Here is a 144,179-nt window from a genome sequence, read left to right on the forward strand (position 1 = left end):
CACAAGTCTCTTTTTTTAAATTTCCTGACGTTAACATTTCCAGTGATTTTAAGGCCAACCCATCGACTGTAAAAGATCAAGACGTAGTATCTGTGACGTCACCCATAGGTTTCTGAAGAGCGAAAATTCAGTCGCCATTTTGTTCGGGCGTCATCGCACACACTGGGGGTGACCAAATAAAGGCAAAGAGGTGAAGCATCAGTGGAGCTAGCCTGCTAGCATTTTGCTTAGACAGGCTTTTCTTCCTGAGAAACGCTTAATACTTCATTGCCTGCGACTCGATTGTGTTCTGACCACATGTGCTTAGTTGTACATTATATCAGTAAAGTGTTGAGTCTTTTAAAAACAATGTAGTAATACATTACAAGCAATGACACGTTGATGCTGACACCACTTGTAAATGGGGTGTTAGGGGTGCGCTTTTCCCTGCCCACCAAATTGATTGACAAATGCCATGTTTCTATAATAACAACATGTATACACATGTCCACAGAACATTTTTTGCAAATAAGTTTAAAACAGAGCATGTTTGTAATAAAGAGAGTAAATCGCCTATGTAATTCTTAACCACTATAAATCACCATGACCGCATAATATCAGTAAACACTAATAAGTGTGTGTGTGTGTGTGTGTGTGTGTGTGTACTGCAAACAGCATTTGTGTGTGACTCATTGCTTCAAAAGGACTTGAATAAACTTCACCACAAATACATGAAATAAACTTACTTAGTATTTTTGACTAATGAGCTTGTCCGTGTCTGTCTCCATCACTGCGTTGTTTATCTGACGAAAGGCACGATGAAAACCGGCACATGTGCGGCAGGCGGGGAGACGCAGCTCATTTGGATTTAAAGCCACAGGCTACAAAAACAGCTACACTGTAGTCAGACACCAAAATGGGAAGATTCTGTAGGCCATTATAAATAATCTGATGGGTATTTTGAGCTGAATCTTTACAGACACATTCTGGAGACACCAATGCTTGTCTTACATCTTGTAAAAGCGGTAAAAGAGGTGCTCTTTAAATTGTTTAGCTGAATCAAATGAAATGAGTGTAGTCATCTCTCAACTTACCTTAATCTTTACAACTGACTTAAAATATTAAGTAAAACTTATTAACATATTCAAATAAGTTAAAGTAACAAACATTTGTAGTCATTTTACAGTGTAGATTTCACAAAATGTAATTGGGAGAAATCGGTTTCTCATCTGTACCACTGTGTTCACTGATACACAGGGATGATACATGGTTGATAAAAATCAGCACTTAAATTACAGATTTTTAAAAATTTATTATGATTATTCACTGACAATCTCTTAACAGGCTGAGCAGTAAAGACTTGACAGACAGGATATGAATATCACAGCACCTTTATTCATACTTATGCACACAAAGGAACCATATGTTTAGAGCACAAGCACAGCTTTCTCATTGGCTCTTTCTCATTCCCATTCACACACCTCATTATACCTGCTCTCCGCTGCTGTAAGGCTCTCAGGTAAAGCTACTAATACTCTTCTATGAAGCTGGTAAATTGTACCCAAAAAGAATGACACTACTTCTTTAATACAAATGAAACATGTCCTACAATCATCTACTGTAGAAAAAAAGCAATTTGTTGTTCTTGGATCAGTTATCCAATCACTCCTTCAGTCTGTGATTAAGAAATAAAAGCTACTTCCATTCAGTAATACTGTATAGTGAAGAAACTACACATTTGCCATCTCTCCCAGTCTCTGAACCAATAAAAAAATGTAAAACAAAGAAAGCTGTAGTAGATCACTAATGACTGAAATTACAATTTATGTGAGCGTAGACGCAATATTCAGACTGGTTATTTTAGAGCAAGGGTCGCCAAACTTGTTCCTGGAGAGCCAGTGTCCTGCAGATTTGAGCTCAAACCCTAATCAAACACACCTGAATGAGCTAATCAATGTCTTACTAGGTATACTTGAAACACCCAGCCAGGTGTGTTGAGGCAAGTTGGAGCTAAACCCTGCAGGGACACCGGCCCTCCAGGACCGAGATTGGTGACCCCTGTTTTAGAGTATGGGAATCTAATTGTGTTAAAGTCCTAAATGGCACACTGAAGACAACTATTAACCTGTTAGTCAAGTGCTGACAAACCAAAAATAACCGTTTTCTGTTTAACAAACGTGGTGAAATGAAGCTTGGGGAAGCCCTAGAGAAAGAACCGTCTCAGGCATCATAGTTATTATTAAAAAGGCAACTTATTCACTTTTTTTTTGTTGACTTTGATAGTCAAAAGCACTACAGGAATAACATTGATTACTGTCTATAATGTCATTATCGAGTCATACTTTGATTATTATTGTATAAGACAACAGGACACAAACATACAGAGATAAAGACTACAAATTTAGTCAACTGACGCAAGACTCATGCTCATTCAAGCACCTCCCGGATATTATACATGTAACATTCAAAATTTAAGATCGAGATGTATTCTGTTGATTGAGTCCTTTAAGGATTACATAATCATCTTTATGCTGTTTTTTTAGTTATTTTTTCTTGAACTGTTTGCAAGCAGGACAGATTTACGTAAGATTCAGTTAGCTTCAATCTCGCAAATGGTCAAAAAAATAAAACGATTACTCCAGGCTTTCACATCAAAACAAAAAAACTAAATAATCTGCTTTTAATAAGGCATCGGATGTCATTCTTTCATGTGGATTTTGATTCATCTCTAGGTCAATCTTTGGATTCAACTCCAAAGGTTTCAGTTTCTCAGGCTGGTGATGGAAATATGAAGCTCCGCCATCTGTTCAATCCTTTAGGCTGTTGATAGAAGCGCAGATTTTGAGAGCAGGTCCGAGTTTGATGTTCATGGTGGACATGAGATGCTCTTCCTTGAGCAGCATCAGTGCCTGCCCATCGATCTCCTGTGACAGGAACTGGGATGACAGGTCCTCACAACCTGATGAGTGATACCAGAAATGGAGAATAATATGAAAAAATTGTCAGTACAGTGGTCCCTCGCTAGAATGCGGTTCACTTTTCACAGATTTTTTTCATGCAATTTGACATGCTTTTTTTCTACAGCTCAATGTGCTCTGCATCCTGATTGGCTGTAGGCAACTGTCAATCAATCTCCTCCGTGCATGTACTCTTGTACAGTACAGAATATGTTCAGCTTGACAAGTTTACATAAATCTTCGATGCTAGCAGTGTGACTCTGAAGTGCTGTGCTGTACTGTATGTTTGCTAGTTTTCTCCCCCAAATGTCGACGAAACGTTCTGCACCATCAAAGGCACCTGCGGTAGCACCCAAAAGGCAACGGAAGACGCCAACCATCGCACAAAAAGCTGGACTTCTGGACATGCTAAAGGAAGGTAGAAGTTACGTGGCTATAGGGCGATATTACGAAATAAATGAAGATCAAATGGTTTTGATCTTTGGTTGATTTATAATACTGGACTTATTTTTCTACGAAGGTTTGAACTTTGAGAGTGTTTAAACGAGAGAAAAGTGTGAAAATGTTAATGCATGTCTGAGAAAAGTCTATAAAGTGTGTAGTAAGGGGGATTACAGCCTTAAAACATCTATAATAATTGACAAAATAAAAAGCGGACTACTTTGCAGATTTCGCCGATTGCGGGATATTTTTAGAATGTAACTCCAGCGAATAATGAGGGATCACTGTATAAGGAAAAATATTAAGCATTCGCTAGTATAATACTGACCTTGAAGAGATGAAATAAACTGACACACTTCCTGCACACTCCAGTCAGCAGGGTTGCCAGACAGGAAGTGGTTTTCGTCCACTGGGAGTCCACCGGGGGCGGTGTCATCCAGCTGAGGGCCACAGTGGGTCGGTCTCGGGCATGAGAAGGTGGAGCTGGGGGAAAGGGACAAGAAGTCTTCTTCTTCCTCGCCCTCACAGCTGGAGATATCATCAGAACGACTGGATTCTGAATGACACTGTGAAAGAAGAAACAATATAAACAAGTACACTTACTCAGTGTATTCTGAAATATTACACAATTATTTAAATGTTTACTTTTTGTTTCATTTGGACGACTCCCATATCTGCTCTGCAGTTTAAAACTGCTAAGATTTTTTTTAGATTGAGATTTTACATTTTTTTTTGTTAAGCAGGAGATTGTTGTCTCACAACTCACATTCAGCAAATAAGAGAAATGTTCATTATTATTATTTTAAATATATAATTGATGTTTTTGATTCTTTTACTCCTGTACCTTTTGCATATTTGTATTTACATGATTATCTGAATTGCTACTACAGCCCAATGTGTGTCAGTTTTCTTTATAATGTTATTTTATTTATCTATTTTATTTATTTGTGTTTCTGTTCTAAATATCGGTCTGAAGCTAGAATTTGTAATTGTACTATGTTTATTTAGAGAGGAAAAAAATGTCCACTAATTTTGTTTTCTGCTAGTAGATTGGAACAAATGATGTCTTACTGACAGTTTTTTTTGATACTGTATCTCTCTGACTAATAAGCATCAATAAAAAAATAAATAAATTTATATATATAAATTTATATATATATATATATATATATATATATATATATATATATATATATATATATATATATATATATATATATATATATATATATATATATCACACTCATAGCAGTGCTATACAGCTGTATATCGGTACGGGTGGGAGGCATGAGTTGGCTCGAGGCCACAGACCGAGTGCCTTAGTGTCCCACCAATGACGATATATAGCCATATCGCACTGGTATGAGTGTCATATTGCGTTTGTACATTAGTTTGACGGCACAATCATGTGTATAAAGAAGAAGATCAAACAGACTCTCAAAAACCTTTTTGTACAAGGAACTTTCTTCCACCATTCAAACCTATCTGCAGCTGATGTCAAAACAGCAGAAATCGTTGCTACTTCACCAACGTCACTTTAGAGCTAGTACTTGAAGGATTCTCCAGCATAAAATCTAAAGTGATGACAAAACAGGTGATTTTACCTCACATTTTAAGATTATAAGGCTGGACAGCTTGAACTGCCATCAATCTACAGAGATTTTCCAGTATTTCTCTGTTGCAATCGAAAAAAAAAGCTAAAACAGCGCAAACGCTACGAGTTTCTGTGGTATAAATACAGCACTACAAAATACAAAAGAGAGAGATCAACTTAGAATTTTACTTACCTGATTTATAATGATTTGTTCTAAGGTTTACGCTGAGAAAATGCTGTTTTTCTCCCCTAAACACTAATTATGCGGTCACTGTTGCCATCTTGTGGCAGAACGCCAACAGTCACTTTCTTTGGTCTGCTAACATCCAATCTAAAAATCTTAAAAATGCATTATGTTGCCCAACAGCAGCAAAATTTGTCAAACTGTAGTGTCCTCTGGTTGTTGCTGTATGTGGGTGGAGTAATACACAAGGGTGAAGAGGCTGTCCTAGTGCTGTTATTTGCATTTGTAATATATATATATAATATATATAGAAATATAGATATAATTTATTGATATGACGACAAAGCTGAATTTTCAGAAGCCATTAAACATATGCCACAGAATTCTTCAAAATAATCTTAAAATACAATCAGGTGTTTACAAAACATTCTTATTAAAATGCTGAAAACATTTGGGCTGCCAAATACTTTCATAGAAACCATGATGCATGTATTTATGGATTTTTGATGAATAAGAACATCATTTAGTTTTTAATTTTATATTTTTCAAAAATCTGGCCAACCGCAGACCGGTAAGGTACACAAAATAATAATTTGATTATCAATGTCCATCATCTCACCTTCACAGGAAGGTGCCTTCCTGCTATTTTAGCACAGGCGATCTCAGAGCTGCTTCTGCGAGGAGCCCGGCGTCTGGCAATAACATCCTGGACCTCAGCGCCCCCTGCTGGCCGTTCTGCACCCTCAAGACCCCTACTAGCCCGTAAGTGGTTTCTGCAGCTCACATTGTACCTTAAAAAAATGGATTCAGATGCAAGAAACAAAAACAAGACACAACATAATCATTCAGGTTCATTCTTAATTTGTCATATTGTTTTGGTATATCCACATCTACTGCATACACCAGAGGCAACTGAAATCTGCAGGAAGGTGACTCCTGATACACACCAATGTAAATTCTGTGTTTTTTCTGCTTTCAGTAATGTAATTCTGTACAAGATATCATCATGTAATATTATCTACCAGAAAATACGTACATATTTCATAAACATTTGACAAATTTATCAACGCTGATTTTGGGCTCACCTCTTTGCACAGCTATTGGTGCAGAAGCGCTTAGATCTTCTGAACTGGCTGGCTGGTGCAAAATTAAGACAGTATTCACACTTTAACTCTGTAAATGACAGACACACATGTGAATATGGAGAGAGAAAAGAACCACTTAGACTATAGGAAACGTTTTTCCATAAATCTTCATGATACAAACACTCACTATCAGAGCGGATGTCCTCTGGATGTAGGATTGGCGGAACAGCACCAGAAAGTTCTTTCAGGGGCCCGGTCACCTGTCAATCATAAAATAATCAGTTCACTATTTAATGAACGTTTAATTCGGGATTAACTTTATTTTTGGAAACACAGTCTACCTTTCTATGAAACACTAGCTCAGTGTTTCTCAACCACGTACCAAGTGGACCAACAGCTCAGCACATTTTCCATGTCAAGTCTCCTTAACCAAACACACATGATTAAGATCATCAGCTCATTAGCAGAGACTGAATGACCTGTAAGGGGTGTGACAGACAAAGGAGACATCAATAACATGCAGTGTTGGTGGTCCTCCAGGAATGTGGTTGAGAAACACTGCACTAGACATACTAGACTAGAAGGACTCACTGGGAAAGGTTCAGCTCCCTCCTGGATGACAAAGCCCTCGATGAGGTGAGTGAGAACCTGAGGTTTGACCACAGCCTGTGGGACAGGTGCTCGATCGCCCTGTCCTGCTCCACGAGGGAGAGGAAGAGGGAGAGAGAGGGACAAGGTAGGAGGAGAGGAGAACGCTATCTCTGGGACTAAAATAAGAAATAGAACAAAAAAAAAAGAAAGGTGAAGACAAGCAAAACATTAACTATATTACATATTAATACAAATAAACAATACAAAAAACAGTAAATATTATATTAAATAAAAATTACATTATGAAAAAAAGAAATTTGGTTACAAAGTCTTGAACTGGTTCACAGATGTTCCATTAACGCAGGACATTGTCTCATTTAGTTTAAGGTGCTTCATAGGCTTCACTATTCCAAGTGTACATTGAATAAAATATTTCCACCAGTGTCGCCATTGTGTGACAAATGTCAGTTTTTAGATTCCAATTGGTCTCGTTCCTATGTTGTGTGTCCCAAATTACAGAGTTTCTGCAACAAAATATTCCAAGTTTTTTCAGATACATTAGACATTCCTATTAAACCAGATCCTATATTAATTATATTTGGAGTTTCTAAAGAATTTTTGAGACTTGCATGGGTTCAACAACAGCTTGTTTACATGGGTTAATCTCTGACAAAAAAAATCCTTTTGTTTTGGAAGAAAAAAAATAAGTTCCAACTCTTAAATTATGGCTGACAGAGTCAACTAGTACATTACATCTGGAAAAAAATGGTATACCCTAATAGACAAGATTTTGTTATTTAAAATAATTTGGTTCCTTTTTATCTCCTTTCTACAAACTTATGAATAATATGTTTACTATTCTTTTAGTACCTACTTTTACCACTGGACAGCACTGGTGCACAGGTGGTAGGGGGAATGCATGTTTATTTTTTTTGTTTAATTAGTAATTTTATGACTGTTGGTAGTTTTTTTGCTTGTTTCTTTTCTTTTTTATTGTCTAATTGGTAATTTATGTATCTAATTTATGTATTTACAAGTTAAGGTCTGCTAAAATGTCTATTAATAAAATATTTAAACCAAAAATTACATAATGCAAACAAAAATACACTTTTAAAATTTACATTGTTATTATTGCAAATTGTTTATTAAGATGAACTTTATGCTCTATATGTACAAAGACTTGCGTTGAATTTATACTAAAACATTGCGTACGGACAAAGTTGCAAATGTGCATACGCAGTAAAAAAATTAGATGTCTAAAACACTGCGTACGTGGAATCCCACGCATATTCTCGTTGTACATCCGAATTAACGTGAAACTGAGCGCAAGTGCACAAGCGCAAAACCCCCTTATAAATATGGTAATGACTCCACTTTGGCAAAACCAAACGAAAAAAGCAATGGCAAAAGCAAGCAAAAAGAGAAACTTCATAGAATGTGAATTGGAGGTGCTCCTATCGGAGGTAGACCGGAGAAAAACTGTGTTATTTGCAAGTTTGTCCTCCTGAATTAATAACAAAAGAAAAAAAAAAAAGAGTGGAGAGTTTAGCTGATACGGTTAATGCAGTGGGGTCTGAACGTCGCACTGTGAGTGAATTAAAATAGAAATGGTCCAGTGTAAAGGTGCAGGTTAAGAGAAGAACAGCAGCGCACCGTCAAAGTGTGGACCGAACAGGCGGGGAAACAGGGGATGCTGAACTAACACCCTTTGAGGACAGAGTTGCCTCATTTGTGGGCGACACTTTACTGTCTAGAGTAGTATGCGTGTCTGTGGGAGACACAGATGTATTTGAGGAACACTTTGCTAGGGCGGTATATAGCAGCACCCCTTATCAAGGCAATGCCGCTGGCATTTCAGCTGCCCAATCGCCTGCTCTACAACTAACCGAGTGCAAGAATGGGCATCATCTGCACTCTTGGTCAGTTTGTGGGTTGTTGAAAGGGGTTAAAAGCCACGTCTTTAATGGATAACCGCGGTCTCCTGATATGCAGCTAAATATTTACGCTAAGTAAAATAAAGTAAAAAAACTTAGCTGGAGTAATATCTTTAAATACATCACTCACCAAGAAGTCACCCATCGCATGTTTAATAGCAATGTTTTTCACATGTGTGGTGCGATACTTTGTAGTGTGTAGAAGTCGCCATATGGAAATAAAACAAACAAACACAAGTAAAACATGTACGCCAGACATGAATATGAAGCGGACCAACGCACACTCACGTTAATTTCATCGTTATTAAATTCAAACGTGAGAGTGAAACCTGCCGTACGCAAAGTTTTTGTGCGTGGCAGTGAAGTCACTCGCTTCATTTAAGTACATTGTGTCTGACATTGCATCGCTGAGTGATGCAATCTCAGCTTGCATCATAAAGGCTGCATATAGATACTATTGGAATTTTTCACCACAGAAAAGTTATCACCCGAAAATATTATGCCATTTAATGGACCATTTAACAGTCAAACTTTCACAACAAAAGGCTGACCTGTATCCAGTGAAGGAGCAGGTGACAGAGGAGGGGCGGAGTCTTGCAGTGACGGACTTCCACTGATTGGCTCATTCAAATTCTCATGGGTCAAATCTGACTCTGACTTCCTTTTTAATGGACCAATAGCAGGCTTTATCTACAAGATAAAAATAAGTGCATGAGTCTCACAATAGACAACGTAAATGAGGAATCGGAGTTCACCCACTATCCACTACCCACTAACCTGAGCTTGTGAAGACTGAACAAACACAGAGTCTCCAGAGTTATTCTGTCCATCCATGGAGTGTGTGACTGAAGCGGGATTACCCTGACTCAATACTGCACCCTGATTGGTCTGCATCTGAGAGATAGGGAGGGCACTTTGGGCTGTTTTAGGGCACACGCCAGCTCCACTTGTATCCGCAGCAGTAACCATGGTAACAACATTACCCGGGTTATTGACTGGCACGGCAGCTGTTCCATCCTGCTGGGAGCAACAGGTTCGAGCCTGGGCCAACGCTAAAGCTTGTGAGTTTCCCAAAGTGCTCTGCCTTGCTCCAACCAGCTGAACTGGGACATGGGGAGGGTGATGGCCTGCTGTGGCCTGGCCGTTGTTGGGTGGTGCTGGGAGAATGGGAGGTGGGTGGCGAGGGGACATCTGCACTGGTAACCGATGCCCCTGAGCTGTTTTAGGTTGAATTGGCACATGCCCTGTTCCATGAGCCAGCTTTTCCGTGCTCAGATTTGCCCCTGTTTGCTGAAGTGGCTGCACCACCAATGTCTGTGCAGTCATGTTGGATTTGGTTGCCACCGTTCCCAGTGGATAACCTTGAGTAGATGTGGGGACATTAGAGGTGGGTACCAGGATGTGGGTAACGGTGGCTGTAGGAGCTGGTACACCTCGAGTTTGGCACAAGCCAGATTGAGAAAGGAGAAGCTGGGAGAGAGGGAGCGAGGGAGTGGGTGAGGAGGACGGGGGGTTGGAGGTAGCTCCCGCCTGCTGTGGGGTGACAGCGGATTGGTTAGTGGGCTTCACATTGAGTGCAGGCATGCTGGGATTGGCGGTGTTGGAGAAGCTCTGGAGTTTGGCGTTGGCAAGGGGTTGAGTTTGTGGTTGGACCTGCTGGGTTGATTGACCAAACTGCTGTGGAGTCTGAGTCTGCTGGTTAAGTGGGAATGCACCTTTAGGTCAGAGAGACAGGAAAATAAATTGTGAAATAGTCAGCACATTTGGAAATAACCAATAAGTAGAAATTTGAAATTAAATTCAAAGAGGAAACATTGAAAGTAATGAATGTGTACATTCATTGTTTTAACTTTCAAACTTACATTTCTTTTCTGTAATATATATAACCAAAAAGGCAGCAACACCAAAGCCCCAAAAAAGGCAATTTCTTAAATTAAAAAGGCTGATACAAGGTGTGTAACGTTTCGAGCACACGGCTCTTCATCAAACAGTGTTCATCATAGTATGTTGCTCCTTTTTGTGCACTTCTGGATCACATGGTCTCGCACATTATCTCAAAATAAAGAAAACATAACCGAATATAACGGAGATACAACAAAATAATACAACAAAATATATATCAAAATATAGACAAAAAAACTTTACCCAAACACCTAATTAAACATTAAAGAAAAAGATGAATATCTTGTTGAATATTCGGTTGTATTATTTTGTTGTATTTCCTTCCGTTATATTCTGTTATGTTTTTCTTTATTTTGTGATGTAATATCGGGGTTTTTTCTGTTTTTTCTGTTTTAATTTTTAAGTTGTATAACTTATAAATATGCATTTTTTCTATTTTTCTTGTTGTGAGATGATGTGTGAGATCATGTGATCTAGAAGTGTACAAAAAGGAGCAACATACTATAATGAACACTGTCTGATGAAGAAACGTTACAAGCCTTGTATCAGCCTTTTTAATTTAATAAATTGGCACTTTTGGAGCTTTGGTGTTGCTGCCTTTGTGAATACATATTTTACAATTTTTGCTGTTTGGCTGGGCACCCAGTTAAAGTGATGTGCATGCTCTTGTACATTTTTACATTTCTTTTCTGTGAAATATTGTAGCAAACACTCCATAATTGTACAAATTTAAGTATCATGATAGTTTTAAGCATTTGCCAGATAATATTTGGCTGACACTTATAAGGTTTTGCTAAAATGACAAGGACTAGTTCTTGTCTCTTTAGTATCTTTAAAGGTTTAGCTCGATTCAAAGTCATTATCAATTCTCAGTGTCAACCTTATTTTGGGGTTAACTAACCCTTTAATTTCTTCCAAAACTTTCTTACTGATCCCAGCCTTCTGAACAGGACAATTACATTCCTTCAATTTTTTTTTATTAAATATATGTTGAGTAATATCTTTTTAAAAAATTGGAAAAGGAATACAGTGCTCAGCATATACAAGTGTACCCCTCACAAACTATCTTTTAAATTAATAATTTGAATAGGAAGCTGTACAGTATTATATTTTTGTATTTACATCAGATTAGTCAGTACTGAAGCCTAATCTGGAGCTTATCTAACAAAATAACTTACGATAACGGTCCAAAACTAGTACACCCAAATGTATATGTTATAGAAAAATATTAAATACAATTTTAAAAAAAGAGGAAAAAAATCAAAGGAAGCAAAACAATAAAAAAATGTAGTTGAAATTTTGTAGGTTGTAATTTTGTTTTACAATATTTTGCTTGACTTTAATTGTTTTAGCTTTCAATTTCTTAATATGTTTGGTGACTAAAATATTATTTTAATAAATATATCTGTTTAATAAATCTGTTTTGATTAAATGCACCAACATACATTGTCTATATTCACTGAGAAATGGATACAAATATTCATTTTCAAAATCGGGTGTACTCAATTATGCTGAGCATTTTTAATTTCAAGACAACCAAGTGAATATTCAAACTACATGGCAAGCGGAAAACAATAGGCCTGTAATATCTTCATTTTTATACTCACCAGTCGTTTCCTTCCTGTCTGCAAACTCTGTCTTCACAGTAGCCACCCTAGGAGTGGACACGCAACGCATTGCCAAGTTCTGCACCTGAAAGGAAAAAACAACAAAAAATGATGCCACAGGTAATACAATGAAAAGTGTGACTGTGGAAAGCAAATACCTCCCATGAAAAATTCTCTAAACACAACAGACTAACTGAATTATACAAATTAATTTAAACACTAAATAAATGTTTTTTTGAAATGTATAACACCTAAAATTCACTTTGGATAAAAGCATTTGATAAATGATTATATTGAAATGTAATTAAGGATGATATTCAGCTATATTTCAGGTGACTGATATTTTATTATGGAAAATGACAGACCCAAAATATTGTGGTGCATGATGAATTCGCTTTGAAAAGAGGATTTATTACATGTGCCGGGATATCCCGTAAATGATCATTCTGTGTGTATGGAAAGTGACACTGCGATGATGAACACTAGTACCATAGCAACACTGCAGCAATAAAAAGGTGTGTTTTGTTTATATTTGTAAGGTCTTGCAGTGTTGACAAGTGCCTACAGTTTGTCCAAGTGTTATACAATTTGTTTTACCTTTTTGATGTTCAGGCTTGGTTTTTAAAACAGGTTTTTGATTAAAATATCAAATAGAGGAAAGCTTTAGGATTTAAATGTATTACTAGCCAGTTTTTTTGCATTTTACTGGAAATATCTGGCAACGACAAATGAGTCAGGTTTCTTTGTCTGATCTTTGTCTGTGATTTCATGTGCTGCACTTACATAAGAGAGACACACCTATAGTACGCATTTAAACACATAAACAACTAGGTTTCCCTTTCGTTTCCATAGACACTGCATATTACAGCTGCATGATTTTGGATAAATTAAGAATCTTAATTTTTTTTAATCATTCTTTAAAAAAAAAAAAAACTAAAATCAAATATATTATTTATTTGCAGCAGTATATGTGACCCATGACTGGGGCCAGACGGAATCTGCGGACGTTTTTTGCTATTTCTGAAGAGAATTTTAGTAAAAATCTGCGGATTTCTGCAGAATTATTTTGGGAGTATCATAACTAAAACCTTAATATGTGAAATAAAAAAATAAGATCTTTTTAACTTTTATTGAATGTTTAAAATGCAAATTCAATTAGATTCACTTTATTTGGTAAACTAAGCAAGTCTATCATATAATATATCTACTAAAAGACAGAAAATATTACTTTACAAACTGCATTGTACATAAATCAGATGAACATTTTCCTATTAGTCAATAATATTACTGTCCTTAATTTAAAAACTGAATGAATATAGATTTACACACATTTACTCAAGTAAATAAACAAAATTAATAATGGGCTAAAATCTGCGAAAATCTGTGGAATATCTGTGGAAGTCTGTGCACGCAGATTCCGTGTGGGCCTACCCATGACGACAAAAGCATAAGTGTCACTTTTTAAGCCTTTCTAATACAAGCTGAAAAAAGTAAGCTTTCCGCTGATGTATGGTCTGATGTGTGTTATGATGTAAAGGACAATATTTGCCTGAAATACAACTAATTGAAGTTTGAAATTCAAAAACATCTAAATATTAGGGCTGTACGATTTTGGGAAAATATCTAATTGTGATTTTTTTTTAACAGATATTGCGATTTAATTTGGTAGTCAAGCTTTAAGCTCAATATTCTGTGTCGCAGCTTCTTTCTGCTAAAATGCAGTGAGTGTTATTTTAAAAAGAACTGAATTCGGAGTTATTTTGAGTTATGGTGAGTTATGGCATTAATCATCTCCTGGTGCCTTCATCATGTTTTTTTTTTGATATGGTGTAACCGCCGCAAACAACTCTGAAATTGAACTTTGCTGTTGCTTGCTACTAGATTGAGTGTCACCGGCAATACTTTCAATTGACTTTTAGCAAGACTCCTCATTTAGCTGTCTGTGGTGCTTTTTTAGGTGCTGGTTGTTGTATTTCCTCATGCTGTGGCAAAAATTCAGCAACAGCTATTAAAAATGTCCTGTAACTGTTTGGCGTCTGCGACTTTGAAACCAAAATATTTCCATATTACCGACATGCTGCTTTACTTTGATATGAATTCATCTATTAATGCTTCTGAAGCAGCAGACCCAATCACACTTGTCCTCGCTTTCCTGTTTGTTTTATTGTGGGCGCTCCTCATAGTTCGGTTGCGCAATTCTGATTGAGAACATACTAACTTCGCACAGAAATGCCAACAGACCCAGCCGGGACTTGAACTATCGTGCCACCTTCCAAGGTCACATATTTAAATACATTTCATTTTAATGAATGAATGACTCACTCATAAATCTTTGTTTCATTACTGTTCAAATCAGCATTTATAAATTCAAAATTATTAAATGCAAATACAATTTTAAATATTTTAAAATGTCTTAACATTTTAAATTTAAACTTGACATCTTTAAATTAATCATGCTGATCTACTGCATAGAATTTTTATAAACACCGGCATCACAACTTGAATCCTTCGAGAACTCATTCAGTTAATGTGAAATGCGATGTCACTCTCAAAAATTATGCATCTACAGAAAAGAATCAAGATGAAAAATATGAACTGACAATCCAATTTAGCTGCGGAATAGGGCCTGTAAGAGTTAAGAAAGAAAAGGAGTGAGAAAGTCAAATGTCACACCTGATCATTGTCTGACTGGCTACTTGAAGATGTGGGAGTTGCTTCCTGTTGCTGCTGTTGTTGTTGTTGTTGTGGCTGCTGCTGCTGTGGCTGCGTTTGGGCAACCGTTGCTACAGTTGCTGTCGCTGTACCACCAGGCATGAAGATGAGCTGAGGTGTGAGAGGTGCCCTGAGAGAGCGGTTTACCTGAAGGTGGAAAGCCAAGAAAAATTACACACTTAGGAAAAGAATTGTAAATAATATGGATAAATAATCCATTCACATTACCACAAAAATAAACCACATATAAGGTCTAGGCCTGGATTTAAGTGCACTATGGTAAGACACTTACTCTCAGGTACATCTGACCCTGTCCGCCTGAATTTCCACCCAACAAAACTGACTGGCTAAGGGCTGTTGATGCTGCAGAGGTGGCAGGTCCTATTGGACGGGGATTTGTCATGGTTCCTCCAGCAGAGGTGGTGCTTAAGTTGACCTTGACACAAAACCACACTGCAGATCAGCTTGAACTGATTTAAACCTTCCCAAATGATTTTCAACAAGCATTAAAGCAGCTTTTGATAAACAACGAATAAGAAACAGAGGACTGCTTTTATAATTGTCATGTCACATTAGATTTTAAAAATGTTAAATGAGGGCCTCACTGTGCATTGCGCTGAGCTTGTAGGCTGAGAGACGCTGTTACTGGGAGAGCTGGACTGACGACTGGCTGCAAGAGTTGCCTGAAAGTATAATAAAGGTAATCGTTTAAGATGAGACGCTTAACAAAACACTTCTGAAATAACACTACACGCAGTATCTTTAGGCTTTGGTGCACAGTTAGGATTATTTATAATGATAACATATCAAATATAACAGCTTAAAAATCATTCAGTGTTTCAATAATAACAGCAATAATATTAATAAAATATACAAAAAACACATAAAATAATCATTTTCATTTACAAATACAACAACGATTATTCATGAAATCTAAGAACTCATACACACAGAATGTATTTTCACCTATTATCAATGAATGATTATTACATACACGTATATAAAGTTCTGTATTTGATGCAAAATGATACACTTGTATGTGATACAAAATTAATTATTATTCATATTTAGGTTAAATTTTGATTATGTACATTTCTACCTAAAACGCTGGTGCAAGCATTATTGTTTTTATTGTATAATGTCTCTTACGCTTACCAAGGCTAAATTTATTTGATCAAACATAAAAACAGTAGATAAAAAAGTGCAGTAAAAACTGAAAAACAAATCATCATCATCATAATAATAAATAAAAAAAGAATTCTAATAAACTGATTTTGTTCTCAAGAAGTGTCTTAATATCCATGTTAAAAAAAGTTGTGGTGCTTAATTTTTTGGGGGACCACGATTTTCTTTTATTTGATGAATAGAAAGGCTGGAAGCACAGCACTTATTTAAAATGGAAATCTTCGGTAAAAATCACAAATATCCTTACGGTCAGCAGAAATAGCTGAAAAATGCTTTTACTGTTCCACTGCCTGATTTCACTTATTGTTAGGACTGTGCGATTAATCGAAATCGAATCGCGACTTGAAACGTTATGATTAGCTAATCGCAAGAGGCTGTGATATGAAATATATTCATGTATTATTTAATTTCCCCCACCCAGAGCAAATGTGCGATTGCCATTTGTGTGTGGTAGTCTTACTAGCTAGTTGAGTGAGCATTGATTGTTTTTATAAGCTACACTATCTCCCTAATTTGAGTTTAACATGTTTACAGTAAGCTACGGTCATTTTATTTGTGTTTACTGTTTGCTGAAGAGAAAAATTAGTGTTTAATTTCTGAATATTTAAAAACTGATTTGAATAAATGTTTAACTTAAGTTAATATCTTTTCAGTTCCTTTTTAAACTAGCACATACTGCATTTTAGCAGTAAGAAGCTATGATACAGAATATTGAGCTGAAGCTTGACTACAAAATTGAATCGCAAATCAAATCGAAATCGCAATATCTGTAAAACAAAAAAAAAAGCAATTAGATTATTTTCCACAAATCGCACAACCCTATTTATTGTTAAAAGATAATTTAGAGAATTTTATTGTTTCATCTTGGGCTGAACAATATATCGTTTGAGCATCAATATCGCAACGTGTGTAACCACAATAGTCACATCACAGGCTTACATTAATCATTAAAAATGAAAAGATGAAGATATTATTAATTTATTTTAATTATTTATACAATACCGACCATGTTATTTAATGTTTGATTGTTACATTTGTGTACTTAAATACTGTTACACTCCCCAGAAAATGATAAAGCACTGTTTATTTAACTTTCTTTTAATATGTTATTTGTATATGCTTATAATTTATTATACTTCATGAAGATGCACTGCATAAAAAAGGACTTGATCACTCCAGTTGATCTAAATGAATAAAATCTTGCCAAATAGGGCTATTCAAATCATCTGGAGAAATGATATTCACATCGCAACAAAACTAAATATTGCAATGTCAGATTTTTCCAATATTGAAGAGTTTCATCAATCCAATCTTTTTTTGGGGGGGGGGTCGGTCTAAAGCAGAGATGCCCAAAGTAGGGACTGTGGGCCAAAGTTGGCCCATTGTAACCCTTGAGTTGACCCACCACCCTGGGGAGTATTGGGGAGAATGCCTTCAACAGAGATTGCCATTTCTAAACTGACGTAACCTTTTTTATGTTTGTTTTGTTAAAGCAAACTGAAATTAAATGTTTTAATTAAATGTAAATGAATCTGAGTTTTTAAAATGTAAATACTGTCACTCGACAAATAGAGGACTAACAAGAGACATGGGCCAGCAAATCAAGGCAAAAAACAGAGCAACTCTACTATAAATGAATTTTTTTTTTACTGTAATAAGTTTATTATGTAATGTAAAAAAATTATAATATACCGTATTAAGTAATATAAAGCAATGTTTTATAGTTATTTTACATTTTTATTAAATAAATTCAGCCCACTTGCCTCAATAAAGTTAGGTTTTTGGCCATTCATAAAAAAAGTTTGGGCACCCCTAATCTAAAGAGTCTGACCTGTTGCACAGCAGCCAGGTTGTGGAGTTGACAGGTTGCGCTGTTGATCTGCTGCTGCAGCATCAGCTGCTGGAAATACTGCGCTGCATTGGGCTGCCTCTGTAAGGCCTGCAGCGCCTATAACATTGAGAAGCACAAACAACTACGTTTCCCTCAGTTCAACACATTAATATGAACAAGTGATTTAAATTACACTTCAATCTGGCCATTATTCAAGACTGCAGGCTTTCTGACCCACCTGAACAGCTTGCCTTTCATAGAGAGACATTTGAGCTATCTGAGGAGGGCGGGAGCTGCCCCCTGATGCTGCACTGCTATTGGTTGAGCTGGAGTTGGTCTGGTCTTCTCCTGCCTCCATGCTCACTGGATGGACGACCAGTCAATCAAACTTTGTAACTGAATACCAGAAAAAAAATATGCATAAACAAACGATTTAGAAGGGATTATATGCTGTTCTGATTCATTAAATGTCAATTAAAACGGCTATTTATAACGAATACAATCAAACAGTTTGAACACTTTCTCACAGACAAACTTGTTAACTTGTTGGAGGACTCTAGTCTGTTCAAATCTTTATATAATGTATCTTTCAAAATAACCCACAGAAATCAAGTAGCTTTAATGTGGATAATGTCTGTAATGAATAAACAGCGGCTGTGGTTATCTGTCATCTGTGGTTGATGAATGATCGAGGTGTTTCTGCATTAGTTATCTGTAAAATTCACGTATCATTAGGTTACGAAGCATCTGAGACCAATCAACAGCATGCACGAGCCTTTATTTAGCATGTCTATTAGCACAAGGTGTGCATTTGGTGGGAATAAAACACCATGTCCGCCCACAGTATCTTATCCGCTGCTGCAAAAATTGTTGGTGAACTGGCGACTCCCAAAGTGCCAAACAGACAGAATTTTACCTCTCTGCGGTCGGTAATGTTCTGCTTCCCTCTCTCCTAAAGGAAGCAACGGTCTGAAAATGACACCTCGGTGCTTGCGTTTTCGGTGTAATGCAGTTCCGCTCCCTAAAATTTGTCTTTGCAAGTATTGTTGAAATTCTTCAAACAACGGTGATTGTGATGAGGCTCAAAAAAAGCGATGAAACCCCGCCCCGCCCCCCGCACTGTTTACTATACTTTTTCCGGCGCCAAAAATGACGTGCCAGATAAAAGTCTTTATCGGTGCCCTAAAATTACACAATAAAAGTCTATCTATCTATCTGTCTGTACTATAATGCATATGATATTACAGTTTTCTCAGTGGCTTTAGTGCATTTCTCACAACACTTTTTACATTTGCACAACAGTTAATGCGTTTCTCAAAACAATTAGAACAAACTGCAAAACCTAGTTGATAACCTGCAATAGCGTGTCACTTGCTCATTCCTCAAAAGCAAGTATTTATGTCAATGAAAGTGTCAGTGTTATCAAGATGAAAAGTCCTGACACCATTGTTTATGAACAAGATTATGACAGTTTAGTCTGTAGATGTTTTCCACTGCAAAAAAGTCACTGCATTTAGTGATGTATCTGAGTACAAGACACCGAAGATGTATGTTTCACATTTTTACAGCATTTGTCTTTGCAATTCTAATTTATTCACAGCAGTGTGCAAAAGAATAAATACACCCCTATTTACAACAAACATAAACTTTCTTTGGGTAGAGCTGTAAACAATATTGCAATACATATTGAAACTGAATCTACAACATACATGAGTCTGTAAATCATTCATAAAATTAGCTTTACAAATTTTGACAACTAGTTCAGCATTTTTGATTGTAATGACTCAAGTAATGAAATGAGGACTATTAGTTTTATATGGAATGACTATTCAGCATTCACAAGTTTAGTTTATTTTGACTGACATGACATAAGCAAATGATAATGTTATAAAAACAGCAGAGAGTTATAAGAAAGCAAGTGATGCATGTCCAAAAGCATTTGCAATTTGTTGGAAGGAATGAGAAACTGCTACTATGATGTGCACAAATGAATAATTGTTTTGAGAAATTCATTAACCGTTGTGCAAATGTAAATAGTGTTGTGACAAATGCACCAAAGCCACTGAGAAAAACTGTACAAATATGTATGTAATAAACATTAATAACTACTGTAAATATGAAATCTTAAATTTAAAATTGAACCTTTTGATTTAATAATAATAATATGGTCTTATATGTTAAAATTAGATAAATGGGACCATATGGTAATTTTAAAGATACTTCAACTTTCAAAGGGTGTCACAATTAATGTCTGTTTGATTTCTACTCCAACTCCTATTTCTACGCCCAACTGAGCCTAGTTTCTCTCTAGATTTTTTTCCTTCGCTTTCGTATTGGTGAAGTTTTGTTCCTCGCCACTGTCGCCACTGGCTTGCTTGGTTTGGCTCTTGTGGAACTGCGCATCGATGGATTTGCTCATCAGTGTATGGACTTTCAGCAGTGAAATTTAAACCACACTGAACTGAACTAAACTGAACTTCAACTCTGAAAACTGGACTGACACTGTTTCAATTTTCTAGAACTTATGTAAAGCTGCTTTGACACAATCTACATTGTAAAAGCGCTATAGAAATAAACATGAATTGAATTGAACTGAACGAGATTGAGATTTAGTACAGAGATAATCTAACTCTGTGCAAGATTGATGCCAAAGGGAGAGTAAAGTACACCAAAGCTCGTTTGTCTGAATAAATAAGTAATACAATACAGTACAAATAAGTAATACAAGTTCTTGTTATTTAACAAATCAAAGTGTTTGATTATAAATTCAAGTAAAATGCATCTAACTTTGGCAAAACTTGAAAAGGTCTTATTTGTTGACACTGGATAATGACTAAAGTTATTGGGATATGGCTACATGAACATTTTAAAGCATTTATTTATGTTATTTATTCATTCATTCATTTACTTTTCGACTTAGTCCCTTTATTAATCAAGAGTCACCACACCAGAATGAACCACCAATTTATCCAGCATATGTTTTACGCAGCGGATGCCCTTCCAGCTGCAACCCATCACTGGGAAACACTACAGACAATTTAGCTTACCCAATTAATTCACCTATAGCGCATGACTTGAGGGGGAAATCGGAGAACCTGCAGGAAACCCACATGAACACGGGGAGAGCATACAAACTCCACACAGAAATGGCAACTGACTCAACTGGGGCTCAAACTAGCAACCTTCTTGCTGTGAGGTGATCGTGCTACCCACTGCGCCACCGTGGCGTCTTATTTGTTAACAAATTTTTATTTTATTTTAATACTTTTTCTTGTAAGTTCCCAGTGCAATAATGTTAATCAGACAAAACACTTTCTGTTTCACTTTTCCATTTCCAAACATATTACTAGTACAGTTTTACTTCTTTTTTTTTTCAGAAAATTCATGACTTTCTTGTTACTTTTGCTTTTCCATCAAGTTCAATGCTAATTAGTACTATGCTAATTAATTAGATTTTACAACTTCGACATCCAAAAGCAAAGTAATGTTCCTCTTTCAAAGACATTCATGCAAGTCACTGTTGACTCACACTGGCACTGACTGTGTGACTCATAAAAACTTTTCCATAGCAAGGGCTCATTTACATTCTAGATTGACCTGCTCTTCAGGCTGACACTTCATTTAAAAACATAAGCACAGGTACAGTCAAGCTTTCATGAAGTCTCAACATCTGACTGCTCAGATCAGATAGAAACCTCAGTAAGTATATATTTCCTCCACTACATTATAGAGAAAAAAAAACGTAAGTGATTAGTTGACTTTACTTTAAAAAACTGAGTAAACCTATTGCCTTAAAATGATTAAGTAGATGAACTATGTGTAAAATAAAAAAAGTTAAGTTAAGTGAACAGAACAACAGAATTACTTGACACATTTAAGGCAATGGATTTACTTCCTTTTAAAAAAGTAATTGCTTTTTACAATGTATGTCATGTATATTTAATGTAAGCAGGACAAAACTACACATTGTGAAGGTATACATGTAGAATACAAAAATGTTTCAGACGTAATGTTATAAAAATACACAAATTGATAAAGTTTTAACAATTAAAGGTAAAGGGATACCTTAATGTCAAAGAGAAATGTAAATGTAAAATGTTAACATTTCGAGTTTAAATCCTAAAAATACAGATCCCATGACATGACACAACAATTCTAAGGAATAAATTAAATCCTATGATAATGATTAAATCCTACACTGTTAAAATCATTCAGTTACTTTATTTTAAACCTGTTGCCTTAAAAGCGACAAGTAGGCTTTACTTTTAAAAAAGAGAGTAAATCCTTTGTAACTTGTAAATGTTAGGTTGACTTTACTTGATTTTTATAATTATACAAGGTCGCTTTTCTCAGTGTAGTTTTAAAGTGTTGGTTTATCATAACATTATAATTAGTATTTAAAAACAATTTACAGTATATACAGTATCATTATAAAGTAATAATTCAAGTAATATTCATCACAAAATGCTTATGGCCTTGATGGACTCTGAAGTACAATTGTGTATAATTAATCATTTAAATCACAAGATTAAATTGTAATTCAAAATCAAGCATGTTTGATATTTTCAATTTGGGATTGAGGAAGCTCAATAGAAACATCAAAAAAATCCTGCTACACTATTGATCTCCTTATTTTTTATTAAATGGCTTGCAAATTGGAAAGAGGATCTCCCTACTGAAAAAACAGCTTAAACCAGCCTAAGCTGGTTGTCTGGTTTTAGCTGGTTGACCAGCCTGGTTTTAGAGGGGTGTTGGCCACTGGAAATGACTGGAAACCAGCCTGGGAAACCCCTCTAAAACCAGCCTGGTTGACCAGCTAAAACCAGCCAACCAGCCAAGGCTAGTTTAGGCTGTTTTTTTCAGGGCTGTCTTAAAAACTTCTGGTCTTCCAACCTAATCATGTGTTAGATATGAATTAATTTTTTAACTTTAATCCCCAATGTTTATTTTCTAGGTGTAAACAATTTAAGAGATAAAAATCATGGAACCTACAAGATCTAGTGTGCTGGGTCCAAAAGCAGAGGCTGGTACAAGGAAAGATAGGAGCTGGGCAAAAGGAAATTGGTGGGATAAACAAAAAGTGAGCAATGAAAGCAAATTTTATAAGCTGGATCTGAAAATAACAGAGTATGGCTTGACTGGAAATATGGGTGGAAAGAATGACAAAGGACCCCATAATCAGGCTTCAGGACATGGTATAAAGGGACAAAATCTAACAAAGCATTCAAAAGCAAAGAAAACTCCAGAAGACCAGAAAAAGAAGGAATCAAAGGGACAATGGAGAAATGAAAAGGCACAAATTGAACCAGTGACTGTGAAGAAGTCTACTAAAGGACCACAGCTGCATCCCAGTAACCAGATTTCCAGTGGGGCTGGTGTTCAATCAGAGTCAAAAATTGCTGTCACATCGCTCGTTGTTCAGGACAAGAAAGGTTTTGGTGCTGGATCTGGACACAGCACTAAAGTTTTTGTACCTGAAAAAGCCAAACCAGGTTCAAGATTGGTCACCAAGCCTGGCAGTTGTCCTAGTGAAATATCAATAAGTGACTACCTATTACTTCTAAAGTGCCTCCAAATTAACTTGCCCGATGGTGTTCTGAACCCTAAAGTCATCAAGCTTTCACAGACTGCCGACGTCATACAGAAAGCCCAGGACATTGTGAAAGATCTGGAAAACTTCAAGCTTCAGTTCAACAGCATTCCACGTCTTGGCTCCCGTGAGGTTAAGAACTCACTCTCACTGAAAGACAACAATAAAGTTTATGAAATCACACAGATGATTTTCTTCAAAAAAAACGAAGGTTCTGATGAAGATCTGAGAACACAGTGGAAGAAGAATGCTTCAAACACGAACTGTGGATTTAGATTCAGAGACAAATACAAGACAACAGCCGTCTCCACCCCTGCTATGTATGCCACAGCACAGACAAGGAGCTGGAGACACTTAAAAGATGGAGAAAAACATGCAAACATTTCTGCAGGAGTGACAGTGAATGTCAGCGAGATTGAGAAAAGAGACTATCGTGACAACTCAACGCTATGGACTACCTCCTCTCCACAAAGGTTCGGCAAATATTTCCAGAACCCAGCAGGTGAAAATGAATGCCTCAAGTTCTACCATGAACTGTGTGAGATTGGTGCTAACAGGACAGTAAAGTACACCAAAGGTAATAAAGTAGAGTCTGGGTTTCTCTCAGGACGACTGGACTTCTTGGCAGAAATAAAAGAGGAAAAAACTGAAAAAATTGTAATTGAGTGTAAAGGAACCACTGGAGATATGGTGGGGAAAGTCTTCACCAAACCCACAAATGGTGGTCGTTTTGCAAAACTAAATGAGACACATGAGTATTACTATCAGGTACAGGCATACATGTACATATTAAATCAGTCAGCTAAACAAACACAACGCTTCACCTCTTACAGGGCTGTCATGGTGATCCAACACTACCACAAAAATGGACAAGAACCCAGAGATTTCTACTGGAATTATCTGAGAAAGAATGAAGCAATACAGCAGAAGATCAGTGAACTATGTGTTTTCTGTGAAGAAGAGGTTCTGGCCTGTTTCCTGGCTGTTCTCAATCTGATCTTCCAAAAAGATTCATGGAGTCAAAACTCTTAGCAGTTCCCCTACAAACACATTGATTTTTAGCTTTAACTGGCATGACTCTTGGTGATCAGGGTTTTTTATTATGGAAATCTTTTGTTCTGTAGTTTGCATAGTTTCACTTCCAACTCTGCATTTTGGGATGGCAGTATCATGCATATTTACATCCCTGTTCAGGAAATATGGTTCATAATGTGTAGTTCTAGAAGTTTACCAGTGTATGAAATTACTCATGGGCAACATGGTGGCTCAGTGGTTAGCACTGTCGCCTCACAGCAAGAATACCCGGTTTCCTCTTGGTGCTCCGGTTTCCCCCACAGTCCAAAGACATGTGGTATAAGTGAATTGAATAAACTAAATTGCCCATAGTGTATATGTGTGAATGAGTATGGATGTTTTCCAGTACTGGGTTGCAGCTGGAAGGGCATCCGCTGTGTAAAGCATATGCTGGATAAGTTGACAACTTATGTGGCAACCCCTGTTGAATAAAGGGACTAAGCCGAAGTTAAATCCGAAGACTAAGCTGAATAAAATCACTTATGCAAACTTAATAAATGTGCTTGCAATTAGAAGAAACAGCTATTTTATTTTATTTCACTTTAAAAATTTCAGATCTGTCAATAGAGAATTCAATGCATATTTAAAAGCTATATTGTAACTTGAATATTAATAGAATAAGGAACATAAACATAGTTCTTGTTTTATTTATGCCTAGGTCAGTTTTTCACATATCAGGCAAAATAGATATATTTCTAAATATAAACAAATAGGCATTATAACAGACTACTTACAAGACTCTTCCTGTCAATTTGTGCACTCGCTGGGAAAATTATTAATAATTTCTGAAATAATAACATGTGGACCTCAGAGAAAAATGCTTGGAATAATATTCATATGTTATGTTGTTGAAATGAGTCCAACATATTCAAGTTAAAGCCTATAGGTCACAGGGTAAAACTACAGCATCACCTGGTGAATGAAAATAACAGGTGATTCCCCAGATGCCGGTGCTGGTCATCTATAACACATTTATTGTCATGAACATGTTGGTAACATAAAATAGTTTTTAGTTGTGCAGATGAGAGTAAGGGACATTTTACCAGAAACGCACATTTTCACTTATAAAAAATGTGACAGGGCCTGACTTAAGTTGTCGTCCTCAAAAAATTGTACAAAAACAAACATCAAATCATACAATTTAATGCATCCTTGATCACTGTCAGCTTCTCCTTTGTCAAATGATGTCACTTCTGAGTCATAGCCTTAAAGGTGTATTGCACGCATTTTATGTTCAATTTAATGCAAATGTGACAGGACTGACAAAAACATTGGGAAACTTGTAAAATATTATTTATATGTAGAATTCATTTATAATGTCATGTTTTTAATCAAATGATCTGAATGATAACGAATTAAGCTAGCTATTTCTGAAGTTTTTTTTTCTAAATAACAGTTTTTAGCATAACAAAACTATTAAAGCTGTCGGTTCCATTTCGGCTGAGGACAAGGACAATGACAGAGTTTGTACATTTGTAAAGTGCTTTTAATAAAAACAAAAATCGGTGAACCAAATGATTGACATACTCCTTTACAGAAGAACTCACAGTAATCAACCATCTGTTCATTTTAGACATTTTTGGGATGAAATACGTTTTATTCACTGCATTTATGTTTTTATCTCAGGGACAGATAATGTACATTTTTAGTAGAATGTCCCGTGAGAAGAAACTGAAAAGGGTCTACTTCTATTTCTGTATACTCAAAACCACAACAAAAAAATAGTAAAATAAAGAAGAAAACAGGGTTTACTTTCAGGTGGTTTGGTATATCTGTGTAAAAGTACATTAATTTTATATTTGTATAGTATTTATCAGAGATGGGCAAAATCGAAATGTATTTTAAAATAAAATACCAAATGCCTCAGTTTTTACATGTATCAAAATACAGCAGCCACAAATGTCTCAAAATAAAATACTGTATTTTGTATTTAGAAATTACTACAAAATACTTTTACAAGGGAGGGTGACATTTCTTCACAAACCTTTAATCAGTAAACATATTTGATCAATCTCTTCACCACTGAATTGGCGAATTTTGTACAAATTTCATACAGAAAGTCCTGTCTTAAAGAAGAGCTCTTTAATCACCGTAAAAAACATTTAATGTAGACACTGAGTTGGAATACAGAACTACTATATCTCTTCATTGTGTTTCCATCCATTGTGTGGCCAGTGAAACTGCAACAATCTCTTAGCAGCCTTATTTTTTAAAAAGGGTGATATATGAAGAGGTTTTTTTATTTTTTGTTCAATAAATGTAGTTGTTTTGCAATTGAAATCTTCAAACCTAATGTAAAACATGATTACTGAAAACATCTAAATTCCCCAGTTTTAGTCATTTCCATAATCATAGGACTTATTTCTATGTCGTTTGTCTTATTCTCTCGGCATCTACATTAGCAATCCATCTAAAACTATTATTTGTACAGTATACTCATTCTCTCATGATTTTTTTCAGTTCTTCTTTAACTGGAAGTGTCTCAGTTTGCCCCTTTAGTGAACACCAGTACACCATCTTTGGGTGTTTTATATTTCTAAACATCCTCTGCATTTCTACCTGCAGCACTGAGACTGAGAATGATGAACATGTTTTATTTCATCCTATTTCTTAAGCAAAGGTTCTGATGCCAAATTGTACTCTATACTGCCATTATATATTACAGGTCTTAGTATTTTGCAGTGCACTATTTTCAGTGATTGTTGCCTTTTGTTGCTGTTTGTCTGTTATTTTCACTATGTGTGTTGCATAATTTTCATCCATAATTCAATTATTAAAAAGTATTTTACAGTATTTTAAAAATATAAGACACTAAAGTATTTTGATTCAAAATATGAAGACACGTTCATAAACCCCATAAAATACAAATTACAAAATACAACTTTGTATTTGACATACGTATTTGAAATACATGTATCTTAAATACTGCCCATCCCTGGTATTTCCTTTTGAACACAAAGACGATATTGTGAGGAATGTTCTAGTATCGGTAGACAATGACATCCATAGTAATAATAATAACATAAGTTACAATATTCCTATTATAAAATAATAAGTTACCAGTTTACAACATTGTTCAAAATTATATATTTTTTTCATCTAAAGGGTCATTAGTGTTGGTGCTCTTTACATAATGCATTCTTATAGACAGGTATACAAAAAACAATCATGTCAATAAAGCGTGTCAATAAAGACTTTTTAAAGAGCTTCTGTTTCGCATCATAAAAGGTCATGTTTTGTTTTTGGGGTCTCCCAAACAAAAACGTGTGAGGAACAGCTGATGGTGGCCATAGCAAAGACAAAAGGGAGAAGATAGCGAGTTCAGAAACACATTTAATTCGGTAAAGGAAGACGCACATGTCACGTTTTCAATGTGGTTTTGGACACAATATGTGAATAGCCCCATAAAGATTTAACCTGAGAGATACAGTACAAGCACTGATCTGTAAAAGACAAGTGATTACAAGCTGTGCGGAGCGATTACTGTACTTATAACACACAATTAAACACATATTTTGCACAAAACGAGGGAACACTTTTAATTCGACTTACATGTTATGATCCGGGGGAAAAAGAAACGGGTTAATATGAACTGTAACAGTTACTGACAAAGTCCCTGTCAAAGCCACATACATAATAGTCTCTTCTGCTCCTTCCTTTAATAGCAAACGGCCAGTGTTGCAGCATAGGTTATTGTATCAATAATCAGAAAATGACAGGAACAAACACAGCACTAGGTTGGCTATACTGTGGTATTGTTGTGAAAATTAACTTAAACCCTTTATTCCCCGCAGTCGAATCTCCATCTGTCAGTGATCGTCATCTTTGCGTGATCCCCCGTACTCCACTGGAGTCTGAAGGGAAAGGCGTGTTCCCGTTTTACTGGATCCGACACGACATATTTGGTGATGTACCATGTCGACATTGATGCGTTCAGGCAAAAGATCCGCACCCAACATGATTCTTTAATTTGACTCTGAGTCAACTATTTTGTTAAAGATCAATAGTTTAAAACACAGTGCACTTTCAGATTTAAACCTCAGCTGGATGTTTTAAATCCCTTAGAGCTGTGTTACACACTGCATGTCATTTTCAAAAACCCATAATTGCAACACAGGCTTATTCTGTAAACTTAGCCATACAGACATTACTGGTGACTGCGAATTACGTAGCCAGAGGTACGTATGACAGCATCTAATTTTTTTCAACTAACGATACGGGACGGTGTGACGCCATTCCTTTTCCAGCTTAGCAGCTGACCGCTTACCTCCATATGGACGGCCTTCCGGCTGCAACCTGTTTGTCCCGTTAGCGAGCCATGTACGTCAGTGGACTTGAGATGCAGAGAGGAGTTGACCATGACAATAGGGTTCGAGTCCGGTGAAGAGCGGTTCCAGAAAGCAGGTAAGACAAAAACAGAATCCAAAAAATAAAAAAACATATAAATAGCAGGTTGAGAATGTGAATGTGGTAAAATTTGAAAACGTGGTAAAAAAAATCAGATGAGGGCTTTTCTTTTTTTGGATTGCTTTTGAAATATGTCAGTTGGGTTTAGGGAAGTATGTGGGCGGGTCAATCGATAAAATTGGTTGGGTTTAGGGAAGGGGGAGTGTGGGTCAGTCGATCGTTCGCTCAGTCAGTCAAAAACTCTGTCAAAATGTCAGTCAACAGCGGCCTCTGGTGGGTTTACACGAGAACAGCAGGTGCGAATGGCACTCGCGAGGGAAATTTGAGATCTCAAAAAGCCTCCACAGTGGCCTCTCATGGATTCGCGAAAACAAAAACTTCAGAAACGTTTGTAGAGGTACGTTTTCAGAATGAGCCTGGGATGCATAATAGGGGCTCTTTAATTGTCCACTTATTTTTTGAGTGCCTTGGACTGATGTTTTTTTTGTAGACTTTCTTTTTGGTTTATAAGAGGAAACAAGCTCAAACAGGTTTGAAAAAGTCAAGCCCGCGTATTTAGGGCTAAACTATCCCATCAATCAGTAAAAATGATTAAACACGCTCACAGTTAGATTCCCGTCACACATCTTTTTGAGCATTTGCCCCAGTCAACATCACTTTTTCATTTCTCTATTCTCTGTTTGCTGAAGTCTCCTGACCCCCCCTCCTCTCTCTCTTCCTCTTTTTCCTGCTCCCTCCCTCTCTCCCCTGCTGCCTTGCCTCCTCTCTCTAAGAGAGCTTGCTCAATAATTGATGAATCTTGCTAACTGAAAGGGTAACAGGTCTATAGCAATAGTCCATTGCCCATTCACGTATCTTTCCCTCCTCCCAGGGCAGCATTTTCACCGAGGCTGTATAAACACTACACAAACACTTTTAAATGATTTCAACAAGCGAATAGTCACTAATGCATCTATCCAATAGCTTTAAGTAGCTTTGTTTATGCGCCGTAGGTCACCGACCCCTGATGTCAATGGCTAAATGGGCATGCAAGAGTTACTCCTGTCAGTCAACAGGCAGCAGGAGACAAGGAAGGATGTAGGGAGAGATTAAATGAGAGAGTGGCAGGGGGCAGAGAGAAAAGAGAGAGAGAGATACACACACACTGAGAAAGACTGAGAGAAGCAGTTAATTCACCATCGGGAGTGATGGCCTGCATGCCTGGTTAGCATATTTCTGTGGCTATCTGTAATAAACACTTACCATGGATGGGAGAAATGAGAAGTTGTTTTCCAGAAAAAGAAGTTTCACTTTCGGGGCTTACGGAGGGTGAGTGAGTAAAACAAACTGCTACTGTAATATGAATTCAATACAGCTTGAATTAAAGATTGCCGTTTTGTTCTGTGCGCAGGCTTGACAAGTTCATAACTGGAACCGAGAGCAGGTCAGCTAGAGTTTGGGTTGTTTGTTGTGCTCAGATGTTTAAACTCAGTTATCGCATGCAGACCTTTCTAGAACACTCGTCTCTCTGTGTTACAGCTGTGATGAGGCTGTGGGTCACAACATTCTGGATGTTTTGGATTCTCCCACTAGTGAGGCTAAGCCACTTACTTGTGTGCCATCCAGTCAGAAAGTAAGAAGCATCTGCTTTAAGATGTTCTAAAGTTGTTGAAAATACACCTTTTTAAAGAAAGAAAGGTTTCATAAAGAGGTTTTGACAGCAATGCCAAAGAATAACAATTTTTGGAGAAGACCTTTGTAATGAAAAGTTCTTTAAAATGTTTTTTTTTGTGCACAGCAAAGTCCTCTAAGTAACATTTCCTCAGTTCAGAGAGTATTTGGTCCCTCTTTAAAAAATGGCAAACAGGTTGGTAATAAGTAAAGCTGCCCTTCGTGGAGTTGCTTATTGATCCTCTGCTGAGATTTTGAGAGATTCAGTGAATTATATTTCAGCTAATTTCATCTAAGGCTGTGATTGAAGTCAGTTGTAGTTTTGTGTTTCTCTTCTGTATTTCTGTTTATTAACAGCAGGTATTCAACATCCGTGTTCAATCATCAATTAATCCTTTCATTGTCTCATTAACTTGAGTAACTTTAACTCAATTTAGAGAGCAAATACTATCTAAACTGAGTAAACTGTCAATTTTACTCAGAGGATTTTGCTGTGTGTGTGCGTGTGTGTGTGTGTGTGTGTGTGTGTGTGTGTGTGTGTGTGTGTGTGTGTGTGTGTGTGTGTGCGTGTGTGATAAAAATACATCTAAAAACTTTCTATATCAAAGGGATTGTGAAAATTCTGTCTTCATTGGACCCTCCACTTCTTCCAAACATATTTGAGTGCCTTTTCTCTGATTAGCAGAAAAGAAGATATTAGGAAAAAAGCTAAAAATCAGTAGCCATGAACTTCCATCATGTTTTTTTCTGTAAAATGGATGCCGATGGCAGTATCCAACAATTTTCTAATTGGGGTGGAGGGTCAGAACAATCCCACTAAAAACCTTCTGTAAAATATTAAATTTTTAACTCAGTAATTAACTTTTCCTTTTACTTTCTGTATTGAAAACTTTTTGATCACACCTGGTGTCACTTTTCACTGCTGGACTGTCATTTCTCTGCAGGTCACAGAGTTGTTTGCAATCATTGAAAAGCTGCAGGTAACACACTCATCTTTCTCTCTCCGTGTTCTTTGCTTGTAAATACAGCAGGCTTGTATTGGTTCTGTTGGAATGATGATGATGGTTGTGTCTTCTATGGTTGTGTTTGTCTGCAGGGTAGCAGATTAGATGAACAGCGTTGTGAGTTCCCACCACCTCTAAAGGTAGAGATTGTGTCAAAAAATTTCAACAAATAATCGTTATTCAAAATTACTTAATTTATTTGAGTTTGTAGTATATTTTAGCATATATTTTCTTGTATATTTTAGCATGTTTTTAGTATATAGCATATTACATTAGGTGCGATTGTTCAACATTAAGTATAATTTTAATTTTGATACTGAAAGTCACATTAAAATATATTTATTATTATATACAGTTGAAGTCAGGATTATTAGCCCCCCTGGATTATTAGCCCTCTGTTTATTTTTTCCCCAATTTCTGTTTAATGAAGAGAAGATTTTTCCAACACATTTCTAAACGCAATAGTTTTAATAACTCATTTCTAATAACTGATTTATTTTATCTTTGTCATGATGACAGTGAATAATATTTGACTAGATATTTTTCAAGACACTTCTATACAGCTTAAAAGTACATTTAAAGGCTTAACTAGGTTAATTAGGTTAACTAGGCAGATTAGGGTAATTAGGCAAGTTATTGTATAATGATGGTTTGCTCTGTAGACTATCAAAAAAATGTAGCTTAATGGGGCTAATAATTTTGACATTAAAATGGATTTTTAAAAAATTAAAACTGCTTTTATTCTAGCTGAAATAAAACAAATAAGACTTTCTCCAGAAGAAAAAATATTATTAGACATACTGTGAAAATGTCCTTGCTCTGTTAAACATAAGTTTGGAAATATTTAAAAAAGAAAGGCTAATAATTCTGACTTCAACTGTATATATATATATATATATATATATATATATATATATATATATATATATATATATATATATATATATATATATATTACACCATTTATAACAACTTTTTTTTTTTAATAAAATGCCCTTACCTTAACAGTTCATGTTCATATTTGGGATGTGGCTCACATTACACTGCAGTGGAAAATATATATTTTTAAAACTACATATTTCTAGTGATGCATAAACATTCGTGAGAAGGTAAAAATGCATGATTTAAGAGAGTTTATTTCTGAACTGTGCCAAAAGTATTCATAGATGACAAAATACCAATACTTGTTCTATACTTTTACTTACATAAGTTGCAAAACTGGTTTGTGGTCAGTATAAGATTTGATAATAATTATCATTATTTTAATTAAAATGTAATTTGTTAATGATGCATGAAATCTGTTCATGCATCATTACCAAAAATGTTCTTGTTCAAATAAATGCTTATTTTGGTTTCGTTTTCATCAAAGAATCTGTAAACTATATGGCTTCAGAAAACATATTAAGCAGCACAATAACTTTCAAAATTGGAAAAAAAAAATTAGCGAAGGATTTCTGAGATTGGAGACATGAACTCTATGCACAGCTAGTGTTTTTCAGCCAACGATGAACTTCCGGGGAAAGCTTTATGTGACTATTTTCAATTTCAGGTTTCTTTTACAGCATTGATGTTGTAATATAATTCAAATATAATCAGTTAGAATTAATTTGGTTGTTAAAGCATAAAAAGAGACAAAAGACCATTTAAACGTCACCGTCATTAGCAGTAAGCTAGTGCAGAAATTCTATTGAAAAGTATTTTTTATTGTTATAATATTTACCAAAATCACTGTTTTCTTCAATTAAAAAATAATAAATGCAGCCTTGGTGAGCATTCTTAAAAACAATACTATAAATCATAGTGACCACAAACCAGAATGAAAGTTTATCATTTTAACTTCACTACTGATCACCCAGACACGACTGTTAAAGATTGGAGATGGCTTACCTCTCATCCTGCCTCCTAAATCTGGAGGTTATTGGATCGACCCTCCTCTGGATAGACAAGTGGAGACCAGCCCAACTCTCTCTCAGGGGGGGTTCGGCCTGGAGAGCTACGACATCATGGAGAGAGACAGTGAAGCTAAAGTCTATCAGGAGTTTTTCCGCCACAGAGTCAGTGATTTTTCTATTACAGAAAAGTTTATTAATGTCATATAACTCTTGAAGTAATAAATAGTGGAAAATATTTAGTTGCATGCATTTCTTTACTCTTTTACTGCAGTATCATCATTCATTCACCGCCTGTGACCCTGCTCTTGGGCCTCTAGTTTTGTCTGTTTGTCTTGAGGAAGAGGAAAATCGTTTACGGGTAATTCTGAGGTGTGTTTTTTGTGACCACTTCACATGATGTAGAATAACTTGCTCTACCAGAACATAATGATAAATTTTCATTTCCCCCATTTAATCAGGATGAAAGAGTGCTCAATTCATGGCACATTCTCAGTTTCTCTCTTTCAACAATTCCCCACTGCTGTGGAGTTGGCAAAGGTAAAACACACAGCTGGCTACACTTGCTTCACATTTAAATCCATTTGAATAGAAGTTTAATTTACTTTAAATTTGTTTGTTGAAGATGCTGTGCTCGAGTGTCAGTGTGATGTGTTTTGAGGCCGTGAGTTACTTAAAGGTACACCTTCACTTGTTAAATCCATCTTTGAATTGGTGGTAATATAATACTCACAAATCTGCTTTGAAATACTCAAAAAAGTAAATAATTTCATAGCACAATCTATAAAAATGTCATGTATCTCTTTCTGCATTGAAGGCCCCAGAGATCATAATGGCGTTTGATGAACACAGAGTGTCTCAAAACTTTAAATTTGGTGTCTTATACCAAAAAGAAGGACAGGTATGCAAATATCAGTTTGACTATACACAACCTGACAAAAGTCTTGTCGCCTATTTAAGTTTTAGAAACTACAAATAATAACTTGACTTCTTGTTGATCATTTGGTATCAGAAGTGGCTTATGAAAGACAAAGGCCTCTAGATTATGCTTATTTTACCTAAATAAAATCTGATCATGCCTTGATTTTTAATTATTTAATTACGGCAGTAAGGTCTGACTTTGCTTAGACAAAAGTTTTGTCACTTAACAGAAATAATGTCCAGTATACAATATAAAGTCAAGGTGAAGCGGAAAAAGAATTAATATTGTGTATGACTCCCATGAGCTTGGAGGACTGCATTCATACATCTCTGCAATGACTCAAATAACTTTATTAATAAAGTGACCTGTAATGGCAAAGAAAGTGTTCTTGCAGAACTCCCAGAGTTCAAGATTCTTTGGATTCATCTTCAATGCCTCCTCCTTCATCTTACCCCAGACATGCTCAATAGTGTTTATGTCTGGTGACTGGGCTGGCCAATCTTGGAGCACCTTGACCTTGTTTGCTTTCGGGAACTTTAATGTGAAGGCTGAAGTATGAGAATGTCTTGCTAAAGAATTTGCCTTTTACTGTGGTTTGTAATGTAATGGGCAGCACAATTGTCTTGAAACCTCAGGCCGTTGATGTTGCCATCCACTCTGCAAATCTCTCAGACACTCCCATTCTGAATGTAACCCCAAACCATAATTTTTCCTTCACCAAACTTGACTAATTTCTGTGAGAATCCTGGGTCCATGTGGGTTCCAATAGATCGTCTGCAGTATTTGTGATGATTGGGATGCAGATCAACAGATGATTCATCTGAAAAATCCACCTTCTTCCACTTTTCCAAATGATCAAATAGAAGTCAAGTTAATATATGTTGCTCTTACAACTGGGATCAATGACAAGAATTTCATCAGGTAGTGTAGGTCTCGTAGGACTACTAAAACAAGTAAATAGATTTTTGTAATTTTGTAATCTATTCTAACATTTTCCCTCTCTTCATATGTGATGTAGTTAACAGAGGAAGACATGCTCAGTAACAATGAGGAAAGTGAGGAGTTTTTAGAGTTTTTATCAATACTTGGGCAGACGGTCAATCTGCAAGGATTTACTGGGTAAGGGGCTTAGGACTCAATATCGGTATTAACACAAATAACAAAACACTACTGTAAAATGCATTATCACCTGGCAAATGAACATCAACATTTTACCTCTCCCAGTTTCAGAGGAGGTCTGGATGTGTCTCATGGCCAGACAGGGAATGAAGCCGTTTTCACCTCTTTCCACGGACGAGAGATTATGTTCCATGTTGCTACTAAACTGCCGTTCACTGAAGGAGATACACAACAGGTGAAAATTAAAGATGATTACTCTGTGGGCTTGAGATGTTTTTAAAAGGTTAGCACAGTGCTGGCACTAGCTATTTGTTAGCATGTTAATAACTATGCATTCAACACATGGCTGACATTTTGACATGTTTCACACATTTAACCTTTTTAGCACAAATAAACATGTTAAAATGTGGCTAGCACATCGCTACTAATAAACAGCTTAAACCAACCAAGGTTGGTTGTCTGGTTTTAGCTGGTCAATCAGCCTGGTTTAAGAGGGGTTTCGGCCATTCCAGGCTGGGTTCCAGCCATTTCCAGCCTGGTCTTAGCTGGTCAGGCTGAGAGATGACTAGCCTAGCCAGACTGGGAGCCCAGCTATGTCCAACTTAAACGAGGCTGGTCAAGCTGGTTTTAGCTGGTAATTTTCCAGCCTGATCAGATAAGAACAGGATGGACATGGCTTGAAACTAGCTTGGAATGGCCGAAACCCCTCTAAAAACCAAGCTGGTCAACCAGCTAAAATCAGACAACCAGCGAACCAGCTCAGGGTTAAGAATTATGTTAAGAATTATTAGCATGTTTTACCATTTGACAAACATGTTTTTACATGTTACTAGCATATTTCTAACATGTTATAAGCATGAGTTAGCATCACAACATGCTAAAAATTGATGACTGCTGCATGAATGACTGCTGCATGAATGATATAGATTTTAAGCATCAGTTCAAACAGGTTAATGACAGTTTGTCACCCACTCAAACCACTGTCCCCATCTTGCAACAATGTTTGATCATTTTGAAGAAATCAGCCATGTCAATTTCACTCCCAGTTGACTAAAAACTATTCTCCCTACTGGTGAATCTATATAACTTGCAAAAGGAATATTTTAATTATTCATCATTAATTCACACAGTGGAGGACAGAAAACAAAGTTAAACATTATATTAATTTTCCTTGAATGACAACCCTACTTTTCTGTTTCCCCTCAGCTGCAGAGAAAAAGGCACATTGGGAATGATATTGTTGCTCTGGTGTACCAGGAAGGTCACACTCCATTCATTTCAGATGTGATCAGATCCCATTTCTTGCATTGTTTCATTGCAGTTCGGAGGATAAAGAGAGAGAATGAAGGAGAGGGAGGAGATGGAGGCTCATTTCAGGTAAAAATTTTAAATAATGACTACAAAATTTCTAAATAATACTTTATCAGCACCTTCTGATTCAAAGCATCTTTTTGATTGACAGGTGTCTGTCACTGCTAGGGAGGATGTGCCCCCATTTGGCCCACCCCTTCCCACGCCACCCATTTTTACAGAGGTGAGAACAAATGAGATTGCTTCAGATTTCTGCAAGTCAGCTTTCAACTCTCTGACACCAGTATAATTGAAACCATGTGGATTCAGATCAGAAATGTGGTGACATACCTACACAATTTCTTTGATGATGAGATGTGATTAATAAAACAGAATATCAACAAAACCAAGTCACACTTTAAATGTTCAATCAGCGTCTCTCTGCATTTTATTTTCCAGGGCTCAGTTTTGAGAGAGTTCCTCTTGACCAAACTTATAAATGCTGAAATCTCTTGTTACAAGGCAGAAAAATTCAGTCGACTGGAGGTAATCAGGCACCAATCCTAAAAATTATTTTTATGATATATAAATATTATATATTTTTATATTATACTTATTTATTTTTATAAAGGATAGTTCCTTAAATTTTGGGAGAACTACCTCTTTATATATTAGTGACTTTAGCCATGGTCTCATTTTAAAAACTCGTGCTTCCATCTCAGTTACGTACACGTTCGTCTCTCTTGGAAGCACTGCGGTGTGAACTGTCTTCCCGCTCCCAGTGCATGCTGGGAGAGCCATCGCAGCCCAGCATCCCTCTCACTGAAGGGGGGAGAAGTGCTCCAGAGGGCGGTGGAGGATTCATTGAGAACTTTAAGGTAGATCAAATTTAGACAGACAATGGGTCTTGATGTTGTTACTCAGTTGTCATGACATTAAAATGAGTATTAAATCAGCTACTCGTATGTGCCTCTCTCTACCTCAGAGAGCTATTAGGGTGAGAAGCCATTCATTTGACACTTTGGGAGTGCCAAAGAAGGCAACTGGTGTAGCAGCACAGCGAACGAAGGTCAGCAAATACCTAATGTTCTATTAATTATCCAAAAAGTGTCATCAATTTATGATTGTGCTAAAATATGATCGTTTTGTTTTTACTTTCATTTAAACACTGGAAAAGGATGAAAGGTAAAAATTATTTTAAAACAATAATGTATTGATAAATTAAATAAAACTTTAAGTTACATATAATTTCATTTTACCTTACCCACAGCGAACAGCCAAGCAACACTGAGACAAGAGGTCAAATCAGTCCCCAGGACGACCTGTAGATGATGGATGACGCGATATCTGAAGCCTGAGCACAAAAGCCTACTACACACACTTCAAGATAGGTGGTTATCACCACTTATCAGCACAATGAAAATAGATTAAACTTTGTATTACGTTCATAGCCGCAAGTGCAATCTGAAAGTTCTGATTCTATATAAATAAGAATATTTTATCTTAACATATGCTTTGAAGTGTTTAGATTTAATGGATGCTTACAGCTGAAGTAGCCACACAAATTTGGGCATCACCTCTAGAATTTTGCAGACTATTTTTCTGTATTCACATCTGTGATTAAATGTGCATTTCATTTTGATCAGCAATTAGGTAAAAGTCAAATATGACTAGAAAAATATATTGTAATAATTAAGTTTAATCCACCAAAAATACTACGCATCAGCTACTTGAGTTTTGGCTGTCATGTTGCTTTATTGCACATTTGGTAGAACTTTAGTTAGAGGTGGTTTGTCAATGTGCACACAAGTTTGTTTTAAACCTTTCAGCATTGGAATTATTAAAATGACAATTTGTGTTACAGTAAATCATTAATTGTAAAGCGTCACTATTAGCAGTTTACAGGTGCAATAGTTCAGTTTGAAAGCAGCAGGACAAATAATTCGGAATGAACCATTTTTATTGAAAACTTGAGGGAGAAGAGAAAGAGCAAGCACTGCCGAGTCCCTCCACCTCTGAGAGGAAACAGTTTAATCTTCCTCTTCATCATCACCGCCTCCACCACCACCCTGGGCCTTCTTGGCGTTCTTTCTCTTGACACGGCCAGGACGGCCACCACCATATGGAGAGCGGAGGGAGAAGTCGATGTGTTTCTGGCTGTCCAGCCTCACCACAAAGGAGGGGATGTTCACAACCTGCTTACGCACCCTACAGAGAGAGAAAAAAAAAACTTGTAGAAAAAGGTCCACAGAGAGATTTTAGATGTCAGAAGTAAAGCTGCTGATCTCGAGGCCTCATTGACGAGGAATTCTTGACACCACTGAACATCTGACAGTTTTTAGCTTAATCACTGGCCAAGAGAAGTGCAGCTTTATTTCAGTTAAGATCTGCCAAAGTGCCCATGTACATTACCTCAGACTGTTTCGTGCATTAAAGCGCCCCAGACTTCATGGCAAGGTTTAGATTTTTGGATTACAAGCAAAGGTATACGGTTTAATCACCGAATTGACCTTGCAGAATATTTCACTCCACCTCACCGGGAGGAGTTTAAACATGGTCAGCTAATAAAAGAGGAAGAAAGCCTCAACACACGAAGACAATCAGGATAACCAATATACACATACCAGGAAATGAAAGTTAACCCTCTGGGGCATTTGGTCATTGACAAATACTAGCTTTATTCTTTTGAATACGACCATCTAAATCATCCAAAACTTAATTTAGCCACAAAAAAAAAAAAAGTGGGAAAACATTTACTAGCCGTTTGGTACTGCATCCACAGTTCAGACCCATTTCTTAGATATCAAGCTCAAACGTCAACCAACTTTGGTAAGACCACATCAGAAAAACATCATGTCAAAGACTTCATATGTCAGTTCTTTAACAAGCAATCTGCCATAAAATAAAAATTAAGTTTCAAGATAAATTATATGTTCTTTGCACATGTCTTTAGCAAATGACCAATAATAAGTACTATAAAATCCTCTAAAAAGTCAAACTAAGTTAATTCATGTGACTACAGAAAAAGCAGCACCAGAGGATTAAACATTTCAAAATCCTGTTCTATTTGGGTTTTAAACCTGTGCTTCCTAACCCTTACCGGATGTGCCTCTGACGAATGAGCACACGTGCATGGTGGATACTCTTGGCAAGGCCAAGCTTGAAGACCTGAGTCTGCAACCTCCTCTCCAAGAAATCCTCCACTTTCAGGCCCAGAATGTAATCGAGCTTCATCTTGCCCTCATCCAGTACTCCAATACGCACCAGACGCCTGAGCAGAGCATTACCTTAAAAAAAATAATAACGTTGAGCAAGTGTGATGAAGAACCAGCAAGGATTTATCAGCAGATATGGCCTCATTGACGAGGAATTCTTGGCAACACTGACAATCTGACAAGCATTATTTTAATCATTGGCCACCCAGTCTGAGATGGCAATCACAATTCAGTTACCTTCAAAGAGACGCTTTGGATCCTTCTCATCCAGAGTGAGCAGCTCTCTGGCAGCCTTGCGGATTTTGGCCAGAGTGAACTTCACCCTCCAGACTTCTCTCTTATTCCTGAGACCATACTCACCTGTGGCAGGTAAAGTCAATTGTTAGACATTTTAGGGAGGGAAGAAAAACCACCAAACAAAAAGGCAATCATGATTTTATTTTTTTACTTTGCCCTCACCAATGAGTCTCAACTCCTGGTCAAGACGTGACTTCTCAAAAGGACGTCTTGGGGTGACGTATGTCTTACTGCAAACCCAAGTCTTGGCGACCGGCATGGCGACTTACTGACGCCTGGGGGAAAAAAATTAACAACTTTTAGTTTGCAAAAAGGTGGACTCAAATTTGTAAATCAGCAAACCTGAATGTAGTACAACCGTAAATGTGCTAAATAAAAGGTGAACTGTGTATTGTACGTGAAACGTTAATTTAAACGTATAATTTATCAAGCATGTATAATGCGTTTGACAAAGTAAAATTTAAGTCAAGTTAAAAACATACCATTAAAGCTAACGTGCAACGTTAACCCGGTGACGTTATAGCTTTTACCGATCTAACATTGTAAAGCGCTACCTTCTAAATAAAACATCGTACAATGTTACATACATCCTCACATTTTAACTTGTGATCTTTATATACATTAGCGATCACGAGTCATTTTCCTATGAAGAGGTAGCACGCGGTTTAACGTTACGGCTAGGCCTGAGCGCGCCTTGTGGGAACACGTTGACTGCAATAAAGCTCGTTTCTCTGCATTATGTGCTCTGCTTTAGAAATTAATACGTAAATCTGTTCCTTTATGTAACATAACCTTAATAAATGTTTCATCGTAAATGTTAAGAGTTCTGCAAGTACAACTTTATAGCATAAAAAGAGACACTGAAGCCGCCATTACCTGTCCTTGTCAGGCTCGAACACTAAAGAGGGCGTGCATCCGGCCTTCCTGGAAATTTATACCCATCATTTAAACTACAGAACCCACAAAGCTTTGCGTCTACGGTTTTCAGGGAAAGCTTTATGAGTGATTTTGCTTCCCTCTGTTGGCCACTTGAATAGATGCGTATGGTCTAAAAGCGCATATTTATTCAGAACTGGCCGAAGGTGAGACAAGTATTGTATTGAATATCTGTGTTTGCTATTCAAGTGAATCCGGAAATCTCATAGTTACTACGATATAATGGCCAAACGAAGTCATATTTACAAGTAGGAGGGCTGGCGAGTTTTGACGTTGGTGCTGAATGATTCAGTTATGTTAATGGTCTGTTCTGTTTCTAATGTAAAACCATTTTATTAGATGTGTGCCAGGAGGAAATGCATTTTTTCTATTATATTAATATACACTACTGTAGATATTTTAGGGTTTCTAACATTTCGTTTTAAAAGATCTTAATTTAATTCTATTTAATATATTGTTTAAGGCTTAAGTGAGTGTTTGGCTAAAACAAGGACAAACTTCTGTCAATAAAGTGTATGAAAATTCTTTTTCAGTTTAAATGAAGTTGATTTCTAAAGTTTTCTAGAGTCCAACTGGCATATTTGTTCTTGTTTTAATAATAAACTTGCTTTATTTTGATTAGTTTGACAGAATACAAGACAAACCTTCAGTTTCACTGATTAAATTAACTCAAAAATAACTCGCAGTGACATCTTAAAATACGTCAGTGTCATTGATTAATGATGGACACCAGTAAATTGTTCTGTTCTTCCAATAATTTTTTATAAAAGCTGCTTAAATACTCTGCTTAAAATTTAACTAAAATTTAAATTAACTCTGCTTAAAATTTAACCATAAGGCCTAGTCCTAACCTAAGCTTAGCCCTAGTGAAACCTGGTCTTGTTGTAATGTGGAATTAACACATTTTCTTTAGAAAAAAACACTAAAATAATGATAAAAATGTCACATTACTGTTTTACCCCTTTTTCAAGCCTTTTGTGTCCCCAGAATTTGTCTGTAAAGTTTCAGCTCCAAACACCCATTAGATTATTTATTATACCTTTCAGAACATCGGGATTTTCTGCTCCGAACACAATGTAGCTGTTTTTGTTGCCTGTCCCTTAAATGCTGGTTCTCCTCACCCACTGTTCCCACGTGCCTATCAGAGTGTGCCTCAATCTTCACCTCGGCTGCGTCAGATAAACAGCACAGTGACAGACATGCAGGAAGCAGATCTCACGTAACGTTTGTGAGAAATACTACAGTAAGAACTTTCCCATGATTACTATTTGATGTATTTGTTGTGGAGTTGCAACGATGAGTCACACACAGTGTCGTTACAAAGTTCACGCAGACACACACACAGCGGACACACACAAACACACACAGTACGCACGTTTGACTTTGCACTGTTTTTGCAAGCAAATGTGAGAGGATACACATTAATATCCACTGCTGTATGGATATCTGTTATGTTAATATACAAAATAAACCTGATTTAAGGTCCACAAACCGGGATTGAAGTGTCTTCTTTTATAATTAATAAAAGTATAAGAATTTAAATCTTTTAATCACAGTTGCTTTGTGCACATCCTGTCTTGTTGATATCATTATATGCGTTACTACAGAGACATGTTAATACGTGGCTGTCAATCAATTCAGTGGGTGGGTAAACCACACTCCTACATCACGTACAATTCAAAATGGGAGGGATTTGAACTATTTTAACGTCAGGAAATTTCAAAAAAGAGAATTAATGTCTTTATATCACCCCGATATGACTGTGGACACACTATACCTACACACAGTTCTGTCCAAACAGCTTCCAAAAGATGATTTACATTATAGCTGCCCTTTAAGGTATTAAAGATGGTTGAAAAGTTGTATTTTTCAACCTTGAAGTCAAAACACTCCAGTCTGTGGTACCTGTATATATTTTAGACTTTTGATAAAGCCTTTATTTGTCTTTTTCAGTGAGCCACGAAAAGTGACATATACATTACTTGCCTGTTAATTTCTATTGCTGATACCAGAACAACTAAAGGAGGGCTATTTATAAAGGAGTGTAACACAATTCTGAGCATGTGTTTCTGTCTATCAAACATCTCCAGCGACACACACACACACACACACACACTGTGTCCCCTGGAGATCTTTCGGCACTGATCTCCTCTGCCATTTGTGAGACAGACTAACTCGGCACTCTCAACTTTATAGAGCGTCTTATATTTGCTGTTTTTTATTCATATTCGTTTATCACCTAGAAGTTGACACCAGTGTAGAGCATTTCAACTCACACGTCTTCTTCTTTTCTTTTTCACACCTCTGGATCTTTTTTCCTTCTCTGTTTGGATCTTAAACTTTCTCAGTCTGGTTCTTTCTTGATTCCGAGAGCTCTCCTTCCCCTCTCTCTTCCCCTTGGTCTCCCGTCCCTTTTAGCTGTTCCTTTTTTCTGTGCTTTTCTCTGGCTATGCACCATGTTGTCTTCTCCTACTGTGATCCTTCAGCCCTACGGACTCCCAGTTTACCCTCAGACGGCCTCCTGCTACCCCAGCATTGTTCAGGTAAATATACAAATCTACCTTTATATGTATCTACTTTATTATTAGTTTTATTTTAAGGACATTTTTTACTATTATATATTTTTTATTTAATTAGTATATTATTCATTTAATAAAAATATTAAGAGCAATTTAAAAACAATTATCATACACATTTTCTATTACATGTCTGGTAAAATGCTGAATAAACCAACCAATCACTGGCCAGCAAACAATTCATATATCAACTAAAGTGACATCCACCAATGGGGCATGAAATGTGTTTGTCAGTGAAGGACGCTGCGGTTAGTTATATTTGTCCCTGCGAGGTGGCCTACTGAAAACAGGTTCAATGCATGCTTGAGTGTGTGTGTGTTGTATGTTTGTGTGAGTGAGAGAGAGAGAAAGAGAGAGAGAGAGAAATTCCAATCCTGCTGATAAACGGTGTGCCTGCTCTTTCTCTCTGTCACACTCTCTGTATTTTTAGTTGGTTTCTCTCACTGCAGATTTCCTCACACACACACAGAGATTACACATTTAGAAATAGATGTTGACTGTCTGATTGCCTCTTGACTCTATCTAAAGTGATACACAGCAGCAGATTATGTCATGTAATGAGTAGGACTTAACACAGAGAAATTTTCGTAGTTGTGTCCACTTATTGGCTGACTATGATATCCAACTGTCATATTAAACATATGAGTGAACAGTTTTGATTTTGATTTGTCAACATAATGACATTTTTAGAAAGGTTTTATTTACCCTGACAGTCAAAATCATTGTTTGTTGTCTCTAAAGTCATTAAGTTGATGGTTTTTGAGTGTACTTTGGCTTCTGTGTTTGTGTGTACATTTGTTTACTGATGACATTTGTGTGTAATTTTGTTTACTGATGAAACAACAATTATGTTGCACAATGCAAGAATTATGAAATAATCCCTAAAATAGACCATGATATAAAGCGGTTTGTGTTACCTTACAATAAATATTAAACTAATATTAAATGGCTAATAAATAAATAAAATATATAAATAAAAATATTAAATATTTATATAAATAAATAAAAAAATTGCATGGTGTCGTGTCAATTGATTTTGTATCTGTCAACTAAAATTGTGTTTGTTCATTTAAATAAAGCTAAAATATTATTAAAAGAAAGACTTAAAATGTAAAAACAAACTTAAATTATTATTTCTGATCAATTGGCATGACAGAACTAGCCTGATAAGGATGATTATAATCAACTATTAATTTATTAATTAAGCAAAAACTATGAGCTGCAAGTCTGTTAATAATTCCAGAATAAACTTAATATCCCTTAAAACAAAATTAAACCTGTACAAAATCTTATTTGTTAGACAGAGACACTTTTGTGCCTCTAATGTTGGCCCGTCGAATGTTAAATGGATCCAGTCCCTGTTCACTGAAAACAGAGTGACGTAACAATAATACTTTATATGGATATCAATACATGAACTGGCCAATAATTTATAAAAAATAAGAAATGGTATTGACCTGTCCTCATAAATGTTACAACACCATGTTCATTCATTCATTTTTCTTAGGCTTTGTCCCTTATTTATAAGGGGCAGTGAACCGCCAACTTATCCAGCAAATGTTTTACACAGCGGATGCCCTTCCAGCTGCAATATAATACTGCATACAATACTAATACACGCTCACATTCACACACTCATCCACCACTCCGTAACTTTCCAATTTACCTATAGCGCATGTCTATGGATTGTGGGGGAAACCGGAGCACCTGGAGGAAACTCACGCCAACATGGAAAGAACATGCAAACTCCACATAGAAATGCCAACTTGTTCAGTAGGGACTCAAACCAGCGACCTTCTTGCTGTGAGGTGACAGTGCTAACCACTGAGCCACCGTGCCACCCAACATCATGTTAATAATACAAAATTACACTGCTTTCAATAAAAATATGCTGATGAAAATGTAAGAAACTGGTTGCCGGGCAGATGGTTTAGCAGACATTATGTAAAGACATCTGATAACAGAAAGCCGCAACTGGCTAATCAGAATCAAGTATTCCAAGAGCCTTGTATTACATGACTATACAGAACATAAGCAGTTCTTGTCAGCAGTGTGTGTGTGTGTGTCTGAATGATCCTGCAGCTGTCAGATCAGGCACCTGGCATCCTGCCTCTGATCTTTCACCCCAAACCTGACAGCTGAAGGGCTCAAAGCTGTCAGTGCGGCTGAAAAGACATTTTATCTGCTAGACAGAGGTGTTATTTTAATACTCACACAGTAACCAAAAAAAAAGTATGAGAAACAAAAGAGTTTATGTTCAGATCTCGCAAGATAACTAACAAGTAGGAATAATAAAGGATTCTAGCAGCCTACGTTTTGTAGTTGAATCAAATAAACTTTTTCTATCTCAACTTACATTTCTCAACTTACATCAGTCAAACTACTCTGAAAAAAGATTCAAAGATGATTCGCTGGATTTACTAAATATTTTTTAAGTTAAGTGGTTGTAAATAATTTATTTGGGCTGAATTTAAACAAACAAATTAAGTTGAACATTACTAAATTTAATGTTTGTTTAAATTCATCATATATAAATTGCAACAAATGAACAAAATTCATTTTTTTCAGTGTATGTAAGTTAAAATAAGTTAAAGTAACATAAAAACATGTGTTGACATTACATTTTGTCATATAATTCATTTTTTCAGTGTGGTAACTAGTAGAAAGTGCTTGAATAATTAAATCGTGCTAATGATTGTTCTGTATTTCCTCTGTCTTACCAGAATATGGCCTGGTATTGTACTTAATTTATTCTGTTACATAAATATCTACACAAATGTGTGGTTTCTTGAATAAATATTTCAAAGCCTAAAGTCTAAAGGGAACTCAGAATGTTGCACTAGTCCTGCATTTATAATTGGGATCTTTGACTTGTTCTGTGGCCTGCAGCAATGCAACACTTGTTTTGAGTTTGAGTCAGCGTGTTGTAGTGTTATACTTTCACAGGTCTGACAACACCTGTTTACATCTCATAAATTTTTAACCAGGGTGTCAAGTCGCACATTTGGTGTTTTAAAAAAGGAATGACAGTAAGATATGTCATGTTTTTGTAAATTACTGGTAATTGTGTGGTATATATAGTGGTGTATATATATATCTCAATGCTGAATCATGGCTATGATGACAAACAGACACCAATGTAACATGATACTTTTGTTTCTGCTGGAGAAATCTGAGTGTAGTGGTGATATTTAATCAGAGCTGTGTCTCTCAGTGTCTGTTTATCAGCAAAGTCTAAATTTACCCTGCCTTATCGGCCCTGTGAACCGGATGATAATGAGTAAACAGAGAAAGTGTGTGTGTAAAGAGCTTCTTATCAGTTGTTATAACTTTGTCTATTATTTGGCATGTACAGTAGTCTTTTATTTTGCACTTTTGGGTGGTAGACAAAATAATTTATTTCATTTTACAGTTTCAAACAAGAGACCTAAGGTTTTGTGTGCACAAAACATGTCACAAAATAATTATTCTGCGTAAAACACCTAGTTTGTATTTGAGTGAATGTATAACTTCATGTATAATGTATAACTTCAACTCACTGTGTTTGGATAACATTAAATAAACTGTTATTTTAATCTGTTATTGTAATCATACCCGTTTTACTTGATCTATATGACACACACTGCATACTTCAGTAGCCATAGATATCTTGTTAGTCTGGTTTAAATAACTCACTGGGATTATATTCCATTGTGCATTAGATCACTAAGGTTTGCTAGGGTTAGGCTTGACTGAGAAGAAACACTGAGTTGTTTGTATGAAATGATCAACTTTTATTCAAACAGATGTGTGTGTGTGGCGTGTGTTGAGTGTCTGGAGAGTAGGTGGATGAAATGGGTTTATGATTGACATGAACAAATGAACACAGCTGGTGTAAAAACACCCCTTGAGGCCGGTTTGCTACTCTGTGATTGGTGGAGGTGAGGGACTTATGGTGGGGTGGGCGGGTGAAAGCTCTGCATTAAAGCATGCGTCAGCTGTTGGTGAGTATTGGGTCGCCTGCGGAATGCACTGAAGGGGTGAGACACATCATTTATACTACATTTATACCACTCATTTCATTCACAGTGTCTTTATGTGATGTCTGAGATGCTGGTTTAAGTCAGTGTTGTGTCGTGTTAATGATCTGTGATGTGCAGTATCTGTTTCTGCAAGTAAAACAGTTCCTGTATGTTGGCTTTGTTAGGAAAATTATTTGGTAAAATGTTTGAATGCATATTTTAGCTAAATTCATGGATTTGTTGCAAATGCTTCTTTGGTCTACTGTATTATCATATTTTAAATATTCATATCTATTTTATAGCTTTAAATTAAATATATACAATGCCAGTACAGAGTTATTTACAATTGGGGCAAAATTATTAGGCCTCCTTTGCATTATTTACTCTTTTTCAACTACAACTCAAGTAATATTGAATGAATTAAGGACATTTTCAAGGTATTTCCTATAATATTTATTTATTGTTGTTAAAAAACATTTTAAGGTCAATATTATTAGACCCCTTGAGCAATATTTTTAATTGTGTTTAAAACAAACCATTTTTATACAATGACTTGTCTAACTACCCTAACTTGCGTTGTTAACCTGATTAACTTAGTTAAGCCTTTAAATGGGACTTTAAGCTGAATACTAGTATCTTGCAAAATATCTACACTGTAAAACCCAAAAAGTTAAGGCAACTCAAACCGTTTAAGGAAACCGATTGCAACAAACTATTTAAGTTCAAAAACTAATCTTAATGAGTACTGTGAACTTAATCCATTTGAGTGAACAAAGCAATTTGAGCACAGTAACACCCGATAAATGAAGAGAACTCAAACCAACTGTGTACTGTAAAACCCTATAAGTTAAGGCAACTCAAACCTATTGAGGAAACCGATTGCTACAAACCATTTGAGTTAAACTAATCTGTATGAGTACTGTAAATTTACTTCATTTAAGTTGAAATAATGAGGTAACTGATGAACTCATTACCTTCAACACTAAGTTCAAACCTCTTTTCAAATGAGTAGAATTATCTTTTTGTAAATTTTGAGTTAACTACACTCATTTCATTTGATAAAGTTGATTGTTGGGTTTTACAGTGCAGTAACATATGTACTGTCATCATGGCAAAAATAAAAGAAATCAGCTATTAGAAATTAGTTATTAAAACAGTTATAAATTAGAATGAGATTAGATGTGTTGAAAAACTCTTTAGGGGGGCTAATAATTCTGACTTCAGCGGTATATAAAACGTGTTTAAAGGTGCCATAGATTGCTTTAATACAACATGTTAAATTGTGGTTCAGGTCAGTGCGAAAATTGGCAAAATAATCTGCATTTAATTATCAGACTAGTCTAATTATTCTCTAATTACGATATAATAACTGTTATAAAAAAAAATTTTTGTTTGTAAACTGCTTCTCTCTCTCTCTTTCATTATAGGGTGCTGCTGCCCAGGAGGCGGGGCCAGTCAATGGTGATCCTTCACTTCCTCAGGTCTATGCCCCGCCCCCTGCATACCCTCCACCTGGACAAGCCCCGCCCACACCTGCTGCCCGACTGCCACCCCTTGATTTCAGCGCTGCTCATCCAAATTCAGAATACGCAGATCATCATCAGCTGAGAGTCTATCAGGGCTCTCAGCACGACGGGACGGAGTCTATAACTGCCAGTAACACGGTAAGACTGATCACCTGATCAATAACTGACTTGATAAGAATATAATCTTCAGTCAACACGGGGAGGTATATGTGTAGATATAAAGAAATAATTTGAAATAATCTGAAGTGAAAAAACAACCCAAATTAACTGAATAATATGATTTACTTGCAGTCAAGCAGGGTCAATCTAAAAGTATGAAAACTATATGGAAACATTGTTCCTGTATGTAGCAAAATCAGTGTCTATTTGCATGTATTTGCATCAGAGAAGGTATGTAAATAATATATAGGCAGATGATATATAATCATGCTCTGGTCCTCTGGGATCTCCTGTTTGAGCTAAAAATATCTCTCTAATGCCCTTTGCACATCCTTCCTTTGCCTTGTCCATGTATGGACATTCAGCTGAATAGACAGTATAGGAGACTTATTATGAAAGCAGGCCTTCTTCCATTTCCACTTTGTGCTTCTCTTTTTAATGAGTGAGTTGTAGTCTTAAATGTTTATAAATAAAAAAAGCTTAATTTCAGTGACAAATTAGAATTTTATGTTGCAGGGAGCTTATACTACATTAACTCTTAATGTCATTTATAGTATTTTTATTTATTTATTTATTTATTTATATTACATTTAATGAAGTGCAGGAGTTTCCAAATGGAGTCAAAAGGCTCAAAAGCTCCAAGGACCACACGGTGGTGCTTGTGTCTGCAGAATATTGTAGAGAAAAAGGAAGCCTTGTAGCATTAACGTCCATATATATATATATATTTATTATGTTAAAATATTTAATTGCATTTTTAGTTTAGTTTAACATTAAGAAATATTTCTATTAGATTATTATTATGACAATTATTTATGTTTACAGTTTATTAATATTAAATTTTTATGTTATTGTACCTGTGAATATACTTAACTGTGTTGAGCAATTGTTTATTTTTTTATATTTTGACTTTTGATTATTGGCCTTTTCAGTGATAAACGCAATTTAGATATCTTTACTAATGTGTTTTTTAAAGGGATAGTTCACCCAAAACTGAAAATTCCGTCATAATTTACTGACCTATTTACTTGTTTCAAATCCATTTAATTTCCTGTCTTCTTTTGAATACAAAAGAAGATATTTTGGTGAAAGCTGGAAACATGTAACCATTGGCTTCATTTGTATTTCCTACTATGGAAGTCAGCAACACGGTGGCTCAGTGGTTAGCACTGTCGGCTTACAGCAAGAAGGTCGCTGGTTTGAGTCCCTGGGTCAGTTGGCATTTCTGTGCGGAGTTTGCATGTTCTCCCTGTGTTGGGGTGGGTTTCCTCTGGGTGCTCCGGTTTCCCCAACAGTCAAAAGACTTGCGGCATAGGTGAATTGGATAAAGTAAATTGACCCTAGTGTATGAGTGCGTGTGTGAGAGTGTATGGGTGTTTCCCAGTACTGATTTGCTGTAAGGGCATCCGCTGTGTATAATATATGCTGGATAAGTTGGCGGATCATTCCACTATGGCGACTCCTGATGAATAAAGAGACTAAGTCGAAGGAAAATGAATGAATGAATGAACTATGGAAGTCAATGGTTACAAGTATTCAACTTTCTTGACAATATCTTCAATAGTGTTCAACAGAAGAAAGAAACGTAAAATGTTTTGGACACACTTGAATGTACTTAAAATGTACCTTTTATTTTTGGGTGAACTATCGGTCGCACTTTATTTTGATGGTCCGTTTGTTGAATTTAAGTTACATTGCAGCTACATGCCGACTAATTCTCGTTCGATTATAAGTAGACTGTTAGGTTGTGGTTAGGGTTAGTGTAAGTTGACATGTACTTGCAAAGTTTCTTATAGTCAATTAAATGTCTGTTGAAGAAGCATATCAACAGATATTAAGCAGACAGTCTACTAATACTCAAATGGACCATCAAAATAAAGTGTTACCGAACACTTTGAGGCACTAGCACTGAGATGTAACTCAAAAGTAAATATATCCTTTAAATACCAGTCTGTGAGTTGCTTAAATATTATCTCTTTGACCTGTGCCACAGGCTGATGTTCTTTGAACTCTGTCACCATTGAAATGTATGATTGTTATTGTAATGTTTTGTGGGGTATTGCTAATAATGTCTCACTGTCGCACTGAGCACACTGTGGCAACAATAACGTGCTATTTTCACTATGAAAGTATCTGTTACCTAAAAGAGGTTCATGAAATGAGTTGTGTCTTTCTCTGTCACACCATCTTCTATCCACACTGCTTATATCACTAGAGAACGCCAGATTTTGGGACAATGCGGCGCCACCGTGGAGGGAGGGGTCAAGGGGGGCGGTCAGACGGGATGATGACCCCTCCCCCCCATCTATGTTTTCCAGGTCCAGTCAGAAACGCACTCTGCATCGTGACGTGAATTCATCACATACCTTCCCATCACACCCTCCCTCAATCTGCCACTTTTCCCCAAATCCTTCCCTGGCCTGTGTCTCTGGATGAATGTGATGTTGATGATGATGATAATTCAGCAGTATTTCCTGTGTGACACGTGCTGTTGTAGTCTTTACAGCTAGCAATCAGCCCGGCCGGCTCAGAGTGAAGCATAACCACGATCTGTCTGCGTGTGTGGATGTGTATGTGTGTGTGTGTGCGTGTGTGTCAGTGTGTCTCTATGCGTGTTTCTGTTTTTTTAACTTCTTTTTCAATTAATCCCCTGCTCTGTTTTGTTTTGTTTCCAAAAATAACAGTAAATTGCTAAGTCATAGGACAAATTGCGTAGGCTGCTTGAATTCCCCATTTTTCATTTCCCTTTTTTTTGGGGGGGGGGGTCACTCGGTTTAATGTGCAAAACGTTCCTTGAATACTTGCCTTTGTTGATTCCCAATTTTTGCCTTTTTATAACATTCTCTGAATGCTAAAGAAGAGATTGTTTGTACAGATCACACTGAAAAATTGAGTTTAATGAGAAAACTAGCTATTGAGAAATTCTGCTTTTTGATAAACGCATTGAAAGTAAACAGATAAATGAAATTACACTTCTATGGATACACTAATATTGACATTTATAAAGTTAAATAAATAAAGTTAAACACCAAATAAATAAAGTTAAACACCATTGCTAATTAGCAATAAATGTACATTAAAATACACATTACGAGCAAAAATGTAAATGTTTAAAATGAAAATAATGTACAGAATATCATTATGATGGATAAACTGAACTTCAACTCTGAAAACTGGACTGACAGATTCAATTTACTAGAACTTCTATGTTACACTGCTTTGACACAATCTACATGGTAAAAGTGCTATAGAAATGAACATGAATTGATTTGATAGATGCACTGATGTGGGAACATTGGCTGTTACTGATAACTATGGCCAGACAGAATTTGTGGACATTTTTTGCTATTTCTGCGCAGAATATTATAAAAAAATCTTAGATTTTATATTATATTATATTTATTAGATTTAATCTAAAATATTAGATTTATGTGGAATGATTTTGGGTGTATAGTAACTAAATAATTGATTAAATAAATAAATATTAATAAATAATATATTTTAAACTTTTATTTCATATTTACAATGCAAATCCTATCAGATCTATTTATTTGGTAAAACAAGTCTCTCATATAATATATCTACCATATATCTACTAAAAGACAGAAATGATTACTTTACAAACTGTATTATAAGTAAATGATATGAATATTTTCATATTAGTCAATAGTATTACTGAAATTAATTAAAACTGAATAAATGTAAATTTACACACAAATGAATAAATAAACTCAATGATGGGCTCAAAATCTCCAGAGATTGCGTGTGGGCCTACTGATAACCAATGTCCAACTTATATTTGTAAGTTGATAAATATAAATCAGCCCTAATACATAAAAGACTGATAACAAAACCAAAAGGCAAACAAATACAGTGGGCACCTTTAAAACTTAGGAAGGAAACATAATAAACAGAATGCACCCCCTATACTTTCTGTCTATATTAGATCTATTGCTCTTTACTGTATGAACTTCACTGTATACAGTATGCCAGTATAACAGTCATTCAAGGATAACTTGAAGCAGAAATCATTTTTGCCTTTCTGCTTCCACTTTTTTATCTTTACAAATAAAAAACTGTCTCTGTCTGGCATACTCATTCCTAATGGCCATTCTTTTCATTTGCTTAACACTTTTCCATGGCTTTGAGATTCACATCACATGACTCGTTGTGCCCTCAAATTCCTTTTTAACCAAAATCTCTTTTGACTTTATTCACCATTTCTTTTTTCTTCCTTTTTTTAAATTTCTCGCTATGCTCGGCTACTGTTCTTCTAGCAATGGGCTTTCTCTTTTTAAAACATTTTAATAAAACCTTTTTGACTTCTTAATCCATTTTAATGGTAACCTGTTTTGTGCCTTTTGATGAAGGTAGGCTGTGCAGACATACGAACTGCATCGTGATGCATTGTGAAATAGTGGATGTGTTGGGTTTGAAGCACAAACTCCTATGTATTGATGTGCATGGGGGCATCTTATTGACAAACACAATAGGTGCAATAGGAAATACCGTGTAACCATGCATTCCATATGACATAATTTCAGGTCATAGTCATAAGGTTACATTATAATTATGCTAGCAATCTGGCTCAGTTTACAGATTGACTAGAGTTGACTGAAATTAAACTATGACTGTGCTCTACTTTCAATGCAAATTGGGATTTTTATGTCCATCTCTAACAGGCATGTATTTAGTCGGCTCACTAAAATGGGAACTTGATCACATTTCCTCACTTTTGCTTGAGAGGAATCACTGGATGAGGAATGCTCCTTTTGCGTTTTGTTGTGGTCACTTTATAAAACTAGTTTTCTCCCAATAAAATGTTAGACTGCTGTAAGCTTGACCAGAAATCTTACAATAGCATTCCTTTTTGTCATGACATGCATACTAATGTTTGTTCTGTGCTCTACACTTTCTTTCCTATCTCCCTCATAGGATGATTCTCTGGCACCCGTGACGTCTGACCCACAGTCTCTCAGTGTTTCTGTGGCCTCCGGTAGCGGAGCTGCAGGAGGAAGTGACGAGGAAGGAGGTGGGAAGGCTCAACCTAAAAGGCTCCATGTTTCCAATATCCCTTTTAGGTTTCGAGACCCAGACCTGAGGCAGATGTTTGGGGTAAAACAAATGCAATACTTTTCTGTCATTTAAAAAGATCACCCACAATATGAACATTCAGTTAATATTTACTCCTGACATCCCTCCAAACCTGGCAATGTTTCACTCAAGTGCAGTCCAAAACAACACTGGAGCCTTTGAAGGTCCCATGAAGTGCTTACATCTAAGTAATATGTATTATATGTTTAAATAAGTATTAGATGTTTGATGTAATCTCAATTGAAACATGAAGAAAGGGTGGGACATAGATTAGCTCCTCCCTTTAAAATAACACCCAATAGAGTTTTTTCTCACAGCTCTGCCAGTGGTTGAATGGTTAAGGCTTAAGCACATCAAATGAAAAGCAAATGCGAAGTGTTTTGAATGGGGGCGGGGCATGTCAGATACTAGAGAGCATTTGATTGGTCAATATTTGAAAAAAAAACTGCAGTATGGGCTGGCATGAACAAAATCGTTTTATACAGTTTTATAGTTTATAAGAGTTTTGTTACTGTTTTGGAGCACACAAACAAATAGATATCCTAAAAACTAACAATACTGAAACTAACATATAAAAATGTTTTATTTTAATTTCATGGGACTTTTAAGATTTCTGTGTATATCAGAGTATCATCTTCTGAAGTTTTTAAAAAGAATGAAAGTCGTACGGGTTTAAAATGAGAGCAGGTAAATGTCTGAATGCTCGTTTTTGGGTGAACAATTCCTTCAAATATGTGTATAACTGTTTAGTCATGATCTGTTTTTTGGTCTTTCAGCAATTTGGCAAGATTCTAGATGTGGAGATCATCTTTAATGAGAGAGGATCAAAGGTTTGTAGATTTCCATTCAGATTTGGCTGGTGATTTTAGCCAAAGCAACCTACAAATGAGGGAAACTGAGAATGTCTTTATATCCGTGTATGTTTCCGTGTGAAGTACTACAAAAAAAGATTGTATTATAATTAGATTGTTATTATAATTATATAATATAAGTAAGATTATATTTATAAATACTATTGTTAAAAGATCTAAGCATTGTATATGTATGTATGTATGTATGTATGTATGTGTGTGTATATATATATATATAAATATATATATATATATATATATATATATATATATATATATATATATATATATATATATATATATATATATATATATTATTATTATTATTATTATTATTATTATATATATATATATATATTTTTTTTTTATACATACATATATATCAGTGAATAGATAATAAAAGGCTGACCATGGGCTCGACCCAGGACTAACCATGAGCTCCGCATCGCAACCAATTATGCTAACAAAAAAAAAGGTTAATACCATCACTCAGGCTAGAGCACCCTCTACGAAGCATGCCTACGCCCTGAAGTGGAGTCTATTCACTGAGTGGTGCGCTTCTCGCAGAAAAGACCCCTGATCTTGCCAGATCAGTGTTGTGCTTTCTTTCCTTCAGGACAGGTTGGAGCGAAGGCTGTCGCCCTCCACACTGAAGATTTATCATGATGCGGGGGATGGCAGCACCGTGGGGAGGCATAACCTCATCATCCGGGTCCTCAGAGGTGCGAAGCGGATGTTTCCACCCCGCCCCCCTCTCATGCCCTCTTGGAATCTCACGGTAGTGCTAACAAGCCTATGTGGGGATCCCTTCGAACCACTCGACTCAGTATCCTTGAGATTTCTGTCCTTGAAGACAGCTCTGCTGGTCCCGTTGGCATCGATTAAGAGGGTTGGGGACCTGGAGGCCTTTTCGGTCAGTGACTCGTGCCTAGAGTCACTATCTAGGCACGAGTCTATGTGTCCAAGTTTATGTACCCAAGGTTCCTACCACGCAGTTTAAGGATCAGGTAGTGAGCCTGCAAGCGCTGCCCGCGGAGGAGGCAGACCCAGCCCTTTTATTGATGTGTCCTGTTCGCGCTTTGCGAATATATGTGGACCACACTCAGAGCTTTAGATCCTTTGACCAGCTCTTTGTATGTTACAGTGGTCGGCAGAAGGGAAGTGCCGTATCTAAAAAGAGGTTGGCCCACTGGATAGTGGATGCGATCTCCCTCGCTTTTCAGAGCCAGGGTGAGCCGTGTCCCCCGGGGGTAAGAGCGAACTCCACTCGGAGCATCGCATCCTCCTGGGCGTTAGCACGCGGCGCCTCTCTGACAGACATTTGTAGAGCTGCGGGCTGGGTGACACCCAATAGATTTTCAAGGTTTTAAAATCTGCGAGTGGAGCTGGTTTCCTCAAGGGTATTAGGTAACCCTTGGTGATTGAGGAAACGATTCGGTTGAGGTGTCGAAACACACTTGCTGAGTCATTCTCCCTAACCCGGAGATACGTGCACTTTTTCAGCTTTGTCAGTTCAGTTCCCCATTTGGCGAACCCTGCAGAGTTCCTCCGAGACCCCCAGCATCTGAATCAGCGGAGGAGTCAGGTGTTGGCCCGGTACGTTGTTGGCATGCCCGCTGGTCAGCCCGCGTTCTGGGTATAGGTGCCTGCTATGTGTGATTCCCTGCTGGCGATCCCATACACTCAATCAGCCATGGTTTAGTTCCCCCTTCTTAGACGGGCTCGTGTCTTCCCTCCCCGCTAACCATCCTTATGCATGTACTCCCCATCTCTGGGCTAGTCCACAGGTTGTCACCAGGTCTCCCCTCTTGGGTAGCAGGTGATCTCCGCAGTGTCCTCCCTATTGGGACTGAACGCTTTCCCAGCGTACTGTCGCATTAAAACCTTATTTTACTAGGTTATTGCGACTCCCCGAAAAATATAGCTGATCCTGAACAGGTAAGTAAGGTAAGTAAGGGCCAGGGGACATGTTGGAAGACTGCGTCTCAGGGCTTTGCAGGTGCGCTCGCTCTACTGCGTGGCACACCATTCGCCAGGGACGCGGTAAGGTTCTTTCATTGTGGCGTTTTCCATAGATTTTCCCCATAGTGGAAGTTTCCACATAGCATTGGAGTTCCCCATCCGAAGGGGAACGTTATGGTTACTAAAGTAACCCTTCGTTCCCCGAGGGGAGGAACGGAAATGCTATGTTCTTTAGCTACAACGATTGTCCCTTAGCTGTTGAGCGTGAAAGTCTCTTCAGCTAGAAAAGGATGTCGAGCATTGCACTAACCATGTCTTTATAGCATGACTGATTGTCATTGACGCCAGGTGTGCACGTAATGCTGCCAACTCATTGGCATTTCATTGGCCCGTCTTTCAGATGGTTGGTTTCTGACAAAATCCCCATAGTGGAAGTTTCCACATAGCATTTCCGTTACCCCCTCGGGGAACGAAGGGTTACCTTGGTAACCGTGGCATTCCTATTTCACAATGGAACTTTTGTACAAAATCTAATCGCATTTTTTAAAGTAAATATAGCTTACACTGATGTGAAACCTGTGGTTTGCCTTTGGGATTTCCATGTTTTTAAGCATCTTCTGTTATACTAATGTTTTCGTCCTTCTGCCATTCTGTTTGATCATATGAGCTCCTCGAAGCAATTTCAAAATGTGTATATATAAACGATAGAAAGAAAATCTAAAGTTTTAGTATAAAAGCCATTTTTTTATATTAATGCAAAATATAAAAAGCAATGTTTATCTCTTTTGGGATAATGACTAAAGACCAGTTGAAACTCAAACAACAGAAGCAATCAAAATCCACAAAAGATCAGTGCTTCCATTTCAACTCAATTAATTTCCATTTGTTTTCACTTTATTTGAGTTTCAGTTGAGTTGCATTTGATATCAATCTTTCAGGGTTTTGGATTTGTGACGTTTGAGAGTGCAGCGGAAGCAGATCGAGCCAGAGAGAAGCTCAACGGTACGATCGTGGAGGGAAGGAAGATTGAGGTATGACAATGATAAGTTGCTAATTTAGGAAGAATGGACAAATAAACAACTAAATGACTTTGCTTTCCCAGGTAAACAATGCTACAGCGAGGGTGGTAACAAAAAAGCCTCAGACGCCACTAGTTAATGGTGAGGCTCCTTTATAATGTTCTAGTCAAAATGTTAGGGGCCATTCACAGAGAACACTTTTTTGCAATCCACTTTGCTGTTTTCCATTGATTTGCTATGCAAATATGCACTAGCTGCTGGGCTGGATTTAGTTCTTATTCCATGTATGCACCAAAGTGTTGTTAGGCAGATGAAAAACCTGGTGAAAAATAGCTGTGAAAAGACATAGCTGTGAGGTGTTTAGTATTCTTCATTGTCACTGGGATTTACACTGGGTTTTGACACTGTTCAGATGCTTAATTTATTTGTCTGAAACGTGCTCTTGTATTCAAGACTAAGCACATTGTTAACAAGCCTCAGTTGTTGATTGTGAAACATTATTTTAGCTAGAACAAGAAGGGTCTCATACTGAAACTGTCCGTTAAACTGCTGCAACAAAAACAATGATGCTCTGAATGTTCTGAAACTAGTATATTAATAGCCATTGAAAAGTGCTGATTTGTTTGTTTTGAGATGAATGCTCTGCATTTATGCTTTATGCACAGGAGGAAGAAAAAGTCTTTCTCTAAATAATAAAAGGTATTTTTGTGGGAAAAACATAGAAATAATTTGTCTTTTCTTGTTGGATCCTATTGTTTGTATTATTCATTTTCTTAGTCAGTATTTTTTCCCTTTGAACAGTATGTATATTCAAATATAAAAATATCTGACAATGTGAAAATAAATGTTCAATATTATATAAAAATTATATTATTGCATTAGTTACATCTCATACAACAATAATATTAATATCAAAAATTAAATATAGATTAGGCCGGCACCGTGGCTCAGTGGTGAGCACTGTCGCCTCACAGCTACTGTAGAAGTCCCGGCTGGCCCAGTTGACATTTCTGTATGGAGTTTGCATGTTCTCCCCATGTTCGGGTGGGTTTCCTCCAGATGCTCCGGTTTCTACCACAGTCCATAGACATATGGTATAAGTGAATTGAATAAACTAAATTGCTCATAGTGTATGAGTGCATGTGTGATTGCGACAGTGTATGGGTGTTTCCCAGTACTGGGTTTTGGCTGGAAGAGCATCAGCTGCGTAAAACATTTGCTGGATAAGTTGGCGATTCATTCCGCTGTGGCGACCCTGGATTAATAAAGGGACTAAGCCGAAAAGAAAATGAATGTATGAATGATAAAAAAGCATGCCCTAAATATTGTATTCAAACAGTTGCCTAGAAGGCCTGTGCATAAGTTTTGACTATTGTTTTTTCATGCATGGCACAGCGCTTTAAAAATCATCATTATTCTTGCATTTTTTAACAGTTTCTTAAATTGTTCTCTGTGAATGGTTTTTTTTTTAGTTTGAAAATATATATTTTTTTAAAAGTTCCTCACTACAAATATCTCTTATTTGTAGCTGCCGGGTGGAAAATCAATCCAGTAATGGGGGCCATGTACGCCCCTGAACTTTATACAGGTTTGTGATTTAATCTTGGCTTTGATTATTGAAGTTGAAACAGGACAGACATTTGACTTTAGTGCATGCAGTTTGCTGTTCTGCCCACTGACTTTTGCTCTGGGTCTACTAGTTGCCAGCTTCCCCTATCCCGTTCCCACACCAACCTTGGCCTACAGAGGCTCTGGTCTCCGTGGACGAGGTCGAGCAGTTTACAACACAATCCGCTCCGCAGCCGCCGCTGCCACACCAGCTGCAGTGCCAGCCTACCCAGGGTCAGTCTCTCTCAATGGACAACTAATCACTATACAAGATAGTTCAGATAGATTAGTTTTTATTTAGTTTTAAAATATATATATCTGCAATTTTAATTACAATTTTTTTGAGGCATACATTTTTTTTCATTCCTCATGCCGTATCACACTAAATAGCTAGCACACCAATTGCTGCTTTTATTCATATATGAAACACAGTACTGTTATGGTGATTGCAGTACATGAAATTTAGATGAGACACTTTTTAAGTACAAATATTATAAACTGTAGGTGTAATTGTGTAAATAAAAAAGAAATATATATGTATACACGCATAGTCTATAATATTTGTACATTAAAAAATGAAACAATACACATATATAAAAAAATCTTTCCTATTTCAATGTCCTTTCTGTCCTTTTGTGTATATACCGAGAGTCCACTACAAACTCCTGTACAAACTATGTGTTTGCACACACTTGGCAAATAAAGCTTATTCTGATTTCGATTAAGTGATCTTAAACTTGTGTTAAATGTGAATTCGATATTTTTTATTATTTACTTTATGACAATATATAACTTGCATAGCATGCCTTATCTATCTGTCTTCTGCAGAGTGGTGTATCAGGAAGGATTGTATGGTGCTGAGGTCTACGTAAGTTACCAGTCAACTCTTACACATTTACTAGCAAAACCTCATTTGCATGGAGATTGCCCGGTCACAAGATTTGACTTACTGTAATTCACCTTCTGACTCTGTTTTCATAATAGTGGTTTGCCTGAACTGGCCACATTTAAAAAAAATGAGAAGCAGAGAATGTGACTAATTATAGACAGTCAGGATCCTATAGAATGCTACCAATACATGCAGTGTATTCTTGAAAAGTCTGCTAAATGGATGTGTTTGTTTTACCATTATTATCTTTTTAATTCCTCCTCTTTTTTATATAATTTTATATCATTTAAGCCTAACTTTTACTCCTTAAAATGGCCATGAACTGCCTTTTGATTTGGTCCTTTTTTTAAGTCCACTTAAAATGTTATCAGGATTTTAAAATTAAAGACATCATAATTTAGATGTAATTGGTTATTTTTTGCCCCCTTTTTACCCCCTTTATGAGAACACACTGTTTGTGTGGCAGATTGTAGACTCAGAAGTAAATATGACTAGCAGTTTTACATATAAAGATGTCCCTTAGATGGAAAGGATATCTGTGTGCCCAATAATTTAAACTTCTGTATGCATGTTTCACAACTCATTATAGAACAATTTAATAAAAACAGTGCTGCTAGGTTATAGATCCAATATAGACAGCCCAGCATCATCTTACAGTAAGTCTTTCTTTAAAAAAACAGTGCTGAATTATTTATAAACAAATATGTGATAAAATGAAGTAAACAAAGGACAAAATTGTTATTAAAGTGATCTGGAACGCTCTCTTTATTTAGTGTGAAACAGTGAACGGAACTTAAAAATGCAGTTATGTAGAAGCAGGCATTGATCTTCTTACGAGAAGGTGGAGTTTAACTGCATTTAAACCTTTGGCTCACACAAAAAATTTAATTCTATTAATATTTACTCACTCTCACGTCGTTCCTAATCCCAGAGACCTTTGTTCATCTTTGGAACACAAACTAAGTTTTTTTTTTTGGATGAAATCCTCCTTCTGATCCTCCATAGATGGTCATAGCAATGGTCACGACTAGAAAAAAAAGTCAAGAAATACTATAAAATATCATCAAAACAGCGCATGTGTCTTCAGTGACTTAATCCAAATATTATGAAGCTACAAGAATACTTTTGTGTGTACGTAAAACAAAAATAAAAATTTAATCTAACAGTTTCTTCTCCTCAGTGTCAGTGATGTATACCCCGAATGTCCGCACATAATTTTTTTTCAACAAAGCACAGGCGCATCCGTGGTATACATCAGAGGAATGACTGAGCTCAACATGCATAAATAGCACATCATTCTTGTGAATGTGCGCCCTATGACACTGAGGGAGTAAAATGTGTTGATTGAAGTCTTTGTTTTTGTTTCATGTGCATATAAATACAATTCTCATTCATTCATTTTCTTTTCGGCTTAGTCCCTTTATTAATCTAGGGTCGCCACAGCGGAATGAACTGCCAACTTATCCAGCACATGTTTTACGCAGCGAATGCCCTTCCAGCTGCAACCCATCTCTGGGAAACATCCATACACACTCATTCACACTCATACACTACGAACAATTTAGCCTACCCAATTCACCTGTACCGCATGTCTTTGGACTGTGGGGGAAACCAGAGCAACCGGAGGAAACCCACGCGAATGCAGGGAGAACATGCAAACTCCACACAGAAACGCCAACTGACCCAGCTGAGGCTCGAACCAGTGACCTTGTTGCTGTGAGGCAACAGCACTACCTACTGCACCACTGCTTCGCCTCACAATTCTCATAGATATAAATAATTATCTAAATTATCTAATGGATAATTTTCCACTCAACCACTGAAGGCGTATGGCCAGATCCAAGGATGATTTTAGATAGTATTGGAACTTTTGTTATTTATATAGACCAGGGGTGATCAAACTCTGTCCTGGAGGCCCAGTGTCCTGCAGATTTAAGCTCCAACTTGCGTCAACACACCTGCATGGATATTTCTAGAAAGCGTAGTAGAGCTTGATTAGCTGGCCCAGGTGTGTTTGATTGGGGTTGGAACTAAACTTTGCAGGACACCAGCCCTCCAGTGCCGAGTCTCCTATAGACCACAGTGGTCAAATTCAGTTTCTGGAGAGCCGCAGCTTTGCACAGTTTAGCTTTAACCCTAATTCAACACAGCTGATCAAACTAATTGAGTCCTTCAGACTTATTTGAAACCTACAGGAGAAGCTGCCATCACATTGCATTTTTCTCCCCATAGACTTCCATTCATACGAAAACGCAAGCTCGTGCAACAAGTTTTGCAGTTCGCTGCATTGCAAAGTTCAAGCTTGGTGAACTTTAACCTGCGAAATCGAGTACGAAATGTCTAATCATCTTGTTTAATCTCGCCCCTTTTCGCAGCGCCGTACGACAGAATTTCGCATGCTTAAACTCTAGTGTGACCGCAGCTTAAGTGTGTTGAAGCAGGGATGGAACTAAACTGTGCAGAGCTGCGGCCCGTCAGGAACTGTATTTGACACCTGTGATATAGACCAGTGCTGTCTATGGAGGATCAGGGAGCTCTCAGATTTCATTTAATATATCTTAATGTGTGTTCCCTAGACAAGAGAAGGCCTCAGGAGTAATTACCAACATCATTTTTATTTTTGGGTGCACCTATTTTGGTAGACTGGGTTCAATATAAGCTTGTTTTAAGACTAACAAGAAAGTTGTCAGTTCTGAACCATGTTTTCATAGTACATAAATGTGTTGCGTGTCAAAAGATCAATGAAATTTTGATTTCTAAGTGACCCAGTGACATGATTTCTCATGACTAGGGCCAGACAGAATCTACAGACATTGTTTGCTATTTCTGCTGAGAATTTTTTTAAAAATCAGCAATTTATGCACAATGATTTTGGGAGTATCGTCACTAAAAACTTAATATCTGAAATAAAAAATAATACCTTTAACTTTTATTTAATGTTTACAATGCAAATCCATCTAGATCCACTCATTTTGTAAACGTATATCTACTAAAAGACAGAAAATATGACTGTACAAACTGTATTAAAATAAATCAAATAAACACTTTCATAGTGGTCAATATTATAACTTAAATTAATAAAATAAATGGAATAATATCAGTTTACGCACATTTACACAAGTAAATAAATAGACTCAATGATGGGCTACAAATCTGGATTTCTGCGCTCGCAGATCCCGTGTCGACCTAGTCATGACCCCTTTAAATATACAGTTAATCTTTAGCCACAGTGTTATCATATTTATTTAAATTTATTTAAGTGTTTTATTAAGTTTCACTACACGCATGTAATGCAAGAGTTTAACCTTCACTGTTTATAGGGAGGATATCCAGCTACATATCGAGTGGCCCAGTCAGCCTCAGCAGCTGCAACTGCCACATACAGTGATGGGTAAGAGTCTATTCATCTGTCTGTCTTTATGTCTATCTATCATTTTAATTTTTGTATTTTTTATTATGTTAAGATACGGAAGAGTCTATGCCACTGCAACAGACCCCTACCATCACTCAGTGGGACCCACAACCACTTACGGAGTTGGAACAATGGTAAGTTAATAAGAACTGCAAGCATGTAGTTATGAGCAGATAAATAAAGCCGCTTGTCACTGCTGCTATGACAAGTCTCTGACTCATTCTGTTTGTTTACAGGCCAGTTTGTACCGTGGTGGCTACAACCGCTTCACACCATACTGATCAAAACAATTCTCTGGAAGTTGACTGTCAAAAAAACGAGACTTCCTGTTTAAATCACACTGTGCTGAAGATCTGTTTGAAGTTGAGACTGTAAATAATGACAATATTTATTTGGGGGGGATATAATACAACCTGAAATTTTGAATTATTATATTTAAGGATTTTTATTTAATTCCCAATTTAAGAGCCCACCTCCTCCCCCCTAACACTTATCAGACTGTCTAGCTGAATATGGTGTTGTTATCTGCAGTACATATAGTATAATCGTAAAAGTGCCATTATATGAATTTTATTATGTAAATTCTCTGGATCTGTCGCATTGTTTCGAGTGCTAATATACAGTTGAAAGACTCTACACTCTCAGAAATAAAGGTATGCGAGCTGTCACTGGGGTGGTACCTTTTCAAAAGGTACAAATTTGTACCTAAAGGGTCCATATTAATACCTCAAGGGTACATATTAGTACCTATAAAGTACAAAAGTGTACCTCTTAAAATTTTTAAGTACTAATATATACTTTTGAGGTATCAATATGGACCCTTAAAGTACAAATGTGTACCTTTTGAAAAGGTACCACCCCAGTGACACCTCGCATACTATTCCTGAGAGTGTAGAGAAACTTCCCCCAAACTGTCTCTGGTGTGTATAGGGCTGTGTGTTTGCTGGAGTGTCTTTGGTTTGTTTGAGTGTGTGCGTTTTTCTGCTGTCACATGCAATACTGTGAGATACAGCAATGGCACTGGGATGGGTGGTATATTTTGTCACAATGTAATCTACCTCCGAGCTAAACATCTCTTTATTCTAAAGTAATGCAAGCCTGTCATTTGTTTCAAAATCTTCAGAAATCTGCTGTGCTTTCAGCTCTTCATCTGCTGTTCAGCTTTATCTGGTCCTGTTACTGTGCTCTTCTCTGTTTCTTTTCTGCTGTGTGTGATTCTGATGTTTTTGCTTTTAACAATATAAGTTCTGTATTCCTCTTCCTGTTTTCTCTTCCTTACTTTTACTCCGAACAGCTGTGCTTTACTTCCCACTGTTTCCATTTTTGCAGTTTCTTAAAGGTCAAGTGCATTAATGCCTTAAGATCATAATAAAAGAATCATAATCATTTCACTTTTATTTAAAACACCTGTTTTATTTTTTATTAAAAGAAGTTTCAAACCAACTGCACTTTGCTTCTTTCTTTCTTTCTTTCTTTCTTTCTTTCTTTCTTTCTTTCTTTCTTTCGTTCTTTCTTTCTTTGGGAGCTGTCTGTGTTTCTCTCTCTTTTTCTTTTCCTTTTCCCTATCCTTTTATTTACCTTTCTTTCTTCAGTCCTTTCTTCCTATCTTTCTTTGCTTGATTTGTTTGTTATAGATATTTTCTCTTTAGGGAGCTGCCTGTTTTTTTCTTCTTCCTTTATATTTTCTTTTCCTTTCCCCTCTCCTTTTATTTAATTTCCATTTCTTTCTTTTTCTTTCTTTCTTCCATCCTTCCTTTGTTTCTTTCTTTCTTTGCTTGATTTGTTTATCATGTAGATATTAAGGAGAGGCCTGTTTTTTTTTCTATTCTTTTCTTTTCATTTTCTCTTTACTTTTATTTCCCTTTCTTTCTTTCTTTCTTTCTTCCTTCCATCCTTCTTCTTTTTTCATTCTTTGTTTGAGTTGTTTATTATAGATATTTTCTCTTTAGGAAGCTGCCTGCTTTTCTTTTTTTATTTTCTTTAGCTTTTTCCTTTTCTTTCTTTCTTTTTCTTTTTTTTCTTTCTTTTATTCTATCTATCTATCTATCTATCTATCTATCTATCTATCTATCTATCTATCTATCTATCTATCTGTCTGTCTGTCTGTCTGTCTGTCTGTCTGTCTGTCTGTCTGTCTGTCTATCTATCTATCTATCTATCTATCTATCTATCTATCTGTTTTGTATTTCCTTTTTTTCTTTGCCTGCTTTGCTTGAAATGTCTTCTTCTGCTAGACTTCTTGTAGTGTCTCTTTAATAATTTCCTTTATACTAATCTTGTTTTTTTTTTTCTGCTTCAGTTCTATAGCTTTCCTTTTTAATTTCACGTTCTCTATTTCTCATCCTGCTTTTTAGTTTTAGTCATTGTCTATTAACTTTCACTCATGAAATTCTTCCTGACTTTTATTCTATATTTATTAAGTTTGACTGTCTGTCTCTGTGCCTTTATGGCTTATTAATTTTTCATAGAGCTGCTTTTACTAATTTTGCTTCTTACTTGCTTTTCATACTTGTTTTTCATCTCCTGTCTACTTTTTTCCCCTTTTCTATACTTTTCCTTTTTCTTACACTCTTTTTTGTTAATTCCTTCCTGTGTTATCTTTTTTCCTGTGCCTTTAACCTGTCTGCTACAATTTAGATCCCAGGATTTCTCTTATTATTCTATTTTGCGTTTATTTTCTGTAGTTCACTACTTTCTTCTCTATTTTTTTCTATTCTTCTTCTAGACAGCTGGCTTGTTTTTTCTCACACACATTACAGGACCCTCATGTCATTGCTGTATCATATATATTTTTCAACCCACTAAAGTGTAAGCTATTATGTGACTTAATTGTACAATAAACTGTTTAATGATGTTTAAAATTTGTGTCTGTGTGATACATAAACCGTATGAAAACAATAGGAAGGTGTAAAGGTGAAGTCTGGGAAAAAGGTTTAAAATAATGCTTCAGGTATTTCAAATCAAGTAGCTAATGCCACACTTACTTTTGATGTATAAACACATTTTTTATTGTCATTATTAGTTTTTCTTTAATTCATTAGTCTAATTTCCCTTTTTTGCACATCTGTCGGTTTTAATTTGCCTACAAACCAATAAATTGATGGACTTTTGGAAGATTAGGAAACGGACAAAACCTTCTATTCTATACAACAATTTTTGCATAAACTATAATCATTACTGTAATTCAACGTGACTATCGCAGCAAAAAGAAGAAAGCAAATAAACGGGCAGGGTTGACCATGTTACCTGATTGGCTCACGTTACAGTCAGTGTGGAGCGGGTGGAGTCAAAAATAGTGAACGAGAATAACTTAATTTCAGTTACAGGCAGTAGTACTGTAGGTTTCAGCAGTAGTAGAGTCTAATATAGGCTATCCTAGCCTCTAAATATCATTCGGCTGCATCTTGATCGTGTTCGGAAGAAATCGGTAACCGTTCAACAGGCTATAACATTAGCTACGACAAATCAGCACTATGTACGTGAACTTCACATTGCTGTGTAAGTACCTCAACGTGCGTTTAGTTAAAATTTAAATCAAACTCAACCGTATTGGTAGTTTGAGTGTTGTTGACAAATGCAATTTGATTATTTTGCATTAGGTAAACACTTGAAAGTGAAAGCATTTTAGTAACGTTGATGCTATTTGTTTAACACTTTCATTTGACTTTAATTTGATTATTCTTCGAATTACAATTATAGGCTACTTTTATCTCATGAAACTGACTTAAGATAACGTGCACTAATTATCACTAACTTATAACGTTAAGTGGTATAGAACAAGAGATTTAGCGCTGTTAACCTTCTAGCTCATTTTAGCTAACTTTTATTCGTTAACGTTAATTTAAGCCTAACGTTACGTTTGGAAATATAAGCTACTATCCTCGTTTTTTGTATTGTAATAGGCTAAACATTATACCTAGCATAAAAGTTTTCATTACTACCTACTGGAGGTAGGCTAAAATATAACTATTAGCTAAATATGCTAAGTACCGCTATTTTACAATGGCAATGCTCTTCAAATAGCATTATGCGTTCAGCGTAAATTCTTGATGCTGTAACGTTAGGTTTAAGGTTGTTTTCAAAACATTACGTTTTTAATGGAACCTACATATTTAATAAAATGATATAGGCCACGCCTAAAACACAATAAATTCTAAATAAAAATCAGCTTGAAACGTTTTCCTGTAATTTAGAAAGCATTGATACATTTTATTAACTTGGAAAAAAGCGAATGACGGCAGCTATTGTAATTCGAGAAAATAATCCCCATCTTTTTATTTTTGTTGACATTTTCCCTTCCTAATCGTGAGGAGTAGCCTATTTGTTGACATATTGCCTTTAGTCAAAGACTTGCTTCATACGTTACATACATACATATATATATATATATATATATATATATATATATATATATATATATATATATATATATATATATATATATATATATATATAAACAGAAAAACCTTTTCTTTGATTTAATCAAAATATCCAAGGCAGGGGGAATAACAGAAATGATAATTAATTATTGTGTGTATTGTTACATCACATTTTAACAACATTATTACACTATTCATGTGTGTTACTGCAAATAAATAAAAAAGAAAATAGGCTACTTTCAGTCTACTTGTGTATGGCTATTATACAGCGCAGCCTGCCCGACTTTAGCCTACTGACAGTTGTGTTTACTTATTAAAGAGGCAATTTATTTTTTATCTTACAAATATGCACATTGCCGTATAAACGTACATAAGTGTATAAAAAGGCTACATTTAATGTATTTGTTTATATTTTTTATTTCACAAATACGCATACCGTATAAACGTACAAACATTTAGCCTAGGATATCTGTATACATATGGTAAAGAGTAAAACATATTGATATCTTTTCATAAATTAAAATATTACACCACTGGTTTTAGTGCACCCTTTAATGTAAATGTACTTGTAACGTATAGAAAACATTCGCACACGCGCGCGTTAGGCTATATTGTGAACTCAAATTAACCTACACTTGAAGTAAGTCTAATAAAAGGCTAGGCATAGGTTATATAGTCTTCTTCTATAAACAAAAAAGTGGACCAAATTAGTCTCTAACATCGACAGGGTGTTGCTGTTTTTTCTTTCTTCGTCTGTCAAATTAATGTGAAATTCGACCAATGCGGGTAATACACAGTTTGGAGAATCAAAGGCATTGAAAAGGCTATTATGCTTGATATCAATCAGAAATCCAAATGGCTACTACAGCAAAACAAAGCGAAACGTAGTGCAACAGCATTTGGGCATTTAAAGTTCGCAGTTTCTCTGCTTGTTTGCGCTGTTTTTAATAACTTACTGTTATTTAAATTTGTGCCGTTCGCTGTTTTTACCTTGAATTTAAGCAGAACGCCATATTAATTGGCAGGTATGAATTAGGCCTAGACTATACCTCTGGGATGGTGTCTAAGTTACGACGCATGCGTTCCGTCGGACCAAATTGCAACCCGTCCTGTAATGTCGCACGTTTAAGAATTGACATTTGTTTTAACTGAGGTGAATGACAGACGGTCTTCAGTAGCTTAGACTGAGTTCAGCACGTTGACTTTTGTTAAGAAGCAGGTGATAATTTCATGTGTTGACATCTTGTCCGTAAATCTCCAATGTGCTTACATTTTAGAGTTAACTTTATTTGGAATTAATAACGAAATAAACGCTTTAAAAATAAATAAATAAACGAGAAGAAGAAAAAAGAAGGCACTAAAAAAAATTGGATGATTGTTGAAATTCAGAAATGAATCGTTATTAAATCCAGATTTAATAATAAACATTTAAATTTAAGCTGTGATATTTTTGCTTTTGTTTATATTTTTATGTTAGATAATGTAAGTTCTGAATGGGCAGTAACTATAGCCAAAATTACCAGTGAGAAAAAAATAACCTACAGTAAACCACTGCATTTCTCCATGTACAGGTGTTTCTGTTTTCTCAATGAGGGCATTTGCTTCAGAAGTGACCTGTTGTTTTGAGATTTTGACAAACCACTCAGTTACTTATGATCTCAGCAGGCCACATGAAGCTGGCTGCAAAACATCATGGTCAGATGAGGTGAGAACTGTTCAATAATTTAGCAAATAATACCATAATAACATTTTTACTGCCAGGCATTGTTGCATGAGTTTCATCACAGGGCATTTTAAAATATTTAAATATTGATGGTTGTCAAAATGCAGTTTGAGGTCGGAGAACAGAACAAATTTTTACCTCAAAAAAGACAATCAAAAAGATGTGAAAAGATATTCACATTTTAGTGTAAAAGAGAAATTATTGTGAATGTACGAAGTTTACAAGGAAGCACTGACATGGAAGTACTGTTTGTCTGTGTTTGTAGAAATGGGTTGTCGTTGATGAAAATGGAGACTACAATAAGTCAATGGTAGATCATGTGGACCCCTCGAAGTTAATCCTTAAAAGAAAGCTGGGTGAAGACGTCAAACCTCTGACATACAATGAGGACTGTATAAACACTGGGGTAAACATTAGTCCTAAACTAAATATGATATTTGGAGTTTATAATACTGTTTATTAGTCTCTAGAGATGAGTAATATTGCTCTCTCTCTCTCTCTCTCTCTCTCTCTCTCTCTCTCTCTCTCTCTTTGTTTTCCCCTTGCTTTTTATTTCACAGAAAGGTTACGTTGCAGAATGTAACAGTACGTTGATTTCAACAGCACATAATATAAGGGTTATGACATTTAAATTTATATCTGACACACTGCATGATTTTGAGTCACATTAAGTATGTGGAGAACTAACATAATGAGCAAGAAAACTGCATTTTTTTAATAATACAATTAAGAGAATTGTTTATAGAATCATTGTATATTGTTAAAAACGTTTTTCCTGATGATTAACAGAGTCATTAATCCTCATTCAGAATGTTTTCAAAACAGAGCAGGTCACACTTTATTACACTTGATTAGAAATACATTTAACAGCAGTAAACACTAACGTTTTCCCAAGATTTACTTCAGGGAATAGCTGGGAAATGTCCCCAACAGACACAAGCATGTCCTCCCTATTCAGGAATTGTGCCGTTGAGTTAATTACATAAAAAATGTGCCAGCAGGAGAATTTTGTGAAGGCATAAGGGCAGTTTGCATGTGTGTGTTGTTTATGGTCTGATAAGATTGTTGGTGTAACAGTTTTATGGTTATTGAGGGTATTAAGGATATCATAATGTTTGAATAAGATTGATGATGCACTTATTGAAAAAGTATGATTAGTTTTTAAGTAATAACTATAACAATGTCTGTTTTTATTACCAGATCCTTGTCACGTTTCGAATGTGTCTACAATTGCTCCAGGTGAGATCAAATTAATGTTTTGGAGTCTCGATGTTGAGCCAATTTTATACTGTATATCCCAAAACATAAGGTATAACCTAAATACTGTACTGTGCAAAATGTTTGAAATGTATAACTGTTATTTATTAAAGGTATGGTTCACACAAAAAGAAAAATGTAGACAACCTCAAATGGGTCTAAATCTTTATTGTTTTTTTTTTTGTTGTTGTTGTTTTTTTTCGTGAGCACAAAAAAGATACTATGAAGAATGGTGGAAACCGGTAGCCATTGATATCATCCATAGTACTGTAAATTCGTAAATGACTACAGAATGTTCATTTTTGAATGAACTGTCCATTTAAGAGTCAATTTGGGTGTTGATAAACTTTAAAAGCAGGAATGTTTCGGTAACACTTTACAATAAGCTTCATTAGTTAATGCGTTTACTAACATGAACTAATCATGAACAACACTTGTGCAGCATTTATTAATCATAATTAGACATTTACTAATGCATTATTAACATCCAAGTCCATCCTTGTTAACATTAGTTAATGCACCGTGAGTTAACATGAACTAACAATGAACGACTGTATTTTCATTAACTAACGTTAACTAACATGAACAAATACTGTAGTAAATGTGTTGTTCATTGTTTGTTCATGTTAGTAAATACATTAATTAACATTAACTAATGAACCTTATTGTAAAGTGTGACCAATGTTTCTTGCAATGGATTTATGAGTAGTAAAACAATACATTACAAAGTTTTGTGTAGAGAACAATGCTGTTGCTTCGTTCTTCAGGAAAGCCAGTTTGTCCTGAAAAATTATTTTATGATACAGATGCTAATTAAATGCTTTCATTGCATCATTAGAATTATATGCAATGGTTTGTCTCAAAGAAGTATTGTTTGTAGAACCTGAGGACATTGAAGAATATTTGTATTGTTTTTATAACAAGTATAATTCTTTTGGGAGAGCTCTAAGTCTAAACCTTTAGTAAAACATAAAAAAAAAATTATATATATATATTTCTTTTCAGCCTCCTACACTGCCACAACTAAAAAAGCTGACAGAGATCAAGGCTTTAATTCTTCCATTATGATCGTCATAATTGTCGTGATCCTCATCTTCATCATCATCATCTTCATCTTCATATGTTACAGGAAGTGTCAAGCTTCAAAGGTTTCTTTCAGGTAGGTAAATAAATAGAAAAAAAATATTAATCAGGTCAGAACGTTACAATATACACTCTTTATCTAACACTTTATTAGGTACACCTGTTCAACTGCTCGTTAATGCAAATGTCTAATCAGCCAATCACATAGCAGCAACTTAATGCATTTAGGCATGTAGACATGGTTAAGACAATCTTCTGCAGTTCAAACTGAGCATCAAAATGGGGAAGAAAGGTGATTTAAGTGACTTTGAATGTGGCATGGTTGTTGGTACCAGACGAGCTGGTCTGAGTATTTAAGAAACTGCTGATCTACTGGGATTTTCACGCACAACCTTCTCTAGGGTTTACAGACAATGTTCAGTGAGTGGCAGTTCTGTGGGCGCAAATGCCATGTTGATGCCGGAGGTCAGAGGAGAATGGCCAGACTGGTTTGAGCTGATAGAACGGCAACAGTAACTCAAATTACCACTCGTATGCAGAAGAGCATCTCCGAACACACAACACGTCCAACCTTGAGGCAGATGGGCTACAGCAGCAGAAGACCACACCGGGTGCCACTCTTGTTTGCTAAGAACAGGAAACTGAAGAAGATTGGGAAAACGTTGCCTGGTCTGATGAGTCTCGATTTCTGCTACGACATTTGGATGGTATGGTCAGAATTTGGTATCAACAACATAAAAGCATGGATCCATTCTGCCTTGTATCAACGGTTCAGGCTGGTGGTAGTGGTCTAAGGGTGTGGGGGAAATTTTCTTGGCACACTTTGGGCCCATTAGTACCAATTCAGCATCATGTCAACACCACAGCCTACCTGAGTATTGTTGCTGACCATGTCTATCCCTTTATGGCCATGGTGTATCCATCTTCTAATGGCTACTTCCAGCAGGATAATGCGCCATGTCATAAAGCGCGAATCATCTCAGACTGGTTTCTTGAACATGACAATGAGTTGGGGGTCTAATAAAAACAGGGTCCAACCTGGTACTTGTAAGGTGTACCTAATACTGTGGCCGGTGTGTATATAATATATATATATATATATATATATATATATATATATATATATATATATATATATATATATATATATATATATATATATATATATATATATATATATATATACAGTTGAAGTCAGAATTATTAGCCCCCCTTTGAATTTTTTTCTTTTTTAAATATTCTCCAAATGATGTTGAACAGAGCAAGGACATTTTCACAGTATGTTTGATAATATTTTTTCTTCTGGAGTCTTATTTGTTTCATTTCGGCTGGAATAAAAGCAGTTTTGAATTTGTTTTAAAGCCATTTAAGGTCAAAATGATTAGCCCTTTAAGCTATATTTTTATGATGTGTCTACAGAACAAACCATCGTTATACAATAACTTGCCTAATTATCCTAACCTGCCTAGTTAACCTAATTAACCTAGTTAAGCCTTTAAATGTCACTTTAAGCTGTATAGAAGTGTCTTGAAAAATATCTAGTCAAATATTATTCACTGTCATCATGGCAAAGATAAAATAAATCAGTTATTAGAAATGAGTTATTAAAACTATTATGTTTAGAAATGTGTTGAAAAATCTTCTCTCCGTTAAACAGAAATTGGGGAACAAAAATAAACAGGGGGCTAATAATTCTGACTTCAACTGTATATAAAATACATTGCCATTTTGTACTTTAGAAGCCTGTTGCACAAAGCAGATTTGGGTTGCGTTTAGTTTGAGCAATCTGATTTTAAGCTGTAAGAAGCCAGGGTGCTATGGTAACTTACAGTATGAGACACAGCTAACTTGCTAATTTTTTTACTTAATTTGCCTTTTACACTTAAAGCAATTTTGAGTCAAAAATGTATTTTGTTGCTAATAATTTATATTATATGAACTATTATTATTTATACTTCTGGTACATTTTAATATAATTAAATAAAAAAAATATTAAATTAGGCTGTACAATGGCACAGTAGGTAGCACATTCACCTCATAGCAAGAAGGTGGCTGGTTCAAGCTTCGGCTGGGTCAGTTGACGTTTCTGTGTGGAGTTTGCATGTTCTCCCTGTGTTCGCGTGGGTTTCCTCCGGGTGCCCCCCGGTTTCCACCACAGTCCAAAGACATGCGCTATAGGTGAATTGAACTTAGAATTGATTAAATTGTCCATAGTGTATGTGTGTGAATGAGTGTGTATAGATGTTTCCCAGCGATGTGTTGCAGCTGGAAGGGCATCCACTGCTTAAAACATGTGCTGAATAAGTTGGCAGTTCATTCCGCTGTGGCAACCCCAGATTAATAAATGGACTAGGCCGAAAAGAAAATGAATAAATGAATATTCAATTAACATTAATTGTGGCTTTAAATTAAAATGTACATTTAAATATTCACATCTAAATTTGCTTTAATGCACAAAGCTTTTACAATCTTATTAGATGTTGGTGAACTTACATTTATTAAAATCGGTTAATTGATTTGTAACGATATAATAACATTGCTTTAAGTTGCCTTTAGCTGCAATAATGTTTATTTCTGTCTTGTAGATGTGTATTATTCACTCATTCATCTTATTTTCAGCTTAGTCTCTTTATCATAGAATAGAATGAACCGCCAACCTATCCAGCATTATGTTTTATGCAACAGATGCCCTTACAACTGCAACTCATCACTGGGAAACACCCATTCACTCTCATTCACACTCATACACTATAGTCAATTTTAGCTTACCCAGCTCACCTATAGTGCATATCTTTGGACAACTAGGAAACCCACACAAATACGGGGAGAAAATGCAAACTCCACACAGAAATGCCAACCGAGGCCTGAACCAGCGACCTTCTTGCTGTGAGGCGATTGTGCTACCCACTGCACCACCTTGACATATTATATTATATTATATTATATTATATTATATTATATTATATTATATTATATTATATTATATTATATTATATTATATTATATTATATTATATTTTTGATAATGTTATCCCTTTATCATTCAAGTGAATTGCACTGACTCTCATGGGAAATTAACCAAACTAACATCTCACATGTGTTGTATGATTGGCTGTTTGTTACACTCATGTGGAGTGTGATTTTCTGTTTGCTGTACGTGTCACACTTTCAGATGCAAGTGATCCAGGGTTCATCCAAAAACCTGATTTTACCCAGGGTTGGATTCGTTTGGTTTTGTCAACCTGAAACTTAATCTGCAACCCGGAGTTTGTTCAACTTGGTTTGTGCAACAGGCCTCAGGGCTCTTTAACTTGTTTTCGCTCTACAGTCATTTTACAGTGAAACACCAGCATTTCAGCACATTTCATATATTCTCAGAATCCTCTTTTTTATGTTATTAGGTGCAGATGGAGAGCAGTGCCAAAAAAGGAAATCCAGACTGTCAGGGTCAATAATGCCCCTTGAAGAACTATTGATGATTATAATGCTAAAAAACTGATGTTCACTCGTGTATGAGTAAGAAGTTAATAAGTTCATTTAAAAGCTGTGGAAGCTAATAATAATAATATAATTTTTAATATCAATAATATTATATAGCAACATAATATTTTATTGTCATTTGTTACTATTATATTATATTATATCATATGATATGATATTATATTATATTATATTATATTATATTATATTATATTATATTATATTATATTATATTATATTATATTATATTATATTATATTATATTATATTATATTATATTATATATCAGTCTATAATTATGGTGGCTTGAAAAGCCAGCATACTGTTATCTATCTTAAACTTCTTCTTCTTCTTCTTCTTCTTCTTCTTCTTCTTCTTCTTCTTCTTCTTCTTCTTCTTCTTCTTCTTCTTCTGAGACTAATTTCTAAGTGTATCTCCTCCGAGGCCTTTCAAGCTACATACTTCAAACTTTCGTCAAACCTTCAAACTGGTCTGACTCGGGTTGCTATATCTTTTCTAACTGATCCGACCTTGGGTTTTCCGAAAAACGACCCAGAAAAATCCCAAAAGTCCCATTGACTTAACATTGGGTCAAACTTTGTGAGCTCATAACTCTGCATCAGACTGTCCTACAGACTTCTAACTGGACTCATTTAACTCAGTCTAGCCAGCAGCCAATAACTGATGACTTTTTAACCTACTAGCCACTCCCTAGCAACCACTTACAGCACCCTAGCAACTGTCCCATAGACTTCCATTGTAAAAGACTCCCATTGACTTAACATTGGATCAACCTTTGTGAGCTCATAGCTCTGCATCAGACTGTCCTACAGACTAGAGTCTGGCCTCATTCAACTCAGTCTAGCCAGCAGCCAATCACTGATTACCTTTAAACTTACTAGCCACTCCCTAGCAACCAATTTCAGCACCCTAGCAACTGTCCCAGAGACTGTGACTAGCTATTCTAACACACGCTAACAGTTTTAACATCCTACTGACATGCTAATCTTGCTAGAAAGGTGCTAGCAACACGATAGTGACATGCTAGTCATGCTAGTAACATGCTAATTCATGCTAGAATCATGCTAACAACATGCTAATTCATGCTAGAAACAAGCTGATTCATGCTAGAATCATGCTAGTAACATGCTAGTTACATGCTAATTAATGCTAGAATCATGCTAGTTACATGGTAATCCATGCTAGAAACATGCTAATTCATGCTAGAATCATGCTAACAACATGCTAATTCATGCTAGAAACATGCTAGTAACATGCTAATTCATGCTAGAAACATGCTAACAACATGCTAATTCATGCTAGAAACATGCTAGTAACATGCTAATTCATGCTAGAAACATGCTAGTAACATGCTAGAATCATGCTAGTAACATGCTAATTCATGCTAGAAACATGCTAGTAACATGCTAATTCATGCTAGAATCATGCTAGTAACATGCTAATCCATGCTAGAATCATGCTAGTAACATGCTAATTCATGCTAGAATCATGCTAGTAACATGCTAATTCATGCTAGAATCATGCTAATAACATGCTAATTCATGCTAGAATCATGCTAGTAACATGCTAATTCATGCTAGTAACATGCTAATTCATGCTAGAATCATGCTAGTAACATACTAATTCATGCTAGAATCATGCTAATAACATGCTAATTCATGCTAGAAACATGCTAGTAACATGCTAATTAATGCTAGAAACATGCTAGTAACATGCTAATTCATGCTAGAATCATGCTAGCAACATGCTAGTTACATGCTAATTCATGCTAGAATCATGCTAGTAACATGCTAAATCATGCTAGAAACATGCTAGTAACATGTTAGAATCATGCTAGAAACATGCTAATTCATGCTAACAACATGCTAATTCATGCTAGTAACATGCTAATTCATGCTAGAATCATGCTAGTAACATACTAATTCATGCTAGAATCATGCTAATAACATGCTAATTCATGCTAGAAACATGCTAGTAACATGCTAATTCATACTAGATTCATGCTTGTAACATGCTAATTCATGCTAGAATAATGCTAACAACATGCTAATTCATGCTAGAAACATGGTAGTAACATGCTAATTCATGCTAGAATCATGCTAGTTACATGCTAATTTCTGCTAGAATCATGCTAGTAACATGCTAATTCATGCTATAATCATGCCAGTAACATGTTAATTCATGCTAGAATCATGCTAATAACATGCTAATTCATGCTAGAATCATGCTAACAACATGCTAATTCAAGCTAGAAACATGCTAGTAACATGCTAATTCATGCTAGAATCATGCTGGTAACATGCTAATTCATGCTAGAATCATGCTAATTCATGCTAGAATCATGCTAGTTACATGCTAATTCATGCTAGAATCATGCTAGTAACATGCTAAATCATGCTAGAAACATGCTAGTAACATGCTAGAATCATGCTAGAAACGTGCTAATTCATGCTAACAATATGCTAATTCATGCTAGAAACATGCCAGTAACATGCTAATTCATGCTAGAATCATGCTTGTAACATGCTAATTCATGCTAGAATAATGCTAACAACATGCTAATTCATGCTAGAAACATGGTAGTAACATGCTAATTCATGCTAGAATCATGCTAGTTACATGCTAATTCCTGCTAGAATCATGCTAATAACATGCTAATTCATGCTAGAATCATGCTAGTAACATGCTAATTCATGCTATAATCATGCCAGTAACATGTTAATTCATGCTAGAATCATGCTAATAACATGCTAATTCATGCTAGAATCATGCTAACAACATGCTAATTCAAGCTAGAAACATGCTAGTAACATGCTAATTCATGCTAGAATCATGCTAGTAACATGCTAATTCATGCTAGAACCATGCTAGTAACATGCTAATTCATGCTAGAAACATGCTAGTAACATGCTAATTCATGCTAGAAACATGCTAGTAACATGCTAATTCATGCTAGAATTATGCTAATAACATGCTAATTCATGCTAGAAATATGCTAGTAACATGCTAATTCATGCTAGAAACATGCTAACATTATGCTAATTCTTGGTAGAATCATGCTAGTAACATGCTAATTCATGCTAGAAACATGCTAGTAACATGCTAATTCATGCTAGAAACATGCTAGTAACATGCTAATTCATGCTAGAATCATGCTAATTATGTTAGCAACTGCCTAGCAACCACTCATAGTACTTTAGCAACTGCCTAGCAACAACCTAGCAACGCCTTAGCAACCACTCAGAACACCCTAGCAACCACCTAGCAACACCTTAACAATGACCTAGAATACCATAGCAACCGCCTAGCAACAACCTAGAAACATGCTAACATATATGTACTTATGTATGCTAACTGTTTCAAACTTCATAAAAACTGCTTCAGTTATTTACACTTTAAAACGACTTCAAACTTTTAGACTCGGCTTTTCAAGCCACCATAAAGTTTGTCCTCAAACTTTAATATCTAGTTTCCTATAATCATTCATCAATATAATATTGAGCTATGTGAAATATTAACACACTTTTTAATAAAATATCTGTTAGAATAACTGATATTTAATATATAGATATAATTTAATTATACATATTTATTAGATGTTATTCATTTTTTAGAGAGTTATTCTATCATAGTTCTATATATATCTATAGAATTCTACTCTATAGGTGATATGACCTTCTTCTGTTGCCCTCATTTATAAGTTGCTATGGGAAGAAGCATCTAATAAAATAAAATGAATAAATATGAATGTACATATACCTATATGGATATACACTCTGTAATGAGTTAAAGACAACTGAAACTATTTGACAGCCTTAAATCATTTAAGTTTACAAATTAGTATTCTTGAATACTGTGACCTTACTTGTTTGAGTTATAAAATATTATTTTGTGTGTAATAATGTACCCTGGACCACAAAACCAGCCTTAAGTTACATTGATATTTTTTTGAAATAGCCAAAATGACATAGTGTATGTGTCAGAATGATAGAGTTTGTCTTTTATGCTAAGAAAAATAAATTATATAATATATAGACTATATAATATAAAGAACATGTGCCATGAAGATTTTTAGTACATTTCCTACTGTAAATATATCACTCACTCACTTTTCTTCAACTTAGTCCTTAATTTATCAGGAGTTGTCAAAGCAGAATGAATTGCCAATTAATCTGGCACATGTTTTTATGCAGCGGATGCCCTTCCAGTGCCTTTTCTAACTCATGAAGCCCCAATGACAGTGCTAACCACTGAGCCACTGAATCGCCCACTGAAAATATATATAAATAATCAGTTTTTGATCAGTAATGTACATTAAAGGTGCAGTAGGTGATTGTCTTCAGACACATTTTTTGAAGTGCTGGTTCAAAGTCTCGTCACATTCCAATAGTAATGATTAAAGTAAATGATCTAAATGTAAATGTATTTTTATATTCTGGGTGAGGCATAAAACTAAAAAATGTTCGTCTAATAAATATTGTCAGGCCGACAATTCCCAAAATTCTGATAAGAAGCCCAAACTTTGCCACTAAATGTAGATTTGTACAACGGCACATCTCTGTTCACGCAGATCCTGATTTTTTGTTGTGCACACGAGACAACCACAGTCGCGGTAAAATCAAATGCTAAATCAAAACTTTTAAAATCCTGAATCAATATTGGAGTTACATTTGCACACTGGAGGGACAACACCATGGCTAAAGAATTTCTTTTAGACAGGTGATGTTATGTTTTACAACTATTTCAGTCAAGCAAAGATGATGCAGATTGTGTTGTTATAAATGGGCTATATGCACAGAAGTGTTGTTTAGCCACTGAAATCTTTCGGCAAAAAATTGATGTAACTAGTTTCAATTTCAAGGGACATTTTACAGCATCGATAATGCAGATTTTTATTTCGTTTAAAAACAAAACATCAGTAAATAGCGCTATTCAGCCTAGCCTGCTTTAAGGTGAAGTTAGTTTTATAGTCACATCACATTAGTTAATTTTTGAACAATGACAACCTTTGACGCGCTCCCTATATTGTTTACCATGCTACTTTGAGTATTCTCTCTGAAATAGCATGTAAGTATGGCTTAGTAATAAGTGTAATAAGTGTAATTCCTGCACGCCGCCGGCCAACCACTAACTACATTTCTAACTGCCGAATGATGTGAACTATTGAGTTGTCTGCTGTCATATCGCGGCATGGCTTTGGACAGCAGGGGAGGGACTGTTTCAAAGATATTTTGCTAACTGGTTAGCATTTTGGCAAATCGCCTACTGCACTTTTAATAAGCACTTTATTTATACTTTTTTGTGTGAATATATTTTAAAAAATTTGTATTTTGGCCAAATATTGACTTATTTTAACAAGTCATTACTCCGTGTAAAATATGTGAGCAATATCACATGAGTAGCAGTATGATGTGGCTAAAATAGGCACTGGTGGGAGGCGCGTGTTGGTACGAAGCCGCAGGCCGAGTTGTGCCTTAGTGTCCCCACCAGTAACGATATACAGCCACATCGCAATGCTACGAGTGTGATATTGCGTTTGTACAATAATTTGACAGCATAATCATGTGTATAAAAAAGAAAATCTAACACAGAGAGTCACAAAAACCCTTTTGTATGAGGAACTACTTTTTTCCACCACTCATTCACATCTGCAGCTGATGGTCATAACAGCAGAAACCGCTACGACTTTAGGCTGGACGAGTGCTGTTATTTGCAGAATATCGCACAGCTATCAACCAATCAGATTCAAGAACCAGACAGAACTGTTGTGTAAATTTATTTAGCTTTCAGGTGATGTATAAATCTCAGTTTCAAATAAAATGTACACTTATAATTAGTTTTTATGGTCCAGGGTCATATTCAGTTGAAATACTCTGTATACAAATTTCTGTTACTTATATTGCTATTAATGTAACTAAAATTTATTTAGTGGAAATTGTTAGTGTATCCGCATATTCAGTTAACACAGTGGCTATCATTGTACTTTAATGTGCCAAGCTAATACTTTGTAAACAAAGGCCATTTTGTCAATATATAACTGGAATACGCTGCATATATAAATCTGCTTTTAAATTGCTTATTAATTGCTTGTTATAATTGATTCGAAAATAAAATTGTAAAGTGATGATAAAAATGTAATGTGTCTGTTTTTTCTCTTTTAAAACCCATTTTGTTATACTGGAGTTGTAACAACATAAACCATTAAAGCTTATGTTCAGTTGATAATGTTAAGTATTGTTGAGGAATTGTTCGGGTTTGACTGCTGATGCTGTGTTGGTTTTAAAATATGGGCAATTGTGGCCTAATGCACTTGAAATCCAAAAGGTTGCAGGTTTCAATTTCTTTTAGGGTGGTGGGAAGTGAATAAATCACCCTAATTTCTCCTTGGGATCTGGAAGCAATAGCTGCCCAATGCTCCTGGTGTGTGGGTGGGTGCATGCTCACTTTATCACTCATAATTTTGTTCTTCTGGAATAATAAGAATAATAAGCAAACACTTCCTGAAGTGGAATATTGTGTTAGTAAAAGTTCAGGAGTTCAGATAACTACATAATATTCCTGTTTCTGAAAGGTGAAATCATTCCCTCAACCTCAAGTTTTTCCAACCCTTTATAAAAAAAATTGTTAAACATCAAAGAAGATATTTTGAAGAATGTTGGGTAACAGTTTTAAATAACCCTCACTTATCAAAGCATTTCACAAATATATTTACATCAGTAAGCTGAGTATTATCATGTGTATGAATAAGTGTACTAATGAACAGATGAACAGGAAATTATACAAGGATGAGTCACAGAGGGTTTCTTATGCAGCAGCAGTAGTGTCTGCTCACTGAAAAAAGTCCAAAACAAACGTCTCAGTGAATCACACGATCACCAGCTCACAGCAGATATCGATGGCAGCAGTCTTTTTGGGTAAGTTCACGTACAGTATGCAGTGTGTGTGTGTGTGCGTGTACTCTTTTGTCAAAACATTTTTCAAAAAGATACATATTGAGTTCTGTTTCTTTCTGTTTTGCACTTTGCATTCTCATTGCTCTCTAAGGTGCCCTCCTCTTTCTGAGGGGAATTCTTGCCAATCCAAAGTGCTCTGTTTCAGTGTATCAGAATAATTCTGTTGCATATATCATCTCAGAGCCAAGCAGACCTGGCTGTACACGTGAATGGACCTCAGCTGTAAGCAAGCACTTTATTTGGCCTTTGCATTGTTTCTAAACTTGTCTTTAAAGTGAAAAGAATACCTGTGTGTGTGAGAGATGTGTGAATATATGCATGTCTGATGAGCAGGACACCATGCTGGTTGATATGAAGGGGAATTTTTTCCATGAAGTCATTTTGCACGTCGAACCACAAAGGATTGTCACTGTAAACTGTCAGCATAACATCACATATCATGAGGAATGTTTAGCACAGAAGGTAGGCCATTCATTATATTTGAATTACAGACAAAAATCTGTCAGCTCGTTTGTAATATATTTAAGTGATGAAGCTTTTTCAATCATATTTTGAGGTCTAAATGCAAGACATTATTTTTTGCCTTTAGGTATCAATGGAGATCACTTGTGACTGTGAGTGTTACATTTCTATTTTTAATCTCACTGAGCTTTTAGTAAGCACAACTGTACTTTAAAAAGTGTGTAAACATGTTGCCTTAAATCTATAAAATAAACAGCATAATTCTAAAAATTAAGTCAACTGAAAAGTTCCAAGTTACAACTGGTTTCCTTTTTTAAGTAAAGCCAACTTGTTGCTTTTAATACAATGTGTTTACACACTTTTCTAAGTAACTAATCACTTTTTACAGTGAAACTCTTTAAAAGTTGACTTCACTTAAAAATAATGTAATCTAAATATACTCATTGTAACTTGGAATTGTTAAGTTTAAATTTAATTGTTAAGTTTAATATAAGTTTTAATTATGCAAATGTGACTCACTTTTTTTAAATCATACTTTTTTTTGCAGCGTTTACTCACTTTAAAAACTAAATAAAGGCAACTAATTGTTTTTTACAGAGTGTTTTAATGTAAAAATTGTATTTGTTTTATTAAAAGCATTCATGGTCTAATTTGGAAATGTGATTTTTTTTTCTTTATTATACTTTTTTTTCCAGATAAATGTCCTGTATCTGTAGCTGCAACCGCTGCGAAACGTGAGTGGCTCTATAACAATGTGTATAAAACATGATTTTTTATGTTATTAATTTTTTGTTTAACACTCTCACACAGAAGTTCATACATTCACTTATCTTTGTACTGATTCCAGATCCCCACAGAAGTCATGTTGTGCCAGTTGCTGTGATTTGCACTGTTGTGCTATTGATCTGTCTTCTTTTAGTCATCAAATGGTATGGGTCATGATCTCACACTTCCACACGTTTACTCACATTAAAACTTAAAGTTATCCTAATGTCATGCCTTGTCTGGGAATTTGCTTTAGTATTCTAAATATATTATAAAGGGATTTTTGTACTTTCCAGCATGAGGACACGACACACCCAAAGCAGGTGCGCAGCGCGAATGAGCAAGGGTGTGGTTCATTCTAATCTGTAAATCTCGAGTTTTGGATGGAATCTTTACTACAAAACTTTGTCATGTAATGCTGTATTGCACAGAAATTAAAGTTCTCATGTTGCATAATTACATATAGTGTATTTTTACAATCACATAACCTAACTATCTCCGTCTTGAAGAATCGCCCCATCCTCCCCGACTCTTTCCCCTTTTTCCTAGCCTAAACGGGGGAGCTCTCGAGATCAACCTGAGCTCACGCACCTCGCATGACCTAATGGTAGGGAGCTCCGGACTCCTCCTAGCTCAGGCTCTTTCCTGGGACAGCATGCCAAACAAGCTTTTAGGCTATCAGTCATCAGCTAAGTGTGAACTCTTCAATTCCATTCTAGTTTGCTTTGCATTTACACTGTTTTCAAATACCAAAACAGTTATGCGTTTCAGGGCTTAGCCTATATTATTTATTGTACATAAAATCGCACTGAAAAGACCTGAGGCAGGCAGCAGTTCTGTTGCAATTTTACAATGACAACAGACAAAAAATGCTAAGGATAGAAGTATTAAACGCATGAAGTCATTCGTAGAACTAATTTAAATCATTTACTGTACACACAGCGGTATAGCTAACCAGACAAACAAGATTCTGAACTGATAAAGCTGAAGTCATATTTCACAAGATATATTTGTATTCATTGTTCTCTTGTTCGCTTCCACACAAAAAACAAAACAAAACAAACAAACACCGTATCCACACGCATTCTCATATTAACATCTGCTGCATATTTAGCCTACACTTTAGCAGGCTTTCGACAACAATTGCAAGACTGATGCGGGTTCTGACCACACCCAAGACACACTGACACTCTCTGATTGTTATCTCAGTGATAGGTAAATGAAAAACTGCATTTCCTTTCAATGGGGTAATTTACGAGAAGAAGGTCCTCCCAAACCTCAAACTGGAGGTCTGATGTCATCACGTGCATATTTGTCAAAACAAACGAACAAACTGGCAGGCATGCAGGTTACTATGTAAGTTTTAAAGAAATGTGTGCATGGTTGTTTCAATTTACTTAACATACTCAGTGCCTTGTGAAAAATAATTTCACTTTAGCATACTGTTAAAAAGAGTGGATGTAGAAAAAAGAATATATGTTCATGGTATGTTTTCACAGAGACTTTTTTTCTAAGACTTTTTCTTTTTTTCTGAGACCTTAGAAAACTGAGGAACAATTACAGGAAATGTGTGAATCATCCCTCATTAGACATTTTTTAAAAGGTTTTTTTCAGCAGTGCAACAGAAGAGCAAATCCGTTGATGTGCAGCTCCACAAGTCATTGTAAGTCTATTCAAATAGGGATCCAAAATATTTTAAAACTGTGGATCATAAAGCCTCACCTTAAGTAATTAAACCAACATGTAAGTGTTCTTTCACCATCCATGAGTCATTAATGAAGCAGTCATTTTTTAAACTTAATACTTAATATGTAATATTTATGAAATAATTTGTAAAAAAATATTCAGAGTGGCATCTTGGTGGCGCAGTGGGAATCATTACAAAAACATGCAAAATTTTACTTTATGTCATTCATTTTTCTTCGGCGTAGTCCCTTATATTTATCAGAGGTCACCACAGCAGAATAAAACGTTGACTATTCCAGCTTGTTTTTTTCATGCAGTGGATGCCCTTTCAGCCACAACCCTGTACTGGGAAACACCCATATACGCTCACTTTTACTTGATGTAAAATCATAGTTTTACTTCATATAAACAACATCACATAATTAAATAGTTTTTAACCTTAACATAAAGTGCACTATAACCACTGTATATAGGGTACTGTAGTATTTGACAAAGAAGTTGTGAAAAAAATACTGTAGTCCAGCTACTTTAGTTTTTACTCCAGTAAACTGAAGTATTGTGGTGTAGCCTATAATATACCCTATAGTTGTAGAAAACTACAGTATTGGGTCATTTGTTTATATTCGTTGTTGAATTACCACAGCAACTATAGAATTACTACAAATAAATACCGCAAATAAATCCAGGTACGTTCCAAAAACATTTACAATAAATCTGTAGTTTATAGGAAATTGCTTTTTATCGGACAAAATGGTGCTGTGCTGCCATCTAGTGGTAAATCATGAGAGGGTTTTTTTTTTTTTCGTTTTTTTCTTGTGTTTAGTCTGTGTGTATGTTTGCATTAGCTTTGCATTTTCTTAACGGAAATTATTATTTAAGGTTTTAATATTTGCACAACTTTATTTAAGATCTGTGAATTTGGATGTCTATGTAAATTCTAGACACCAAAATGTTGTTTCTTTTATAAGATGAACACGTCTAATGTTACACCTATAGGGCTTTCTGACACACTTATTCAAGGTGACTGCGAACTGACCCACTTTTCAGTTTGCACTTCAGAGAGGGCAGAACAAATCCTAAGGCTCACGAATAGGATGTTTTTTTTAACCTAGCTATATAACTATTCCAGTATATAAGTGTAATGACCTGCTTCATGTTTTCAAAAATGCAAGACTTGAGTTGTAATAGAAGCTAAAAATCAGTGTGGTCAACATGCATTGTGGATTAAAGTTAGCCTATGCTGGTAGGCTATTGATGAAGGTTAAAAGGGATAGTTCACCAAATAAAAAAATTACGTAATTTACTCACCCTTTCGAACCTTTAAGATTTTATTTTATTAAATATTATATTGAAGAAAGTTAAGAACCTGTAACCGTTGACTTCCATAGTAGGAAAAACAAACAGTCCTAGTCAATGTTTACATCAGCTTCTTCGTCTTCTTTTGTGTTCAACAGAAGAAACTCGTAATGGTTTGAAACCACGAGGGTGAGTAAATTTTCATTTTTGTGTGAACTATCCCTTTAAGATGGTTCATTGATGGTCATTAGCTAGTTTAAGCTGCTTACCCAGTTTAAACCAGTAACCATACCAGCATGCTGTTTTTAAAGCAGTGTCATAATAGTAATGGCGTCCCGCTTCAGTCATTGATTCAGTCAAGTATGTTCTCTTAATTTTGCTCTATGAATATTTCAAAATATCTATAAAACAGAAGACATTTTTAATATAATTTTACAAATATTATAGGAATATGTGTAAATTATTACTGAATATTCAAACTCCAATTTTTTTTAAAGTAGCAACTTACATCACGTTCGAATGTTAGGCTACTAAAATGTCAAACGCCAATGTATAAACATTGTTTTATGCAAACGATTTAAGAACATTTAGGCGAATTCACACTAAAGTAACAGATGTTAATCGGTGCACAGTCAGCAGATGCAGTGTCACATTAATGGCCTATTATTCTAAGACTATGCAGTTTACACGATAAGCTTGTCTTTTGGCTGTAGTGACAGTAAAGTTAGATTTATTGTTGAGATTATAATTATCAATTATTATTATTATTATAATTATCATTATTATTAGAACACACGCGGCGACGCAGTGGCGCAATAGATAGTGCTGTCCTCACAGCAAGAAGGTCGCGGGTTCGAGCCTCGTTTGGCGTTTCGGTGTGGAGTTTGCATGTTCTCCCTGCGTTCGCGTGGGTTTCCTCCGGGTGCTCCGGTTTCCCCCACAGTCCAAAGACATGTGGTACAGGTGAATTGGGTAGGCTAAATTCTTCGTAGTGTATGTGTGAATGAGTGTGTGTGGATGTTTCCCAGAGATGGGTTGCGGCTGGAAGGGCATGTGCTGGATAAGTTGGCGGTTCATTTCGCTGTGGCGACCCCGGAATAATAAAGGGACTAAGCTGAAAATAAAATGAATGAATTAGAACAAAGTTAGAAGTAGATAGTTGCATAATGCAAATGTTCAAACGATTTACTGAATGAAACTGTTTACTTTAAGAAACCTTTGATTTGCTTCTAACTTTGAGAAAACATAGCCAGAAGGTCAAACCCAGTTAGTCAATAATATAAAATGGCGTTTTAAACTGGGGCTATTGGAGGATAAAATAAGGTAATCCATTTTGTTAGACTGTGTCGTGCATTCATTCATTTTCTTTTCGGCTTAGTCCCTTTATTTATCAGGGGTCACCACAGCAGAATGAACCACCAACTTATCCAGCATATGTTTTACGCAGCAGATGCCCTTCCAGCTGCAACCCAGTACTGGGATACACCCACACTCTCACATGCACACTCATACACTTTGGCCAATTTAGTTTATTCAATTCACTTGTAGAGCATGTTTTTGGACTTGTGGGAGAAACACCCGGAGGAAACCCACGTGAGGGAACATGGAAACTTCACACAGAAATGCTAACAGGCCCAGCCGGGACCCGAACCAGCGGCCTACTTGCTGTGAGGCGTCAGCGCTAACCGCCGAGCCACCGTGTTTCTGCAAATAAATGGTCTAAATGATCATTCAATTTTATACATATATTATCAGATGTTTATATTACAAAAAAGATTTAAGACAGAACAAATCCAGAGAACTAGTCCTATTCCAATATTAAAGTCCTCTAACATTATAGCACCACACAAAAAACATTAGATAGTACAAGCAACCAGCAGTCCTTTAGAAAAATGTAATAGAAAGTTTTTTTTGTTTTTTTTTTGCAACGAATTTTCAAGATGTGCACTATTGTATGCTTTTCTGGGAAGAAGTCACATCCAGTGAGCTTCAAAGGATAAAGTAATTGTAAAAGAGTCTATTCCCCCCTGACTGCTGCTCACTGCAGCGATACGAGTTCATCTCACGCTTGTTGCATGTGTCTCTTATTAGACACACTTATGCAATTCCATATGCGTTTGCTGCGAGAGAACGAGAACAGAAAGAGACAAGAACGTCCTAAGGGATGCAATATTCTTCAGATACTCTGCGTTTGCTTTGAAAGGGCCTGTTCATTTACCAGTATATTTGTGGCTGCATTTGCACACTACAATGTACAAAGCAGAAACAGGAACTCATAGATGAGAGTATGAATCAAACAATATTTAAAAATATTACATGAGAATGTTTTCCCTAATGTCTCAGTTCAAAGTTTCAATTTCAGATGAAGGAAAGACACTATTCATTATGAGAATATATTATTTTCAATATGAATAAGCTGGTTTGCCAGTGATAGTTGAAGCTGGAAGGGCATCCGCTGTGTAAAACATGCTGGATAAATTGGCGGTTCATTCCACTGTGGCGACCCCAGATTAATAAAGGGACTAAGCCTAAAAGAAAATAAATGAATGAATGAATAAGCTGCTTTCCCAGTGATAGTTGTAGCTGGAAAGGCATCCGCTGCGTAAAAGATTTGGTGGATAAGTTGGTGGTTCATTCCGGAGTGGCAACCCCTGATTAATACAGGAACTAAGCCGAAAAGAAAATGAATGAATGAATGAATAAATAAGCTAGTTTCCCAGTGATTCATTATGAGAATATATTATTTTCAATATGAATTATCTGGCTTCCCAGTGATAATTGTAGCTGGAAGGGCATCCGCTGCGTAAAACATATGCTGGATAAGTTGGTGGTTATGAATGAAAAGAAAATGAATGAAGAATAACCTGTAAACCAAATGCAAATCAACGATTCGTACAAAATGATTCACACATAAAGGGAAACGGTAAATGTGCACACACCACGACTCATAGAAAAAAATGGTATTTTATTTCCAGATTTTTCGTTTATCTTGCATTTTTTTTCTCCCACAAGGTAAATTGAACATAAAAAATAAACAGCGGTACCATGAAAATGTAAAAAAATAATAAAAAATAATGTTTATATAATCATATAATTATTAACAAACAAACAACATTAATCATTTGAATAAGAACACGATAAAGAAACATTATGAAGGTAAGCTGTTCATCTCATGCACCCTTTCATAAACACTCTTTCAGAGTGGTCCATTTTTCCAGAAACGAACAAAAAGGAAAAACAGATCAAGAGTTTTAGCCCATTGGGCCTTTTGTATCTAGCTACATGCAAAGACATAAAAGTGAACTTGATATTTAGACATTCTCTCTGGCATAATGTAGTGTACACAGACTGAACCACAGCTTAAACTCCTCTGCCTGGTATATGAAACAACACAACGAGGAATCCTTGGGGATGTTTGGGAATATCCGCTCAGTGCCACAGAGTCTAGGCTGTGCGCCAGAGTAATAAATCTCACCTTTTTGGAATATACACATTGTTTGCTGCACCTGTGTTTAGGATCGTTCAGATTGAATGATATGTGTTCTGATGTCACATCCAGATCTCAGTTCAGGCTTGCTGTCATTCAGTGCTGAAGTTTTGAAATGATTGTTTATTTTTTTATTATTTGCACTTCATCCCTTCTTCATTTTCTTGTCTTCATGTCCTCTGTGCTTCTCACAGCGTTTTATCACTCTCTTTCTTTAGGTGGCTGCAATAAAGGGCAAATTTTATATCAGGTCAAAGATTAAATAATAAAAAAAACATTACAGTAGTCTCTAGGGATGCTCCAATCAGGATTTTTGCAGCCGATACTGAGTACGATTCCTTGTCATGGTGATTGCCAGATAAAAAGTACCGATTCTGATGCTTCAAGCTTTATAATGCATAATATAATGCATAATAAAGCTCATTTTCCCTTTAAGTATGATACTTAAGTAGAGTTTTCTCCTTATCTAAGAGAATAAATTTAAGATGCGGCATATAATCCCTTATAAACACGTTCATTATAACCATTTACTGTGGTCATGGTCAGAAAAAGCTTTACAGAAAATAATAGAAAAAACAGATAAAAAATGATTAAAAATGCAATTTAGAAACATTGCAAATGATGAAAGAATAACTCAACATGTCTCAATCAAAAAGTTTGGAGCGCATATTTGATGCATAAGAAATTAACCTAACCAATGTAATGCTTAGAACATCACTGTGCCTCTCTCAATCCATTCACTTGCTAACTCACTCTTGTCGCCATGACTTGCGGGCTATTTTATCTAATTTGCAGGTGTCGTTGGGCAACTACATAAATATATACCCTAGATATCGCATACGGACCCTGGGCATGCGTCAATAGCGCCACCACATTTAGCACTAGTTAAGACTAAAGCCAATCTGAAGATGTTAGATTTCAGCGCTGTGTACGGGTGTAGTAACGAGCAACCAAAGAAAACAAAGCCCAAAGGCAGAACATTTCATACGTTAGATTTAGTTTTTTATGATTTTGTATGTTACGAATCTTTGTGCTAAACAAGTAGCGTTATTGATGATAATACAGTCACTTACTGCACTGATCATAAGGCAAAGTAGCACCAACTCGCACTAAATTCTAGGCTTGTGCTAGTTTTGTTGAATAAAATCAGCAAACAATGTAAATGAAATATGACAAGATGCTGCGGTGCTAGAAACTTGTATTATTGTCAGCTAAGTGAACGAGTCGTTTATAACGGAGATTCATGCACAAACGAATCGCTCCCTCCATTAGCATTAGAAGTGAAAGCAGGAGAGGGGGTGTGTTTCAGGATATGGATTAGATCAAATTTTACAGGTCGGGAGGATAATCAGGGCCGGATTAACCAATGGGCATTATTGGCACAGGCCCAGGGCACGTGAGCACTTGGGGCCCCTGCGAGGGGGTGAAAAACGCAGATTTTGTAGTGTCTATTTAGGCTAGATGCAAATAGCACACCTCGTTGGAATGAGACAGTTGAGTGATTCCCGCCCTCACCGTTTGATTGACAGAGACAACATAACTAAAGAGAGTGGCAAACGGCAGCGCGAGTGACATGATCGATCATGAACCCGGTTTGAATCCAGCATCTGATGAACTCATTCTTATTTTTTCTCCCACTACATATCAAATTTTGCCTACTCTTCATCACGAGGAAGACGAGTAGGAATCATTAATAAGTGTGTGTATTATGGAAGACTCAGATTTATAGAACTGAACTAGATTGGAGAGGTGTTATATCCAAGTCATATGCATTATAAGTTTGTAGAAGTTATACATTAAAAATACCCTTAAATATAAATTTTAGTACTGCTTCAGTGAACCTTAACAAGTATATTAAAATCCATTAATTTTCACAAGTTGTATTAGTATTTTTTTTTTCAAAGTGTGCTTTAAATGCTTTTAAAAATAAGTTCAATCTTTGTAGACTAGAAATATATGTACTGTATGTCATTTATTTTAAAAATGTGGGCAATACATTATAGATTAATTTTATTAAAAATATGATAATAATCTTATTTTTTAATTCAACTATAGGGATGCGGCCAGGTAGGGGGGCTACAAGACATTGTGCCCAGGGGCCTCTGAATTCTTAATCTGTGCCTGAGGATAATACATCAGACATCCCAAGTCTCTCGGAAGTTCCGTGAGTCTCCCACAAATGCATAGAGACTCGCGGATGCCCTCAAACAAATGATAATCTTCCAGAAATCACACGTCTCCCGCCCGGTCCTTAAATAGGTCGCACACCGCATCCTTCCCAGCTCTTTACATCAGGCGCAACTCAACCCACCGCTCTTCAGGTACGTCGCACGCAACTCACCCCCACAGCTATCCAGGTACACCGCACACACACAATATAAGTCAAGTTCATCTCACCTGTTCAAGTACTCAGATAATTGTTACACACATTTTCACGACTTTTCCAAAACATTTTAGGTTTATTTGTTTTTCCAAAACTTTTCCAGGCCTGGAAAATGCCTTTTCAAAATTTCATGACTTTTCCAGGTTTTCCAGGACCGTATAAACCCTGTAAACTGTATAAACAGATCGCACCACATATATTTTATTTTATATTTTACCCCATATTAGCTGTTGTGATGTGAGCACAGCGATCGCTCATGCCCCCGTGCATCATATAACTCCGCACATGTTGTGGCGCTGCTGATGTATAATATACGGGCGCGCACGTGCCTCTTCCTCTGCTTGTAAACTCATAAACAAACACCCACGATCAGTTCATGAGATCGGCTAGGTTGCCAAGTACCGATTGAGTCATGAAATGTGATTATCGGCCGATACCGATCTTCGGCCGTTCGATCGGAGCATCCCTAATAGTCTCATGTTCAAAACATTGATGATATTTATACTAACAAAAATTTTATTCAACCAAAAATGAAACAAAATCACTCTAATGTGTCACCCTCAATAGGCTCCAAACCTTGAGTTTTGTTTTACTTTTTAAACAAAAAAGAAGATACTTTGAAGAATATTAAAAACTGGTTTACTATAGAAATCCTTTTGAGATAAAACAGACCAGATTTAGAATCACATAAGGGTGAGAAAATGATAGCAGAATTTAACTACACAGCCCATCACCACATGTAGAGGCATCCCTACATAGACTGAATAAAATCATGAATTAATTCATGTTTAAATTAAGTAAAAATACAAAATAGTCACTTATAAAATTTGGTTCAATGTAAATGTAACCCAAAATATTGAAATATGTTGTTATATTTTGTAGAAAGGCTCTTCTCGGTTACATTGTGTGCAGTGCTCTATGGTAATGGAAGTTCACTCATCTCTCTTGCACATTTCTCATTTCCATGGAAACAGAAAGGTCTCTAATTGGCGAATGTAAGGAGAATCGTTGTTAGGATTATAGGTGGACTCGTTTTTAATTGGAATTTGGCTATTTGTCTTTTTTGCTGAAGACAGAGGCTTGCACTGTCACTTGCTTTCAGATATCTGTCTTAAAAGGTTTATGTTACTGTAAAAATCAATTTCAATAGGATTTTCCCTTGCAGATAAAGGGATTAACATCACTGATACTGGGTGATAAGTAGGAAAGTACTTCAAATAGGATTGGAAATGTCTTTTTAGGTACAGATTTAAATATTTTTTTTCTCTCTATGAAACAAACTATATATTTTCAGCTGTTTTGTCCATACAGTGAAATTTAAGGTACAGAACAGTGGATTCCACTTATTTTCATTTAATTTAATAAAAAACTATAATATTTGAATAGATTTTTTTAGTAAAACATACATATACACTCACCGGCCACTTTTTTAGCTACACCTGTCCAACTGCTCGTTAATGCAAATTTCTAATTAGCCAATCACATGGCAGCAACTCAATGCATGTAGGCATGTGGACTGCAGTTCAAACCGAGCATCAGAATGGGGAAGAAAGGTGATTGAACGTGGCTTGGTTATTGTTGCCATGCCAAGAGAAAAAGAGAAAATATCCAATGAGCGGCAGTTCTGTGTGCACAAATGCCTTGTTAATGCCAGAGATCAGAGGAGAATGGCCAGACTGGTTCCAAATGATAGAAAGGCAAAAGTAACTTAAATAACCACTCGTTAAAACCGAGGTGTGCAGAAGAGCATCTCTGCACGCACAACACGTCAAACCTTGAGGCGGATGGGCTATAGCAGCAGAAGACCACACCGGGTGCCACTCCTGTCAGCTAACAACAGGAAACTGAGGCTACAATTTGCACAGCCTCAACAAAATTGAACAATAGAAGATTGGAAAAACGTTGCCTGGTCTGATGAGTCTCAATTTCTTCTGCGACATTTGGATGATTGGGTTAGAATTTGGCGTCAGCAACATGAAAGCATGGATCCATCCTGCCTTGTGTCAATGGTTCAGACTGGTGGTGGTGTAATGGTGTGGGGGATATTTTCTTGGCACACTTTGTGCTCATTAGTACCAATTGAGCATCGTGTCACCGCCACAGCCTAAATGAGAACTGTTGCTGACCATGTCCATCCATTTATGACCACAGTGTACCCATTTTCTGACGGCTACTTCCAGCAGGATAATACGCCATGTCTGAAAGCGTGAATCATCTCAGACACATGACAATGAGTTTACTGTACTCATATGGCCTCCACAGTCACCAGATCTCAATCCACTACAGCACCTTTGGTTGGGATGTGGTGGAACAGGAGATTCGCATCATGGATGTGCAGCAGACAAATCTGCAGCAACTGCAGGATGCCCTCATGTCAATATTGACCGAAATCTCTGAGGAATATTTCCAGTACCTTGTTGAATCGGCAAATGTGGACCCAACCCGGTACTAGTAAGGTGTATCTAATAAAGTGGCCGGTGAGTGTATATCTCACACACACAATTGAAGTCAAAACGAATAGACCTCCTGTTAACAATTAAAAATATTTTCTAAGTTTTTTTCAATATATTTTTAAACATAATATTTTTAAGAACTACTTACTAATAAATAATTTAATATATTAATACATAATATATTACTACACATTTTGCAACATACCTATATTCAGCTGTGCAATTTAAGACTTAAATATGTTAATTAGGTTAACTAAGAGGTTAAAAATCTTGACTTTAACTCCATAAGGAATCAGTATTATAGGAAATACTTGAAATTCTTTTTCCTCTGTTGAACATCACTGAGAACATCTAAAAGATTACAAATTTGATAGAGAGTTAATAATTTTGTGTCACTGTAAAAATCAATTCCAATATCCCTTCCAGATTAAAGGATTAACGTAATTTATGCTAGGTACTTCAAACAGCACCAGAAAAAATAGACTATTGCTAAATGCTAATGTTGTGCATTCATGTCTGTGTGAAGCATACATGTATGTGTTCTCACCTGTAGTACTCGTCCTGCGTGAGGGAGTGATGATGATGGTGGTGGATCCACTGCTGTTCCAGGGCGAGTCTCTGAAACTGAATTTCGGCACTCTGAGCCTGCTGCATCGCCTGGAGCTGGTGCGCTGCGGACATGGAGCCACCCAGAGACGAGGACTGGGGCATTTCACGGAAAGGACCACCTGCACACAAGACGCAAGCCAGTGCAGAAGTCATTTAACAGGTAGAACGGCGACCTATATCGCAATGGATCTTCATTGCACCTCTTACCAAAGAGCTGCTGTCGAAGCACCTCGCTGTCAGTGAGGGAGTGTGCCAGGATGGGAGGCCCAAGAGCAGCCCCTGGGTACGGCAGACGGGCCAGGGGAGACCCTGATGCCAGCGGATCCATCAGGGGGTGTACCCCTCCCGCGGCTGCCACCCAAATACGCAACAAAACAAAAGTGGGAAATTTAATAAGAGTAGCACAGTTTCCCAGTGGCGCTGAAGGTAATAATGCTTACAGAAACAGTGCTGTCGTTATTCTCGGCTTTCGAAGTCTGTTTTAATTCTGTCGTATTTCCGAGTGAAATTGGACATTCGAGTCAAACGTAACTGGGATGAATTTGTTACAGAAGTGGCTGTTGTAAGGTCTTACACTTAAAGGGATCTTACAATCTTAAAGGGAGAGTTCCAGGGCTTGACATGAATTTTTTTGATCACCCATCACTGTGGCTAGTAATTTTCCAACATTACTAGCCACTTGCCATTTTTACTAGCCACAATTTGGTTGTTGGGAAAATCTATTTTATATGCATAAATTTAGACTTTGGCATGCTAAAATGACTTGATTTAGATTTTGTGTTTTTCCACATGCCTCCTCAATCATTTAACTTTTTTGTGTTGTGACTCAATGAGCATGAGCAAATGGGTGGTGATTTTATAGTGTCGCATTGCAATTAGTTTTTATTTCACTTGACTTTTTAGGGCTCATCCCTAAGGTGTGTCCAGAGGCGGATTTAGTGTTTTGGGGGCCCTAAGCAATTTCAGCCATGAGGCCCAAGTCCCGAAATGCACCCTTTCTTCTTTTATTTAATTTTTATTTATATTGCTTTTTTATTTGTTATAACACTTAATTTTCTTTTCTACATTAAATGATTATTACATAACATTACATAATTATAATATTATATTTGACTGTATACTAAATTATTCAAATTTCAAGTTAAAATTGTATTTGTGATATGATACAAAACAATGTTAAATGTAGTTTGTTAGTCACTTATACTTCTAGATATTTATTGGGGGTGCCCAGGTTTCCTGGGGCACTAAGCGACTGCTTACCTCGCTTATTGATTAAATCCACCCCTGGGTATGTCACATGACTATTTACCAGATTTTTTCGCAAAATAATAATTAAATAAAAAGAAATTAAAAATAATTCTTAGTCCAAAATAACTGTAAGCAAAAGAAAGCAGGTGAAAAATACAGGTTGCAATAATGTAAGGATGGTCACTTGAAAGGTTAAATCCTCTCATTCGGTATTCATCTGCTTTCTTTTGTTCACACGAACACAGTTATTATTGTCATCTCTCACACTAGGGCTTGGCGATTTGGCCTAAAATCAAAATCTTGATTAATTGAACATTTTAACTAGATTACGATTAATGAACGATTATTTTATTTATTTATTTTACCCTTATAGTTCACTGACAAGTTATGTACAGTAAAATGCTCACATATTACAAGTGAGAGATTTTTGAATGAAAAGTGAACATCAATGCTGAACAACTGAAATTAAAACACACATTGCCTAAAACAGTCACTAAAAAGTGAAAATAAATAACAATGTGTAATGTGTAGTTACATTTTTTTGAAATGTGCACAGGTATGTGACCACAAGAAGCCTGCACTCGACGCAGAAGTATAAATCAGCCTTAACCAAGCGAGGTCACGTAACTCCACACGCAGTAGGAAAAATAATTGAAAAAATTGAGCTGGAAAATTAGATCGATTATAGGTGCTGAATGTCGATTTCGATTAATTTTCGATTAATTGACCAACCAACAATTTAAAAATGATCTTCAACCAGCCAAAGTGGCTAGTGGGAGTGACTGTCTAACATGCCACAACTGAAATCTACCTGCATTTGGTGGGTTGGTAGCTGTTATTGTCAAACCCTGGAGAGTTTACACAAAAATCAACATTATCTCTACTCTCTATGCTGTTCTAGATTGATAGATTTTTAGTAAAATGTAATCCATTACATAAGTAAAATATATTTTGAAGATGGGTTTATTCCCACTGTGAAAGTTAATGGAGTTCAAAACACTGGATCCCACTGCTTTTCATTGAATTGACTAAAAACACTTTTTTTTTTTCAAAATATCATTTTGTTTCAAAAACAAGTAGCAAAACGGTGAGAATAGAAAGAATTTCTTGTGAACTCCCTCTTTAATTGATCCCGTTAACTGCTAGTAATAATTAAATGATAAAAACAAAGAAAAGCATAGATACACATACAGTTGATGTCTGAATTATTAGCCCCCCTGAATTATTAGCAACCCTGTTAATTTTTTTCCCCAATTTATGTTTAACAGGGAGAAGATTTTTTCAACACATTTCTAAACATAATAGTTTTCAACTCATTTCTAATAACTGATTTATTTTATCTTTGTCATGATGACAGTAAATAATATTTGACTAGATATTTTTCAAGACACTTCTATACAACTTTGACATTTAAAGGCTTAACTATGTTAATTAGGTTAACTAGGCAGGTTAGGGTAATTGGGCAAGTTATTGTATAATGATGGTTTGTTCTGTAGACTATCGAAAAAAGGGGCTAATAATTTTGACCTTAAAATGTTTTTTAAAAACATTAAAAACTGCTTTTATTCTAGCCGAAATAAAACAAATAAGACTTTCTCCAGAAGAAAAAATATTATCAGACATACTGTGAAAATTTCCTTGCTCTGTTAAACAGCATTTAGGAAATATTTAAAAAAGAAAAAATTTCAAAGGGGGGCTAATAATTCTGATATCAACTGTAAGTGGATTATTGTGGCCATTGTACAACACTGTATTTGCAGTGTTTTTTTTTAATTATCCAGTTTTATTATTACCATTTCATTTGATGTGCAAATTTAACCAAATATACGTTTTGTTTTTACATATTAAAATATAATAAAAATATATTAAAATATCAGCATTATATATTAATCAACATTTAACATAAATGTTAAGCATCATGTGGTGTTTTGTTCTGTTTGGTCAAATTGTTTTATAAATGTATTTTTAATTATTATGATGCAAATTTAGATCTCGTCTTTGATTTTCAACAATTCAACAAACTTTTTTATTTGTAACTTTGTTGAAAAAAGTTGAAACGCGTTCAAAATGAGTTGGTTACAGGCGACTAGTCCACCATCCTGACCCATCCCTTATAATGACAGAATCATATTATGAATTTACTGAAATGTGTATGCTGTGAGAGGTTGTATAGTGTAAAGTGTGTGTGTGTCTGTATGGTGAATACCTGTGTCCTGCTGGTGCAGATGTAGGTGAGAGTGAATGTGTGAGTGCTGGTGATGATGAGGAGTCACGTTCAGCATCTGTAGCCGGCTGAGAGAATCTCCACCTCCTGTGCCTCCTCCTCCTCCAGCCGTCGTGCCTCCTCCTGCTGCTCCTCCACCTGTCCCAGCCCTTTCCCTATCCCTCTCTCGCTCCCTCTCTGCAGCAGGGATCACTCTTTCTCTTTCCCGCTCCCTTTCCACACTCCGTGCCCGTTCGGTGCTGGGAGGAGTGCGAACGGGGGTGGGATATCGCTCAGAGGGCGGAGCCTGAGCTGGGAGGGGTGGGGGCTGGCAAGAAGGGTGTGTAGTGGGAAAGGTGGAGTGTGGAGAGGGGTGATGAAGAGATGAGGCTGTTGGAGGAGGAGGAGGAGGTGGAGGGGGAGGAGGTTGAGGGGGAGGTGCGGAGGCTGCTGGCGTCACTGGTGCTCCAGCAGGAGCCTGGTGGGTGGGGAGTGTGGCTGGGAGAATCGAGGATGAGGGTGGGACTGAAAGAGGTGGAGGAACGGGATTCGGATTCCTAGCTGCTGCGGCTAAAGCTTGAGGGGGTGGAGCAGGAGGTGGAGTTGTACCATAAAGGGCAACCTCACTAACAGGAGGTCCGCCTCCAGCTCCGCCCCCTAGCAGCAAGGAGTGTGAGTGTGCGTGCGAGTGTGCGTGTGACAAAGCTATTGCCGGGTCAGCTAAGGCTCCAGCTGTGTAGACACGCTCCTCGCTCTTAAACTCAAATCCTGGCTTCACACGCTCTCTTTGAGCTGCGACAGCATGAGGGAATCCCATTCCTCCAAGCCCCGCCCCAGCCAAACCACCAGGCCCGGGACCAGGCCCTGGATGGACAGGGCCTCCCTCTAACCCACCCCCATACAAAAAGCCCAGAATGGCAGCAGCCGTGGCAGCATCGGCAGGAAGGTGGTGGGGGTGTGCAAGTGCTGGATTTTGAAATTGGGACAGGAAAAATGAAGGATGCACATGGGGGTGGGCTTGAGCATGTGCATGCATGTGTGGGTGAGGATGGTGGTGAAGGTGTGGATGGTGTGCCTGTGCCCGGGCGGCAGCACTTAGTGGGGACATGGCATGAGGACGGGCATACTCACTCAGGGTTCTGAGGGCTGGGGTATCAGGGCCCAAGTATGGACCCCCAAGCCCAATGCCAAGAGCACCCTGAGGGCCTCCAACAACTGGAGAGCCCCCTGCCATGGAAGGGAGGAGAATAGAATGAGGAATGGAGTGAGAAAGAGAGGGATGTAGAGGATGAGAAGGGTGTATGTGGTGGGGGTGGGCGGCATGGTGGGCGGGGTGGTGCTGTGGATGAACTGCTGGGTGGGATGGGTTCACAGAGGACGATGAAGATGATGAAGGGTCTAGAAGGATGGAGGAGGAGGAAGGAAAGAAGAGTGAAGAACCCTGGCGTGCCCCTGCAGCTCCTAAACCAGCACTTGTGCCACTGTCCTTCTGCTGAAAATAAAGAGAAAAAATGTATAAAGACCCTCAAATGTAGTGTATATAGTAGGCATGGGATGATAACCGTTCTCAAGGTGTACCGCGGTTTGGAAAAGTCAAGGTTTGGAAACTGTCAATATTTTCTGTAATACCTTTTCTAAGGTAAGTGTAATATTTTTATTTACATTTTAGTTTTTTGTTCTTTAGCACAGCAGTATCTCCAGCAGAAAAGATATCCAAAGATGCCGTTTCAAATTGTAAAGAAATCTGTGTTTTTTAAACTAATGAAAACAGCAGAGGTCATTAATTTATTTGAATTATTCAGTCTGACATGTTTACCGCTCCAAAATATTTTAAACCTTTCCCAAAAATAAAATATATTCTGTCCAAATGGGAAATTTTTTTTTGTTTTTTTACCCAGACATTTAAAAAGAACTTTACAGCAGTAATCATAATACCGTGATACCGTAAAACCGTGATATTTTTATCCAAGGTTATCATACCGTAGAATCCTATACAGGCCCATGCCTAGTGTAAAGAACCTCCACATTTAAGAAAAAAAGCATGCAGAATTTCCTGTCTGGATTAGATATTTGCCACATTTTTGTAGTGAGAAAAACATTTTCTTTTCTGAACCAGTCCATTAAGTTATAGAAAGAGTACATGCAATTAAGTTTCTTGGTGTTGTATTGGATCATAAAATTAGTTGGAAACCACAAATGAATAATGTGATATCAAAATTAGTAAAAACTGTGACAATAGTGTATAAAGCAAGATTTATCCTGGACAATAAATTAATGTTTGTATTATATGTTGCCATATATGAGTTATTGTGTTGAAATTTGGGGGAATACATATAAATCTAACTTATGATCCTTATGTACAATGCATAAAAAAGAGAAAATGTTGGCTATTTGGAAAATAAAAATCCTTTATTTTTTAGTTCAATGATTTGATTAAATTTAAATAAGCTCAACTTATGTTTAAAGCTAAGAACTTCCGAAATGCAAACAAAATACTTTTGAAGAAAGATAAGAGGGATATAATCTAAGAGAAGAACTAAATTTAGGAGGTTAAAAATAAGGACAACTTTAAAAAATGTGTGTATGTCTATATGTGGTGTGAAATTATGGAACAGTCTGGAACAGATTGTCAAACAACGTCAGGATATTAATCAATTTGAAAAGTTGTATAAATATATATTAATAAAGGAATATAATGATGAATAGAGGTGATTGAAAAAGAATAAAATTAGAAAGAGATGATGAAATTTCAATTAATGGCTGTTTGAAATACTATCTATTTTTTGGTCTATGTTATAAAACGTACATGTACAAATGGAATCAAACATATAATATGTCAAAGATGCCAAAAGGATAAAATATGTTTCAGGTAAAGCTCATATGTAAGATGTAAAAAGCAGAGATAAGTAAAAGAACAAATAAGTTGAAGTAATAAACAAATGACGTGTGTGATAATGGGGTGGGGAAAATAATGCTTCATCCCGCTCCATATCGACCATGTTGAAATTTATTTTTTGTTAAAGAATTTTTATGTATGATTTTTCTGTTCGAAAAATGAAAGAATCTAATCAAATCTAATCAGTCTACTTTACCTTAAAAACTGCCTTGACTTTTTATGTGTGAAGAAATGTAAAGTTTACATCCTTATGCTACAATAAATCTTATGATAAACATAAAAGAAAAAGGTAATGTGTTGTTGCTATTAATGTGTTATTTCTAAATAGAAATAGCTTTTTTTTACCTTAAAAATGGCCACTGATTTTTAAGCATTAATCTCACTAAACTTTTAGATATTACTTCCACGTACCTAATATTACCTACATTCTTTTTTGCAGTGCAACATACAAGCAGTCTCTTACCTGCAGATGTCTGTCCAGGTCTCTTTCTCTTTCCTTTTCTCTCTCTCGTTCCCGCTCTTTCTCTCGCAGGTCTCTTGCTCGTTGTTCAACTTCTCTACGTGCACGTTCTATGGCTTCATTTCGTTTCTTCCAAAGTTTAGAACCATCAAGGGGAACAAACAGAACATCACTACGGGCACAAGAGTTCCCACTTCCTCGGTCAAGAACCCTGTGGAACCTGAAAGCAGAAATGCATTATTAAAACTACACATTTATATTAGCATGTGAAATGATGTAATCGTGTGTACTGTAATGAATTTTTAGTATGTAAGAACGTGCAAAAGAAGAATTTGTGAATAATAACAAAGATAATCTAAATTTAGAATGGAATTAAAAATATAAAATCATCTGAAATAGATAAACTAAATTATCTTAATAATAATTATAATAATACAATTCAGTTTTTGTACTCTCAAATCACATGATTATGATTTGATTATTTAAATTTAATTTTAGTGAAATTCTTGGTCTTACCGAGCTGATTGGCTGGCATGGATTGGAATGTCAACAGGTTTTGGTTCTGGGGAAGGACTTCGGAGAACTGGAGGTGGGCTCTCTAATTCCTCCCTCTCCTCTACTGGCTCTTCTTTGATGACAGTTGGTGGCACTGGGCCAGAAGATGAATCAGGGTGACCATCTCCCCCAAGAGATGTGCTGGAGGCTGAAGTAGTGTTGTTATGGCCAGCGTTACCAATATGTGGTTGTACTTTATTGTTTTGAGGGGAGTGCAGAAGTGATGGAGTGCTAGTGCTATTGCTGTTGTTGGGAGCATTGCCACTGGCATTGCTATTTCCATGGTTTCCGTTGCCATGGTAAGAGCTATTGAATGGAGTATGACTGCTTAAAGTGCCATGGTAAGGAGTAGGTCTGCAACCTGATGGACAAGAGGTGGACACACCTGATGCAGGAAGTGGTACAGAAGGAGCAGAGGTTAATGGAAAAGTAAAACCTCCCATTGGATTGTTTGAGGGACTGGGCAGAGGAGAGAGTGGAGTTGGTGGAGTCTGATTAGATGAAGAATATGGGCCTTGTCGAGCATGGTTGCCTGGAAGGGATGCAATGGGTGGAGGCTGACCATGTGAACTAGTTGAGGGTGGAGGAGGTGGAGGGGGATAGGAAGAAGATGTGGGATGTCCATGTCCAGTGCCAGAGCCACTTGATGAAGGAGAAAGAGATGGGGGATGATTACGATTTGAATGAAGAGAAGATGCAGTGCTGTCCTTTTCCCGCTCTCTGTCTCTTTGCTGCATAGGCAACCCTGTCTGGCCAGGATAGTGAGAGTGATGTGGAAGTGGTCCTCCAGGATACTCCCGAGTAAGATTTGGGGCCAATCCAGGTGGGCTTGGGAACTCCCTCGGCACACCAGAAATTGGGACAGATGAAGAGGATGATCCAGGAAGGGGGTAGGGATCCTTTGCTCCAGGAGGGGGGTACTCTCTTAAATAGTGTGGAGGGGGAGGAAGGTCTGCAGAATTGGAGGATGTTTGGGGAGTCTGTCCTTGCACGTTTGCATCCATAGGAGAGGAATAGTCTCTGTTTGGAGGGATGGAATTTGCAGTGGAAAAAGAAGGATGACTAGTACTGTTCTGTGGTGAACTGGCTGGGTCACGGTTCACCAGGGTCGTTGAAGGTAACGCAGATGACTGGGCACCAACAGGTGCTTGGTTGGCATTACCAGCATAACTGTTACTCCCTGTCTCCCTAACCTGGCTTGATAACTCTCCCCACCTACTTTCCTTGTCTCTTGGATGACATCCTCCCCCTCCAGTATTTTCAGGTCCGAACTCTCTGCCCTGTGCTTGAAGTTGCTGGTTTGGCAAAGGAAATTCTCTTCCAGTCCCTCGTTCACGATCTCTAAACCCTGGTCCATATTCCCGACCACTCTGTGGTCCTGAAGGTCCATCCCGGTTTGAGGCATAATCTCTGCTTTGTCCAGGTATAGAGGTCCCAAAATCTCGGCTCACATTAGAGTTGGGTCCACCACTACCAGAAGTGCTACCACAGATGCTACCACTGCTACTGTTTGCATTGCTACTGCTATTACTAGCAGGGAAATCTCTGTTACCAAACTCCCTCCCTGCCCTCTCTCGCTCAGCTGTAGTGCCATACCTGGGCAGAAACTCTTTGTGTGGATGCGGATGAGGGTGAGAAAGGTAAGGTGGGTGGGAAGAGTGTCGAGTGGATGAAGGAGTATTGTACACTGAAGGCAGCTGTTGCTGTACTGGGGGCTGCTGGCTTGGATGTGTGTGGTGGTTACCTGGGTAACGTACATATCCCCAGTTGCCAGGACAATTAGTGGGAGGTCCCCCTGACCAGCTGGTGGGGGTGTAATGATGAGTGTTGGGAGGAGGAGGCTGCTGGGGAATGGTACTAGTTTGCGGAAGCAAGGAAGGTGGAGCAGACTTATCACCTTTCTCTGGTTTTTCTGCTTTACTGTCTCCACTTGGAGCATTCTGCCCCACCTCTAGAGGTTTCAGGGCAGGTGGAGGTGGAAGTGGTGATGCGTGGCTTACATTTGAATTCCCATGGGAATATTCCGCTCCACCCACCCCAGGTTTCCCACACTGAGTGCTTGTTTTAGGAGGGATGCGACTGCTGGTGTGTAGCACCTCAGGACCACTAGGACTTGTATACTCTAGCTTGCTTGCAACTTTGGAATCCAGGGGGAAGTATGACTTCCTGTTGCTACTTGCATCATTTGTATTCTCCACCATTCCATGATGAGATGTATAGAGGGATGCTGAGGACTTCAATGGAGACAAATCTCCCTCCATTCCTCCTTCACTGTCCTTCTGGTCCTCTGGTCTGCTATCCTCACTCCTTCCTGAACCTCTCCGCTCTTCTGCTACACACTTTGATCCCCCTCCATCTTTGTTTTTGTCACCTTGCTTAGGGGAATCTGGAGAGTCAGATTCAGAATCCAAACTAGCCAAGGGGGAAGCAGAGAGACTTGGAGAGGAGGATCGATTGTCCTGGTCAATATCCCGACCACTGCTTATGCTACTGCTACTATTGGCTAAACTGCCTCCTACTGAGCTCCGACTTCCTTGTGATTGACCATCCTCATTGTCACTTTCTCTTGATTGACTGTTGCTTGATGTTGGAGGTGGAGCTGAAGTCGGAGTGTTAGTTGCAATAGGCGGTGCTGAAGGATTGGAGGAATCCTGGTGGCAAAAACAAATATCAATATATATATATATATATATATATATATATATATATATATATATATATATATATATATATATATATATATATATATTTTTTTTTTTTTTTTTTTTTTTTTTTAACCAATTTTAATCTTAAGGAATTTTATTACAAAAAATGTTCCAGCACCTGGACTTTCTGTCTTTTGGGTGGTGGCAGATGCTCCTCCCCTTCACTTTCTGATGAATCATGACCTTGAGATCGTCGGCTGAATCGTCCAACAGAGAGTTCCTCTCCAGCAGTTCTTTGCTAAAAAGTATAATTGTAATCACAATGTGGAGCAGTTGTACTTTCATAAAATTAGCATAAAAAAGGAAATGAGCCTAATTTTCTCACAAGCCTACAAGCAAAACATATATACAGCTAAAGCGCAATGGAATATGGTAAAAATTACTTGAAACATTTCATTTAGAGATGGAAAAAATTATAAGGTACACCATAGATCAGTATATAAAAGATGAAAAAATGAAGACAACATGGAAAAGACATTAAAACAAAGATGGAGGAAATAAAATCTAAGAAATCTTACTGTTTGCCTTTCATTGCGCTCTGCTCGAGAGGGGCTAGGGTGCGGACGTCTACCCCTCCTTTCCTCGCTGCCCCCCCTCCTACGTCCACTGCGAGCGGGCATCTGTGGCAATGCCCAACGTGACCAAGTGAGGGTGCAGATAAGGGGAAAAAAGAAAGAGAGCGTTACAAATTTAAAGCATAACACAAAAGAGATACAGTGACGCAAAAATAAAACAAATAAAAGCATGTTTTGTTCTAATACCAAGTAGTAAAAAAGTAAAATCTACACATCTACATGGATACCTTTGTCAGATCTCAGTACGCAAAACCCTCACCGATTCTTTGTGAGTTCGGGTCTTCATGACTAGCTCTCTATGTAGTACGTTCCTTCCAGTCAGCCATTACAGAAAGCAGAATTGTGACCACAATCTGAATGGTTGACCTACAGGCTGCCTATCAGTAAATATTTGAAACCTGGGGGGAACAGAGAAAAACAATATTACAATCAATACAAACTTGACTATAGCATTAGTATTTTCAATGAAAGCATTTCTTTTTGTGATGAGTTTCTTGGCCTAAAGGAGACCTATCATTGAATTTTTTGAAAACTGCGGGGGGACTGGGTTAACACTGTTAAAGTCTAAAAAAACATGACCATAACATAAGCATATTAATTGCACGTGTTTCTATTTGTTATCAGACACTTAAAGAATCTATTGATCTGGCATTATAATATAAACTGTAAATATAAACTGTTTATTCAATTCAAAATCAAAGGTAATCTGAAACGGTGATGATATTGGTAAACTTAAAATTTAAATATGGACATCTAATATTCTTATATAAATCTTTTAGAATCAATAATAAAATGATCTATGATTAATCGCTCTGTAGTTATCCTGGAGTTATCATTTACGATTTAGACACCAAAGCAATCTGCAGTGTTCAGCATGGAGCAGTACTGCTGTACAGTAAGAAAAATATTTGTATGTGGACTGCATGGTACTTCAGAGGGTTCATGGTACTCTGAAGCTGAGCTTTAGTCATCAATGTTGAATGGAGCTCTGCAAAAATCATCCACTGCACTGCAGCCAACATTGGCAGAGGCACTGCTTACACTAAAAGATCAACATACAAACAAATCTCAAAATATAATATCCAGAAATATATACTTAACAGTATATGTAAAGTCATGCAAATAAATGTAAACACAATAAAAAACAGCTTCACTTTTTACTTTATTTACTTTTCAAGTGCTAACTATTAATTCAAACACACTTTTAATGAAACCCTTACTCATGTATAAATAACATACAGTTCTAGCCTCACAGACACAGATATGCCATTGTATGACATATTAGTTGTGATCAAAATCACAACTGTGATCAAATGTGATCAGGTTTTTCCCACCAAATATTGTTTTCTTAAAAGTGCAGTGTGTAAGTTTGACACCCGGTGGTTGAAATAAGTATTGCATTCCTGAATCAGGAAGCGCAGGTTGCCAGATTGAGGACCAACAGGAGTCTAAAGGCTGATTTAAGTCGTGTTCCAAATAAAAGCGTTGCTTTTTGCACGCAATAGAAGGAACATTTTCCATATTAAAAGGAGTTTTTGTCCTAACCAACACCTCGAATTGATATATTAGAAATGGCTTCAATTTCTTGCAGCGGAACAACAGAAAACTGGCAATGATCAACTCAGGTACACCTCATGTGCTTTATTCAGTGCTAAATGCTAATAATGGGGGTGCTATTGGGAATGCTATTTTACATCACATGTATTGCCCTATACAGAAAGCAGCAGCAGATAGTTTACCTCTGATCTTGAAAATAAAATAAACTGTTTGAAATTTAACTTTAGAACTGTGAAATAATGCAAACCAACACTCAACCGATAGTGACTCAACATGTACATTTAATAATGTTAAAGAGGTTTAATATGTATTAATTAGATTATAAACCTTGCTGTTTTATGAGTGAGTGCATATTTAATGCTTCTGAATGGCTGTATTTAAATTTCCATCACGATTTGTCTGCTGCAAACAGCCAAATTTCTTATCACTGCTAATCTCATCACGTAGCGTGTTGTTAGGACATGGGGTTACAATGTAAGCTGCTCACCTAATGTTTACATTCGTAATATTTATATTATATGCTAATTAATAACCAGCTCATGTGAAACTCTGAATCTGCATCTGATTTCGGAGTTTGTTACTGTCCACCGGAGGTCGCAATTCAGTTACAGACACATGCATATTGAGAGCCTTTCTGACTGAATGAATGAAATAAGCTGTTTTCCACAAAGGCAACCCCGGGTTGCTGAAATATAGTTGGCAGTGGGCAGGTCAAAACAACAAAAAACATAGACAGCAGTTCCGGCACATAACAGAATATCATAGCAGAATATCTGACTTAGCATTGTTTTTCAGATAAACAAGAATGTTCACTTGGCATGTTTCTTAAATATCTGCAAACATATGGTATTTTTATGCTTTAGAACAGTCAAAAACTAACATACAGCACCTGTAATTGTGAGTGAAGATCTATTTTTCCATCAAATAATGTTTCAATTATAGTCTTAAGCTGCTGGGCTAATTCCAATTTAGCAACAATGCAATAATCCACTGCCATATAGTACTTTGCTTAACCACTTCACAGTCAAAGTGAATCACATTTTTCCAATTCTGAGGAAACGTTGGGCCTTTTAACCCTTTATCAGGTGAAAAACCATATATGGTAACGTCACTGACATGGATTACAATATTATTTTTCTTTTTTAAGCCATAAAAATGTAGTAATAAGTCCCAGTAACACTACATGGTGCCCTATGAAGGGTTAACATATGACCCATATTCTAAACATCACCATGAGGGACTTTATGACAAAGACCAGCTGACAAACTCCCACTTACTTGAAATGGAAAGATAATAAATACTCAGAGGCACAAAGAGATTTCAAAGTTTGCAAGTATGAGAGACACAATTCTATTTCAAGAGGTTAACTAAGTCACTTCAGTAGTTCAAGCCAGCCCCTACCCTTTCTCTCTCTCTCTCTCCCTGTCTGTCCTACACACACTTCATTTATTGTGAATGAGACTATATATAGCACTCTAACAGACTGAGTGAAGCGAGTAAGTGTATTTAGCGCCACCTTCAAAACTGCAAAATGTCCATTTACACCCAAACCACCGAACACAAGAGGAAAAACCACAACGCTGATAAATATTACATATAAACAAATGCGCAATCTGCTGCACAACCAACACACTGAATACTCAGGCTACTCCATCACGACTACAATTAACAAAATACTTATTTGTTAAACAAGAATTAATGCTACTGGCGAACACACAAAGACTTCACTTGTGCATATCGCATAAATGTAAAATCAGCATCTTTGTGATCCAATTATGGTGTACACAAGGTAATATATCCAAATGACAAACAATAAAGGCTGCCAGCACTCTGTCTACAGGTGAACCTTCATTCATCAGGAGTCCATTACTAAAATCTTGGCTGGTCTCCATGCATACCAAAAGCCTTCCACTCTCCCACTGCAAACACACATGCATCCAACCAATCGGCAATATATATACACTTATGGTATATACACACAGGCCCACGCCATATGGCAAGCTGTCTAAACATTTATTTTTCAGATCTAACAGTATTAAACAAATATAATACAAGCAAGTTGTCAGGTGAATCTCTATTCACACTATTACCCATCACAACATATCTATTCAGCCACTAGTACATATTTATTACATAACGTTACTGTTATATTACTGATAGTTTCAAATTTCCTTTGAGAACTTGTTAGTACAAGGACATACACACTTTTTTGTTATTAAACTCTGTGGGAAAATATAAAGCAGGTCTTAGCTAATTACTATTATTTACTAATCCAATGTTTAAAGAACCCACTTATAGGTAAAATACAGTGTACATTCAGCTGGTGGTTATGGCAGAATAAACCCAGTCAGAGTCATAAAGAGGCATAAAGAGGTCTTGAATTACTTACTAAGTTTTTTTTTCTGATAGCAACTTGCTGAATGTATTTTATTATGCTAATTACATAGCTACTTCCTACATAACAAAATGATTGAATGCATAATACTGATTTGGGTTCAGATTTTCAAAATAATCGATCACTATAACAGAGATGCAGCTAGAAAGAGGAGAGAGTGAGTCTGCAGTTATTTACTGTTGCCTATTGACAACAGTTGTTATCAGGGAATAACTTACCTCAGAATGCCATGATTGAGCATTCAGAATCAAGTAACAAAGAATTCAGAGAAATAAAATATCAGAATCTGTTAGGGCTGCACGATACTGGAAAAATCCAACACTGGGATGCTTTGATTTTCTGCGATATATTGCAATATGAATAAAATTTTACCAGAAGACTTAAATCACTCTATTAAGTAAGAATTCAGGTACAGAAATTTTATCGTCAAATGTTAAATAGTACTACATAGCATCTTCATTGTATAAATAATTCAGTAAAAAAATTTATTACAGTTTTAGACGGTGCAATTCCTACAGCCTTTAAACTCTCTTGATGTGCCTATGCAGTCACAGGTCTTAACATGTAAATGATAAACATTTGCTCCATTATAATAAAAATCTCCAATGACTCTGGCCTGACTATTTTCTGAACTGCGGCTCCTGGTCAAATATAATACCAATTCAACATAATCTTTGCGATGTGATTATTGCAGATGCACACATTGCGATATCGATGCTGAAATGATACATTGTGCAGCCGTAAAATCTATCATGTTTTTTCTTACTCGTTATAACTTTTTATTTTAGAGATAACCTTGCTCTTTAATTTCAAATCATTCAAGTAACACATAAATTGTACACTGGTGCACTGATGTCTATTAATTTATAAATAGGCATGGGCCGGTATAAGATTCTGATGGTAAGATAACCTTGGCTAAAAATATCATGGTTTTACGGTTTTGTGGTTACTGCTCTAAAATCTGTTTTTTTTTAATGTCTTAGTAAAAAATTGTTTCCCTTTTGAACACAATATAGTTTATTTTGAGAAACATTTATAATATTTTGGAGCAGTAAACATGACAAGCTAAATAATGAATCATTGACTTCTGCTGTTTTCATTAGTTTTAAAAAAAATTTACAATTTAAAATGGCATCTTTGTATATATTTTCTGCTGAAGATACTGTTGTCTTAAAAAACAAACAAAAAAAAAACAAACGTAAATAAAAAATCTTACATATAGCTTAGGAATTGTTTAGCAGAACATTTGGCCGGTTTTAAAACCTTGACTTTTCCAAACCACGGTATACCTTGAAAACGGTTATTGTTCCATGCCTATTTATAAAAGCAATACATACAAATAAATATAAATACAGAATGAATAGTTAGTAAAAGTGCAATATAGAAATGCACACTATATAGAACACAAAATAAGTGAACAGTTCTGCACAGCACCACAGATGTTGAAAGAAATCATTAACAAACAATATTTTGTTACTAGTAACAATGGAATAGTTACTTTGTCATTACTAGGATGTGTGTCAGCATATCCAACTGCACAATAAAAGCAAAGTTCTATTTACAAAACTGAATTACTACCAATGCAAACCCCAGTAATTTATAAAAACAGACAGGCTTCTAGACTACGTTTTAAGGGATAAATGTTAAAATGGCTTGCCACACACAACAAATCACTATGTCCCCCTCATATGCACACTGGCACAAATATAATTAGACCAAAATTAGCTTCGATTGTGAATTGTTAGCAGGCAAGTACACAATGCCAAGAGGTGGGGTGAGTTAGACACCCAAACGTGCATCATCTCTCGGCCACGCACCGCAACGTTCCTTTCTTCCATTCTTCTGCTGCTTGTTATTGATACGCATGCAGAGGCAGTGCTCTACTGTACTAACTGGACGACCTCTGGATTACAGTTCTCAGACAATGCACTGCATATTCAATCCTGACAAGACGAGGCGAGAGGCTCGCAAGCACCCACCTTTCAGTGTTTCCCAGTTCTCATATGAGGAAGATTTGGGATCAGAATGGCGAATGGCATTCTTGTCGAGCTCCGTGGAATGCGAGCACTCGAGACCTGCGTGGTTACGCACCCCGATTTGCAATATGATTTCAGCCCAGTCTATGCACGTTAGCACAGCACAAAGACGGGAGTGCGTGGAAAGGGGAACCATCTGAGCATGGCGAAAAGGGAACGAGACAAATATAAGCATCCATTTTCTCCCCTTCTTACCTATAATATCCAGCGATGCGTCCCTCCTTTTCTTTCTCTCTCTCTCGCTCCTGCCGCCGTTCGTACTGTACATTGACCTACACGCGTTCAAACATACAGGCAACTCGATGCGCGGAAAGATTTACATTGTTGCGGCTTCGCAAATAACGCTGCGTTTTCCCTGCCGCTCCCCCCTGAAATCGGCGCAGAAAACGGGGTGCAGCTGAAGACTGTACAAATTGATGCGTACGTTTGATTCTTCCCCACCCCCTTTTCTTTCTGCCCCTCTCCCGCTCCTCTGTCAAGACGACTTGCACTCTTTTGCAGTCTGCACGGGCACAAATCTTCACGGAGGGGTGAGCGAGGGACGCACGACCACTCGAGGGTGAGAAGGGGCGTGATTTTCCTTATTCTTCAGGGAAAAGGGAAGGTGAGGAGAAGCGAAGGAAAAAACCAAGGGGATGTCGAGATAAGGCTATTTGTTCATTATGTAAATCGCTGCCTCTTTAATTGTCGATTTACGACACTTAATTAAGGAAATTAACCTAGAACTGCTTGATTAGGTAATGGCCACTAAATAGGCTTAATTGTAGTACCTTAATGAGGTAGGGGTGACATTATAAAGTTATTATTTGATACAGACAATTTTGTTCATCAAAATTTGGGCATTCATGTTTCATATTGTAAATCTACATATTTTCATCTATTAAAGTCGATATCAATTCAAATTGAATCCTGTTTACATTACTGAGAATTTCTGGTCTTATTGTAAACAATTAGTATATATAATTCAAGAATATAGTTTTGATCATAAAGCACTGTCTTGCTCTACCTCTAAAACCAGTTTCCATTCTGCAAGGGATGTCATGTGTAGGCCACAACAACATCTGTCCTGTTTTAGCATTGGTAACTTTTATCAAAATATAATGAGTGATGTAGTCTTGTGCTTTCTCTAAAATCACTTTCCACTGATGTCATGAAGGCCGCCACCATTTTGGTTTGGCTTCGTGCTGGTATGTAACACCACTGTTCTCCCTCCAATCAATGAAATCGAGTTCTGCCAACATAACTAAATTCTGACAACAGTATGCACAAAACTGCACTTTTCAAGGCAAAAATCACACACAGGCACTTACGATAACATACAAACTATCCAGGATATTTCCGGCAGGTTCAGCCTGAATATACCAAGCCAGCGTCCTAGAGAAAACAAACAGGCATCTGACATATTACTGACATACTATTAAAAAACTTCCAAAAAGGATTTTCACATCATAACATGGAAGAAACTTAAATAGAATTTCAGTTAACAGTTCTTAAGAACCATCCACAACTAAATAGGCCAGTTAATGGACAATCACAAGTTTCACTTGGAAATACATCACATTAAAAAAGAAAAATGAACTAAAATGGCTATCATTTTGTAGCCATACCAAACAAAAGTCTTGTCGCCTATCCAAGTTTTAGGAACTACAAATAATAACTTGACTTCTAGTTGATCATTTGGTATCAGAAGTGGCTTATATGAAAGGCAAAGGACTCTATGACGCTTTTACTTAAATAAAATAGGACCATGCCTTGATTTTTAGTTAATTAGGACAGTAAGGTCTGACTTTGCTTAGACAAAAATCTTGTCACTTAACAGAAATAATGTCCAGTATACAATATAAAGTCATGGTGCAGTGTAAAAAGAATTAACATTGTGTATGACTCCCATGAGCTTGGATAACTGCATCCATACATCTCTGCAATGGCTCAAATAACTGATTAATAAAGTCATCTAAAAAGGCAAAGAAAGTGTTCTTGCGTTCTCCCAGAGTACATCAAGATTCTTTGGATTCATCTTCAATGCCTCCTCCTCCACTATACCCCAGACATGCTCAATAATGTTTATGTCTGGTGACTGGGCTGGCCAATACTGGAGCACCTTGACCTTCTTTGCTTTCAGAAACTTTGATGTGGAGGCTGAAGTATGAGAAGGAGCGCTATCCTGCTGAAGAGTTTGCCCTCTCCTGTGGTTTGTAATGTTATGGGCAGCACAAATATCTTAATACCTCCGGCTGCTGATGTTGCCATCCACTCTACAAATCTCTCGCATGCCCCCATACTGAATGTAACCCCAAACCATGATTTATTCTTCATCAAACTTATTCTGTGAGAATATGGGGTGCAGGTTTCAGTAGGTCTTCTGCAGTATTTGTGATGATTGGGATGCAGTTCAACCGATGATTCATCAGAAAATCTACCTTCTGCCACTTTTCCAAATGACCAACTAGAATTTTTATTTGTTGCTCTTACATCTGGGTCAACGACAAGACTTTTGTCTTTAGTTTACCTATAATATGTCTTTTTAGCAGCTTGGCTCAGATGTGGCTGTGCTTGCCTCAACTCTCTTAAACAAAGTTAAAAAAATTATTTCTTTTGCAGCGATGCCACAGAAGTACCATTTTTTTGATTCCCCAAAAGAACCTTTAAAAAACGTGATTAGAGCATTTCATTGATCTAAAGAACAATTTAGACTCTATAAAACCTTTTATGCAATAAAAAGGTTTCACGGATGTTGAAAGTTATTAATGAAATCTCCGATGCCAATAAAGAATCTTTATATTTAAGACTGAACTGAGACAATATAACAAAAACATTACAATATACCAAAGGCAAATAGATTAGATTAAAAAATAGATTATAAATAAATAAAAAGAAATAAAATTATAGATTAATATTAAATAAATACTTCATGATTCTTGATGAATTTTTTTGTTTGTTTTACATTTATTTCATTTTTCTATTAATTTTTTTTTTTTTTTTTTCAAATAGTGGATTTAATTCCTCCTGATGCAACTTTCCTACTACCTTCTATTGTAAAATGTCATTAGACTAAAAAGGCTTGTCTACAATCTGGACTTTCTTGTAAGACTGCACTAGAGTGACCAGTCAAGCGGTCTCTCTCTCTCTCTCTCTCTCTCTCTCTCTCTTACACACACACATATGCACACTCCATCTCCCTGAGTCTCTCTCTCCTGCAGTTTTTTCCCTTCCTTTCGAATAGACCTCTGTCCCGGCTCCCATTGTGTTGTAACCATAGCAACCAGGCTCGCAGAAGTGCGCGTGCGTTATCATGTCTGCCGTCTGACTACTGTTTGAAGCACAAGCGGCTCAGTCTGCCTGCAGAGGTACTTTGCATTGATTTACTGTTGCAGGTGTGTATCAGGGAGCTATGTTCACTTATTTATGGGTTCGAGTTCATTACAGCAAAACATTACAGCACGCATCAAATAAACAAACTATATGTTAGATGCAACATGTTACATTTAGAAAACATATAAGCCATAATCATACATCTGAAGCAAATGATAAATGTCTGGTTGCAGTGTAGTATGATTAAAAAAACATAAATTTAACCCATTCCATTAGTAATATTCAGAAATGATCTTTAAATGCAAAATTAAGCTTTAACACGTTATATTTAGAAGAGCAAATTTTACAATGCTGCTTCAAGACAACAGTTTAATAAACAGTAGTAAGTAGAAGTAGTGACTCAAATTACAATATTGCTGCATGGGATTTCTACTTAACGCAAATAGTTAGAAACTAACCAAAATTAAAACCAACGGCTCGAGTCTCGAAACAACACATGTAAGTATGTGTTCATTCATACATTCATTTTCTTGTTGGCTTATTCCCTTTATTAATCTAGGGTCGCCACAGTGGAATGAACCGCCAACTTATCCAGCATTTGTTTCACGCAGCGGATGCCCTTCCAGCCGCAACCCATCACTGGAAAACATCCATACACATTCATTCACACACATACACATACACTACGATCAATTGTAGCATACCCAATACACCTATACCACATGTCCTTGGATTTGTGGGGGAAACCGGAGCACCTGGAGAAAACCTACACGAACATGAAATGCCAACTGACCCAGCCGAGGCTCAAACCAGCGACCTTCTTGAATGTGCTACCCATAAATCAAATGAATCAGTTATTTGAATTAATCTATTCAGTAAATGGTTTTAAAAAGACAGCCAAGTATCACTGTTAACAAATGTAATTAAAAGGGTCAATTTTGTTCAAAAGAATAATTTAAAGGTGCAGTAGGTGATTGTCTTCAGAAACATTTTTGTTGTGCTGGTTGAAAGTGTCTTTTTACATTCCAATAGTACTGATTAAAGTAAATGAGCTAAATGTATTTTTTAAATGTATTTTTATATTTTGTTAAGACTAAAAAATGTTCATCCAATTAAAATTTGTCAGGCCAACAATTGCCATAATTCTGATAAGTAGCCCAAACTGTCTGTAAACAAATGTAGATTTGTACATCTGTGCAGCCATTTACGCATATCCGAAGTTTGGTCATGCACGTGCACTGCTTTCATGTACACGAGAGAGAGAGAGAGAGAGAGAGAGAGTGGTAAAATCAAATGCTGAATCAAAACTTTTTAAAATCCTGAATCAATATTGGAGTTACTTTTCCATGCTGGAGGAAGGACGACACCATGACTGAAGTATTTCTTTTAGACAGGTGATGTTATGTTTTAAAACTATTTTAGTCAAGCAAAGCTTATGTAGATGTTGTTGTTACAAATGGGCTATATGCACAGAATTGTTGTTTAGCCACTGAAATCTTCCGGCGAGTGATTCATGTGACCATTTTTAGTTTCATAAGGGACATTTTACAGCATCGATTATGTAGATTTTTATTTAGTTTAACAACAAACCATCAGTAAATAGTGCTATTCAGCCTAGCCTGCTTTACTGAGCTGAAGCTAGTTTTATATTCACATCACATTGGTTCATTTTTGAACATTGACAAACTGTGACACGCTCCCTATATTGTTTATCATGCTACTCTAAATATTTGGTCTGAAATAGCATGTATGGCTTAGTAATTAGTGTTAATCCTGCACCCAGGAAACCACTAAGCAGACAATTGTCACTTTAGGACAAAGCACGTGAAAGAGTGGGACCAGGGATCCTTGCATGCCTGAAATATTGCACATTATGGCAAGTGTTGCTTGTTACACAACTGAAAATGTGCTAGATATAATAGTTTTTCGTGGAAATTGTAGTATTATCAAGTACTATACAGTTTTCCAACTGTCGAATGACATGATCTAGTGGGTCTCTGTCATCTTTAATGTGCGCGTTCGTGATTTCTGGAGGCATAGCTTTGGACAGCAGGGGAGGGACTGTGTTTCAAAGATATATGTTAGCAGATAGCATTTTGGCAGATCACCTGCACCTTAAAAAAATTTCAACCAAGCGTGCACAGATGTATAGCTAAAAGTTTGACCATTTGCCTTTTGAACTGTCGCTTGGCCAATCAAACCAAACACACATCAAAACACAATTCAAAGGCATGGTTCACCCAAAATCGAAAATCTGTTAGCATTTACGGACCTTCAATTGGTTCCAAAACTTTGTGTGTTTTTTGATGAATATTGGAAGCCATTGGTATCAATAATTTATAATGAGGGAAAACACAATTTCAGTGATGGTTCTGGTATCCAGCATTCTTTAAGTTATCTTTGTAAGGGTTCAACAGAAGAAACTGTGGCATTGCTAACAGAATCTAAACAGAATCATTGTTGGGTGAGCTATCAATTTAAACACTTACTTCAAGTCCTGTTCCAATGGTCCTTTTTTTTCAATAGTCTTCTCTTTTTGTCTGTCCCAAAGCTGATCATACTGACCTTCAGCGGGCGGTAAAGAGCTTTCTGCTGTGGGAAAGTCGCTGACCCTTTTCACAAAGGAGTTGGCAAAAATAGAGAACATAAAAGTGGAAAATGACAAGAGCAAAGAAATAACCTGCATAAAAAAATATACCTTCTCAGTACAAAATACCCAAGATCTGTGGCAAAAAGCAAAACTGCCTCAGTTCATTCTCACTGAAGGCCTGGCAGACATTCATTTGATTTTCTAGTGTCACAAATGCATTTTGGGTTGCATAGAGTGAGCCAATCTGTCCAGTGATTTACCTTGTCTTTAGGAGCTGCCCATTTGCATTACAGTAAATATGGCCAGGTGACATGGTGACTCAGTGGTTAGCACTGTCGCCTCACAGCAAGAAGGTCGTTGGTTTGAGTCCCAGCTGGGCCAGTTGGCATTTCTGTGTGAAGTTTGCATGTTCTCCTCGTGTTGGCGTGGGTTTTCTCTGGGTGCTCCTGTTTCCCCCACAGTCCAAAGACATGAGCTATAGGTGAATTAAATAAGCTAAACTGGCCGTAGTGTATGTGTGTGCATGTGAGAGTGTATGGGTATTTCCCAGTATTGGGTTGCAGCTTGAAGGGAATCCGCTGTGCAAAACTGCTGGAAAAAATGCTGGATAAGTTATCGGTTCATTCCACTGTGGTGACCCCTGATGAATAAAGGGACTAAGTCGAAGGAAAATGAATGAATAAACATGACCAATGTACAAAAAAAAAAATCAATCCTAATATGCATTTCAAAGGCTTTTTGCAAAGGCTTTTGGACCTCACTTTATATTCAGGTACATTCTTGTGTAAAAGCTAGTGCAAATACCATGTAGCTAAAATTACCTGAGCTTGTAGCAGAGCAAACAAAATGAAAACATCAACTGATGCCAAATGGTGTACACTGACCAAATGATGGATTAGACTGAAAACAACAGGTAGAGAGGTAGGGTGAAGTTCTGTTAACACATCCATATCTGGAAGGACAGGAATAAACTAATAAATTACAAACTAAGAGAGGGGTTTGTGTGAAAAGATATTATAAAAACTATATGAGACAAAAGGAGAGAAAACAAAGTAAGAGCATTTCCAGACACACAGTGTGAAGAACACTCAAGAGATTAGAACTGGTGCAGCCTTAAAGGACACCTATGATGCAAAATCAACCTTTGGAAGCTGTTTGGACTGAACTGTGTGCAGAAATAGTATTTGCACTGTCATATAAACATTCCTTGTGTTTTAAATTTCCTGATGTTAAAATATGATTCAAATCCCAACGTTTTTGAGGCCCACCGCTATATGATCTAGGATTGTGGTTTTCCCTGGCCACTTAATCAATTGACAGGAGCTTATTAACATGTCTCCATAGTAATGCATACAAAAGTCCACAAAACAGGATTTGCAAAGAAACTGGGATTAAAAGATCTGTTCCAACTCTCTGTGATCAGCTGCACCTCAAGAATGAGTTTGATAAATTTAAAACATTTTTAAAAGAGAGCATGTTAGTAATATTGTTATGTAATTCATAACTGCTGGAATCACCAGAGCCACATAGTGCCGGTAAACACATGTGTGTGAAAATAGGAAAGCCCTTTAAGAAAACCACCAGTAGGCTAATCGTAAAAAGGCTTCAGTTTGCTAGGGAACATAGATTGGAGCAATGGAAAGTCATATAGTCAAATGAGTCAGTGCTGCGATTTGGGGATGCTGCAGTCTGTCAATGTTCACCATTATGTGTCCAAAGAATAAGGTTAGAAGCAGTGGTGGAAAGAGTATTGAAAAATCATATTCAAATTAAAAGTACCATTACTTGCCCAAAAATGTAGCGCAAGGTGTGTAAAAGTATGTTGTAGTAAAAAGTAGCCCTTTTAAAATGTACTCAAGAGAAGTGAGTATTACACTGTGAAAAGCTGATGCGTTTACATGCAGTTTTTGCAGGGATGTGTAAACGTAACATTCTGTAGTGCATTTAGTGTACTTTCATCCTATATTCGTTCGTTTGTTCCCATCATTGTTTGTTCGTTCTGTCCTTCCTTCTTTTATTTGTTCCTTACTTTGTTCCTCCATTCGTTCGCTCGTTCATTCTTTTGTTCCTTCTTTAGGTCCTTTGTTCATTCATTCATTCATTCCTTCCTTAGTTTGTTCAATCTTCCTTGAATCCTTCCTTTATTCATCAGTTCAGTCCTTCCTTCGTTAGGCCCTTGCATTCTTCATTCATTCTGTTTAGTGATTAAGGCTGTTTGATGATTTCTGTCATCATACAGTCGACATGGGACATCTTCTTGGACATTGTTAATGCTTCCAAAAGGTTTACTCAATTTATAAATCGCCCTTGTCTTGAGGTTTTACAGTATGATGCGATTTACTCTCTGTCTAATTTGATTGGACAGGAATCACAGGACTGATTTTTCTACTTTTGCCAATCCCCCATAGACAAGAAAGAAAATGTAATGACTGCAGGTTGAAGGAAAATAGTGGAGTAAAAGTACCAATACTGCACTAAAAAGAAACTCAAGGGAAAAAAATAAAATAAAATTTACTTCGGAAATTACAATTCCCGAGAAAAACTACTCAATTACAGTAAATGGAGTGTTTGTAATTTGTTACTTTACACCACTGGTTAGAAGATACCTGAATGAACAAGTTAGTGCATCAATGAATTTTGTTTTTTCACTGATGGCTCGGGCATATTCCGAATCCAAGATGAAAACGCCAGGATTCTTGAGAGGTTCAGCGAGCATTAGACATCGTTTTTGCACATGAATTGGCTACCACAGAGCCCAGACCCTAACCTATTAAGCAATTTTGTTTTTAATAGATGTAAAATAGATGTCTAAATGTAAACAGCTTGGCTAAAATGAGGATAAACTTTTAATAGATGATAAAAATCTAATAAACATCTGAGAATACACTATGCATTCCCACACATCAAAAATTCAACGATTAATCACATCTCTATTGAACACATAATACTAAGAAAAACAATGAAGACAGTTTAAGGAATGTTATGGCCTTCAAAACAACATGAGAATACAAACTTTTGATGAATTAGAATGTTCGAAGAAACAATATTCATGTTTCCCATAATGTACTTACAATATACGTCCAAGGGGGAAGGCACAGCACCAGAATAAACACTAAAATCCACATTACAGGAAACGCACACAAGATTCATTCAAGCATGAGGCATTTGTTAACAAGTTGAAAGCATTGCTGTCCCGAGCATGCAAGTCAGTAAATTAAGAAAACACATGCGCAATGAATGGAGCATTTAAAGAAAGATGAACTTCTAAACTCTCCCGAAATGGCTTCAACACATGATTTTTGTTTGCATTTCTAAGAGAGGGATGAAATAAAATTAACGTTGTTTTCGTTTTCTGGACTTCAGTGTCACATGATCCCTAATATGCTGCATTTATTATTCTTTGATGCATAAAAAGTAAACAAACAAGTCATGCTTTAGCAAAAAAGACATTCTAAACAAAGACAAACAAGCTTGCTAAGTACATTTCTATCACAAATCACACGCTACGGCAAAGCCAATGATGTAACAAGGTCTTTTTATTAGTTAATAAGTTTAATTAGTCAGCATTGTACAGTTAAACCCACAAATACCCTAGTGTCAACACAAACATATACGGACTTTACGGTGAATGTGTGTGTGTGTGTGTGTGCATGTGTGTGTGCATATATGTGTAGTGTATAATTAAATATTTGGATATTGAAATATTGGAAGCATGGGAATTCATTTAAATACAAAGATGTCGTTGTGTATGTATATATCACAAGGTTGAAGAGCTGTTTGAAATATGATGAATGCTGGTGTGTATGCTTTGGGAGCAGTAACGTGGTATGAAGTACACAGACCAGGCCGAATTACACACAACGGGGATGCATTCTAAAACTCTTCAGCCCGTGTTATGATACCTCATGCCAGCACATGTTCCTGTAAGAAGCTGACTACACATATTGAGACAGTTCAGATCTATCAAACATTTGACCCATCGGTTATAATTTTCTTCTCTATTCCTCCTTTCATTTCACAGCATCAGGTAGATAACTCCACCTGAAACAGACGCACAACAACAAAGGAAGGCTGAGTAAAAACATAATCAGGACGTCATCGCAAAAGAGAGGTAAAGTTATTTTTTTGTATAAATCATAAGGTGGTATAAATTAAATCATATGCACAGATCAATTGTTAATCATAAATTAAAATAGATTAAAAGATCTGTTCCGACTCTCTGTGATCATCTGCACCTCAAGAATGAGTTTGACAATATGTTTTTAATATCGCAATATTAATATATAATTCATAACCACTGGAATCACATCAGGTATCACAGATAAATTGTTAAAAATAAATATTGCAATATTACATTAAAAAAGTATTTTACAGTGACTTTATGCATTTATAATCACTGTACTAAAAAATAAAAGACAACAAATAAAAAAAAACCCAGCTGTGAACATTATACAGAGACCTGTGATGCAAAATCAACTTTTGGAAGCTGTTTGGACAGAACTGTGTGTAGGAATAGTGTTTCCACTGACATATAAACACAATTTCCTGATGTTAAAATATCACAGATCAATCACAGGTATCACAGATCAATTGTTAAAAATAAATATTGCAATATTAAATTAAAAAAGTATTTTACAGTGACTTTCTTATGCATTTATAATCACTGTACTAAAAAATAAATGACAAAAAAAAAAAAAACTCAAAAGGTATACAGAGACTTTTATCGAATTGATCAATCCATTTTTTCTCTGATTGTTTTAATCAATCAGCATTTCATGTATTTTTTATTATTTTGCTACTGAAGCAACTAGACATTTTAAAATATGTTGATTTTGTCCTTTCATCACTATAATGTAGATGTTAAAAACTCAAAAAACGCTGCCATTTTTATTTAAACATTCACAATCAAACGTTAATTCTAAATGACCGATTTGCCTTTCCTTATTAAACCTTTGAAAAGTATATCAACACTGAATATTTAGATCTGTGCTCAGACCACACAGTAACTTTTTGTTGTGTAACCATATGCAAAATATAAATCCCGAGAGATGTATTTTAATATAAAACAAAGATGTCTACATTAGGTATGAAAATAGCAAATACGCTTTTAAACGTAAAAGCCAACGTACTTAATGGTTTTGGCATAGGCCAGCTAAATAATTAAAATAATAATAATAATAATAATAATAATAATTCATTGACCTCTGCTGTCTCCATTAGTTTAAAAAAAACACAGATTTCTTTACCATTTAAAATGACATATTTTGATATGTTTTTTGCTGGAGATGCTGTAAAAAAAAAAAACATTTTTTAAAAATCTTTCACATACCATAGGAACGGTATAGCAGAAAATTTTGGCGGTTTAAAAACCTTGACTTTTCCAAACCACATTATACCTTAAAAACGGTTATTGTCACATGCCTATAATGGTTCAAATGCAAATGGTATCAATTACATTCATCATCACCTATTAGTGTAACAGTCAATAACTATGTTTCCACCCAAAATGGCGAATTGCTTTATTCCTTTTATTTACAAATAAACCCCCCCTTTCCATTCTAACGAGTCAAAGAGAATAAAATTAACTTCCTGATATACTGGTGCCAAATATCTAAAAGAAAAAAAATGTTGCCAAAGGAGTAGCCACTGTGTTTTTTTCTAATAAATTAAATTACTTACACCTCAGAAAACGAAAAGCAATAAACACACAGTGGCTTTTGGAGGTGTGAAACCGCTCTGTGAGCGCAGATGCTCAAGACAGTTCCTGAGGTAATAATATGGAACACTGTGATGACGAACTTTGGCTAAGGGATTTTAGAATGACCAAAACAACATTTCAGATGTCATGCAATGTGATTAATCCACTAGTTTCTTCATTAACGCAGACTCATTGTGCTTATTTTCATCACATGATCTGTTCAAACAAAACTCACATCACTTGTGCACATGTGCATGCTGGAATATATTCGGTAAATACAATTTCATGTGGTTTATGCACTTTATAAATTAGATAATAAATGTATCCTACTACTCAGTTGTGCGCATGTTTTCAAAATCCAATATTCCAAAATGGGCATAAAATAAGCTTCATGGAAACAGCTATTTGCTAAAAAAGAAATGTAGGTTATTAAATCAAATGTTCTTTCAAATATGACAACTGATCTAATTGAAGTCAAGTTAAGTTTTGACTGCAGCAATCAAATTTTGTTCAGAGCTTTTCCTAAACTACATGTTAGTTTTGATGTCTATTTATAATCGAGTTATGATCAATTTTATTTTAAACAAAAATTGACTCCAATTTATGGAGAATCATGCAGCTCTACTCCACAGATGAGTTGAGTTCAGGCAGTGTAAGACTCATACCGTTCACCAGTCGTAGCGCGGGCGGGATTGAGGAGGATGGTGGCGTGGAGACTCGTGGCGGGGTGAAGGAGAGGAGGAGGAGCTCGGAGGTGCTGTGAGGGCCAGCTGCTGTCCAACCCCTGCGCCCCGCTCACGCCCGTAATCTAAACTGCGGGCAGTAGGGGGGCGGTACCGGCCCACCTCTCTCCTCCACTCTTCATCAAATGCAGCTGCATCACCTGAAAGAGAACCATATCCACAATAGTGAATGGGAGAATTTCTTCACAAAGGTCTGATATGAAATGTAAGTAGTTACAGGGGGGGAAATGGTAGAGAGAAAGAGGGATTTGACTCACTCTCCTCCAGGTTGAAGAAGTCCTGCCTCTCTTCACGATCGCCTGTGAGACGGTTCCTGGAGCGCTCCATCACATGACCTCTCTCGCCAATGTGATGCCCAATAGACATTCGCTCCAGCCCGCTCTGACTGTCCCGCATCGTTTGGCGCGTCTCTCTGATCTAAACAAACAAATCAAAAAACAATTAGGGGCGATTCAGCAGTTGTGCTACCTCAACTGTGAGACGCTTCAGTACAAAAACATCTCCTGCATTCTCTTGGTTTGTTTGAACTAGAGCAAAATTGAAAATCATCCATTTTATCCTGATTTGGTCAGTGTTTATACAGGGAAATTTAACACACAAACCTAGAAATATCCGCTTATTAAGTGTGATGTCACGCGAAGCGGGTCCAATCGCTCTAGCAAATTGAATGGGGAGACTCATTAAATGGTAATAATAAATGTTTACTAAGCGCTGTAATACTTTCGAAAATCCGATCGCAATATATAAATCCATACCTAATATGACAAGAAGGTGATAAATTTTTTATAAATTGTTAAAAGTTTGGCATTTGTGATGCAGCAAGTCCAGAGACTGTTGTGTACACCATGATTTTATATAAAAATCACTTTAATGTGTGATAGGACTAAAAAGTGGTCATAAACGAATATTTTCTCAATTCAAATCAATAGCGGCTTGGACCCGGAAACTATTCTATATGTCACCTATTCGTCATGACTTAACAAGCGGATATGGATTAGTTCACAACCTGATTTGACAGCTTGTATGATGCATATTTTGATTTGCTAATGAGGCACTTTTTCTCTTTGCTCCATTTTTGACCTTGGCTCATTAAAGCCGCGTTTGTTCTACGCATCCACATATGGTTCTGAACGACTTGGTTCACTTTAGTTAGGTGGGATTATTGGTATACTTCTGCCATGATCATCAACTGCTGTGGCATCATAGTAAACAACATTAAAAAAAAAACGCTTGACACAAACCAACAGGTTTGCCATGGGAACCAACAACACAGCAGTGGATGCTGCTGACTCTTTATATATAGCAGGTTGTGCGTCTCATTTCACAAATCAATTGTAAGTCGCTTAGAACAAAAGTAACTGCTAAATGACTAATTTTGTAAATCCAATGACACTGATAGTGGCGATACTCTCAAACCAATTGATGATCCGCACTGTGTATACGTCACATTTTGATAATGGAACAACTTGCTTGGAACGTCAACCAAGGTGGTATTACTAAATGTATCAGGGACTAGGTACAAAACACAGTTGAAAAGCCCCCAAAAGTGAGCTGTACCAAACCAAATCACACTGTAACATGCAGTGAAAAAGTGGCTTTAGTTTTGGATACGCCATTCTTTTGGCGTCATCAAACGTTGTGATTTGTAGCAATGCAACATTTTGTCTTTGCTTTGTGTAGGTGTTTTTGGCAAGTGTTGCCTTTTTTTTTTCCAGTCGAGCCGCGTTACTGTTTGCTAGGAAATGTTATCATTCCTTTAGCTGGATTGAAACTGTACACCGAAGAAATGTTTTTGCTTTTTTTAAAGCTACTATCAAAACTCATAATGTTTATCTTTAACCACAAACTCTCATATTATCCAACAGTTGAAAACTACACCGATTTAGATCTCACAACATCTTTAACACAACTTGCTTATCTAAAAAGCAGCAACAAGTAAGAGTCATTCACTCATAACTGTGGAAAGATATGTTTTAAGTTGTACGACTGTGCTGTGTTGCTTAAACATTTGTCTTGTTTGAAATTGATTACTGAGTAGGATTTTGTTTTTTCCAGTCGGTTGTTATCGCAAAATAAAACCCTTCAGGCTGATACAAGAACACTACACTTCAACTTGAGTTTTTTTTCTGCAACAGCAACTGGCTGGACCTACATTATCCCTTGCATACAGTATATATGTGTGACATGGTAATTCTGTGCTGTAAACATTAAAGTGTTTCTTACACCACCGGGAGCAGTGCGATATTCACTAGTCTGCTGATAGACTTTGGGTGTCCCTGGGTCTGTGGAGGAGTACGAGATGACTGTCGAGGAGGAGAAGGTCTGGCAGTTTGGAGAACCAGACATTCTTTCCTACAAAGTGAAGAAAAAAAGAAGGTATGAAAGTAGGGCTGAGCCGATAAAGTATATTACATCGAATCGCGGTAAAATTTATGTCAATAACAATTACTTTTCTATGTTAATCTAAGAGCCAATTACACAGCAGAAATGTGCATCAATGGGAATTTACAAGTGTGTTGATATCAAATATGCAAGATCAACTATGGAAAAGTCCATTTTGTATTTGTTACTCTAATTCTGCACTCTAATTTTGTTATTAACACACGGAAACGATTTTTAACTAAAATGACGACAGCGCTGTGGATGGTTGCCTTTCTGAATGGTTGTCAAGTGTTTAAAATAAAATAAATTGTAAAAATTTTACTTTCCTGACAATAATCTCTATTGGTTTAATCATTATGTACTTGATGACAAAGTGTGAAACGTTTTTAAATAAAACCAGACTAACATGTGCAGACATTCAGGTGAATAAATCTTGACTTGAATAAACAAAAGCAGAACAAGCCTAAATGTTATAAAAACTCAAAAGTACATCCTACGTAGTAAAATTGTTCCGATTTTAGGATATTGTGCTTTTGTTAACATAGGCTTGAAATGCACACTACAGTGTTTCAATAAGTCATTGTATTTATTTGCAACCCAGAGAAAAAGCTCACCATGTTCTCCATCATTCCACTCATCATGCTGAACATGTCCATGAATCCTCCACCCTGAAATAAAAAAGGACACAGAATGCTCAAAATGTTATGTAGAAAAAAATTCAGCTTTAAATCATATAATAATTCTAATAGACATGTTTTTATAGGAGGCTATATGGTCATACCATTCCCATCATGCCAAAGGGGGTCAAGGCTCCAGCTTGTGGCTACAAAGTACAAAACAGGAACGTTAATATTAAATACAATCCTAAAAGCCACTAACAACTTATAATAACACAATTAGGATGACCTGATATATGAAAGTGATAAAAAAAAGAAGTAGTTCACCCAAAAATGAAAATTTACTCACCATTTAATCACACTCAAGTGGTTCCAAACCTTTCAAGTTTCTTTCTTCTGCTGAACACAAAAGAAATTCATTTGAAGAAAGCTGAAAATCTGTAACCACTGACTTCCGTATCACAGACATTATGGAGTCAATGCTTACAGGTTTCCACCTTCCTTCAAAATATCTTCCTTTATGCTTAACAGAATGAAGAAAGTCAAGCAGGTTTGGAACAAGTGAAGAGTGAGTGAATGATGACAATTTAGATTTTTAGCTGAACTATCCCTTTAAATACTACATTTTCCGCCCAAAAATATGCAAATAAATAAATCAGACGTGTACCTGAATGCGTGTACGTGGATGCTGGATCTGCGGGGTGAGAGCAAACGGATCCATCCCGAATGACCCAAACATACTCCTCATCTGGTGCCTGTGCGCTGCGAATGGATCCCTATCCCAACATAACATAGATTTTATTTAGTCACAAAATAATCCAAATTGACAGTATTTCCCTTTATAGATGTCGTCAATGGGGTATATGCACACAGACTTTTCATTTCCAGCCAACCAGCCTCAGTGCTTCTGGTGAACTGTCTTTCTATTATAAAATTGCCATGTTTAAGGTCTGATTTCTTTTTAAAATCAGTGATGTCTAATTTATATACGATATGAAGTGCGTCTCAGATGATCTAACAAGAAGCACTGCATTAAATTACATTTTCCCTGCCATGTCTTTAAAATATGATCATTTATTTTACAGTATTTTTAATGGAGTTTCTGCACTCGCCTGCTGCTCCTGACAGCACTAGCAGTTACACAGTCTTTCATCTTGTTTTACACTTGAACAACTAAATGAATGCTTAAGTCTATGTAAGTTTTGTAATTACATTATAACATTGTTGCTGTAAAAAGAACCTTATAAAATTGAAAATAGTCACAATAAGCTGTCATCTGAAGTTTATCATTGGCTGAAAAACATTAGCTGTGCATATACCCCAAAAGATTTAACACTCACATCATGTACGGGCTGTCATCCACATCATTCAAGTAACGAAACATTGTTGATTTCCTTCCTTGGTCGGTTCAAGTCACACAAGTAAATAAACTTCAGTCTCTTCAATCAAACCCAGTGAAACAGCAGCTCTGGGGCCCTTAATTGGTCAACCAATCATCAAGCTCCTTTTGGCAGCTATGCAAAACAGCCTCAACTGGAGAATTACACAATTCGGCCTGCACGCCCTATAGCTTAACCACAACCAAAACCATCAATTTAGCGAGCGAAATGGACAAAGCACCCTGATATGTTAAAGCAGCTCTGCAGAACATTTACATTAAGGCGAATATTATCGAGTATTCCAGGCAGGTGCTAATCCAAAACAGCCTGCGAGCTATTTCGGGCTGTTAGCCTAGCATAATAACATGCGCGCGGAAATGATTCGTATAAAATCACAACAAGGCTCTGAAATACAGGTCAATGTGATTTTTGTCCAGCTGGTGAGAAAACAGCAGCACGCAGAGCAGACGGACCGACGGAAATACCCTCCGCAGATGAGCACAGGAAGACAGTGTGACAAAGGAAACAAAACCTTGAAGATCTTGGGCGAAAATCTTGCGCTTCTGAGAAATTCACGCGTCTTTTTCGAAACGCTTCACATCGGGGTCGATGCCATGTCACGCGCTGGCACCAAAAAACGAAGTCCAGGCAGGAAGAGATGCCTTTGAGAGCAAGATTACGCGCATTTAGTGAAACAGGCACAAAAGCCAAACGTCAACAGAAAAGAGGGATGGGAGGGGGAGGAAGAGGAGGGGAACGGCGCTGCGCACATTCCGGTGAATAAGAATAAAAGTTGCTGCCAAAATTAATGTTTTCTATACGAATGCTTGTGTATTATCGTCATTTGAAAGTTATGTGATTGATTTTATTATCAGCAGTGTTATTAATAATACTTGTGCATAAATATATTGCGTATGTTGAACATGTATATGTTCATATTATGTCTTTCAGAAATATAGTATAATTTAATATTAGGTAAATAAAATGTACTTTTATTTTAGCTAACTGATTTTTTATTTAATTTTTATATTTACTTGGGACTTTTTATTTTCTGTTTAGGTATGTTTAGTGTTTTGGCAATATTATATGCAATAACTAGTGAACCCCCACACATGTATGTGTGCATGGAGCTTTATTGTAAATGTACATTGAAAGAGATTAATCCTATTCCAGATTATAAAAGAGAAATAATAGAGATTATTGCTTGTAATTGTCGCATCACTAGATGGCACTACACAGGATGCACAGAGAGAACATTTCTCTGACAGAGGAAAAGCCACTCGTTTCGCCATAGTTGGTCACGTGACTGATGAAGTGACTATGCCATTTAATGTGTAATAAAACCAAATAAGTATTATGAAATTTGACTAGGGACTTCTCTCAGACTTTTGGACTACCATTTTCTCACTCTGCACTCTTCTAGCTTTGGGTTTCATGTAGTTTTAAGTATATTCCATTTAGAGTTAAAAGCAAAAATGTATTATTCTTGTTTATTGTTGCACACTCTAAAAATTTAGCCAGTGTTTTGTCAAAAAATTTTGCTAACACAAAATTATATTTGTCCTCCATGACTTACACCTCTTTGGGATTTATAAGCTAATACAGAAAATGTATAAAAATAACAATTTATTGGTTTTAGTAGCTTTGTAGTGTGTTTGTTTAAATTATGATCAATTTTTGTATTAAATATTTTACTTGATATTCTATACTATATCTTTACTCTAAGAAAAACAAATAAGACGTGCAGGCATTTATTATCATTCTCAGATTTATGGACCGCACTCTTTCCATTCCTCAGTATTCAAACTTTTTTTAAAAAGCTATATTGAATTTGATTTATTATTGAATTAAAAATGTTCATTAAATGTTTATATTACAGTAGGGCTGGGCCGATAAACAATATTATATCGAATCGCGATAAAATTTATGTCAATAACAATAAGCTCCGGACTGTTTTACTCTAGATTGATCTAAAAGATATAATTACACAGCAGAAATGTGCAACAATAGGAATCTTGAAGTGTTTTGATATAGATTTTCGGCCACTGAGGTGGCGAGACTCGAAATGTATCGAATTTTCAAGATGTATCAAATTCGATACATTCAAGATGTATCAAATATTGGGCCACTGAAAATTTATTGGTTATGTTATACCATTTAATGAACCCTCTAATTTTTATGGCTTCAGTCATTGTTGGGGTACTCTTTTAAATCTGGAAGCATTAACAACTGATATCGATATATATATATATAAACAACTTTCAGAATATTTAAGTGGCATAAATATCTTATCACCTTATCAATCTGGTTTTAGATCTAATCACTCCACAACTACTACATTACTTAAGTTTACTAATGTACTAATTAGTGCTATTTTTCTTGATTTATTCAAAGCTTTTGATTAAGTTGATCGATATTTACTTTTAGATAAGCTTCATGCTATTGGTCTGTCTGAAAATGCAGTTATGTGGTTTAACACATATTTGCATAATAGAAAACAATGTGTAGTATTAACTGGGTTTAATTCAGATTTTTTGGTTCAAGAAAGAGGTGTTCCTCAAGTTTCAATTCTAGGACCACTTCTTTTCTCTATTTATGTTAATAATTTACCGTTAATTCTCAATAAGTGTAGTGTTCAGCTTTATGCTGATGATACCGTCATATGTGTCAGATTCTTGATTCTGAACTTTCCTTCACATAATAATTAATTAATCACATATTAATCAAAGTGTAAGTAAAGTCAACTTTGAATTTAGTACCTTATATCGGTCTAGGCATTGTTTTTCATTTAGTGTTCGCAAGAAACTTGCTCTTCAACTTATTTTGCCAATTTTTGATTATTGTGATATTGTTTATCAGAGTGCGCCCAAATCAGATCCTGCTCCCCTTAATACAGCATATAATAGACTTTGCAGATTTGTTCTGGGTTGTTCTTTTACACACATCATTGTTTAATGTATGATCTGTTGCAGTGGCCATATTTGCACACAACATATTCACTGGCTTCAATTTAATTACATTATTCAAATGTCTTCATTTTCAGTATCCATATTATTTACAACAATATTTTGTATTTTTTCCCCTAAATTATCAAGTTAGACATTCTGTTCAGACTTATTTTTTTGTTCCTCATTGTAAAAAATCTATGGGTAAAATAGATTTTATTATATTTAAGGATCCAACAGATTGGAATAATTAACCTGCTACCCCTTCCTCAAAACAAAAAAAAACATGAATTTTAAGATTTTAAAAAATTATGTACTATTATAAGATATACTTCATATTATATCATCTTTACATAAAATTACAAAAAAACTAGTTCATGCTTATTCGAGCTGTTTCTAATACAGTGTCTAGGGTGAAACAGTTAATATCATTATCATCTTATATCATCTTCTGGCTGCTGTTTTCTTTTTTCCTTTAAAAGTTGTGAAAAAAAAAGTGTTTTGGAGTTTTTCTTTTGTTATTTGAGTAAAATTGAATGCAAAACTACATATTATTTGTGGTACTCAGCTATTTAATGCTCTCTGTCTGTATACCCAGCTATGAAGACTTCCACTGCTGAGAAACCCGGAAATGTGAAAACGGTCTATTAGGGTGTCTCAATAAATAAAATAAGACGAAATAAGTGGAAAATAAATAAACAAATAAACTGAAAGAACTGAAAATCTAGATATTTTTTCTATTTGTTTAAATATGTATTTCTAGTCAAGTTCTTAAACATTTCATTGGATAGAAACTGTTAATATCATTCATACATTTTCCTTTGTCTTAGTCCCTTTATTCATCAGGGGTCACCACAGTGGAATGAATCACCAACTTATCCAGCATATGTTTTACACCTTTACAGCTGCAACCCAGTACTGGGAAACGCGAACACACACACACACACTATGGCCAATTTAGCTTATTTAATTCACCTGTACCGCATGTCTTTGAACTGTGGGGGAAACCGGAGCACCCGGAGTAAACCCACATGAACACAGGGAGAACATGCAAACTCCACACAGAAATGCCGAGTGACCCAGCGGGACTCAAACCAGGGACCTTCTTTCTGTGAGGCCACTGTGCTAACCATGAGCCACCGTGCTGTTAATATATTATTTATATATATATATTGCAAGTTTATCAAACATAGAGGTCAGTAGTACACACTATCAATCCAAGCTGTGGAGACATTTTTATTGCTGTATTTTGCAAATAGTTTGGTTTCTTATATGTTATGGAAAATGTTTTTTTGCTAGTTTTTAATTCTGTAATCAAGTTTGAATGAATGAATGAATGTTGGGCGGAGGGCCCTCAAATATTGTTGACAATTGAGGGGCCTTGAAGTCCAAAAGTCGAGTTCTTGCCTCTTGAAAGCAGTAACTGCACCCCCTAGTGGCCGCTATAAAGCAACTGCAGGCTGTGCTGGGCGTGTGCGCGGAGTGGGCAGGCTGATCATCGAGGCTCTACGCTCGGACGTTTTTCGCTTTCATTCACGTCAGATTGATACTCTCAAACCCGGACGTAACCAACGCCTAGTCGCCGGAGAGAAACGGTAAGCTGTTCTTAAACTGTATCATTATTTTATATGATTTCTTATCGATCAAACAGTAGTAAAACAGTACACACTTTAGGCCGGGTTTTAACCGTTGTGTAGTTTTGGTTTGGGTTGGTTTGTGGCCCTCTCAGTAGTGCTAACGCGTTAGCTTAGCCTCGCAGCATCCTGTCGCCTTCATTACACAAAACTTTGATTTATCTACTGCTAACAAATCCCGCCAGGATAAATCTCGCTAATTGTGATCGCCGCAAACTACTGATTTCTTCGTTATTTATTGTAACATTAGTAGCCAGTAACTTGAGGTAGACTTATTTGGTTAAGTGTCTAACTTTATTAGTGGGGAAGAAAGCAGAATTAAACAATTTAATAATAAAACCTGACTTTTACTATCAATAAAGCACGTGTCTTGTTAAGAAAAATCATGAATGAATCAACGACAAACTAATTAATGAGTGTTTTGATGAAGATCTGTTCGTCTTTTGTTTGTCGCGTCCAAAATTAGACTCCAAAATGTGTTTATTAAAAGGAAGAACATTATACAGAATGTCTGATGTTAAAAGTCTTTCACAGACGGTAATAAAGTTGAAAATCGGCGATTATATTGCACGAGTATGACAAAGTGACAAAGTCGAGTCTTCCTCTAAGCAGCGCTAATATGCGGAAGCAAATAAGATCGGACGCATTCTTGTAGATGTCTTTCTGTATGCCTGCCTTTGTCTCTGAAATCAAATCACATCACTTAGGGCTTATTGACAATTCTGGTAAATGCATTCAACCTGCCAAACAGAGGCGACAGTGAACGCCCGAAACAAATGATTCCTGAATGATTCACTCAGAGGCATTTCTGAATCCCATGAGGGCCAATAGCAATTGAGATAACTTGATTTCTAATATGTCTCTTTGCTTCTCTATATAGATGCAGACCATAAAGTGTGTGGTGGTTGGGGATGGAGCTGTCGGAAAGACCTGTCTGCTCATCTCATATACAACCAACAAATTCCCCTCCGAATATGTTCCTACGGTAATGGAGTAAATGGTGGAGGGCTGCGGGTCCGAGATTCAGGGGGAGGGTCACGGTGATCCAATGACTATGTGGAATAATGCCAGATATTATGTGTTGTGTGTAGGGCTGCACGAGATTGGAAAAACTGGACACTGATATTTTATTTTTCTGCAATTATACCGTAAATAGCATTGAATAGTGATTCCATAGCATTTGGAAAGAATCTATATAGTCACTCTTTATTTTAAGGTTTGATTCTTGCTAACAAACCATCAAAATGACTGCTTCAATAAACTCCAAATTTGCTCCTTATGAATATATATTAAGGTAGTTTAGATATTGGGTTAGGGATAAATGTTGTTGGCCCATAAACATTTCCTGCTTGTTATCAAACTATTTTATAACTGTAACAAGAGGCAATTCAATCATAACTTAATGTTAAAACACCTATCATAACATTATTTATTAATATGTGGCTCTTTTTGGATTCTCGGAAGCTATAGAAATTAAAAATGTAAAACAGGAAATATGTTGGGACTATTGTTTTTGTTTACATCCCTCAAAATGGTCTATAGAATAAGATCATGCAGAATATGTAGATTATAAGTACTGATAAGCAGCCAATATTTCAATAACATTAATGCTTATAAGCAACTTAATAGGGAGAGTTGGTCCTTAAAGTGTTATCAAATGTATTAATTTTGATTGATTGATTGAGATGATTCTTTAGGGCAATGAATCATGCATAAAATGTAATAAACAATCTTCAAGCATTGATGAACGCAATAAAGCAACGGTAAATGTGAAATAAACAGTGCATGCTTTATCCTTTTGTAAATTTAAATATAGAAAAATACACTGCAAAGTCAACTCAACATATCATGCATATGTGACTTCACATTGTGATATTGATGCTGAAACGGTATATTGTGCAGCCCTAGCTTTGTGATGGTTTAAATGAGGAGCTTAAGCTCTTATTAGACAAATATAGATACTTCCTTCAGTAAAAGTGCTATACCTTCTTAATTTCACTAGAGTAAAATTATGAAAGTGGTTCTTTTTAATGTACACATGTATTAAAAGTACTGAATGATGCGTGTTTTGTATTTAACAAAAACTAAACCAGAACTTGCCTAAACTTGAGATAACTGATGATACATTCTCGTAATGACTATTCAAATAGACAAAAAAATGCAGACTTCCACACAATCCCTTGTTGTTGTCCCAACGCAAATCGAATAATGTAACTTTATTGTTTTTGCAAATTTAAGAAGATTGAACATAAAATAAGTTGACCCTACAAAAATCTGAGAATTGTGTCGATTCAGTTCATTTTAAATAAATAGACATTTTTTTTATTGTTTTGAGTGTACGTAAACATGTCAAAATGAGAAGATGTGCCATATAGCCTAGTAAAAATGTGTGTTGACAAATATAAACATTCAGTGTTAAACAGATGCCACATAGAGCGAGATGTGTGAAAGTTTTAGACTAATGCTCTTCAAGTGTTTTAATGTTACGTATAGTCTTTTAACTTCCCCATTCGGACATTATTGCACAAAAATAAACGTCCACATTTAAGCGTTTTATACATTGCAGTTAAACAGCTCAACATTTTACAGCAAACTTAATTCATATAATTTCACTGCCATTCATGACCTAAATGTAATATTTATTTACAATAGTAAATACTACAGCCTGGCATTGGTGGTTGTTGTGCCATCAGTTTAGCACAGACTCAAGCTCTGAAGAGCTACCATTGTTTTTGGATAGCTAAATTTTGAAATTGAAATGAAATACAGTTTCCCTCTTAAAAAAGACTTGCTGTCATACAGAGCTCAGCATAATTAAGCACACCTCATTTTGAAAATGAATATTTGTATCCATTTCTCAGTGAAGGCAGTGAATTTTGGTGCATTTAAACAAAACAGATTTATTAAACAGATATATTTATTAAAATATCATTTTAGTCACCAAACATATTTAGAAATTGAAAGATAATACAATTAAATTCAAGCTAAATATTGCAAAAAAAACTTACAACCTACAAATTTCAACCATTTTTTTTCCATTTTTTGTTTCTCTTGATTTTTCCTCTTTTAAATTTGTATTTAATATTTTTCTGTAACATAAATTTGGCTGTACTAGTTTTTGGACCGTTATCTTAAGTTATTTTGTTAGATAAGCTCCAGATTTGGCTTCAGTACTGATTAATCTAATGTATATGCACAAATATGATATTGTATAGCTTCCTATTATATATGAATTTAAAAAATAGCTTGTGAGGGGTGTACCTGCTGAGCACTGTACATGCTGTCTACCACTTGTATTTTGTTGAATTTATGGCTAAACAAATGTAAATCAGTATTTAGTTTCAGATATGAACTGAAGTGTGACGTCCAGTGAATATGAATAAGAGAGGTTTGTGTTTGTTCGCAGGTGTTCGATAATTATGCTGTCACGGTGATGATTGGAGGGGAACCGTATACACTGGGGCTTTTCGACACAGCAGGTAAGCACTGGACATTAATCTGATTTGATTGTCTACTGTGTTCAAGTGGTGATGTCTGATATGTATAGCCAGTTATACAAAAAGAAGATGTGAAAACTGGAAATAGAGCCTCTGCTCATTTCTGTTTGGACATCTTGCCATGCTGAACACATGAAAAAAAAAAAAACAATCAATTCAGTCCAGATCCTCTGACACATTTTATTATTATTTACGGTTTACAACCTAGATAATGTTACATAGTTTGGTAGGTGAATGTGCATTTGAATATTTCTTCAGACAATATTAAACAGATTTTATGGTGTCACGTGGCAGATAAAATCAATATGTTTGTTGCTTGTTGACTGATATGTGTTCAGAAAAACTACATATAAATAAAGTGTAATGGGGTAAAAAGCACATCCTACAATTCTACAGTCTTAGTTGGTGCACTATTGATCAAAGGTTTTGGGTTAGTAAAATGTTTTTTTAAATATTAGCATTGTGGATCAAATCCTGCCTTCTCTGGAGTCAATGGTTCCACGAAGAACCTTTAACATCCCTGCCATATTTCCAGTGCTCAAAATGTTCTCTAGCTATTAAAATGTTGTACACACAATGGAAAAAAACAGGTTTGTTGGGCTACAAAGTTCATTGGGGAACAGAAAATGTTGGTTCTATGTCACTGCGGTAAAAAAACCTTTTGGGAATTTAAATTCTGTGACTGTTGCTGGGCATAAAAAACTTTTAAAAACACTAACGAATTTTACATACACGTATCAATGAAATGTTCATTAATATAATATTGTTTCTAGCTTTTGTGTTTATAATGCATTAGATTTCTCTTCAGTCGTAGCTGTTCTCCGTCTCCTGCTGTTCTACATCTAATATCGAACCAATCAATCAATTGACTCTTGTTTTTGTTTCTCAGGGCAGGAAGACTACGACAGACTTCGGCCTCTCAGCTATCCGCAGACAGACGTCTTCCTTGTCTGCTTCTCAGTTGTTTCTCCTTCCTCCTTTGAGAATGTGAAAGAGAAGGTGCGTGTTAATCAGATGCTTTCTGCTGTTTTACTCATTTAAACTCTCCGCTTTTTCTGATGACTATATTGATTATTGAAGCTCTACTAAACTGAAACTAAACGGTTTTAATCTTCACTTTTACTATTCTTTCATATCTGGTGTGGAGATGTGTGTAGATACATTGTGGTGTTGATACCCATTTCAGCACATGGTGTGTTTCGTACAGTGAGGCTTTAGTGAGACACAGACGTCACAAGTTGTTTAGTGTCATTAACACTCTTTAAGCAGTACCTGATTTTCCTGCTGCACTTGGAGAATTAAGCTCATGTGAATAGATCTGCTTTGTATTTAAATGGATCAATGCATACTTGAAAAGCACACTGTTACACTGTAAAAAAAAAAAAAAAAAAGTTGACTCAACTTAATTTTAAGCCAGCTAGCCGCAGGACTTTTTTGAGTTTACTGAACTTAAATCGAGTCAAGTGCAGTACTTGGGTTGAAAGTTGAGTAAATTTAAAAAAGCTCTGCAGCAAGTTGCCTTACAGTTTTGAGTTGAGTCAATTTTTCTACAGTGTACTGACACGCTTCTAATTTATTTTTTGACTTTCAGATACTCGTTTGTCACTTGTTTTCTTTTCAAATATTTTATTTTCATACATGTCCTATAGGCCTATATGTCCTAATATCACAATGTGAAGTCACATGTGCATGATATGTTGAGTTGACTTTGCAGTGTATTTTTCTATATTTAAATATACAAAAGGATAAAGCATGCACTGTTTATTTCACATTTGTCGTTGCTTTATTGCGTTCATCAATGCTTGAAGATTGTTTATTACATTTTATGCATGATTCATTGCCCTAGAGAATCATCTCAATCAATCAAAATTAATACATTTGATAACACTTTAAGGACCAATTCTCACTATTAAGTTGCTTATAAGCATAAATGTTATTGAAATATTGGCTGCTTATCAGTACTTATAATCTACATATTCTGCATGATCTTATTCTATAGACCATTTTGAGGGATGTAAACAAAAACAATGGTCCCAACATATTTCCTGTTTTACATTTTTAATTTCTATAGCTTCCGAGAATCCAAAAAGAGCCACAAATTGATAATGTTATGATAGCTGTTTTACCATTAAGTTATTAAGCATTGAGCATTGCATCTTGTTACAGTGTTGAAATTGTTTGATAACAAGCAGGAAATGTTCATGGACCAACAACATCATCGCATTGAAATGGTCTAAAGAGATGGATATACAGCAGGGCTTTAGCAGTCTTGAAGAGTTGTAATTTGCATCTAAGGCCTAACAATTATTAAAATAAGAGAAAGTCTTAGATTCCTCAAGAGAAATTTTGATCTTCTGTATTTTGTCATGACTTCCCACTCAAATATCTAAGCCAGTGGTACTAGGGAACCTATGACCCGTGACTCTTTGACGAAATTTTGGGGCTCTCCAGTTGTCTCCCTTCAATAATATTTTAAAGTTTCAAAAATGATAACCTTCACTAGAAATAAGTTTCCTATTGAAAAGACAATTACAATTCCTTTTTATTGTAATTTTTACAGCAAAATTAATAAGAACACACATTTCAACCAATGTGCAGTACTGTGGATTAACTTGAATCGCGACACCAATCCGCTTGTTAAGTGTGACGTCACGCGAAGTGGCCTCCGGGTTCAATCGCTAAATCAAACTGTATGGGGAGACTCATCAAATGGTAATAATAAACGTTTAAAAAGCGATGTAGTACTTTCAAAAATCACGATCGCAATATATAAATCCATACCTAGTAACCAATGGCCAGAAGGTGTTACATTTTTTATAAATTGTTAAAAGTTTGGTATTTGTGATGCAGCAAGTCTAGAGACTGTTGTGTACACCATGATTTTATATAAAATCACTTTAATGTGTGATAGGACTAAAAAGTGGTCATAAAGGAATATTTTCTCAATTCAAATGAGTAGCGGCTTGGACCTGGAAAGAGTATTCCACTACATTTTTATGGTAACCTCATGCATGTAAATTAAAACAACATTCACGAGACGAAATGAAAAAAATGATAATAGGTCCTTTCTTCATTCATGGACTTGCTCAACATGTCAAGCTTCATGTTTGTTTATTTTTGAGTTGTGCATGAACATAAATAAAGGTTTTGTTTAAATATATCGACCATTTTGAGGGATGTAAACAAAAACAATGGTCCCACTTTATTTCCTGTGTTACATTTTTAGTTTCTATAGCTTCAGGGAATCCGAAAAGAGCCACAAATTGATAAATAATGTCATGATAGCTGTTTTAACATTTAAGTTCTGATTGAATTGCCTCCTGAATTACAGTTTTGAAATAGTTTGACAACAAGCAGGAAATGTTCATGGGCCAACGACATGACTAAATTAAAATGGTCTATATATATATATATATACGCGCACCCCCCCACCCAATGGCTCTTTAAAAAAAAACATTTGCCAAAAAATTAAGACAAAAATTTTCTGAGAAATTAAACAAACCTGATATCTGTTTAAATCGAGAACAAATATCATCAGCTTGATCTGAAAAAGTTGTTTCGTTGCGTTAATTTAATTGCCACATACTTGTTCCTGTTTTATTGTAAATCTACTTAATTTTAAGCTATTTTTTCTTTATATATATTTTATATAATTAAATAATTACTTGGCTTTCTAGAATACTTGATTGCTATTTGTCATTTGCAGCTTTCTGTAATTGTACTATTTTAGGCACAACAGTTTAACAGCCTATTAAAGAATTTCTGCCATATCATTTTAATATTATCATGTCCTTCATAATAGAATTCTAATCATAATCAGTTTTTTCACACCAATATATTCATGGATCTTTAAGCATTGTAACGCACTATTGACTTGGAGCATGAATAAACCATTTCCTTGCGTGGAATGTGTTTTGACTGCAGTTTATTTTTGGGTGTAGAACTGAAAGAGGAAAGTTTGAGTGGAAACAGCCAGCACAGATTGATTTGTAAGATAAGGACAGTTCAGTACAGAGATTTCAAGTTTATAATGTCATGTAAGGGAGCCCACAGGAATGTTGATTATTATTTCTGCCTGATTTTATCAAGAATAAACTGATAGTTGCTGTATTTTACAAGCTTCATTATTATTTGTAATATGTACACACACACTGTTGTTTAAACGTGTGTGAGTGGTGAGATTAAGTATTTGAAAGAATATTGTCTATAATATTCTATAATCTGTAATATTTAAGTGATCTTATATTCACCATGGCTGTAGTTAATTCATTTTTAGAAATTATTTAATCAAAAGTGACATTAAAGACATTCATAATGTTTTTTTAGAAGATTTACATTTAAAATAAATGATTTAATTGTGCATAATCAGTTCAATAATTAATACTTGTATTTAACAAAAATGCATTTAATTAAGATAAATCTTTACCTGAATCTAGCTTTTGAGGTTTTGATATTTTAAAATGTATCAAATTAATAATAATAATTACAAAATTTTAATCATTATTTAAAGGGCTAGTTCCCACAAAAATTAAAATGGCCTTTAAGATTACCACTTTTATTTCTCTATTTTTGATCAGATTGGCCGTTCCAGTGTTACACACTTTTTGTCTCTAAATTTGTGGTGATGTTTGTTCTTTTTTAGTTTATAATTTATTTAACATTTTTACATTTTACACACAAATCAAACAACCCTTATACAAATTATAATAGAAAAAAAATATAAATACAAAGTAAATAAATAAATAAATAAATGAAAATAATATTAAAACAAAACAAAACCCAATTACATAAATAATGTAGGGGCAGATGTGTAAATGTTACAATTCGAGTAATGAAAGCTTACAAACTGATGTATTAATATTGTCAAGAGCTAGCATGGGTGATCAGTCTAGATCCAGCTGGAGAGTTTTAACGTAAGAAAAAAGGCCTTCCAAATTTTGATGATGTTTGTTCTTTTAATGCCTTTCCATATCTTACCATCAGTTGTTTTGCTCTCTTTTTCTCAGTGGGTACCAGAGATCTCTCACCATTGTCCACGCACTCCATTCCTTCTTGTGGGCACTCAGGTGGACCTGAGGGATGACAGTAACACTGTGGAAAAACTTGCCAAAAACAAGCAGCGCCCCATATCACCCGAGAGTGGGGAGAAGCTGTCCAGAGACCTCAGAGCTGTCAAATACGTGGAGTGCTCCGCTCTCACACAGGTTAAAAGAGCAGCCGCACACACCTGTGATGACAACCTAACAAATACTCACTTATCACCCACGTGACCTTTGTCTTTTTATCATTTCTTTTTAATAGAGAGGTCTGAAGAACGTATTCGACGAGGCAATTCTCGCTGCCCTTGAACCTCCTGAGACCAAACCCAAGAAGCGCTGCATCCTTTTGTAGGAACACAAGCAGTGGGTGATGCACTCACTCCATCAAGAGAGGCAGAAAAAAAGAAACATGGGGGTTTAAGGTTGGTAGGGCTTGGCTTTGGAGTGGAGATGAGTTATAATTTGGAAAAATCATGGGAACAAAACGGCAAAAACAAAAAAAAAAAACTGTGATACTGGAGGAATTTGGCGACATAAAAAAGGTATTGATAACAAATAAATGCACACTGTGCCTTTCTAAATGTATCTAGAACAACAGAAGAAATTTGAGAACCCTGGAACCAATAATTCCCTGACAAAACAAAGAGTATATCAATAAAAACAAAAGATACAGGTGCACTTTATGCATGTGATGTCTTACAGAACAACATAAAGATCCACTTTAATGCTTTAAGTGTCAGTCACGCATAATCTTCTCCCCAAAAAATGTAATATCTGCGTGACAGTGGCACTAATACATGAGATTAAAAGCTTCAGGTTTTTGACGGCCAACAAAAATGAATGATTTGAAACACTTTCACTGGACACACATCAGGTTCTGTCCGTGACACATGCTTTGCTCTAAAGCCGCACAAGGATGGTTCGCACACAATGCCGATAAACAGCACATTTCATAAAGTGTAAAGCCGAACATGCTGACTGCTCTGATGAACACTTCTGCAGGACTCAGCTATTTGTAACCTGTGGATGGTGTGTGTGTGCTCGCAGTAAGCTGATTTCAGCTTTCTTGAATCTCCTCTGAGCTTTTTGCTACGTTGCAGAATTGCCATTGGCACAAAAGCGATTCTTGACAAATTTGCCTTTTAGTGTTGTTATGGGTTCCGATTTGTGTCTTTTTTTTATTAT

General features: G+C 36.3%; 8 protein-coding genes and 2 long non-coding RNA genes across 16 annotated transcripts in view; 6 read left to right on the plus strand and 4 right to left on the minus strand.

Annotated features, from left to right (window-relative positions):
- Positions 1–1,354: 1,354 nt before the first annotated feature.
- On the minus strand, positions 1,355–19,111 carry phc1 (polyhomeotic homolog 1). Of its 2 annotated transcripts, none has more exons than XM_056475520.1 (15): positions 18,919–19,111; positions 18,241–18,398; positions 18,003–18,119; positions 15,592–15,669; positions 15,279–15,422; positions 14,948–15,133; positions 12,275–12,359; positions 9,543–10,480; positions 9,317–9,455; positions 6,832–7,007; positions 6,428–6,500; positions 6,241–6,292; positions 5,775–5,946; positions 3,706–3,943; positions 1,355–2,938 (listed from the first exon to the last, which is right to left on the minus strand). In XM_056475520.1, exons 2-15 carry the CDS (start codon positions 18,358–18,360, stop codon positions 2,787–2,789), a joined length of 2,670 nt encoding a protein of 889 aa, XP_056331495.1. In that variant the 5' UTR covers positions 18,361–18,398; positions 18,919–19,111; the 3' UTR covers positions 1,355–2,786. The 2 variants fall into 2 exon arrangements, with proteins under 2 accessions (XP_056331495.1, XP_056331494.1); XM_056475519.1 differs by having other exon boundaries at positions 6,241–6,328.
- A 2,504-nt stretch (positions 19,112–21,615) lies between these two features.
- Positions 21,616–26,181, plus strand: LOC130243277 (uncharacterized). Its single transcript, XM_056475397.1, has 2 exons — positions 21,616–21,701; positions 22,957–26,181. Exon 2 carries the CDS (start codon positions 22,984–22,986, stop codon positions 24,622–24,624), a length of 1,641 nt encoding a protein of 546 aa, XP_056331372.1. The 5' UTR covers positions 21,616–21,701; positions 22,957–22,983; the 3' UTR covers positions 24,625–26,181.
- A 4,026-nt stretch (positions 26,182–30,207) lies between these two features.
- rap1gapl (RAP1 GTPase activating protein-like) lies at positions 30,208–38,787 on the plus strand. The gene is made up of 17 exons (XM_056475558.1): positions 30,208–30,381; positions 30,464–30,496; positions 30,592–30,685; positions 31,668–31,703; positions 31,820–31,867; positions 33,584–33,781; positions 33,891–33,988; positions 34,078–34,156; positions 34,242–34,295; positions 34,434–34,517; positions 35,557–35,657; positions 35,763–35,892; positions 36,864–37,034; positions 37,120–37,191; positions 37,407–37,493; positions 37,670–37,825; positions 37,933–38,787. Exons 1-17 carry the CDS (start codon positions 30,317–30,319, stop codon positions 38,041–38,043), a joined length of 1,617 nt encoding a protein of 538 aa, XP_056331533.1. The 5' UTR covers positions 30,208–30,316; the 3' UTR covers positions 38,044–38,787.
- Positions 38,788–38,889: 102 nt separating this feature from the next.
- Positions 38,890–41,396, minus strand: rps9 (ribosomal protein S9). The gene is made up of 5 exons (XM_056475559.1): positions 41,336–41,396; positions 40,622–40,734; positions 40,400–40,522; positions 40,048–40,234; positions 38,890–39,155 (listed from the first exon to the last, which is right to left on the minus strand). The coding sequence occupies exons 2-5, from the start codon at positions 40,716–40,718 to the stop codon at positions 38,978–38,980; spliced, it is 585 nt and encodes a 194-aa protein (XP_056331534.1). The 5' UTR covers positions 40,719–40,734; positions 41,336–41,396; the 3' UTR covers positions 38,890–38,977.
- Positions 41,397–43,507: 2,111 nt separating this feature from the next.
- rbfox1l (RNA binding fox-1 homolog 1, like) lies at positions 43,508–65,935 on the plus strand. Of its 2 annotated transcripts, none has more exons than XM_056474996.1 (12): positions 43,508–43,938; positions 49,400–49,636; positions 54,593–54,772; positions 55,528–55,581; positions 58,503–58,595; positions 58,667–58,724; positions 60,112–60,171; positions 60,284–60,425; positions 61,020–61,059; positions 64,401–64,471; positions 64,545–64,626; positions 64,729–65,935. In XM_056474996.1, exons 1-12 carry the CDS (start codon positions 43,852–43,854, stop codon positions 64,771–64,773), a joined length of 1,149 nt encoding a protein of 382 aa, XP_056330971.1. In that variant the 5' UTR covers positions 43,508–43,851; the 3' UTR covers positions 64,774–65,935. The 2 variants fall into 2 exon arrangements, with proteins under 2 accessions (XP_056330971.1, XP_056330972.1); XM_056474997.1 differs by lacking the exon at positions 43,508–43,938 and adding an exon at positions 47,919–47,990.
- Positions 65,936–83,309: 17,374 nt separating this feature from the next.
- LOC130242904 (uncharacterized) lies at positions 83,310–83,843 on the plus strand. Its single transcript, XR_008839107.1, has 3 exons — positions 83,310–83,348; positions 83,479–83,609; positions 83,721–83,843. It is a non-coding gene; the product is annotated as an uncharacterized LOC130242904 (long non-coding RNA).
- A 701-nt stretch (positions 83,844–84,544) lies between these two features.
- Positions 84,545–84,991, plus strand: LOC130243011 (uncharacterized). The gene is made up of 3 exons (XR_008839117.1): positions 84,545–84,583; positions 84,697–84,778; positions 84,911–84,991. It is a non-coding gene; the product is annotated as an uncharacterized LOC130243011 (long non-coding RNA).
- Positions 84,992–90,541: 5,550 nt separating this feature from the next.
- On the minus strand, positions 90,542–113,621 carry atn1 (atrophin 1). Of its 5 annotated transcripts, none has more exons than XM_056475110.1 (10): positions 113,354–113,621; positions 107,430–107,568; positions 107,114–107,215; positions 106,714–106,833; positions 103,852–106,541; positions 103,339–103,555; positions 99,983–101,468; positions 96,736–96,879; positions 96,467–96,647; positions 90,542–91,305 (listed from the first exon to the last, which is right to left on the minus strand). In XM_056475110.1, exons 2-10 carry the CDS (start codon positions 107,454–107,456, stop codon positions 91,272–91,274), a joined length of 5,001 nt encoding a protein of 1,666 aa, XP_056331085.1. In that variant the 5' UTR covers positions 107,457–107,568; positions 113,354–113,621; the 3' UTR covers positions 90,542–91,271. The 5 variants fall into 5 exon arrangements, with proteins under 5 accessions (XP_056331085.1, XP_056331083.1, XP_056331086.1 ...); XM_056475108.1 differs by having other exon boundaries at positions 99,983–101,471; XM_056475111.1 differs by having other exon boundaries at positions 99,983–101,471; positions 107,398–107,568.
- An 8,957-nt stretch (positions 113,622–122,578) lies between these two features.
- Positions 122,579–130,608, minus strand: mlf2 (myeloid leukemia factor 2). The gene is made up of 8 exons (XM_056475723.1): positions 129,841–130,608; positions 129,168–129,276; positions 128,665–128,706; positions 128,498–128,551; positions 127,725–127,853; positions 125,759–125,918; positions 125,424–125,641; positions 122,579–123,101 (listed from the first exon to the last, which is right to left on the minus strand). Exons 1-7 carry the CDS (start codon positions 129,882–129,884, stop codon positions 125,427–125,429), a joined length of 753 nt encoding a protein of 250 aa, XP_056331698.1. The 5' UTR covers positions 129,885–130,608; the 3' UTR covers positions 122,579–123,101; positions 125,424–125,426.
- Positions 130,609–134,309: 3,701 nt separating this feature from the next.
- The window catches only part of cdc42l (cell division cycle 42, like), a 10,682-nt gene continuing 812 nt past the window's right edge, over positions 134,310–144,179 (plus strand). Inside the window, exons 1-6 of the mRNA XM_056474926.1 lie at positions 134,310–134,419; positions 135,339–135,443; positions 137,865–137,937; positions 138,845–138,954; positions 142,962–143,159; positions 143,257–144,179. The exon at positions 143,257–144,179 is cut by the window's right edge and continues 812 nt beyond it. Coding sequence (XP_056330901.1) covers positions 135,339–135,443; positions 137,865–137,937; positions 138,845–138,954; positions 142,962–143,159; positions 143,257–143,346 — 576 coding nt within the window. The 5' untranslated portion in view covers positions 134,310–134,419 and the 3' untranslated portion in view covers positions 143,347–144,179. The remainder of the gene's footprint in view (positions 134,420–135,338; positions 135,444–137,864; positions 137,938–138,844; positions 138,955–142,961; positions 143,160–143,256) is intronic.

This window comes from Danio aesculapii, chromosome 16, assembly GCF_903798145.1.
Source record: "Danio aesculapii chromosome 16, fDanAes4.1, whole genome shotgun sequence".
Taxonomy (NCBI): domain Eukaryota; kingdom Metazoa; phylum Chordata; class Actinopteri; order Cypriniformes; family Danionidae; genus Danio; species Danio aesculapii.

Excerpts from the sequence above, each read along its gene's own strand:
- phc1 (XM_056475519.1), bottom strand. The coding sequence starts at position 18,360 with ATGGAGGCAGGAGAAGACCAGACCAACTCCAGCTCAACCAATAGCAGT. Across the intron at positions 6,329-6,427 it reads AGAGGACATCCGCTCTGATA|AGTTAAAGTGTGAATACTGT; the intron begins GTGAGTGTTTGT and ends TGTCATTTACAG. Across the intron at positions 2,939-3,705 it reads GTTTATTTCATCTCTTCAAG|GTTGTGAGGACCTGTCATCC; the intron begins GTCAGTATTATA and ends ATCACTCATCAG.
- LOC130243277 (XM_056475397.1), top strand. The coding sequence starts at position 22,984 with ATGGAACCTACAAGATCTAGTGTGCTGGGTCCAAAAGCAGAGGCTGGT.
- rap1gapl (XM_056475558.1), top strand. The coding sequence starts at position 30,317 with ATGGATGGGAGAAATGAGAAGTTGTTTTCCAGAAAAAGAAGTTTCACT. Across the intron at positions 31,868-33,583 it reads AGTTCCCACCACCTCTAAAG|ACACGACTGTTAAAGATTGG; the intron begins GTAGAGATTGTG and ends CTGATCACCCAG. Across the intron at positions 34,518-35,556 it reads TATACCAAAAAGAAGGACAG|TTAACAGAGGAAGACATGCT; the intron begins GTATGCAAATAT and ends TATGTGATGTAG.
- rps9 (XM_056475559.1), bottom strand. The coding sequence starts at position 40,718 with ATGCCGGTCGCCAAGACTTGGGTTTGCAGTAAGACATACGTCACCCCA. Across the intron at positions 40,523-40,621 it reads CCAGGAGTTGAGACTCATTG|GTGAGTATGGTCTCAGGAAT; the intron begins GTGAGGGCAAAG and ends TACCTGCCACAG. Across the intron at positions 39,156-40,047 it reads ATTCGTCAGAGGCACATCCG|GGTGCGTAAGCAGGTTGTGA; the intron begins GTAAGGGTTAGG and ends CTCTCTCTGTAG.
- rbfox1l (XM_056474996.1), top strand. The coding sequence starts at position 43,852 with ATGTTGTCTTCTCCTACTGTGATCCTTCAGCCCTACGGACTCCCAGTT. Across the intron at positions 54,773-55,527 it reads ACCTGAGGCAGATGTTTGGG|CAATTTGGCAAGATTCTAGA; the intron begins GTAAAACAAATG and ends TTGGTCTTTCAG. Across the intron at positions 64,472-64,544 it reads ACTGCCACATACAGTGATGG|ATACGGAAGAGTCTATGCCA; the intron begins GTAAGAGTCTAT and ends TATTATGTTAAG.
- atn1 (XM_056475108.1), bottom strand. The coding sequence starts at position 107,456 with ATGAAGACCCGAACTCACAAAGAATCG. Across the intron at positions 106,542-106,713 it reads CCAAAAGACAGAAAGTCCAG|GATTCCTCCAATCCTTCAGC; the intron begins GTGCTGGAACAT and ends TTTTGCCACCAG. Across the intron at positions 91,306-96,466 it reads ACGCAGGACGAGTACTACAG|CCACCTAAAGAAAGAGAGTG; the intron begins GTGAGAACACAT and ends CCTTTATTGCAG.
- mlf2 (XM_056475723.1), bottom strand. The coding sequence starts at position 129,884 with ATGTTTCGTTACTTGAATGATGTGGATGACAGCCCGTACATGAT. Across the intron at positions 128,707-129,167 it reads ATCCACGTACACGCATTCAG|CCACAAGCTGGAGCCTTGAC; the intron begins GTACACGTCTGA and ends TGTACTTTGTAG. Across the intron at positions 128,552-128,664 it reads CCTTTGGCATGATGGGAATG|GGTGGAGGATTCATGGACAT; the intron begins GTATGACCATAT and ends TTTTTATTTCAG.